Source organism: Haemaphysalis longicornis, unplaced genomic scaffold (assembly GCF_048455015.1).
Source record: "Haemaphysalis longicornis isolate Haplotype H1 unplaced genomic scaffold, Haemaphysalis longicornis Haplotype H1 scaffold_8, whole genome shotgun sequence".
Classification (NCBI taxonomy): Eukaryota; Metazoa; Arthropoda; class Arachnida; order Ixodida; family Ixodidae; genus Haemaphysalis; species Haemaphysalis longicornis.
Genome location: NW_027526445.1, coordinates 111,570,158 through 111,714,336, shown reverse-complemented (window position 1 = coordinate 111,714,336; position 144,179 = coordinate 111,570,158). Strand labels below are relative to the sequence as shown.

The 144,179-nt window shown below is 48.6% G+C and overlaps 4 protein-coding genes and 1 non-coding gene across 5 annotated transcripts in view; 2 read left to right on the top strand and 3 right to left on the bottom strand.

Annotated features, from left to right (window-relative positions):
- Positions 1–2,511, bottom strand: part of LOC144149748 (uncharacterized) — a 371,422-nt gene extending 368,911 nt beyond the window's left edge. Inside the window, exon 1 of the mRNA XM_077681402.1 lies at positions 2,292–2,511. The gene's annotated coding sequence lies outside the window, so the exon portion shown is untranslated. The remainder of the gene's footprint in view (positions 1–2,291) is intronic.
- A 25,845-nt stretch (positions 2,512–28,356) lies between these two features.
- Positions 28,357–28,519, top strand: LOC144150327 (U1 spliceosomal RNA). Its single transcript, XR_013318500.1, has one exon. It is a non-coding gene; the product is annotated as a U1 spliceosomal RNA (small nuclear RNA).
- A 5,267-nt stretch (positions 28,520–33,786) lies between these two features.
- Positions 33,787–114,996, bottom strand: LOC144149745 (ATP-dependent RNA helicase TDRD9-like). The gene is made up of 34 exons (XM_077681400.1): positions 114,806–114,996; positions 113,201–113,375; positions 111,227–111,287; positions 105,205–105,441; positions 102,247–102,468; positions 100,544–100,666; positions 98,782–98,862; positions 97,310–97,468; positions 91,040–91,143; positions 90,460–90,515; positions 90,024–90,081; positions 85,941–86,025; positions 84,289–84,346; positions 83,384–83,488; positions 80,956–81,053; positions 80,373–80,504; positions 74,010–74,172; positions 71,358–71,421; positions 70,336–70,399; positions 68,984–69,202; positions 66,331–66,866; positions 64,776–64,863; positions 64,077–64,175; positions 61,853–61,957; positions 60,741–60,842; positions 57,500–57,622; positions 55,807–55,932; positions 55,412–55,558; positions 46,080–46,150; positions 43,789–43,995; positions 39,074–39,212; positions 36,464–36,585; positions 35,702–35,926; positions 33,787–34,737 (listed from the first exon to the last, which is right to left on the bottom strand). The coding sequence occupies exons 2-34, from the start codon at positions 113,359–113,361 to the stop codon at positions 34,515–34,517; spliced, it is 4,563 nt and encodes a 1,520-aa protein (XP_077537526.1). The 5' UTR covers positions 113,362–113,375; positions 114,806–114,996; the 3' UTR covers positions 33,787–34,514.
- LOC144149747 (uncharacterized) lies at positions 52,108–55,090 on the top strand. Its single transcript, XM_077681401.1, has one exon. The coding sequence runs from the start codon at positions 52,596–52,598 to the stop codon at positions 54,462–54,464; it is 1,869 nt and encodes a 622-aa protein (XP_077537527.1). The 5' UTR covers positions 52,108–52,595; the 3' UTR covers positions 54,465–55,090.
- An 11,278-nt stretch (positions 114,997–126,274) lies between the features above and the next one.
- On the bottom strand, positions 126,275–136,927 carry LOC144148438 (isocitrate dehydrogenase [NADP] cytoplasmic-like). Its single transcript, XM_077679973.1, has 4 exons — positions 136,808–136,927; positions 131,380–131,684; positions 128,362–128,703; positions 126,275–126,761 (listed from the first exon to the last, which is right to left on the bottom strand). Exons 1-4 carry the CDS (start codon positions 136,925–136,927, stop codon positions 126,275–126,277), a joined length of 1,254 nt encoding a protein of 417 aa, XP_077536099.1.
- Positions 136,928–144,179: the final 7,252 nt, after the last annotated feature.

The following is a 144,179-nucleotide window of genomic DNA, read 5'->3' as shown; positions in this document are numbered from 1 at the left end:
TGAGTCGCCTTCCCTTTCCTGTCGTGGCTCGGCTGACGCAATCACTTCGCCTTCAAACTGCGGCCAGTGATAGTCCTGATTGGAAAGATTCGAACTCCACGCGGCTGCGCCGGAAACCCGGGGGTATAAAACCAGCCCTGAAGCAGCGGCTGTGCGGCGGCATTTCATCGGAGGCACTGAGTTGAGAAGTGCTATCCGCTTTGTGCGAGTCATGTAACGCTCTTGTAAATGGCACTACACGAGACCATATTACTAGCGAACCTGAGCAAAATGTTTCAAAACGGGAACCTAATAAAACCATATGGGCGCACGTACATCAGCCAAATTGTCGCTTGAATACGCACAGCGGAATGGTGCGGACAATTTCGGTGAGGCAAACGTTACAAACCCCGCAATCGGTTTGACGCGAGTTACGTAAATTAACTGCGACTGTTGAAATGAGCGGTTCGGCTCACGAAACGACTACACAGCGTGACATGCGTCTACGGAAAACAACTAGAAGGGAGCAAGCGCAATGAAGCCGCCACGCGTTCACAGGCCGCGTCAACAAAAATAACTGGGGCAGTCAAGAAGTGCCATAGGAGCAGAGCAACTGCGGCAGCGTTTCCCGCCGGGCCCTCACCCCCTCGTTTTTCCCTCTTCACCGTGACCCCTTTGCCAGCGACCGCCGAGAAATGCTTACAGCGCCAAACAGGGACCGGGAAAGGAGGGAGGTGCAGTTTTCGTTGTCTAATTTTACCATCCTTGACAGTTAAGCTGCACAGCGGCACCGCTGTTTGCGACTCGTACACGCGCGTCCGGACTCGAGCTCGTGATAAAACTTGTTTGCACTACTGTACTCACGAGTGCATATACTCAAGAGTGCAGGCACTCGCAAAACCAGTATTCATGAGTATTGTACTCACGAGTACTCATACTCGCGAGTACTCATACTCACGAGTGGTGGACTCACCCCTGTACTCACTCGTCATCGCACTCACTTGCGAGTTTGAGTACAAATGAGTGTACTCACGAGTGAGTACGCCGACCTATGCTAAGGACGCATGCACCTATTGCTTCTGTATCTCAGGTATGAATGAGCACAGCGAGAGTTACATAAACTACGCAGCGATTCGTGCTGGCACGCATACGAACAAATCAGGAGCAAGGATAATCAAACGGCCCATATTCAAAGCTTTCATAGATTAAGACTTGTCATATGGAACTACTCTTTTCAGGAGTTGCTTGTAATCGGTCGGCCTGAATTCGTAGTTAGGATTACATACTCTGCACGCGAAATAATGCTATCACAGCCGTGATAGACTAATATAGTTACAAAAACAACACTGTAGAAAGGACCAATTAATAAATGTAGGTACCACCTCCAGGGAGGCCAGGAGCCGTTGCGCATTACTGGCTCTATGGAGTGGAATCATGGGCATATATACAAAACATACCGTAGGCATTTTTTTTCACAGCAAAGCTGTATACCTCTACCCCCCCCCCCCAACGGTTTCATCGATGTGAGCAAAAACGATTCCTGTGGGCAAAAAATGCCCGCCAATCCACCCTATGAAGGTGGTTTGAAAACGAAGCTGTAAATGACACCCACAACGATTGCCCATGCAACGTGACTTGAATTCACACACGTGGCTCTACAAAAGATGAAACCAGAGACAAGTGAAATGCACTTAACCATACCCTTTCTTGGATGTTCTTTGTTAAGGTGAAATGAATGCAGGATTTATGAACGGTGGTTGGTTGAGTTGTATCGGTGTAGCACATGAGTGGACACTTTTTTTGCAAAATGAAGTAAACTCAAACCCGGTGTTAGATGATCTCACTTCTCTGTTTCTGTCGCTTCCGAGGGATCGGTGGCAGAGACGAAAGAGAAGTGAGATGCCATGCGTTGTTGTGAGCTTCCTTTATAATTATATAACCGCATCCCAGCGAATGCACAAGGCGCGCACACGGCCGCCACACGTGCCATCAGCGGAGCGCACAGCTGCGCGAAAGGTAGCGTGACGCTATCACATGGCATTCAGCGAGAACGCAGGGGGTAAACCCGCAGATGTGCTCTGTGAGCGCACCGTCTGTCTCTCGCGTCTCCGCGTGGGCTCTCTCCGCGTGATACCTAGCCCTTCGGTGAGCAACATTAGGTTGGGTTTTGTTACCGACGTCGGCATCATGACTGCAGATAACAAATGTTCCGCTCTTAGATGTACTACTTATATCTAGCAAAGTCAAAAATCCTCGACTACCAAGCAAATTGCGTCAGTGCTCACATGAAGTCAAACAAGCTGTGCTCTCACCAAATCCGACGCCAAGACCAACGCCGCTCCCTTTCGTCGCCACCGCTGTCACCAGCTGCCTGGACGACCTCCGGGTTGCTCAGGAAGGTAGACGACTCCGTGCTCTCACCAAATCCGACGCCAAGACCAACGCCGACGTATACGCTCCCTTTCGTCGCCACCGCTACCACCAGCTGCCTGGATGACCGCCGCGTTGCCCAGGAAGGGTCACGACGCACGTAGTTCCAGCAACACAATGCCCGTCGTTCCTTCAGCGACGACTGTTTTGTGCGCTACCTAGCCAATCAGAGGGTGGCAAAATAAAAAAAATGGCCGCGTATCTGCTTATTTCGTTGCAAATGACGTCAAAAGACGATAGTCTTTATCGGCTTTTGCGAAGTAAATGCCTCTCTTCGCTTTACCATCTTTCTTCGCATTGTGCTAAGTGCAGCCAATGCAAACCTAATTTTCCTGCCACTAACATTTTATTTAGGCACCGTAATCAAACAATCCGCGAAATCATGGAGGCATTCCACATAGCAGAACGAGGTGATAAGTGTGTAAGCCAAACAAGCGTGTGTCTCCATCCTAAAGAGATTGCATATCTGCGTGTGCCTTGACTGTAACGTGTATATCTACTTGTGGTATCACCGTGACCTTTGCAAACTTGTTTCGACCATGCGCACTGTCCTTTTATTATTTTATTGTTTGTGTTCAGTATTTATGCTCACCCTTTCTGATATTAAAATTTAGTTAGACAAGCGGCTGTCCTTGTGTTGCACTTCCATCTTCTTCGTTTGAGTTCGCGCTGGTTTTATCCAAAATTGACTGTGTACCCAGATAATAAAATGTGTTGCCATGTTTCATTGCTTTGTTCGAACTTGCCACTGGTTCTGATAGAACTAGTACACACTGGCAGACCTATCAGAATACAATCTGATAGACCTACCAACCTTTTCTTTCCTCCATGCCTACCAGACTAATACCCACTGATAGACCTAATAGACTAATGCAGACTGATAGATCTGATAGACTAATACAGACTGATAGGTCTATTAGTTGCCATAAGCATATACATGTATTAGAATTTGCATCAGAATTTCGGCAATAAAAAAAAACAGTGAAGAATTTTTTTTTTCAAAATTAGCCAAGTCCACTTTGGGTGGAATCGAGAAAAACGTCGTTTTTTGCCACCAAAATAACAGTGGAAAGTGCTGAAATAATTTTTTGCCATGGTGTAGAAGGGAGGAAAGGATCTTATTTGAGCACTGAAATAGAAATGTAGCTGCATTACTTCCCTCAATGGTAAGTACTTGTAAAGTCCAGATCTGGCACACATTGATGTGAGACGCAGAATTTGACCCATTTTGGATAAAAAGTGGTTTATTGCACAGGTCCTTGCTAGTGAAAAACGGCTGGAAAAGTATCACTTAAGGACTTTTTTAAAATAACCTGCATAAAAGTAGTAATATGACTGTCATTTTTCAGCTGCAATCCCTTGCTGCACTGGGACGTCACTGGGTGCTGAGAGCACGACTAGTGCGGACAGAAGTGTCTTCTTCGCAACATCCGTACTCTTCCTGTTCGACAGCTGCCATTTCTATATCTTGGAATCTACTCAAAAAGTCAGAAAAGCACTTCAACTCTTCATGCAGCTGCCATAATTTTCCAAAGCTTTTAGAGAGAAGTCCCATGACTGGGTGCTGAGAGCACGACTAGTGCGGACAGAAGTGTCTTCTTCGCAACATCCGTACTCTTCCTGTTCGACAGCTGCCATTTCTATATCTTGGAATCTACTCAAAAAGTCAGAAAAGCACTTCAACTCTTCATGCAGCTGCCATAATTTTCCAAAGCTTTTAGACAGAAGTCCCGTGACGCCTTTCACCTTCAGGAGGTTTACGTTGTGCTCGTACAAGCCACGCCTCTCGGGGGCACCTGAAAGATTCTTCCCTTTGCGTGAAACTGAAACAAAATTTGACACCGAGAACTAGTAATGTGGTTCTGCTCGAACTTCCAGGCTTCGTCTGTTGGGGTTCAGCCAGCATATATACTCCGCTTTAGTTTTCTTAGGTTACCCGTGCCGTCTTCTCAGGTGCAGTGTTTTTGCCTCCCTTCCTAGTACGGCTTCCCCAGGTTCTACTGTAATCATTTAGGACGTGCCTGATTTCTGTAGTGAGGCCTGTTGAATTAGCTTGTAGGTAACTTCAGCCTTAGAAAAACGAACATTAGTTTTTGTCCTGGAAGTGTACGAAAATTGTCCAGCGGCATCATTTTGATGACGTTCTGAGGATGTACGCTGGACGGACAAACGGACCCTGATTGGACTGGCTGAGAATAAGATCTGGACAACCTGAGGATGCTGAAATGTTCAGAGTCGGACATCCTGAGGATTTACCCAGGTTTTTTTGGCGTTGACTGGGGTCGTACGCGTATATAACTTTAGGAAAAGTGAGTGAAAAAAATAAAATAAAAAGAAACCGGGTATAGAAATAAGGTGTCTCGTTGTTGAGTCATAACTTCAAATTATTGCGGGCACCTCACCGCAAAAAAGTACACATTTGTTCAGCAACTCCATAAGAAAAGTGAGACTAGCATGACGTGTAGAGAATTCATGATTGCTCTTGAAAGTGACTGTTTTTCAGCGACATTACGCAGGCTGAAGTTCAAGTGGGACATATAAATGGAGCAGGGGTAAGCAACAAGTAGGGGGCGAGGGGGAATGCAAACTTCTCATTATTCAATTCAATTCAATTCAATTCAATTCAATTCAATTCAATTCAATTTTTATTTTTCCAGAAAAAACAACAACAACATTCTGGAAGGGTTCACGGGCTAAAAGCTGAGTATGAACAGCTTGACTGGGCCCGAGAACCCTAACCAAGGCATCACGATTCCACACTAAAAAACAAAACATGCTCGCAATACATTGGAAGTACAACAAAAGCGGTATACAAATAGAATACAAGCATGTAATTTAAAAAAAACAGCACCAAAGAATACGTTTTACAGTGGTACATTAAGAGAAAAAAAACAATATGATAGGTCATGTGTCAATTTTGAAAATCACCATCCATAATACAATGAAATACAAAAACAGTTAAGAGGAGAATACAAAATACATCCACTTAAAGAAAAATACAGTACCAACAAATATTTATTGTTTACAAACAAAAAACGTTCTTAGTTCCTGTTTTGAGAACTTAGAAGTGCATTGATATTTATTGAGTAGAGATGGGAGGTTATGTTGCAATGACTGCAGTTTGTAATTATTGCGAAATTTCGGAAGAAACCAGGGCTCACTGCTTCGTGTGTTTAATGCGTTTACTTTAGATGTTAATACAGAAATACTCATCAAAAAATATCTAAAGGCACAATGCGAGAAATAAAAGGAGTGAAGAATACGGAAATCATATATATATTCAACTCTGATAATGTTATGTTGTAAAAAAGTAGCATGCGTTGGAGAGAGATAATCAAGATTTGCAATATAACGGAGAACTTTTTTTTGTAACTTAAGTACCTTTTCTAAGTTACCTTTACTAGTTGTTAACCAAACTAAACTACAGTAATTGACCACAGAATGAAAAAGCGCGTAGTAGACTTGGAGTTTCGCTTTCAGAGGGAGTAACTGTCGACAGCGTGACAACACTCCGGCTACAAGAGAGAGCTTACTACATGTATTTTTTACATGCGCTTCCCAATTAAGGTGAGAAGAGAATGTGACACCAAGGATTTTATGTTCGTTCACTATTTCAATATCCTGTTCAGCATATTTAATACTTTCGTGAAGTCCGACAACTTTATTTTTTGCTCTAAATATAATTACTTTTGTTTTTAATGGATTTATTCTAAGAAAGTGGGACCTTGACCAAGTTTGTAGCTTACTGAGAATTTCGTTGCATTTTCTTGTTACACTAATTGAATCGGAACCAGGAATAAGTATTGTGCTGTCGTCGGCATATATCACAAATTTTGCAACTGAATCAATATGCACAAGGTCATTTATATATACATTAAAAAGCAAAGGACCCAACACGCTTCCTTGGGGCACGCCATTCGATATGGGCAGAAGGCTGGACTTGTGGTTTTTAATATATACTGATTGACTCCTGTTCTGTAAATATGATTGGAGAAGAGATAGAGGCTTACCACGAATGCCACACCAGTGCAATTTACGTGCTAGAACATAATGGTTAAGACAATCAAAAGCCTTACTAAAATCAATAAAAAGACCTAGAGTAAACATATTCTTTTCAATATTTTGTAATATGTATTCTTTAATTGTTAGTAAGGCTGTTTCTGTTGACCTGCCCTTTCGAAAACCGAATTGAGCGTCAGAGAGAATATTTTTGGAATCAAAGAATTGTGATATCCGAAAAAAAATTACTTTTTCTAATCCCTTTGAGAAGACAGGCAATACTGATATCGGTCTATAATTGTTAACATTATTTTTATCTCCACCTTTAAATATTAGAGTTACTCTACTTTTCTTCATCTCGTTAGGAAATATGCCAGATTCAAAAACCAAATTGAATATGTGAGTAAGTGCAGGTACAATTACTGGCAAAACGTACTTAACTGGTTTTATTTGCATGTTATTAATATCTAGAGATTTGGTGTTCTTTAAATTCATAAATGTGCTGAATATTTCCTGTTCATCAACGGGATTTAAAAATATGGTATCGACACAAGCGTTAGCAGAAGTTAGCCCACTCGATGATCCGCTGACAGAGATGTTAGCGTTCACTAAATGATTGTTGAAATGATCGGCAAGTGCCCTACCGGAGAGTTCACAGCCATTGTGAATTATCTTTTCAGGCGCCACATTTTTCTTTCCACGGCCTAATACATCATTTATAACCTTTCAAACCGCTCCGGGTTGCTTGCCACCAACATCGTCGAAAATTCGCTGATAATATGCTATCTTGGCCCGCTTGAGCTCGGCATTCAATTTGTTTCTCGTTTTTTTAAACACTTTCAGCACTTCTAGTGATCGCGTGCGCAGAAATGTATGATAAAGCTTGTTTTTGTTTTTTATCATCTTGGCATGCAGAGCCGTGATCCACGGTTTTCTTATTTTTTTTGACAGCTTAATGGTTGTGAGAGGAAAGTGTGTAGCATATATTTGTTCAAAGGCTTTGATGAATTCACCGTAAGCGATATTTGCATCTGATATATTAAACAATGGAGACCAATCATGTGCACTAATGTCATTTTTAAATGATTCCAAGGCTTCGTCAGATACATACTGCATAGTAAATGGTTCATCGCGATCATTGGAATTATGGGATTCTAGATTATATGACATGAACACAGGACAGTGGTCACTTACATCAGAAACTATTGTACCAGCTTGCGAGACAAAGGTGTCGATATTGGTTATTAATAGGTCAAGACAAGAGGAAGTATAAGTGGTAACACGTGTTGGTGTGGTAATCAAATTTGTGAAGCCGTTAGAGTGAATAGTGCTCATAAAGTCGTTGGTTACATCGCAATCTTCTAAAATGTTTATATTGAAATCACCTCCACAAATTAGGCGGAAATTGTTTTTGTTGACATATTCCAAAAACCTCTCAAAGAACTGAATAAATTGGGACGCGTTTCCATTTGGGGGCTTATATACGACAGATAGAACGTCTAAATTGTATTTCAAAGTCAAAATTTCAAAATCAGTGGTTATAACAGAGAATTCTGGAACTATATCATAAGTGTAGCATCCTTTCACATATACAGCGACGCCGCCTCCACGTTTGTTCGGTCGGTTTATAAAATAATTTCTATAATCACTAAGACGCAGCATATTACTGTAATTATTATACCATGTTTCTGTTAGCATGATTATATCAAACTGGGAGGTAAACTCGCTAAGAAAATATACTATGTGTTCATTTTTATTACACGCGGAACGAGCGTTAATGTGCAAAACAGAGTTTTGTGGTTTGCATGGAAAATGAACAGAATGAGGCAAAACAAATTCAAGATAATTCATCACAGAAAATCGAGTGTAACATCAACAGCACTACTCTAGAGCCAGTTAATCTGCTGGCGGCGTAATAGCACGCGGAGCCGAGCTTATCTTTGCAAGGTCTGCTTCACAGGAAATGCGCACAGCATCAGAATCTTCAGTCTGCTTTGCGAACACTTTTCCATTATACGTCCACACAGACTTCCAGTGATTGTCATGTTTTCTTTTGACTGCCATTCCGAGCAACAACTTCACTGCTGGACACAAATGCTCGTTCACATATACCGGTGTCGTGTTATCTAGCCCGATGTCTTCATTTGTGAGCCTCTTTTTCTTTGCTTTTCTGAGGGTTGTGTCACGCTTTGCTCTAGACTTAAACTGAACAATAATGCTGCTCTTACCGGGGTTACGGCTGGGTACACGATGGCAGATTTCAATGTCTGTTTCAATGTCTGTTTCAATGTCTGTTTTGTTTATTGCTGAAAACAAATAACGCGCTTCAACGATTAACTGAGCTTGCTATTCCGTAAAACTAAGAGGAAACAGGTAGATTACGGACATTTACATTTATAGGACGTAATTTATACGATGGTTATAGTAATTACGCCTGCGTGGCTAACAGAGGTTGTTCGATTTCTGATTGATTTTGATTGTAGGGTTGAACGCGCCGGCGCAACGCATGCGATGGGGCGCGCCGTAGTGGAAGGCTCCGGATTAATTTTGACCACCTGGGGATCTTTAACGTGCACCGAAATCTTGTACACACGGGCGTTTTTGCTTTCCGCCTCCATCAGAAAAGCGGCCGCCGTGGCCGGGAATCGAACCCGCGACCTCGTGCTCAGCAGCGCAACGCCTTAGCCACTGAGCCACCGCGGCTGGTAGGTGCGATTTCTCCCGCGTGGACGAAATCGTCGCGGGCCCATGCGTCCTACACAAAGAAATGCCGCGGCCAACACGATCATTGCGGATGACGCGAGCTCATGTACGACACCGATAGCGTAGCGAGGCTAGAAAGAGTATTGGATATGATCGGGAATCTGCCTGCCTGATCTGTTAAAATTCGGTTCTGCAACATAAACGAAGCCACTTTGTGTTTTTTAGTTATACAGAATGATACAGCAATAAATGAGCGTTTTTGCAAGTTTTTCCTGAACAATACAATCTTTTGTTCGCGCTCAATTTTCAATCGAAGGTCCCATATTTGTGGTATATTTTCATTAACACCAAGAACGGCGATGAGATTTACCCGCTTACTAAAAAAATGAAGTAAAAACTAATTTCATTTATGGGACAGCGGGCGGCCCTCTTGAAAAAATGACCGTCTTAAAACGGCGCGGCACCTGGCTTTAACGAAACACGATGCGCGAAGCGCGGAATGGCGGTAATATTTTATTCTAGGCTGTATCCACTCTAAAGTAGCAATGTGTGATCACCCAACAAATGAGGGACTAAAATAAACAGATCTGCCGCCGAGTTTGGTTGCGCCATGCATTCATCTAACCGGCACCACGCGTTTCTTTCGTTTTGGGAAACGTTTAAACGTTCGCGGTTCCTTTTAGATTTCATGGGGGAATCTACACGCTCAGCGTGGGCCATGGCAGTCCTCCACATGCATTCTACAGTTTTTTGAGAGCTGTATCTCTAAATGATCACGCATTGATGTAGGGTGCCCTGCTGTCTGCCTCTGAATAACTTCAAATCAAGTGCAGGTGCCGCCCTTTGTTCTGTTATATTCCCCGGTCTGGGGTGCTGCCTGATCCTGTGGTATATCATCAGCGGATATCAGAGAGGCTAAACCAGATAGGCGATGCCTAAGAAAACGGCATCCATTCACGAGAACAAGATTGGCCCCTTTGGTGTAGCATTCGGCGAGAACCTTCTGTATTGGGAGAGGCCCCCGTCCTGCAGTGGACAGGCTGACGATGGGGATTTCATTTATGTGCGTGCGTCGTGCGTGCGCGTGTGTAAGTGCCGTATTATACGCAGCTAATAGTACAGGAGGCGATGGTACAGTGAACTGCGGCTAAGGCGTCCGTTCTGCATAACCATTTGAACTTTTATAGGCGACGTAATACCTCCAAAACTTGGGTTAATGTGGTGTTTCACAAATAAATAAATGTAAAGCTGCTGTAGATTCAACATTCCTCAATATTTCGGCAACCTAGATAAACATTCACACAGGCAATGTTATTTTTGGGTTTTTCGTGAGCATTGCTAAATATGTAGAAACCGTGGATCACATTTAACCACACTCCCGAAATTAACGTATCCCGACGTTACGTGTACTACATCGCAAACATTCAAGTCTGCTGTACGGGATCATTTGAATTTTTAGGCAGCTTATGTAACGTCCCATACAATCGTTTAACATCATAAATATGACATTTGCCAACATTTGGCAACATTGCTGCAACGCGAAAAAAAGCGTGTAAAGGGCAACGTTGCCCATGCATTGTCTTTAAACGTTGCATGACTGTATCCAACATTGGCCCACATTTGACAACATTGCTGCAACGCAAGAAGACGTGCCTGTCAGCGACGTTGCCTATGCGTTGTTTGTAAACGTTGCGTGAATGTTGTTGAATGCGTACAACGTTGGCCAACATTTGCCGACATTTCTGCAACGTGAAAAAATGTGCATACGGGCAACGTTGCCAATCGGTTGTTTGTAAACGTTGCGTGGATGTTGAATGTGTCCAACGTTGGTCCACATTTGGCAACATTGCTGCAACGTGAAAAACGTGCATACGGGCAACGTTGTCTATACGCTGTTTGTAAACGTTGCGTGAATGTTGCTGAATGTGACCAACGTTGGCCCACATTCGGCAACATTGTCACCACGTTGTGTAACGTTGCCTAACGTTACGCAACATTGGCAACACGGCAGAAACGTTGCGGCAACAATTTGTGCTACTAGGGCCGTGGCAACCGCTTTGCACACTAAGCAAAGGCGTTCCAAACATTGCCATCTTTTAATGAAAATGTTGGCGAAGTTACTGTCTTGAGCGCCACAGTAGCGTTACCTAATAAAACCACTGGTACAGGTGGCACTTTCATATCAATGCCACTGCAGGAATATAGAATATCGTGATTAGCCGCCGTTTCAAGTGTGCAGCGCCGTTATCCGATCTACTAGCGCTTGCTGCTTCAGAACGACGGCGTATGGGGCTCTTTTCAATTGCAGGTGCTCCATTGCCGGCACCAAATTTTTCAAGGCTCACCGATTAGGCGTGCGCTGCGCCCATTGCAACTCGCAGAGGGAGAGAGAACGAACGACATCCGACGCAGTGCGCTTAGGACACTTGGTTGTAGTCTTTTGCTCATGAATATTTCTAAGTTTCCTCTTTGCTGACACTCCAATAAGCACGATGTGTTCTACCTAATAAGTGATTATCGTAAATATCGCATCGCCCGGGGAGGCATGGTTGTAAAACACCGAAGATACGGTTCATGCGTAAACACGTATAAGCATTCACTCGGTACAACTGCACTGAATATACTTTCCGCAGACCACGCCGCAAACAACTGCAGCCGGCTTCAGCCCTCTGCATTTTCTTCTGATGCTTCGTTCCTATTCTGCAAGCCGCGTAGCATCCGCTGAATCGGCAAACATGTTGTTTGGGCGGTAACCGCTTTTACACACCGGCGCATTCAGCACGTTGTCGATTTTCACCATCACTTTGGCATTGTCAACTTGTTTTACAGTTACACAAAGCGGTTTTAGTGTCAGGTACGGGAAAACAACAACCCGGAACACAGCCCGCGATTTGGCGCGGCACGGATGCTCGCGCGCGCATGCAGAACCGATGCAATATCAGCCCATAACTGCTGGGAGGGGCTAACGGATTGTTTTTCATGTGCAAGTACCCACACAGAACAATAAACGGTGCATTGCGGCGAAGAAACAATACGTCCACAACCTCTTTAATCACGCACGCACAAGGCCACCTTTCCGCCTTCCGAAGCGAAAAACCTGCGTCGTCTGCTGAGGCAGCACCCTCTTGCCAAGCGGCGCCATCTGGCGGCATCGGTGGGCTTTCATTGCAAACGGCGCCACTCTCTCCCATAGCGAAGCGTTCCGCTCGACACACTAGCCAGTATATTCTAGGCACTATACCGACAATCCTGCTAGCGGATTGGCTGACACAAGTTCAGCCAGCATCAGCCCACCAGTTAACAGAGCCGTTTGTCAGAGGAGAACTGTGAGGTGATGCGAAGCATCGCGGAGTTTCCAACAACGTTCACGCGGTGTGGGTAACCAACGCCAGTGAAAATAAAGGGAACTCCGCGATGCTTTGCATCACCTCAGTGTTCCCCTCGGGAAGATGGTGTAATTTTTTAAAAATCGGCTTCACCTCTTAACCCAACTGAAGCCGACTTTAAGGAGACCGTTCTATGCTCGGTGTTGATAATATGGCTTTCCCGCATTGAGCCTTGCCCAGTGAAGCACGTCCATCTTCGGAGGGATCATCATTACAAAAAGTGGCTCTAAGTCCACAAAACAAACTATAGGACAATTAGCCGCTAAGACTGCTGTAACATTACGACGAGTTTTATTTACTTTCAAAATTGCATGGCGCACAATGAAGTTGTAAATATTGTGGAATTCTCGTCTGCTGTCAATAAATGGGCTTCTACGGGAGGGAAACCCATATTTGTTTACTGGGATGAAACTGTAGTTCGCGAAAGTTTTATTAAGGCAATTAACCAGAAAGTATGCTCAATCGTAAAGTACAAACAAACTGTTTTGTTTGTACTTGTATGCTCACAATTGTATGCTCACAATATGCTCACGTTGCTCACAATTGTATGCTCACAATATGCTCACGTTGCTCACAATTGTATGCTCACAATATGCTCACGTCGCCCACGTCGAGGCTCGGCACCACAGCTTTGCTGGTCATCGTTCTTCAAATAGCAGCAGGGCACTAAATATTTTTCAGAAAGACCACATGGACGTGCCCGTGAATTGCCTTTTGGTTTCTACGCGGCTTAATCCAACGTTCGTACGGGCCGGCATATAGTAGTCAATGTCTTCGTCTCTCTGTTGTCTGCGCTGTCATATTACATGGACCACGTTTTCGAGTCAGATCGCGTGCTTGGGCAGTCGTTCTTCAACGACTTACCTTCTTTGAATGCAGCAATTGGTCATTCAGGTGCATTGTAAGATGGTAAACTTCCGAGTTTTTATTAGAAGTAAACCGAAAACAAAAAAAGGGCAGTGCTTACTAATTTCTGCCAGTCAACGACAAAGAGGAGGAGGAGAAAGTAAGAACATCTTTGTTTGGAGCAGTCAGCACTGGGGAAGAGTTCTCTTTCCAGGACCTCTTGAGGACGTCCGACTTCTTAGACTCCTTTCACCAGGCAAAGTTGTTCATCTAGTTCCTAGCTGGACAGCGCTCTCTCCCAGTGCTCGTGAGGGCGGTATGTCTTGGTCACACCACCACATTAGATGGTGCCCGTAGCCTCACATAAATTGTATTGCGAGGGGCGTAGGCTGGAGGCCAGAAAGGGACGCTTCCCACCAAAAATGATGCTCACTGCGCATAAACGATCACAATACCTAATTTTATTGGTGGCTTCGACAGAATAGCGCAAAAGACAAAAACGATGACGAAACCCATCAGGAGCTCGACGTCTGAGTGACAGGTGCGGCCCACACCGTATATAGCCCAGACTGTGAAGAAGACGCCGGTCGATGCGGAGCGAAACCGAGCATCTGAAGTCAGGCGCATAGACTTGGAGGAGAAACTTCGTCGCTACTCGTGGTGGACCTTGTACGGGGAGTATGCGCAATGAAAGGCGTGAAGACCTCCAGTCATCAGGCGTAGAATCTGCAAGAGTATACAAGGAGCATTTCTCACGTTGCTGCAAGCTTAGGTCACGTGCATTCTTGTCGCCAAGTTGCTTGGAAGCAGAGAAAATTTTTGCCGGGGTTGAACGCGGTTAAACTAAGTTTGCCCGGCGATAGCTCGATTTTCGTGCCCAAAGAGCGTAGTGAACGAAGACAAAAAGAGACGGTGCTAGGCGCTCTATACTCGGGTGCAAGTTAAGAACGGCAGTAGCTCAGGTAGTGTAATCACTCCGCCGAAAGACGGACCAGGATGTCAATGCGCGCACGCGTTTTGAAGCGAGACTGCGCTTCATGAGTAACATCGTCTTTTTCACACCTTGTCTTTTAAATGCAAAGAATTTCTTTATCTCACGATGTCACCCGGCGTTGGTGTGCCTCGGCGTCCGCAACAACCATTCCAGGTGCGCCCTCTCCCCCACTCCTCCTCTCCCGCATCACGCTACCCTCCTCGCTCTCAACAACAGGTCCGCACCCCTCCCCCTACACTATATAAAAAAATAATACTTACCAGCGCCTGGTTTCGATCCCACGACCCTGCGGGCGGAACGCAAGGTACATGGTGCTCTACCCACTGCGCCACAAAGCCGACACAGAATGGAAGGCTACGAACGCGCCTTATATCCTTGACTTATTCAAACTACGTCAAGAAACTGCTGATACAACGCATTCACTACCTGTGGGCGGAACGCGAGGTACATGGTGCTCTTCCCACTACGCCACAAAACCGACACAGCATGAAAGGCTACGAACGCGCCTTATATCCTTGACTCATTCAAACTACGTCAAGAAGCTGCTGATACAACGCATTCACTACCTGTGGGCGGAACGCGAGGTACATGGTGCTCTTCCCACTGCGCCACAAAACCGACACAGCATGAAAGGCTACGAACGCGCCTTATATCCTTGACTCATTCAAACTACGTCAAGAAGCTGCAGATACAACGCATTCACTACCACCAACCCCCCAAACACCCTATGCGACGCATTTACTCGAGTCCCCCTCGCGGGGAGATGGGCCCTTTCTTTTTGAAGTCGCTGCAGGAATTTAAAAGTATATTACGCGCGAGAGATCACGGAAACGACTCGTATGACGTTCAAAATACTTGCAGTAAGGCACTTTTTGCTCCGCGCGGAGTAACAGCCGGCTGTGGTGATGAGGCGCAGGGGCAACGTCTGTTGTCGGTTCTTAACTTGTACCCTAGTATAGGCGCGAACGCGCAGTGAACTGGTATGCCCCCAGCGCATCTTTTCTAATGGCACGCGCCCTTACTCTTTCCACCAACTCCCTCTCGCACCCCCATAACCCTTGGAACGAAAGCGTGATTAGATGCTTTCACTCCGCGCAAACCCACGAGGCGCTGGCTCGACCTTGGCTGGGCTTGAAGGTCACATGGACGCCACAAAAAAAAAAAACAGACTGGGATCGTACTGCACCGCGCACCAAGTAAACGTGCTTGGATTCGTAGCTGCCGCGCAAGCTGCGCAACGTATACACGAAAAGTTTCTCGGCGATGAAAGCTTCTTGCTAAAGCCCGTTTTACATGTGGCGAATTTCGCCTGCGAATTCGCAGTTGCGGCGCCACCCGTGCGGCAAAACAATTTATTTTCTTATTTTCACTGCTGCGACATATTGCCAAATGCTAAGCGGCGTTCACAAGAGCAGTTGGACTGTTCCAAATATTTGGAAATTCGCCACAGCAACGAGAATAGATCGTTCTGGTTCACGAGCGGCGCCGCAGTTGCGAATTCGCAAGCGAAATTCGCCCCATGTAGAACGGGCTTAACACGCACAAAAAATAAATATCCACCGCGTATCTGTTCGCTTCAGTGCAAATGTCGTCGAAAGACGATAGTCTCTCTCTCCCCCTGCCATGTAACACTCACCCCTCTCTCCCCCTCCAACTCCACACACTTTCCCTCCAGGCTCGCTTTTGAAACACGTGATGCAGTGACGGCTTGTTCAATATAATTCGATTCACGTGCTTTCGTCTCTCAGTGAGTGTTTAGAACTAATAACAGCTAAAAGTCGCTCAGTGCCATTTTCCTCACTTCGGTACACCCTTTGTCTTCGGCCACCTGTCGCCCCCTTACGCTCTCGCGCCAGCTGTGCGCCATCGCGGAGTCGCTGTGCTTGTCTATTTGCTGTGACGTCCCATATGCATCACCTACAGCGCCGTTATCCCGTGTTGTGCGCAGCGAGGAGCAACAGCGTGTCTTCGAAGAGCGGCTGTCTGAGCAGAAGCCGAAATTGGCGCGAAGGCGGCAGATGGAGACAACCGACGATGATCGGGCCATGGACGCCAAGCGTAAGCACGACGCCTGGCGGGATCCCGAATACCGCGAGGCGGAAACGCAATACGTCGGCGTGACTATGCAATCCCGCTGAACGCTTCTCCGGCGCGACGGCGCGGATTGAGCTGGAGTTTGTGGCCAACCAATTTAGGCGTTGCTTGCGCAGTGTGTGATCGTTTGTGATTTCCGGGGGACCTCAGTCCCGTTAACCACGGTAACGCACAACCATGCTCCGCTGGTCATCCACCTTCCGTGAGTAAAATGACACTGCATTTTTTTTTTGTGAACAGTGCAGGCACAACGTAGAGATGCAAGTTTTGATGAAATTTTGAGGGGCGTGATAAAAACAGGTTTCTGTCATGTTTTTTCTTCTTCAGAAAAGTATGAAAAATCAAAAGAAAGACGATTTGCACAGATCTATAAAAAATCGCTACACTTCTTAAGGCGTATACTGATACGCCTTAAGAAGTGTAGCGTATACGTAGTATACGTAAGTGTAGTATACGTACGTCCTGCTGTGAGCGATGGCGACGACCCCGCATGGATCATAGCTCTTTGCCGTCGAGCCCAAGGTCTGCCCATTCTAATTGGTGGAGATTTTAATGCTGCTCATACAGCTTGGGGCAACACCAAGGACACAAGAAGGGGGTCTGCATTGATAGGGGCAACGGAGGCTGTCCACCTTGAGCTTCAAAACGAGGTTGGCACTGTAACCCGCCTCGCCGACCACGCCAAGCAGACCGACCGTTCCCCGGACCTGACCTGGGCAAGCACCGCTCTCAAATGCGACTGGAACACCTGGCCAGATATCCTTCGTAGCGACGATTTCCCCATCGCAGTGAAGATGAAGTGCCTCAAAGATCAAGGCACTCAAGTGCCTCAAAGATCAAAGCGACCACAGAGCTTCTTGCATCCTGATGACGTGTGGCGAGTTCAAAGGTCATCAAGGTGGATATCGGAAATTCAAATAGAAATTACTTTCTAAAGGATAGAATAACAGCGGCATAACATTGATGCCTGCGGCAAGCCGTTTATTTCAGCTCGCCTGCTGCGCAGCGGCATCACACTGAACGGAAATACTCCGGACAAGGAGTAAATGGCTTGTCCTCGGAGTCTAGCGCCCTCCGTATTCGGAGTTTTAGTTACTCCGCTAAGAGGAAGTATTTTATAAAGTCTTCTGAGAAATAAAGTTTTTTCGTGCATTTAGCGGAGTATTTCTTGCTGTACATTACTCCACTGATGAGGGGAGTTTTTTTGCGCATTTAACGGGGTATTTTATGTCATTCAGAACACCCCTGAAGGAGGGCGTTTTTAGGCACCTGGCGGGGGAGTTCATTTCACCCTAGAAACATCTGGAAAATTTCCACACACGATGTTCGGTTTCCGCCCGCACCTCTCGACACACGATACCCTCCTGCAACTAAGCAATTACATATTTGAGGCGCCCCTGCCATATAGCACCAAATTTGCTCGTTTTTATTAAACGTTTATTTCTCTCTCTCTCTCTTGAGGCTGCTAGCAAGATCACACCTAAAGCTATAGGTGCTCTCGACCTCAGAGGGGCATTTGACAATGTTGCTCACGCTTCCATTCTCAGGAACCTCAGCGATGTCGGTATCGGGGAAAAAAATGTATGATTATATTAAATACTTCCTGACTCCTATCTTCGCTTGTACTGTACTTAACCATTCAGGCTGAATACTTCGTTCCGCTCCCTGTTTCCGTCCCATCTCATTGAATGTGAAAACTAAACGGAATTCTTCTATAGGCCAATCCCCCTCAGGGTGTATGCAAATTTTCTGTGAGCTATCATGATCATCATTATCGTCGTCGTCGTCGTCGTTAGACAGCTGAGGCCAGCAGTGACCTCATTACGGCTTGCCATGCTTTCTAACGGTTATGATGATGATAATGATATGATAATGACGGAGGTTGGTGTATTGGCATAGAAGAATTCGGTTTAGTCTGCGAACCCAGTTAGTCAAGAAGAAAACGGGGGAGCGGTAGGAAGGCTTGAACCTGAATGTTAGAGAAAAAGAAAAACAGACACGCGGGAATGGGAAAAGAAAAATAATTAACGAAACCCTCATTTCGCATTACACATATTTGTACAGTAAAGGAAACGCCAGTGTCAAAATTGAAGTTGGCTGGATTGTGAAGGCGCGTGTGTTGTAGCATAGTGTTAACATTTCTCCTGTTTTGTGGCTTAGTGAGGCGACACAGTTAACACAATTAGCATCACGTGATTAGCTTGCGACGATTCCGCAGTTGACAGACGAAGACGAAAACGAAGACGAAGCGCAGGACCGAGATGTGCACGTAGTGTTACGCGAAGAAGAAGACGAAGCATGGCGAACGAAGGGCCGTCTGAGAATCCGGTGCCACCCGCCGAACGTTCCCGACTGCACCTGCTGCAGCAGCTTGGCCCTGATGCGCGGCAGCCTCTGCTCTCCGACCCCACGGCACCCCCGATAGAGAGGATGGAGCTTGGCAATTGATCCACCCGGCAAGTCCAAGATAGAGGCCACGTTCTCCGCGCCGCCCGTGGAGGACGGAATGCGCCTCTCGCCAGAGCCCTCCTCCGAGGACGACCTGCCTGGTTCCATCAAGAGACAGGACGTGGAGACCGATCAGGTCGAGCCGCACATCGCCAATATCCGCAAGAGGCCGCAAGAGTTTGCGGCCTCCGACGGCTCTTTTGGCGACGGTGAGAATGCCCAGGACATGCCCGCCGCGAGTCCTATAGGAGCCTTGCGAGGGTTATCTACGCTGGAAATAAGAGAAAAGCACGCCTCGCTCGTGCCGTCCTCGATAAGTTGGGGCAAAAACTGATGGAGCCAGTCTACCGTCAACCTTCCGCCGCTGCCATTTACAACGAAAGCAAGAACAAGTATCAAGGATTTAAAAACCCTGACGCTACATTTGAAAAGAAAAACGCAAAAAGGATCAGCCAGGCACAATTCTCCTCGGATGCCTGCAATCAGCCCGCGCAAGCATCGCAGAATTAAATCGGTCAAAGCCACACCAGTGCGGATAGGACGGCCAACGAGCAGAAGCAGCGGCCATTTTTAGAGGAGCAGCTCCCCGTTCCGAAGAAGAAGCGGTCGGAGCGGCTGCGTCTTCCAAAGGCACGCCAGCGGAAGCGCATGGGTGCCGATATGCAGGTGATTCTCGGCCTCCACGAGACAGGGAAGGAGGAGTGCAGGAATCGGAACTGCGCGATAATTCCGCCCTTAGTGACGGGTGAGCAGCGGCACCTGTTGGCGGAGCTTGATCAGAGTCACTTGACCAACGTGTGGGACGACCAGGATAAGATGATCTTTCGCGAAAAGTTCGTCGAGTATCCGAAGAACTTCGGCATCATCGCCTCCTACCTGGACAAGAACAGTGTGGCAGACTGCGTACAGTATTACTACCTTTCGAAAAAGAGCGAGGATTACAAGCAGTTTATGCACAAGCCACGCTTACGAACCGCCTTGCGTTCTTCTCAGCGCGAGACCTGGGCAAGCCACGTAAGCGACTCTGCCTCCTCTACTGAAACCTCGGACGGGTGACGCAACATCCAGTTCTGTAGATACTTCCAGCCGTGGCACGGGATAGTTTCTGTACTGTCTCCCTCTGAAGATAAGGCTGACCATGATGCGCCGGCATGAATGGGCGGGTGGCGAAGTGTAGTTCATTAGCGCTGGCATTGGAAATGTTTATCCCGCGAAGAGAATCTGGAATGAGGCGTCATGGTGTTCTTGGCTATATACCTGTCGTTTTCTAGTGTCCTGTTCCAGCATGCACTACCTTCTCCAGTAACAGTCCCCTGGTGTCAAAATTGACGATGGTTGGATTAGGTATACGCGTTTGTGGTACTACAGCGTCGGCATTTCTTTTTTGTTTCATGAGGTAACAGAAATAAAGCACTCTTCTTTAACTTTCCCTTGTTAAAAGACGAAATGCCTTTTTTATTCCCACTACTGAAAGCACACAGGCTTACCTCTTCTGCTTTTTTTTAACTTGGATTATTGCACTTTGCACGCATTATGCCTTATTTTGTGGCTCCTTTATTACACGGGGAAAATAATCAACGCCTTGTTCATTTCACGGTTGACAGAAAAAGTAGGCGATAATTAGAATTCTTGCCAGAGGTACCCTTCGATTCTATAAGATTCACAGCCTAGTTCGTCCTGTTCTTCAAATTTTAAAGTTGAATGGAGGACGCCTGGAAAAGACAACAATACTTACTCATTTCACCATTTTTTTCCCCTTTACAAGTTGCGTATAAACAGTTTCATGTTAGGTTAACAGCTTTATTTGAAATAGATTCTTGTTTTTTTTTATTGTTCACTCCTATTTTATATTTTGTGTGTTCATAAGCTTTTACGTGCCCATTTCGAATTCCTTGTACATAACAGAGCTGTGCCAGAGGTGTAGTATGGTCGTAATAACAGTTTAACAGTTCTGCCGCCATTTATTACTCCATCGTGTATATGCACCCCCAGTAGTGTTAGCGCTTGCGGGTGCTTCTGAGCGTGTGCTTGCTTCCGTTTGGAATAGTCAGCCAAGTTTGCTGCATGGCCTCTGTTTCATTAAAGGTTTTATTCCACTCAATCGTTAACTTTAAGCGTAGCTGGTAAAATATTAAAAGCAGCTGTCCAAACCACGGACCCAAGTATTTAACGAGCCTTGATCAATTATATATGGACACGAAAAGCAAGAGTGAAACGTGGCTCGTTGCGCAATGCCATCCACCTCCAACAAAGACAAAGCAGTGGGCGGTGCGTAACCATATTTATTTCAGTTGAAGTGCTTCCAGCTGCTTTAAATTATCTTTAGACAGTGCCCTGCAGTTACGGAAGGACATTTTTGCGAACCACTGATGACTGGCCGACCCCTAGGTACAGTCAAACCCGTTTATAGCGAACTGCAATATGCACCGCGATTAGTTCGATATATCCAATAGTTCGATATAGCCGAACCCGCCTGTAACGAGCTGATTTAGAGTTCGCAATCCGCGGGAGCCCGCCCGCCTCCCCCCTCACCAACTCCGCCATCCGCGTATGCAGAAACGAACACAGTGCAGTAGCCATTACCATACCAAAATAATTCATTTATCGCAAGTAATAAAGCTACTTTCCACCTTAACTGCCCAGGTAACAAAAAAAGCGGTGATTTTTGTTTTCACTTTTGTTTTGGTGGCTTCAACTAGCATAGCATTCCCTACACGAAACATTGTTTGCACCAGTTCGAGTCCGCATCCTCAAAAATCTAAGAAGCATTGGCGGAGCACATCGACTGCCGAAAGCGCTTCATTATAAGCGTCGGATGGATTTCACTCGTGACATCATCGGGAACGCTGGCGAGCTCTTCCCACAGTTCACCGATGCTGCTGTCTTGGTCCGGACTCGCTGACAGGGCGGGTTCCGTCGCGAGTCCCGCGCGTCGCAAACAGTTGCGGAAAGTATTGGGCGTCACGTCGCTCCGTGCGAGGCGCAATGTATCAGTCGCGGCTCTTGCTTCGTGGTCGTGGCCAGTCCACATCTCAATCGCCGCTCCGAGATCATGCATTTCGGCGGCCATTCTAGGCGCCCAGAGTTCGATATATCGGATGTAAACTTCGTTATAAGGAATATGTTTCCCATGCATTTTCGTAACTGAAATATTTTTGTTCGATATATACCATAATTCGCTCTATCCGAGTTCGTTATAGCCGGGTTTGACTGTATGCTTCATTTCCCCCAAAACACCACCACCATCATCATCATCATCATTATCATCGCGGAGCCATTACTCATGTCGTCATGGCCAATGAGTAAATTCATGTCATTACCTTCAGCCATGATTCACCTCACTTATCCTTCTGCGACGTAACAATACGAATTATTTTTTTTTACTGCCACTTTCAACATGTGATACAGAAACTTCGAAAAAAAAAACATTTTTGGTCCCATAGCCTGGCTGGCTAGTGTCGAGACCAATGGTTAGACATATCACATAACTCAACAAACGGTTTACGAACAGTGGCAAACGGAACAGGTACAAATACGTATACTGAACTACACAATGCATTTTGGCGACAAAGAAAAGCACCTAGACTATTTATCAAACTACGCTTCATGGCCGCAGAAAAGTTATGCGCTGCTTTCACATCTGTCGGTATAGCACTCCAAATAAGAGCACCATAAAATTCTACTAGCCGCCGACCGTATACATTCTTAGCAACCGGTAAATTAAAGCAATTGTTCGTCGCAGCTCTTGTACTGAGCGCCGGTAACTTCACACTGTCATGGTTTAATATTCTGTGTAGTATATCCGCAACGCTTATTACGTGAAAAGAATGCAGCGGGACTGCGCGCTTGTGTTGGAACAGCAGTTTACAGTCCTATTTGAAAATGTAATAATTCTTATTGCCCTCTTTTGCAAACGGCTGAGAGGTTTCAAATATGTTTTGTATGTGCTGCCCCAAGATCCTATGCAGTAGCTTAGGTGCATATGCACAAATGCGAAATATGGGGTACGCAAGGTGGCTGCGTTGAAACACTCACGGGCTTTAAGTAACGTGTGGCAGCCATACGCCACTTCGAGCACGTCTTATCAATATGAGATTTCCAGTTCATATCTGAGTCAAACATGACACCTAAATATTTTAACGTGGTTACTCTCTGCAACAGCGTAGACTCTAACTGTAAATCGAAGCTACCAAAATCGGACTGCATCTTCCTGGAGTAAAAAAACCATATATTTACTTTTGTCTGTATTAATATTTAGGTGGTTTCGTTTGTTTAATAACCATAAATTAACTCTCTGAAGCTCCTCGTTGATTTAGGATTCGATCTGATTTAGGCTGTCTCCAACAAAAATTAGTGCCGTGTCGTCTGCATACATTAGGGCTTCCGATTACAGCAACACAGAGGGAAGGTCATTTACATAGACTAAAAAAAGACAAGGTCCAAAAACTGAGCCCTGCGGTACTCCTGAGACCACTGACTCTGTAGAGGACACAAAACCATTTATCACTACTCGTTGCTGTCGGTCGGAAAGGTAGCATTTGAGAAGCTGATGAATTCTGCCTCTAAAGCCATAATCGTGAAGCTTAGTTAACATCATGTTGTGGTTGACTGAATCGAAGGCCTCCCTTATGTCTAAGAAAATTACGACGGCTAGCTTGTTTTGTTTAAGGCCTTATTAACTTGTTAGATCAATACTAGAACAACTTCAGAAGACGTGGATCTGTGTGACCCGAAACCTTGCCGGTTTCGGAAAATTATACTATGTTTGGAAGCGAGTGATGTAATTTGCGCTGAGAGTACCTTTTCAAATATCGCAGTTAATTAACACAGATATTGGTCTGTAGCTCGAGTGACTGGAACGGTCACTATCTTTGTATCCAGGGACGACTTTGTCCGACTTTGTTCATTTGGGTACATACCACAGTCTTGTCAGCGGCAAAACATATGAAACAGGTGGGCTGCCAAAACGTCAACACTATTTTTATCAATTTTAACTGTAATAGTGTCAAGCCCGACCACTTTCATCATCATCATCAGCCTATCTACGCCCACTGCAGGGCAAAGGCCTCTCCCATTATTCTCCAATTACCTCGGTCCTGTGCCAACTGTGACCAATTTATCACCGCAAACTTCTTGATCTCATCTGCCCATCTAACTGTCTGCCGCCCCCTGCAACGCTTGCCTTCTTTAGGGATCCACTCTGTTACCCTTAATGACCAGCGGTTATCTTGCCTTCGCATTACATGCCCTGCCCACGTCCATTTCTTTTTCTATATGTCCTTAACACGTGTTTGTTCCCTGACCCACTCCGCTCTCTGTTACACGTATCATTTTCCGCTCCATTTTGCACGCGGAGTCGTTCTCAAGTTGAACCCTCTTAGTGAGCCTCCAGGTTTCTGCCCCGTAGGTAAGTGCCGGTAAGATGCAGCTGTCATACACTTTCTTCTTCAGCGCAATGGTAGGCTGCTATTCATTATCTGAGAATTTCTGCCATATGCACCCCACCCCATTCTGATCCTTCTAATTATCTCTGCCTCATGGTTGGGATCTGGGGTTACAACTTGGCCTAAGTAGATATATTCGCTTACCACTTCCACTGCCTCACCACCTACCTCAAACCGCTGCGCTGTCCCGAAGTTATTGATCATTACTCTAGTTTTCTGCATATTAATTTTCAGGCCCACGGTTCTACTCTGCTCGTCCAGTGCGGAAAGCATGCTTTGCAATTCGTCCCCCGAGTTACTTAGCAAGGCGACGTCATCAGCAAATCTGAGGTTACTGAGGTATTCTCCATTAACCCTTACTCCCACCTGTTCCCAATCCAACGTTCTGAATACTTCTTGTAAACATGCTGTGAATAACATTGAAGAGATTGTGTCTGCTTGTCTGACAGCCTTCCTTATAGGTATTTTACTGCTCTCCTTATGGTGGATGATGGTAGCTGTGGACCCATTGTAGATATCCTTTAGTATTCTTACATAATGCTCATCTACCCCCTGGTTCCGTAATGCCTGAATGACTGCTAGGGTTTCGACCGAGTCAAATGCTTTCTCATAATCTATGAAGGCTATATATAGGGGTTCAGTATACTCAGCTCACTTCTCTCTCACCTGATTGATCGCGTGAATATGGTCCATTGTTGAATAACCTTTACGGAACCCTGCTTGTTCTTTAGGTTGACTGAAATCTAAGGTTGCAGAAATTCTATTAGCGATTACCTTGGTAAATACCTTGTAGACGACTGACAGTAAGCTGATCGGCCTGTAATTTTTCAAGTGCTTCATGTCGCCTTTGTTATGGATTAGGATGATGTTAGCGTTCTTCCAAGATTCCGACTGCTTTACTACCATCTAAATTCCTCACCACTAATAAGAGGTGTGGATATTCTATTTCAAACATGCCAAAGCTATCGGAGACTGGTCAAGAAGGGTGCGTGTGACCCGAAGTGTCAGGAAACTGGGCAGCCAAATACCAGCCGTCGTCTGCTAAATAGTTGTTAAAACTATCACCGTGTCCTGTTCTATAACACCAGGTTACCGCGTTTATTGTAATCTAAACCAACTGCATCCTTAAAGATCTCCCAGACTCTTCTTTTGGTGTTGCCTTCAGCTTCTTCGGCGAGCTTAGTGAAGTATTCTTTTGTCCGCTTCTTAATCACGAAAACTTATTTATTTCTATAAAAGCTTAAATTCTTTAGGCAATATTCATTATTCCTATGGCGCTTCCATTTGTGGAACCACCGGTCCTTTTGTTCCAGTATCTCCGAGAAAGCGGGTGTCACCCAAGGGCAGAGTGGGTTGATATATTATTATTGGTTGTAATGATGCTTTATAAGGCAGCATTTTTAAAAGAGCGTATGAAATTCCAGTACTCAGTATTAACATCGTCATCATACATAGCGCAGAAATCGATTGGGCGTATTAACTGCTGAACACTTCAGGGGCTCGACTTGTCCAGGCGCTTAGCCAGCCTTTTTTCGAGGGCGGGGGGGTGTATCTAAGGTTGTTCTCAAGCCCCCTCCCCTCCGTCTTCAAAAACAAAGTTTAAAATAAAAAAAAATCATGGCCGAAAAGGTTAAACAAGACAAGTGTCAACTTGTGCAGGCATTAATACTCAGTAAACTTACGTATGGCACTCCCTACGTTTAACTCCGACCCCAAGAACACTCCAAATTAGATGCTTTCACTCGTCGAGATTACAAGATAGTCAGGACTACTAGGTTTCACTCCCACCAATAGGCCTCTTCAAACTTGGCCTACGTAATTCACTCTCCGAACTAACAGAAGCTGAAAGAACCAGCCAACTCTCTCTTGCCTTACCCTCACCCCTACAGGCAGCACAGAATTTAGGCCGTCCTATACTAGGTCCCCATGAAGCATTACAGCATACAACCTCATATACGGACGAACATCAAAGTCACCCCAATGCCTAAACAAGGACATCGCAACACTCGCGTTCGCTACCTAGCACCGGAAACACTTATTGGCCAATGACACCCGCTACACCGACATCGCTTACTCACCTTTCCATACTAGTCTAGAGGTCACCGACATCAACGGCACCATATCTACACTGCAGCCACATCCCGCCACCAATCTCCATCTACAGCGGAAGCTACGGCCCTCGCACCGCATACAGCAATTAATCTCAGGCTATCTCCCGGTTGTCACCGACTCAAAGCAAGTCTGTCCAAGATACCTCCTAGAAAGAATTCCCCCACCTGCCCTTAAGCTTCTACAAGCCCTCACATCCCTTCCTAACATCGTCATCGTCTCCCTCGCTGGGAACGAAGCAGCTCGCGCTGTGCACCGCGAGCTCCACTTCCGGAGAGGCCGGACTACTACGCCACCACGCCCACGACAGACACGCTAGCTACACCGATTACCACCCGTCGATTCGGATATCTTGTCGCACTACTGATGACACACCCGCCAAGAATACCTTCCTCCACACTCTACACTCAACTAAGAATCCCGCGTATGGCGACGTCTCCAAACTACTGCTACGACAACACCATCCTGTCTCACATCTCCCTCAGCCGCTTCACCTACAACGGCCCTAACTGTCACGCCCCAGTGGCTCTAGCCGCTACAAACCCCCCCCCCCCCCCCTTCCCCCACTTATATTCTTCTGCCCACGCCACCATCCCCCTCCATCTACTGCCGAGCAGTTGGAATGCGCGCTGACCAGCTTGGATCTGCAGGACCAGCAAAAAAAAATTGGGCCCATCTCCCCGCGAGGGGGACTCGAGTACATGCGTCGCATAGGGGGTGGGTGTATTGCGTTAACGTTTAGTGTTTGGGGAGTGGGTGGTAGTGAATGCGTTGTATCAGCAGCTGACGTAGTTTGAATGAGTCAAGGATATAAGGCGCGTTCGTAGCCTCCCATTCTGTGTCGGCTTTGTGGCGCAGTGGGTAGAGCACCATGTACATTGCGTTCCGCCCGCAGGGTCGAGGGATCAAAACCAGGCGCCGGATAGTATTTTTTTAAATGCAGAGCATTTCAGTAACTCACGATGTCACCCGCGTTGTCCCGTCGTTGTCCGCACCCCTCCCCCTACACTATATAAAAGAAAATACTATCCGGCGCCAGGTTTCGATCCCTCGACCCTGCGTGCGGTGATCTAACCACTACGCCACAAAGCCGACACAGAACGGGAACCTACGAACGCGCCTTATATCGTTGACTCATTCAAATTACTGCTGACGAGCGCTCTCTCGTCAGCAGTTGCCACAAGTGCAACAACATTAACGTAACGCAAACTACTTAACGTCGTGCGCCCCCGGAAATGCTCTGCATTTGATCGTGCTCCTCGCGAGGGGATGTTTCACTGCGCCTTCCTACTGGCCAGTACACTCGTCGCCATCTGTCGGATGTTGTGCGAACCCTTTGCGGCTGATGGCGCGCGATTTGAAACGACATTTTTTATATAGCGTAGGGGGAGGGGTGCGGACAACGACGGTGCGGACTACGACGGACGTCAACGCGGGTGACATCGTGAGTTACTGAAATGCTCTGCATTTAAAACCTCATCCGGCGGGCCACCCGAGCAGTGAAAGCACGCGGCTACCTGGATGGACTAAGGCGGCCACCCGCCTGCTCTAAAAAAAAAGAAAAAAAAAACGTTTATTTTTTCTTTTTCTTCATAGTAATTTTGGGCAGAATTCTTTGCTTTGCATGTTAGCTGAATGACCCCGACGTGCGCGTGGCGCTGCCATCGTTGTGACTAAACGTAAAAACTGGCCGCATTGTTGGTAAACTACTTAAAGCCCGTGCCGCAAAGACTAAATTTACTAAAATTACTGCACGCATTGACTAACAGATACTTGCGCACCGCTAAATTACGTTGTCCGTTTCCGTTCTTTTTTTATGGTTCATGCCTCCTTTATGAGCATTTTTACCTTTTCTTGTAGACGCCACCGACGCTTCATGAGTGCACGTGGCAAGTGGGGTTTGTCAGCGGCGCCCTGAAGAGGCATACTTACCTGGTGCTGGGCTGTTCGGTGGTCATTATGGCCGGCGCCCCAAGTGGAGACCGGCCATTGCACTGCGGTCGGCTGAAGCTTGCCACTTCCCCAAACTGGGGTAGATGGAGCATGCAATTTTTGGTAGTAGGGCTAGGCGTTCGCGCCAGCCCTTTCCTAATGAAAACCCAAAATCAGTATTGAAAAATGCAACTGGTATTCTGGTACTAAGAAACACTGCGTCCGCGTTAGCACGCCGTCGCTTGCATGACGCTGAGTCTGACGGTGCTGTAAAATGCAACTGGTGTTCTGGTACTAAGCAGAAAAAACACTGCTTCCGCGTTAGCATGCTGTCGCTTGCATGACGCTGAATCTGACGGTGCCAAGTAGTCGTTAGGCTTCGCATTACCGCAACCCCGTATATCTTTTTCGTAGAGTGAACTAGAATAGCCACAGTAACGGAGACAAAAGAAAAAGGTGCAAAGGGAAGCGAATCGTAGAGAAGAGAGATGAATAAAATAGGAAGATAAAAATAAAACTCCCACCTCCCCTCGGGTGAACCCCTGTGTAGATGCGACGCATAGGGGGTTCACGTTGCAGCGTTGGACAGCGGAGGTACGGCGCTGGAACGATGGAGCGGAGCGACGCAGGCACCGCGTTTTATAGCGCGCATAACAGTGAGGGGACGCGCCAACGCCAGTGCGTCTGCCGCGGCTATGACGCAACACAATCCAACACAATCCACTTTATTCCAATCCAATGCCCCTCGCGAGAGTGTGCTCGCTATCGGAGAGGAGGGGGGATGAGTGGCGGAGAGCGCAGCTGGCGCGGCGAGGAGAATGGGGGAGGGGTGGACGCCGGACAACGCCGGATGGATGCAGGGACAAGGCGAGTGAATGAGATGCGTTCGCATCTAAACCGATATGAAAAGCGAAGAAGAAGAAGAGCAGCACGTTCGAAAGATATTCGTCTTTGTTCACAGACGACGTATCAGTCATAACAGGCAGCACAGCGCCGGCCGGAAAAATTTCGAAGTGGGGGGTGGGGCTGAAGCCCGGTCCAAGAAGGATGTCAGCCCCCCGGCTACGCCACTGGCTTTGTTGTAGCTCACCCGCTAGACCCAGCCGCTATGACGGCGTTCCGTCATAGCGGCTGTCATCGCGGCGTAACCTTTCTCTATGGCGTAACCCAGAGGCTCCGAAAGCCAAGCAGTTTTAGTCATAAAACTGGAACTTTAGGCATGAAAAATCACGGTTTTAGGTGCCTATAGTGGGCACTGTGAAGTGCCATTCAGGCACACCGTATTTGCACGAATATAACGCAAGTTTTTTTTTCTCTAAATTACGTGCTTCAAAACGCACCCGTTATATTCGGAATCGAGTTCAGCCACGAGGCGCGCGAATCTGGAGAAAGGGGAGAAAGCCATCCCAGTTGAAGGAAACGAGGAACGGGAACATCGTGCCAAGTGAAAGGAGGAAAACCGAATCTGGAAAGAAGTCGTCGCCCTTGTGACGCACACGCAAAAACACGGCGCGAGAGGAGCGCGAGGGCGAGGCGTGAACGGGATGAGGGAGAGGGTGAGAGCGAAGGTCACCCGGTCGCCCCTCGCCGCTGCCGCCGAGTTGAGGTGGTGTATCATGTTCTGCACATCATCAGCGTCGCGCCAAACGGAACTCGAAATTCTTTGTTCCGCGTCTGTTGAAGGGCTTTTTTTCCCCCGTTTTCTCGTCTCGAGAGTCGTTCGCATTTCGTGTGTTACGCACATCCATGGAGAAGAGGACTCAGTACGACGCATCCTTTAAGAAGAAGGCAATCCTCCAGTCCGAAGACGTCAGCAACTCGTGTGTGGCGCGACGCCTCGGAGTGAACGAATCGACGATCCGGGGATGGAGGAAAAACCGCGATCGGATCTTCCGTGCCGCACCTACTCGGAAGGCCTTCCGTGGACCGAAGAGCGGTCGTTAGCCTGATCTAGAAAAGGGACTCACAGAGTTCGTACGGGAACGTCGCGGCCAATTCTTGCCCGTGAATGCGGAAACGATTCAGTTGAAAGCGAGGGAGCTTGCGTAAGAGGCTGGTCTCTCTCATGACACCTTCAGGCTAGTCGCTCTTCGGTCCAGAAGTTCATGCGTCGCGCTGGTTTTTCACTTCGTCGGAGAACCTCAATATGCCAAAAGCTCTCAGCCGACTACGAACAAAAGCTGATAGCATTCCAACGTCATGTGATCCGCTTACGCACAATCCGCAAGTACCTGATCGGTCAGATCGGCAATGCGGACGAAACGCCGATCTTCTTGGATATGCCGTCCAACTACGCCGTGGACGTTCGGGGCACGAAGGAGGTGCGCCTCCGTACAACCGGGAACGAGAAGACTCGAGTGACGGCGATGCTGGCATGCACGGCTGATGGACACAAGCTGCCGCCCTTCCTCATCATCAAAAGGAAGACAATCCAGAAGAATGAGATTTTCCCTCCCCGCATGTTCATCAGGTCCAAAGAGAAGGGCTGGATGGACAGTGCGATGATGCGCGAGTGGCTTCGCGTCGTGTGGGACAACCGCCCGGGTGCGGCGTTGGCGAAGACGTCCATGCCCGTGCTGGACGCCTTCAGGGGACGCTTGACTGACGAAGTCAAGAACGCCATCAGGGAGGCCAAGAGCGACCTCGTGGCGATTCCCGGGGGCATGACTTCACAACTGCAGCCTCTCGATGTTTGCATCAACAAACCCTTCAAGGATCGCGTGCGAAGAGAGTACGAGGAGTGGCTGGCCGAGAACAACAAGGCGCTCACACCAACGGGACCCGTCAAGGGGGCGTCGATCTCACAAGTCGCCCAGTGGATCGCGAACGCATAGGAGGCTATGCCGCGCTCAACTGTGCCACGCGCCTTCCTCAAGTGTTGCATCTGCAACAACATTGACGGCACGAATGACGACGCGATCTTCACGGACAGTGACAAGGAGAACAGCAGCGATGACGAGTAGAATAATAACGAAAAATGTACGTCGACTTTCGGTCTTTCACTTTTTTGTGTTCTCAAGAATTCGTGTTAGAATAGTAATATTTTTTTTCTTATTTATGCCATCAAAATCTACCCTCGCGTTATATTCGTCCAAATACGGTATATAGGCACCAAATACCCTCGTTTAGGCATATATAGGCTGAATTAGTATTTACTTAAGCAGTATATTTTAGGACAAATTCTTTACTTGCAGTGAAAACAGAAGCCAAATCGTGTGCTGTGGGACAGTAATTTTATTTTCTTTTTGAAAATAGGCCACACAGGAGTTGCTATTTTAAAATTTAAGCTATCACTCGAGCTACCTGCCGCGGCCTGCGCCACTTCGCGGCCGTGGCCGCCGCCTGCACAGCGACTGTGCGGCTCGCTCATTGGGCTTTTCGCGTCTCAGGCGTGTTTTCGCGTCCTATGTAAACCAAAAGTAATAGAAACATAGTGCCTGGAATCGCTGTAGAACTTTGGTCGCGGCCAGCTGCCCGATGAGCTGACGAAATCACGGCGCCTCAGCTGCCAACGATCGGGTCGTTCATTCTCGAGAGCAGAAGCTCCGTCCTCTGGCCCTCCGATTGGAGCGGCGAGCCGGGCTAGCCGGCGAAAAACGCAGGCAGTGCAGAAGCAGGAAACACAAACTTGTGACGTGTTTGGATGTTGCTTATTTACACAACATCCACGGGATGTCGATTGCGCGTGGTCCTCTGCTGGCTGCTCGGTTGCGTTTCGCACACTTTAAAATTGATTTTAAATATGTTCTAGGCTGTATTCGCCGCTGATATTTTGCAGATGATGTATATGTGTTCCCACCAATATATCTCCGAAGTTACCTCGCCTTCAAAATTTTGTGTCAGTACCCTTTTTTAAAAGTCCAGCTCAGTGACAGGAGGCAGCCACACGAGTCTTGTGTGTAGAGCACCATTGGGCCTGTGAAAAATGGCATCAAAACTGTAGCCGCCAGAGAGGAAAGCAGGGCCCCAAAAAATTAGTACGAGCACGTGCCAGAAGTGCGAAGTCAGACGACATGAATGAATGGGCAAATGGAGGTTTGTTGGAGAAGAGAAGGTGCATGCTAGCACCGCTTTCGCATTTCTACTTTCCTCAAGCTATGGTGGCAGCACAATGTGGCTTTTACTGTCTTTAGGGAGGCTCTGCAGTCACATCAACAGGGGCACAGGGCATTGCATTTGTCAAGATGGACAGCATAAACGATGGGAAAAGCTAAATGAGATAACGAAGAATAATCAAGTGCTGCTCCTCGTGCCCGAGTACACCCACTTGCATTTACCCCAATGAAATTACTATACTCAGGTGGCACTCGGGCGCACTTCACAAATGGGCCATTCGGCACGGCATGTGCAGCAACATTTGCGCCTTGGTGCTGAACTTTCTTCACTGCGTTATGAAACTCCAGACAGTACCTGTACTCATGAAAAACACAGATGCTATCAGAACAATCCATTGCACACAAAGAATTCACCTTCTGAAAGCTAACCACAGAAAAGGGATGCCAAAAAGCGAGCAGGGGTTCACTAAGACCTTTTCGCATAATGCGACAGAAACCTTAACAGGGTTCGTACAGGCTTGAAAAGCAAACATTCAAGGGTTTTCAAGGATTTTCAAGGACCAGAAAACACATTTTAAAGGTCCCCATCTAACGTTTTAAATGGGATTTTTTATAACTTTTCCAACACAATGCAAAAGTTTTTTATTGCACAATACCCAAGCACATTAGTGCACATTTAGATAGTTGCTAACGGGTTCGTAAATGCTTCCCCAGCTTTATTTTTTATTTCATGGCTGGTATTTAGAGGTTTTTCTTTTTCCTTTGTGTTTGCTGAGGCTGTTTGATTTTAAAACTTAGTTAATGTTGCCTGCATCTCCTCCTTTGTCAGCAAGAGTATCAGCTAAAATTAAATCCGCAAGTGTTGCTGCAAGGCAGGATGAACAATGTACACGTCCACCATTTGCACGAAAAAGCAAACGCAGATGGAGCGTATGAGGTACAGGAAACATGCAAGGAGCATGCGTCCACAGACTATATGGAAGATGCAAGATAGAGAACAGAAGCTGGCTTTAATGGATTGTATCGTGACATGGATTGGATTGACAAGTGTCTGCTCCCACCAAACTTGTAATTTCACGCAATACACTTAAACTTGATTGTTACGATGTTTCTTTACATTTGTTAGCACCTAAAATCCACGAGAAACACTTTGAATTCTTGTGAAAAGACAGGGCCATTGATTCCCTCCGGAAAAATCAAGGGTTTTCAAGGACCATTTAAAAATTCCAGGACTTTCCAGGCCTTGAAATTGACACTTCTAAATTCAAGGGTTTTCAAGGTTTTCAAGGACCTGTGCGAACCCTGCTTAAGTATTACCCGCTCCATTGCATGCAAGAGCAGTACTCAGTCATACAGTGCAACGCACAGAAATTCAACACGTCAACCTTTATTGTCCTTGGAAAAGCCTACAGTCCGAGACCACACAACGCATACATTCGTGTAATCTTCTCCACGTCAACCTAAAACTGCGTAAACACATAAATGCACTACTATGCACAGTATTAACAAATGATTTGAATTAATGACAACTAATGCTACCATGATCACAGTGTTCGCGTGAAGAGACAAACAGTGCGCACATAGTTCTTTCTATGCACAAGGCTCTTGACTAGCCTGCCTGATGCTCTTGTTACATCAACGTACAAACAGGTGAAGCAAACACGTGAAAATATCAACGAATCGCTTCGAGTTACGTCAAACAAACACTGCCCCCCCCCCCCCCCCATTTTTTTTGGGGGGGGGGGGGGAGGGGTTGAAAGAAAAGGGGAACAACGAAACAGCTGTAGTAGGAATGCGCAAATGGCTCAAGTGAAAACAAGGAAAATATTTAATGAATGGCTGAAGCTAATGCAAGAGAAAATATCAACAAATCAGTTTGAGCTGTCACAGTGTGATAAAAATTACCACTTCTGAAAAAAAGAGAGGTGGGGGGGGGAGAGAGGGTTGTAAATGATGGTAGTAATAGCGGGCAAACGGCGAAACAAACCCCTGAGAAAGTATCAACGAATCGCGAATGCCACGACACCACCCAAGCCATCGCCTTTGAAAGGAACAGCTGAACGATGGTAGTAACCACGCAGCGTGGAGGGCGGGTCTAACAAGGCGGGAATCCGAGAGCCGGCCTGCCCTGACCCTGGCCCGGCTCGGCCCTGGCCTGCTCCTGCTGAGCCTTGGCCTGGTCGTAGAGCTGGAGCAGCTTGCGCTCCCCCTCCATGTGGCTGGCAGTGCGCAGGTGCTGCAGCAGGTCGTATGGACTGAGCGACATCACGTCGCACACGGGGCAGCGCAGGGCCATGGTCTCGCTGGCAGTGCGGCAGCTGCGAGCAGAGAGCCATTGATTGGTGCAAGTTGCCAGAGGGGTCGAGTGTGTGGACTGTGAGACGCAAGCAACGCTGTAATCAGACACTTGGGAAGGAGCCCACACAGGAAAGTCAGAGAGAGTGTCCCTGGTTAGCCCAAGGTCAGGCATTTGTTAAATCTACCTGTGTACATCATGCATCTTCCCCGAGTTCCCGGGAAGGGGGTCCTTCAAAGTTAACCTGTCCATGTCGCCAAGTGTGTCTGTCTTCCTTACCTCGCTCGTCTTAACATTTTCTTGTGTCATCCACTACACAAACATAAAACAGTGGCCAAGAGCACAACCTATGAGAATTGTCTGTAAGCCTAACTTGCTCACTGTCCACCCAACACAGTCCCTCTCGTGTTAAACACCACTACCACCCCGATCGGCACCACCACACCGTTCCCATCCACTGCAGGATGAAGTCCTCCCCCACCACCCTGCATCATCCAGATCCATCTTTTCCCTCCAATCTGCTCGGCTCATCCCACCAGTGGGCATCCTCGACTTACGAGTACTGGATATAGTCTGCAGGGATTCCAAAGCAGGCCTTTCGACTGGAGGTCCCATAAAGCAAATCATGTTCCGGTGGACAGTACATGGACAGTCCAGCACAGATACTTACAATGCCCACCGTGTGCTTCGTTTTACACACCACTGAAGATACTGAAAACCGGGGCAGGACAAGATGGGCGAAAAATACCGATGTGAGCGCTCTCCCGTCTTTTCGTAGTTTTCAGTATGCTCAGTTGTCCCTACCAACTAGCCCAACACAATACTTTGGTAAAGGTCTACAGCCCATCCTTTGGTAGCCATCCAGGTACTTAGGTGGTCTGTTGCGTGCCCTTCGCTTTCCTTCCTCAACCTAGGGGTGGATGCCTTCTGCCCCATCCCGGCCCACATTCCCACCCCAACGAGGAGGAGAGAGAGGGGGCACGCACTTGCTGGCGATGGCGTGCAGCTCGCCCAGCTTGCGGTGGACGAGGCGCAGGTTGGCCACCGAGTGCTCGGCCAGCAGGATGGAGTCCACGGGCGCCAGCACCTCGTCCGGCACCACCAGGTCCGGCAGGCTGAACGGCTGCCGGAACTCCTCGGGCACCAGGTTCCACGCGTGCCGCTTCAGGAACAGCCGGGGCTCCACCGCCGGCCGCTTCTTGCGCATCAGGCTGCCACCACGACAGACACGATGCATTTCTACATGAGAGCTCGCAGACGACAACCCCTAACAATCTTGTGGCAATCAAGAAGGACGAGAGGCAACCTGTCTGAAACCTTCTCAAGGAGGCCAACTGTGCCTCAGACTGCACTCTCTATCAATCAACCAGTTCTGGGGGAAAGTGTCCCCTAGGGAGACACTTCCCTAGGGACACTTCCCTAGGAAAGTGTCCCTATGCATTCAAGTCGTCCCTATGCAAGTTCCCCCATGCATTCTCAGTCGTGTCGCCTAGAGTGGGTGACCCACTGCATTGTTCTCTGGAGCTCACGAGCTGCTTAGAGAGAGTTCCCACCGGGAAACCTTTTGGAGGCCGTTAGCTGCCTTGTCGCGAGTTCTTTCGGCGAGCCCATGCTGTGGTTCCCAGAAACCATTACAAGTGCCCGGAACTCGGGCATGCCACCAAGCGGGTGTACCATTTCTGGGGCAGCCACCCCCCCGTAAGTAAAGGGAAGAGGACGAGGGTGTCCAGGAAGAGGGTGCCACTCACTCGAGGAGGCACCGGCGCGCCTTGTCCTGGCAGTGGACGAGTCCCGGCCCCGCCCAGCTGACCACCGACATGCCCGGGTCCGAGTGCAGCACCGCGTTGATCATCATGCGCACCAGGTTCACCTGGAGATGGGGGGAGATCAAGGTAAGGAACGAGTAGTCACCAACACTCCCCTCCCCCCAGGGGTGCAAAGAGATTGGCTTACAGGCAAGCCCAGTGGGACACAAGTATCATGAGAAAAAAAAAATGACAGACCAGGGTCGCAATTCTCAGTTTTGTCCATATTTCATGTCTGTTTCCAAGTGTCTGTTTCGAGCAGGCCCTCATAAGCTGATGACGGAATTGGATGACGACGAAAGCAGACGACAGAATGTGCCACAGCGCACCCACTGGGCACAAGTGTAACTACATCACGACTGAAAGGGACCCGAATTGGACATTTTCAAAAAAAACAAACACAACTTGGAATTCTTCTGCCCCAGTTAATAAGAAACAATAGACACCGGCTCGGTTGATTTCAAATAGTACTGCAAGTGGCCACACACAACGTGAGCCGATCATCACGCATGGTGGCCTCCCTGAACTTGTGCGGCTAGCCCCTTCCTGTTTTCACACCAGGCCTGTGGAGTATCATTAGACCGCTAATGCGAGGCCAATTTCAGAAACGAGGAAGCGGGAGAGATGGGACAAGGTCAGAGGTAGAAGGAACAAAGATGCCTCGGTGAGTTCTCAGCTGAATGACGATGCTCAGGAGACCTTAAGGTTGAGGTCTTCACATCTGCCTCCGGGCCTAGAAGACTGTCCAAGGACGTCTCTGCAACTTCGGCAACGCAGCGTCCTTCGACCAGCCAGCACCAATGGCCAGTGCACCACTCCAGCTCGCCGACCCCATCAACACCCCGCACATAAGCACAAACATTCGTGACTGTGGCTTTCTTTCATAGAGACTCTGCCGATGCAATTAGGTTTCAATTTCATTTGTGCGTGTGTTATGTAACTTGTCTCGTGAAATACTTTTGCTCCGTGTCCGACGAGCTGCTGTGTTTCTTCTCCACTAGGGCCACCCTAACAACCTCCTCGTCATAAAAGCAATCTGCTTTACACGAGGCCATCTGTACCGCCTTGTATCTCGTTGGGGAACGACAGTTTCATTTCCCATACACTAAATTTCCTCCTCTCTGTGCGCAATTCCAAAATCCCGGTAAAAAACTGCACAGCCCCATAGTCGTGGAAAACAATGGCTGCCTCCGCGTGTGCTCACAAACCCCGCAAGTTGGCTGTATCCACAATTGATTTCTGCGATGGCATCAACACCACCAATTGAGGCCGCATCACCGGGCTTTGGCTCTAAGAGTGACTATGGCAAGAATTGGTGGCACCAGACCAGTGAGTTTGGCTTATTCGTCGTTTGCCCGGTTTCACTCACATAAACGGCCCGCTCGGTTGTTTCAGCAATGGCACTAATACTACCGGTCAAACTAATACTGGTCAATCGGTGTTCGCAGTTTCGCGTGAGCTGTCGCATGAAGTCCTCTTGCATTGTATAATCAGGGTAATTACCCTAATAGTACATTGTTCCTGTGGAGTTTGCCAGGACCGGAGTGGTCCATCTACGATGCATAATTCAGGTTCCACGGTAACCGGTACTCGCAAATTAAAATTTTGCGCTTACTTTGAATGTAGTTTCATTTTCGCACCCTATGCAACAAAATGCATGTCTGGCCCAGGGTACAGAACGAGTTAGCTGCCAACTTTCTTTTTCTGAGGAACGATTTCAGTATCTAGATTTGCTTATTTGCTAGTTTTGTTGCATTGTTTAGCATATCCCATCCATGACAGAAGCAACATGTCACTTTTCTCGACTTAAATGTGTCAATTTCAACGTTTCCCCCCAATTCTAAGACCACTTATATCAAAAATAAAAATCAATCCCAGTGCCACTCAGCATGAAATCTGCTAAACAGCGAAGCTGTGATTCTTTTGTGCCGGCCCAAACGTCAACAGTGCTTGCCCAAGAACGACTGCGCAAATTCATAGATTGGCGCAGAGGGATCAGCAGCTAAACATCAGTGGCGGGAGGAACCCACTCCTGCGAGACCACTGCGCACCGGACGGTCTAGGAACCGGTTTCTTCTGTGAGGCCGCCTCCATGACACACGACCTACAGCAGACCTACAGAAATGGTCGACCTACAACAGCTCCGTGAAAACAGCCCCACCTTTGGGAGTTGGCAGAACTCCCTCGTAGCAAAAATGGGTTGCACCAAACTAATCGAAATAAGAAAGCAAACTAACGCAAACAACACAGGGCACTCGGTCCCTACTGCGCCTATTCAAATTGGTCCCCTTTTAACAGAAGTGAAGCCACCCATCAACTAGAAATGCTCTTTCAGAGTCAGTTCTGTTTCTACTTGCACGCTTAAACCCTTTTCAAATGCAAATTTCAGGCATTTAAACGCAGAAACAGGTGGAAATGGCCACCAACAATGCACAAAAGAGGATGGCAATGTGTGTGCATTCCGACTTTCCATTTCCCCGTTTGCGCTCCATTTTTTACAGACTGTACATTCACCCGGTACCGATTAGCAGGCACGACACCCGTGACACGCACCATGTGGATGTCGGTGTCGTCGAAGGCCACGTCAAAGGCCACCTCCATGTCGTGGTCCGGGTAGAGGCCCAAATTGGAGCCCGACTCAAAGCCCAGGCCACACAGGGCGCCCGTGTACTCGGTGCGGTCGGGGTTCGTCCTGCGTGGAAAACAACACCAATGGTGTTCAGCTTACATTCACATCTGGCATGCACAAACAACAACAGCCTACAACTTTCTGGTCGTCAGCACTCAATTCACAATAGCTGTGGAAGAAATCCGCAACACCTGCCTGCACGTGACTAGCAGCTAAAATCGGCGTCGCGTTGTGGTCGTATGGACGGGTTAGCACGACACTTCATTGCTCACCAACCTTGCATAAGCAGTGGAGTACACATCCACCAGCTTAAAGGGACACTGAAGTGAATTTGTCAAGCTCCCGTTTTTGCTTGCACTGCGTAGACTGGCTCAAATTAGCACACTTTTCATCGTTTATTCGGTTGACAAATCGGTAATTATTTTACAAAGCGCGAAAGAAGAAAAACTACCATGCGCGGTTTGCGGCGGCCGCACCAACTAAAGCTGTGACGTTAGGAGGAGCGGGCACCGTGATTGGACGATGCCCAAGGTGAGCAACCAAACAAGTTTCGGTTTCGGTTTCGGTTCTGTAAAACACAATCGTTGGCGTTGTTGGATGGGCATTCTCAATAACTCAGTAATCATCGTACCGCGCTTCTGCCATGTTGTCAGCTGTAAAAATGCATAAAGATAAGCCTCCTAGGACGGATTGGAATCGTAGCATTCACTAGCCGAAACCTACGCAGTGCATGAACGCCCTCCGCGTACCCGCAGACGCCCAAATGTCATGCGCTTTTCCCCCATATTTGGAGCTTGCCTCCCTCATGCCTGTGTCGTAAAAAGCGTGTTCGCACCAGGCCAAGGGTCTGTTCATTCTGGCCAGTGCCCACTGCCTGCAAGCAGTCGGTGCTTATGGCAACAGCACGCCAACGAGAACTCGCTAGCGCGCCAGTGCCAGCCTGCGCGCGTTTTTGTGAACTAGTTCGTGGAGCCATGAACGTTGCGGCCCCAAAAAAGGTGAACTCAATATAGAAAACATCGGCGTAAAACGAAAAAGTTAACTTACAAAAAAAAAAAAAAAAAAAAAAAAAAAAAAGCACGCACCCGTGGGGATTCGAACTTGTGACCTGCAAAATACTTGCAGTGGCATAGCTAACAACCCAGACCACTCGGCCACGGAGCGGGCTCCGCTGGCATGGGTAATATAGGGTATATATTGTATAACCAGTTTACACTTTTATTTAGTTTTGGCATTTCAAGCAGCTTAGGTGACTATTTGTTGTATTGCGCTCGTGCAGTAAGCGTCGCCCGAGTTTCCACAATAGCTCACGTCTAGCAATTGCATTTCGTAGACGGAAAAGCGTTCGCAGATGCGTAGTCGTGCTGCTGACTGCTGTGCTTGTTCGCCCAGCGCAAAAAAAGTGCTTCCCGCACCCTAGGTGTATGCTGTACGGTAAAAATATCAGTTGATTTTATTTCCTTAGTACCTATATTGACTTCGCTGACTCTTCTCCCGCCTTCAAGAGGCCTTATATTTTCCTACTGGCGTACCAGTCAGCGAAGCGTCGCATGTGCGCTTGTGCAGCGCTTGTGTGAAGCGACCTTGACTTGGAGCTAGATACAGTGTACAAACAAACCAAGTAAAGAAAGGCACATTCTTCCATTCACAAACGTGTCCTGGCTTCGTTTCAACTGAGCGAACGAATTGCGACGACCCGTCGGCGGCCGGCGGAAGAAACGCTGGGCCGACTGACTCTGTCAGAAGGCCGGGGAGCCGTGCAGTGCAGCCAATTGCCAGCTTATCCCCTCCTGACGTCACACGAAAACGCCGCAGAAAATGGGCGAGCGTAAAGAGAGGAAGACAGCATTTTCGAATTAATTTTTCTACTAAATAAAATAGCGTAAACGCGCCCAGGGTGGTCGAAACATGGCCTGGGAACTCCGGACTACAATTTGCGCAAGTAATCCCGCAATGTTTACATATCACTTCAGTGTCCCTTTAAATGCTGCTGACAGCTGACAGCACTGCTTCCCCAGTCCCACCATTCAGTATTCAAACGCCTGACCAGAAAACTGGAAAAACAGGAAGAACAAAATAAAGAGAGAGAGAGAGAGAGAGAGAGAGAGAGAGAGAGAGAGAGAGAGAGAGAGAGAGAGAGAGAGAGAGAGAGAGAGAGAGAGAGAGAGAGAGAGAGAGAGAGAGAGAGAGAGAGAGAGAGAGAGAGAGAGAGAGAGAGAGAGAGAAGCATGGAGTTAAATGTAGATAGACGGATTGTTGGTAATTCCGTTGTTCTTGAATTGGCGCCCCCTCGATGATCCAAGAACCGGTGGTGCAGTCGAAGACAACGAAGCCTATTCCAGTGGCAGTAGACTTTAATGTACGGAGAGTCACGGATGTAAACAGTGCGTGAGACGATGGCGTTCACCCCGGCGTGCACCAACACAACCGTCCCTCGTGTCGTCCCACCGCCGTCTCCCCAAACCGATCAACATCAAACATAGCATACACAAACCACAACTTCATATGCTGCCCAATCACAGCCAACAACACAGGTACTCTCCATTCGCACCGACTATTCCTCCTCCCCATTGGTCCTGCCTGGATCCCGTCACCTCGTCACCCTACTGCCCCCTTAGGTCGAGGAAAGACGTTCTCACAGGAAGGGAAGAGTCAACGCCCTGACGGCCACTGAACGTTACCGCGCCACCATCGCCGGTGCCTGGCTTACTGAGGGCTAAGTACTACTAGACAAGGCCAGCTCCTCAGATTAGCCGCCACAAACGTGCACCGCGTCTGCTGTCAAACGGCGTCGAGCATAGATCAACACGGCGACGTCTCGTCCCGCTAACGAGGGAAGCACTCGGAGTGTCTCGCCACCCCGCGCCCCGGCAACGTCCTCAGCAGTCAACAACAACAGTTGGGGAACCAGCAAAGCATCGCCGCCGCCGCCGCCGGCTTTAGGCGCCGGACACAACTCCTGGGCAATTTTTCTCTCAAGCAGCCCCCGTCCGAGTGAAAGCGGTGGGAGGCAAACAATGCACTCTGCCGTCGCGTTGCAAAGCGGCTCGAGATACAGGAAGGACGTACGCTGACCCCTACTCGCAAAACTTGCACCACAACAAGGTAACATACATCAATAACATACACCAACTTAACTCATGGGCAGCAGTTAATGCTTTCGATATTAGTTCATGCTTTCAAATGCCTTGATATCACGAACTTTCAAAATTTGCATAACTTCACACCCACCCGACCCCACATGTATTGGCCTCAATGTAACGAAACAGAACTTTTTTTATATATAAAAAGTTTGATAAAGCGAAGCCTGGAGCACCGGAATTCAAATAAATTCAGGCAGAAGGACAAACCTGCCTCGTTGCTAAAGAAGAATCTTAAGGCCAGTGAGCTCTGCCACTTGGGGATTTCGAGCGGCCTGTGAAGACAAACCACGACTTCGTTCAATTTGAAAGAACTAGCTTCTTTGAAGTTTGCAATAACATTTGTGCAATTGCAATCGGAACGAAGCAGTGCTTTCGACAAACCAAACTTGTACCTTGTCTTCGCAGCCGCATTAGGGTAAAAAGACACCTTTCGATTTTTCTCATTTGAACATGGGGCGGGGAATGGCTGCCGTCACCCGTGAGTGAGGCAACGTGAGCACACAGCAACATTTCAGAACACGCCTATGTTCCTGGCAAGTTGAAAGAGATAGAGAATAAACGCTTCCTGAAAACTTCAGAGATTCAATGTGTCTTTTCTTCTTCCCATGAGCCGTGGGCTGCTGTGAATGTCTAAACGAGGAGGTGCGAGCTGAAAGTGTTTCGCCAAGCTAGAGCATCGCAAGAAAATACCACCTGCCAGTTATCCCCTGTGACAATGAAACTGGTTGGGGTTCCATTGTCAGTTACAGTTCCATTAGGAGGCTGCCAAGTAATCTTCAGACAGCTGTGACCAACTCAGAATCGATTAAAAAGCCCTTTCACTAGACTGTGAAGATGCAAGAACAGCGCAGCTGTACAGGTGAATAGCTATACTGACTGATGTGTATGACTCGCTACATTGACCGGATAAGGACAGATACACATAAGTTCCTAGTAATTTATACTAAATTAGTTTTCAGATGCTTTGTTTAGGGAATTCTGCAACGCTTGCAACTTCACTGTTTTAACCAACTAACCATGACAAGTGGATGAAACTCGGCGTATCGAGAGAATCGTCCTAGCGGCCAATCTCAGTGTGATTTCTTCCTGGATATCTACGTTAGATTGAGAGCTACAGAACATTTTACACTAGCTCTGCAGTGGGTGCAAACGATTTTTTGTTGGCACAGCCTGATAGATGCATGCAATTCTGGTCAAACCTAGTTCCAGTCAGCTTCACAGTAAAAGGAAAAGGAGGAGGAGGAGGGCAAAGAGGAAGAAGAAAAGGAGGAGGAAGATGATGCAAAAAGGGAAAGCCCTTCTTCAGCATTTATTGCCACCGTGGAGAGAACGACGGCAAGCCGTGTACGGTAATACAAGCGCAATGTTTCGAACACATGCGCGTGCCTCCCGCAGTCCCGTGCGTGCCAATGTGCCACTTAGTTGTTGGCGGCAAATTAGAAATCTGCAACAGAAGATAAAGGGCACCAAAGCGAGGTGCCCCCCGCTCCCTTTACCTGAGCTCGACGTAGGGAGCGAAGATGAGGGGCATGAGGCAGTGCATGCCCGGCAGGGAGGGCATGAGGGTGGTGTTGCGCAGGGTGACGTGGTCGCTGCTGGCGCTCTGGCTCACGTGGCAGGCCACCAGGAGGCGCGGGTGCGGGTTCTGGGGCTCCCCGTTGAGCAGCACCGAGTTGACGCTCGTCCGCTCCACCCGGGCGCTCCTGTGAAAGTTGAGTGAATGCTTACTCGCTCCCTCTCTTCCGCCACCAGTGGACGTGCAAGGGTGTGCAAATAGGCAAGGACCCAAGACCGGGCCTTAAGGGGTGCCAATAGCCTCCTCGGGTCCACTGGAAGACAAAGGCCTTGCCCCCTGGAAGTCTAGTATTTCTCGAAACACTCACGTCTGCCTACGGGCTTTGAAAACGAAATTCTGGCATAGTACTATTGTGATGGGTGCCTTTATACAAATGTACACCCATGAATGCAGCTGCCTCGCAACTTTACTGTCCTGGTTCGACCTTACCTCATCTACCTTACTTACCGCTACTACCAACCCCCAATCAATCACTAGTGAACTTTCGTAATTCCTGATCATCTCTTATGCACAGCTGGCCCGCTTTGGTCCACTTCCGGCCTTTCTTGGGTTTTTGTGCCGTTTGTGTCGACACCAGGATCATTCGAGGCCAACCTTCCAATGAGACACGTAACGCTTTCGCTTTATCAAGTATAAGATGCATGGGCACTGCCAGTCAACGTGGCCGCAAACGGGGGGAGAAGACAAACAGTCACTCCGGCGGACAAATCACGCCTTCGGGTGACGACACCGCAAACTGTGGAAAGTGGGTTCGTAACAGCCACAACAGATGGGGTGTGCAAGCTACCACTCCTTACAGGAGATCACCAACAGTAGAGCCATAACACGAGGGACAGGCCGACACACTAGCTGCAAGCTTTCTGCAAGGGCAGTTTGCAGAACAAAGCAATGCAGCTTCCGAAGCCTTCCACTTCTTGAGGTGAAGCGCATTCTCAACACGTGGACACGCAGTTCTTCTACTGCCAGTAGCACAGGTGGATGGACGCAAAGAGTGATGCCCCCTCTCTTGAGACAGCGAGAGAGGAGCTGAGGAAAGCCTGCCAAAACAGGGAAACAAGGCATAACAAAGACCGCGGCTGGACATTGCAGACCCCAGCACTGTCAGAGCCTCTCTGACAGTGCTGCCGAACTTATATAACCTTTAAGGCCATACCTGATATCATGGGTCCAGGCTAAGCCGGTCACCATGGTGACAGGGCAAACAGCTGACATCCCCCCAGGAACAACAGTCATTTACACTACCACCACACATTACATGAACACAAAAAGCAGGACAACAGCTTTTCACACCCACAGCTCCTTCTCCGCAACAACCAAAAATAATCCAGCACCCCTGTCAACAACTCTGTAGTTTCAAGGTCACGGCCAATGGCACAGAAACACACAAGGACTGAGGGAGAGAGAAGTTACCGTGAACGACCACAAACAGGCAATTCATAATATCTGAAAGAGCCACCCCACATGTGCCACCAGCTCGTTGATATTCCACTCACCCGTCCCAGGTTCCATACAAGAGTAATCTAGGGCCCTGCATATAAAAGATAGTGAGAAGGTCTACACCTTAGCTGCTCTCTGTGACCCAAGCACCCCAGAACCATGGCCACACTTCAGCAGCCCACAAGAGCACCACCGCCAAGCCATGCACCACACTGGCAGCCGGTGCTTGCCGAGATGTCAGAAATCAAGGGACCACTCTCCCTTACCCTCTCGAATTCACTCTTCGTTTGATGCCCCATTTAATGCGTGGAAACAGGCACAACACTGACACAACCTATCCCACATTACATGGACGGGCTCTTGGGCACTGTGAACAACCAAACAACAAACACGCAACTTCAACATATAAACCATCCTGACATTACCTTCAATTGTGACCCTACAGCAGCCTTCTAGCTGCGAGGCATAGGTCACATCTTCCCCCAAGAAGCATGAACAGGCCTACCGAGCCCCTTCACTAAGCCAGAACCTGAACCTGCGGGGGCTAGTAATGTCTCTATAGCCCCGCTGAGAAGCCAAGCAGTTCCCAAGATACCCTACTTGCTCAGTAGAAGATAGACCAAAACCACAGTGTGACCTCCACATGGGCAAAAACAAATGTACGCCCACTGAAAGAAAGCAGACAATGGCATGTTTCTCTGGACTTGTGTGTCCAACAAAACCGCACAACGCAACAAGGCATGATGCCGGTACAAGCATGCACAACGAACTCACCTGAGATAGCACAGCTTGGACATGCCGCACACCCTGGACTCCAGGGGGCTAAAAGGTCCGTGCAAGATTGCCTGCGGGGTAACCACCGGGGAAAAAAACGTTGCCGTGATTGAACGCGGTTAAAGAAAGTTTGTCGAGAGGATGCAGTAAATGTGCACACATTTTCGCAGCATGATTAAACAGGCACTGCTCAGCACAGTCCACACGCACACGCAGTACACTTGGATGCAGCTAATGCCCCCTTGTATCATTTTCTGACGGCACAAGCCCTTACTCCGTTATCATCCCACCTATGGAATGAAAGAGTGATTGCATGCTTTCACTCCGCAACGACACTTGACCTTGGCTGAGGTTGAAGGTCAAATTGACACTACCCAGCCGTTTTCTAGATTTGTACCTCGACTAATAAGGTGTTCTCCCTAATATAGAAAAGAAACACAATTGGCGCAGCTCGCACTGGCAGTGCAAGGCTGGAGAGAAACAGCAGAGTTGGCGGCCTCTCTCCCTTCGACGGAGACCTCGTGTTTCCACCGCACATGGATTGCCGACGGATTGCTGCACACGGACTTGCCACTGACGGTTCTTCTCCATGACTGGCAGGCTCGGATAGTTTTCTTTGCCGCCTTTCACAGCTCTTCCAAGTGGTGGACCGCGTCAACATGCACTAGAACCCGCAGCCAAGCCCGAAGCCAACGCCCGTGTGCTACAAACCCAAACGAAAATGCTGTGCACCCGGAATATGATGATAGGTAGTTCAATTGGAAAGCCACCGCTTTCGTAGCACGAGGGACCCAGGTTCAATTCCAACTATGGGAAACGTTTTTTTTTTTCTTTCCAATTAATTGGCCGCACACATTATTCTTCCCTGCCGCTGCGAACTCGTACCCTTTCGGCCAGTTTCACGAAGCAAAGGGCCCGGGTTCAATTCCCCACACTTTCCTACCCACATTTTTGCCTTGCGACGTCTGGGTTTTCTGTCTTAGCCGGACGGATCTGTGCTGGCCTAAGCAGCTCTGCTGTTGAAGAAGAAAAAGAGAACGCAGCCAAACGGGTAGGTGACAGAGAAATTTGCTTAATAAGCAAGGAATATTAAATAACAAAAGCCTGATCAGGGCTAATTGGTTGAACATAATGAGTAATTTGAGGCACTAAACAACGGGGACCAGAAGAAACGCGTAGACACAGACAAGGCGCCACTTCCAACTAAACTTTATTAGTGAAAAACCTTAGGAAAAACACACAGTTCTGACGTCATGAAAACAGAACACCAACAACCTGTGCAATCCTACACGTGTCCATCTAAGAACTCGAAGTGATAATGCAACCAACGGTGTACTGATGCATTTGTCTCCCACCTTGTGAAGAAAGTACGCCTCCACAATCTCTCTTCCTTGCCTATCTCCGACCCATTTTAGAAACGTGGCCTGTTTGAAGAGCGGAGTGCAGTTTGTACCATGCAGAGTGCCCCTTTTGCAGTGCTCAGCCATGTGGGCCCCAGCGTTATTCTTTACTGCCCGACAGTGCTCGCGCGCTCTGTCGTTGAAACACCTGCCTGTTTGCGCAATACAACACTTGTTGCAACTCATGGGAATCTCATAGATTAAAGGGGCCCTGAAAGGCATTTTGAGTACTCTAAATGAAGTAGCGCAATCGTTAGATTGGGTCGTCAAGGTCATCTGGGCCAAGTATTACTCTTTTACGCGCAGCGGAAAGCTCACACTTCTGTTGCAAAGTTTGTCGCTTTTTTCTCACCCTTTCCTTCGTGTTTTTGGACGCCGCCATCTTCACATGTCTACATCATCGATTCCCCGATGTTCGTCATGAGCTAGACATCCTGCTACTGGGCGGCTTTTTCACGCACTTCCGGCAAAGAGATGAGTCGTCTGCTCAGCGTTGACTCGCCGGCTGATCTTCCAGCGTGGTGCCGGAGTGCTTGGACATTTTACGACAAACGAAGCAAGTGTAAACAAACGCTTAACCGTTCGTATTGAATGCAACACGGCCATAACACGACATGGATATTCTCTTACCGGAGTACGTTCCATAAAGAAAGCGTTGAAGCCCCGTGGCACTTCTTTCGTGCAATCGCAGAGAACGCCCTGAGCCGACTGCCCGGGTTTGACGGATACATTTTTTCCCACTTCAAAACAATCCAGAGATGCGTTTCGAACGAACACAACGTCACAACATGCGTTGCAAGTCTGAACCGCGATTGACAGACGATGGGTTGCCTCCTCCTGCCCCTCGTAAATTCGGCACTCACCTCGCGCGCGGTTTGCGGGGACGAACAGCAAGTCACTTAACTCTGGCGCAAAGCCGAGATGGCTTTTAGCCACGCACATTGCACATACCCCATGCGAGGTTGAGTCGTACGTCGCTCGAGAAAGATAATCCAGACCATGGGAAGCACTATCCACCCGCAGAAGCACAACGTCGCATTTCATCGCGAAACAAAGGCGTCCACAACACACACCACCATCGCCTCCTGTAATGCCAAACGCATCTCACACTTCCTAATGAGAGTGAGTGGTACGCCTGCAGTGCCCACATGTCGCGAGGTGGGGCCCCGAGCTGAACCGGGATCACGCAACCGTAACTGACCTCTGGGGCGGTTTGTGCCTTGTTGCCAAGGCAACCGATGTTTGAGATCGTCAAAGAAAGGCGCTCGCTCCAGCGCTAGAAAGCTCAGAGCCGCGCCGGAGCATGTTTTGCCAACGTTGCCGCTCTCCACCACGCGTTGCCCCAAGCTGAACTGGTCACATGATTGAAGCGTTTTGTGCACGGGTTCTGTATCAGTTTAAAATGTCTTTTTCACACGGCGCCGGCAGGAATTACCACCACCGCAAAATAAGACCCGGCACCAGCGGGGACACATCTGATACGGCGCTTTTTGGATAAACAGTGCGCGGTGCATGAAAGAGACCGAGCGCAAGATCCTCCCCAGCGGCTGCGAGTTCGCCGTCAATTAAAAGTCACGTGCTGCACTGCAGCAACGCACACCGCGAAAGGGCAAGGCCAGGCCACCGCACACAAGCGGCCAGATTTTTCGTTCGCTTATCCATCCTTGAGCGGAGTGCGGAATTCATGGTGTCAACAAAACTTGCCCGTAGCAGACGGCAGTCGGAGGAGCGTAATGCGGAAGTACGTCACCGCTGACTAGCGCAGCATCATGGGAGGGAGTGCTCGCGCGCAGTCAACAGTTGAAAAGAGGAGGAAACGCGGCGCGACGATAATGCGCGGTTTTTGATTTACGATTTCTCAGCTAATACTCATCGCTTTAACAAAATTCTTGCGGGAGGAGATTGCTAATACATTGTCTTATTTGGTTACATGTACATCTATGCATCCGCGGAAGGTATTTCAGGACCCCTTTAAGCAAGGAGCCTTTCACTCCAAAGCACCAGTCCTCGGGAAACTTATTTTTTACCCTGTGCGCATTGAAATTCTCACCCCAGCTGCATCTTGCCGCGTGTATATGAAATTCCTAACACAACTTACAACTCACTCTTCTTTTATTGTTGTTAGTGTCTGTTAGAACCCTACAGAGCCCAACGTGACCTGTCGACACGACCTATCAGAACCGTGCCATCCGCTAAAAACATCGCCTGCAAAGCAGCCGCTCACTACCTTTTACCCACATTGTTGCAATCATCTCTGCAGATGCTGCTGCAACGCCACAATTTTGACAGGCCCCTTTAGCTTCCTTCTAACCCGAGTTTTTTAAAGTGAAATCTTTCTCTCTCAGTAGGACCCACAGCGTCCTGTCCGAAAACTAACGGATTTCCCCATAAAACAGTTGGTCGACCAAAAAGCTCTGATAAGGTCTCTCTGGACACACGCACATGCATGAAACCATCCGAACGAAAAGAGGTGCGACTTGAACATCGCAAAAAAGGAACGGTCTTTCTCTCTCAGTAGGACCCACAGCGTCCTGTCCGAAAACTAACGGATTTCCCCATAAAACAGTTGGTCGACCAAAAAGCTCTGATAAGGTCTCTCTGGACACACGCACATGCATGAAACCATCCGAACGAAAAGAGGTGCGACTTGAACATCGCAAAAAAGGAACGGTGATCTAGATAAGAAAACACACACATCTGTCATGAAGAAGGAGTACAATAGCATGAATTTATCTCATAAACCACGTATCGGTTATGCAGTTAGGTCATTCATAGATGCGTTTACTTAGTGCGGGAAAATTCTTCACACCGTTTTGTTCTTCGTTGGCGATTAGGTTCTTTGAAGGTTTGGCGGTAGCGAAGAATTCAACGCACTTCTGATGCGAGAATGCTTTCGCACTTCTCTCAACATTTTTTAGGACGGGATGGTAAGTTTTTTGCCTATTACGAGGTATTATTGCTTAGGAGGTGCTAATTTTGCCTATTAGGAGGTACAGTAGTCCTTTGCTACGGTGCAAAAACGGCTGATTTGGAGTACTTCCTCAAAAGATTTTTTTTTTCTCTTGAGCAACTGGATACATTTAGCATTGCTACACACGAAATTGTAGCTTATAGATTGCTTTTCCAAACACGTAACGGCATTTTTGTGAAAGGTACAAATATTTACAGTTTATTGGTCAAATAAACAGAAAAGAAAAATGCACAAAAAGTATACACACAACGCATGTAGGCGATTGTACCGAGCCTAAAAATTATTTTAGGAATTCTAAGATACACGAATGTTTCTACATTCCTAAGCTATGCGTTAATACATACATCAACGCCTTACACTAAGTTTTGGATTTTTGCAGGCCTACAAACCTAGCCGCCCTGACAATTGCGCCACTCCGCGAAGCCACTTGAGAGCAAGTCAGTCTATCTAAAATATGCACCCAAGCATACTTGTTTGTGTTACCATACAAAATCCCCATCCCTTCAGTATTAAAAAACAAGAAAAAAAATCCACCGCTTTTGAGAAGTGGTGCTTGTCGCTCCGCAGCGCTAACATGACACGAGTGCCAGGCCATCTTGAAGGCGATAATGCGGTACGGTGCACAGCATTTGGCAAAATATCCCAGCCACACGTTGTCCAGACCCTACTCACGAAAGTCAAACTGCAGTTCTTAGATAGGAAGCACATTTTGTTTATAAATACGGCGTGAAGTCAAAAACGAACGTTATTTTCAGCCCTTGTCGAAGTCTGAGGCCACTGAATGGGAGCGTCTTCATCAAAACTAAAATCTGACGAATCCACATCGTTGCTGGAGCCATCACTGCTGCTAGGGTAAGAAAAATCAGCAGCAGCAGTGGCCGAAGTCCCTGCCACAGCTGTTCACTTTTGCGCAGCGCAGCATGAAGTAAATGTCATTTTTGTACGCAACTCATTGCTATTGCAGGTTCAAATTTCACTCCTGACGCCGTCTCCACAGGCAAAATGCAAACAAACGATAACAGTTGCCAATAAGTACGCCAGATGGCGTTAGTTACCCACAAGGTGCTGTTTTATAGCTTTCACAGGACGTTCGAAATCATTGGAACTCTGTGTCTGATGGCCTAAGGCACCGCAAGGAAAGAGTTAAATTGAACAATGCCACGGGCACACATCAGAAATGCTTCGCAAGGAGCCCCTTGCCTGCCTCTCATTTGTGTTTTCCCTTTTAGTACTTGTGGAACCACTAAACTACAAAACAAAACAAACATTAGGCAGATTACTTCAAAATTTTTACGAAAAAAAAAAAAAAAAGGAGGGGATACTCTTCACACCTTAAGTGAATCAAAAGCCCTAAAAGGTCAGAAATTAAAGAGGCTATGAAACAGAATAAGCAGAATTATTAAATTTTAAAGAAAACTTACTCCGCTCTATTCAAACCATAAAAGACGTTTTTTTAACTAAAGGAATGAAAGAAATATTGCAAAGCTTTCAAATTTTGCATAACAGCGGCATAATATAAGCCAGCACAAGAACATCACCGTGTTACTCATATCAGCATTGACTTGATACGGTCACACAGAACTAGAGGCCCCAACACAACTGCCCAATCACACTTCTTGCCGGAAGTTTCAGTTGGTGGCCACGAATCACATTAAGGGGAGACGCGGGTCGAAAAATCGCGTTTTTTTCGGAAATTTTCACTTTTTTGTTTTCAGTCGTATTAGATTCTTTGAACATTCATGTTTACCAGAAATAAATTTCAGTCGGTAATTCATATCAGAAGTTACTGAAAAATGCATTCAAGTAAGTCCCGGCGACCTAAAAAATCGCTGAAATCTGCCGAAATCGACGTTTTTCCACCCCCTTTACATCGAGGCAGCGGCACCATGCGCCATTTGTAATCACTGAGGCGGGTAGAGTTGTCCATGCTCTCTCAATCGCAGTCTCGCAGAGTCTCGTCCGGAAAGAAAAAATACTATAAAAAAGCGTTTTTTGAAGCGCCCCTGCGTGCCGTTTGAATCGCGCGGCACGTCACGTGGTGCCGGAGCGAGCGCGCCATTGGCTAGCGCAGCGCCCGCTTGTCGCTTCGGCCCTGCGCTGCATCGCCAACTGAACTTCGCGAGGATTTATTCGATTAGTTACGCGATGAATCCTGCCAGAAAGCAGGTGTACAAGGTGAAAAAGTACCGGACGATAAACAAGTATGTGGGAAAACGTCGTAAAGTGCGTCGTCAGACTGCTGCAAAGGCGAACGGCCCGGAGAGGTCTAGGCCTAACCCCAGCGTCGGCAACGATCGCAACGACGACTTCGCCGGCGGCCTCGATGCTGCTGCAAACTTCGTCAGCGCCTCACAAAAAAAACTGGAGTTTTTTGAGAAGAACGAAAGGCATGCGCGTGATGGCGCATCGTCAACAGTGCTGTGCGACATCGATGCGATGACGGCACTTGTGGGCGGAGCGGCGTGCCCGTCTTGCCGTGAACACAAACTTGTTGTTCGAGAGGTGGCAGAACGGCGCAAAGTACTTTCGTCCTATCTCGAGTTGCGGTGTGAGAACAGTGAGTGCGCGTCTTGTGTTCTCTCTTCGACACGTACGTCGAGGCGTGTTGCCTCTGGCGAAGCCGCCGCAGCATCTGATGGCTGCGCGGAGGTGGTGCACTACGGCAACAGGAGCTCGCGCGATAGCTTCGCGGCGAATGTGAAAGCTGTCGTAGCCTCGCGTGCCATAGGCATCGGACATGACCAGCTTTCGCGGTTTTGTGCGATTGTTGGACTGGCAAAGCCCATGCACCACAAAACCTTCCAGGCAATCAGCAAGAAGGTTTACGATGCTGCTATGAGGGCCGCAACCGAAAATTTGAACCAGGCAAGAGCTGTGACAAAGCAGGTGGTTGATGGTAGTGACGTGGCCGTAATGTACGACGGAACTTGGCAGAAACGAGGCCATAAAAGCCATAACGGAGTCGGCGCGGCTATCTCCCTGGACACCGGCCTGTGCTTAGATTTCGAAGTCCTGTCGAATTACTGCCACGCTTGCAGTCTACACAACGACATGGGCCCTGAAGAGGAAATCTGGCAGGCCTACCACAGACCTGTCTGTGAGAACAACACCGACAGCTCCTCTCATGGCATGGAAGCCGAAGCAGCACTAAGGATATGGGAGCGCACATTGCTGTACGAGTCTCCACTTCGCTTCACAACATTTTTTAGTGATGGCGACAGCAAAGCGTACAACGGAGTTCATGACGCCAAGGTGTACGGTGCAGATGCCATCTGCAAGGAGGACTGCACTAATCATGTTGCAAAGCGCCTAGGCACTGCCATGCGCAAATTGCCGACACAACTGCCCAGAGGCGAGAAGCTCAAGCCTACCACCATTGAAAAGCTGCAGGCATATTATCAGATCGCCATCACTAGCAATAGGGGCAACCTTCGGGACATGTACACTGCCATATGGGCGTCATACTTTCACTCTTGCTCCACTGATGGTGCTGGCAGCCACAACTTCTGCCCACCAGGCCAAGAATCATGGTGCAAGCACAAGCGTGCTGAAGCAATGGGCGAGCCTGCACCACAGCATACTCCACTTCTGACGAAGGCACAGGGTCGGGCACTGCTGCCCATATACAAGCGCCTTTCTGACGAGAAGCTGCTGGCCCGATGCCTTCAAGGGAAAACTCAGAACGCTGCTGAGTCTCTCAATAGTAAGGTGTGGCTGCTGTGCCCCAAAACAAAGTTTGCTTCCCGGAGTGCTGTGGAGACTGCCACAGCCATTGCTGTGCTCTGGTATAACCGGGGCCATGCAAGCTTCGAGCTGGTCCTGGAGGAGCTTGGTGTCCTCCCACCAGCAAGCTTGACCACCCTGGGGGTCTACAGCGACAAGAGGCGCGTTCAGAAGATGAATGCCCAACAGACTGCTGAGGCGAGGGCTCACCGCCGCACATCGGCCAAGAAAGCTCGCCTACAGGACTCCGCTCGGAAGGACCGCGAAGGAGTTGCGTACAGTGCGGGCTAATTCTAATCACTGTGGCCAGCTCCTGGACATACTGCCTGTGCATTGGACACACTTTTGAGTGTTTGCAAGTGCACCCTAATTAGTAAACATGTTTCAAACTTTCAAACGCGTTTTTCTCATTTTGGAATTTTTGGCCACGGTCACAGTTCACTCACGTAGTTTCATCCCCTTAAAATTGTCCTATTGCGATGAAACTTGGCACACACATTCTTCAAGGTGTGTAGAGTGCCGTTATCTATTTTGATTTACGATACATGTCCATTATCAATCAAAACATGCCAAGAAATCATACAAGGAACCCTGAAAAAAAGAAGTTTGGCAGATCTGTTCATTTTTTGTAGTAACAGCTTTTTTTCTCATAATTTTAACCTCTTAAGTGCACACAGTGGTTCATGACAGGCATAATAAGCTATTACACAAATATCTACACAAAAGTTTTGATGTCGAAAAAGCGAGAGTAATAATCCCCTTGTTTCGCTATTGCACGTATGATAACTTTAAAAGTAATGAGGCTACACAAAATCTGATAACAGTTTTGGAATCTACAAGAAAAAATGTCTCTGTGGCTAAATTTGGAAAACCCTAACTTGAAAACTAAAGAAAAAGTGTTTTCGAGTAGCGTCTCCCCTTAACAAGATTCTGCGACGTCATAGAGAAATTGCAAGAGAAACTTGCTGGGGAGTCACCACAGTTTCATCCGTTTTCCTTGATATCTCCATTTTAACCTTTTACTCACTTACTCACTCTATTATTTGTTGAAGTTTGCAATAAAACCGGTATCGGTGTTATATTAACAAAAAAAAAAAAACCTTTTGTTTAAACAAATCACACTTCTATTTTGTCTTTCAATCAAGTGAAACGGCCCCTCCGCAACATAGCAACGCAAGTAGCGCGATTTCTGAGGGTTGGAAAAAGGAAACGCACTCATGCGGAGGAAAAAGCCTTGCCTTGCGGTTGGAGAGCAGAGGCATGCCAAAGTCCAGCTTGGAGGAGTCCAGCTCCTCGGCATTGTCCGCTGATAAGGATGGATCGGTCATGTCTGGAGCGATGGACTGGTAGTAGGACTCCACCCGCTCCCGCAGCTGGTGGTTTTTCTGGATGGGGGGAGGGGTGGGGGGAAAGAGGAGGGGGAAACAGCCATGTTATCAGCCAGTGAACATGGAGAGACAGTGAGAGAGAGAGAGAGAGAGAGAGAGAAATGATGAGGAGGAGGAGATTAAGAAGACAGGGAAAGTAAACAAGACCAGGATGAAGAGAAAGAATACAAGGAAGAGGAGCAAGGGGAGGAGATGGAACAAGAGGAAAAGGAGGATGAGGAGGAAGTGAAGGAGAGAGGTGGTACCCGCGAGAGGAATCCCTCGTCGGCATAGTCAGCGTGTCCCTCCTTGACCAGCAGGTCATTGACGTTGGTCACCCCGTCCTGCAGCACCAGGTGGACGCGCACCACGTTGTCCACCACTGAGTACACCTGCAGGGGGGGGGGGACCGCTTCAACACCACTTCCCGCTGGAACCACCGAAACTGCCCAGACCGTTTTAGCTGCACACTTGTGCGGCACTTTTGCCGATGCTACACTTCCCTGACCGACCGCGCTGTCCTGCTTTACTGCAGAGGCAAACACTGCACTGCTGTAAGGCAGGCCCAACTGGCATGCCCGTGCAGCAGATTTACTGGCAGCAGGGAGATATACAACCAAATACAGGCTCGTGGCCGAGGGAGAAGAAAGGCAGCCACGGTAACTACAACAAAAGGGACTTCGTCAATCTAACTGGGAAGCAGCGCGTACAAAAACAAAAGCCCAGCACACACTTATTAACACCCGATACAATAAAATACATCAAAAGCATGGCACAGACGGAAAGAAGACACCACACAATACAGACTAACAGACTGATTTCATTTCCCACACATATAAACCCAACCAGGGTAAAAAAAAAAAAAAAAAAAAAAAAAAAAAAAAATCAGGAAGCTTGCACTTTTGTGAAAGACCTGAATGGCGAAGCTGTTGTAGGTGATCACCATTGATGGACACAAAGTTGAGTTTAGTATCACTGTGGTGCCGTGGTTGACATCAACGGCATGGCCTTCCAACGAGCTTATGTTGAGCAAGGACAGAGTGAGCTTGCCGTTTTGGTCGACGTTTTCATGCGCCACTCTGCAACCGCAACTTATCATCTCTAGCGGATGCTTTGCACACCGAGCCTCTGGAAGCGCAGCCTCCTCCCCGACTGTGCGAACTATCGGCGGCCAGGAGTCATGTGGAGTCAATGATCACCTACATTCAAGTCGCGGCTCTTCTACGGCACAGAGCGCATGCGCACGACGACACAAGGACGAACGAACGAGAAGTGTACGCTATGACGTGTCTTTCTCATTCCCGTGTCTTTTTCGTATTTCCCGGGTTTTCTTCATCAGTCAGAATAAATGAGTACGCAATTAGTTCGTCTCTGAAAATACCGCTGTTAGATGCCCCTCGTGGGTACCTACAAGTGCCTCATTGAGACTAGCGATTAGGATAGTACTTCTAGACTCGGATAATTAATTGCAAATAATTAGTTAAGCCTCATTAACGAAAAAAATGCTGCCCACTTCTCCACTCCACAGTACTGCAAACATTATGCACTAGGTTTTCTTCGACTTACACCATTACTCTTTTTTGAAATCTTGGTGCATGATAGCTGGGACACCCTGCATGGTGATTTTTTTTTACTCTCTAAACTGCCCCTTCTTCTTACAGTTGAATAAATATGGTAGCTATAAATTTCATAATCACCCACCCAGCTGTCTCTGACAAATGGAACATCTGACCCACACTTATCAGGACAGCCGATTGGCATGTGTGAAAGGTAGAGGGGGAGACAGATGGTCTCCCTTACTTGCCTCCTTGGTGCAGTTTTGAGCATCTATTCCTGGGCCGTCCAAAGTGACAGATAAGGAAGGCGTAGAGATAAGGAGGTAAGAGAGAAATGCATGCATTGAGACTGCACACTGACTGGTCACGAGAGATGGTGGAACCCCCACCCAGCACTACGCACCCTGGCCACCATGAACTGCTCCATGACCAGGTGGGTGAACCTCTCGCGGGCGGGCCGCGTCCACTGCTCCCGGCCGCTGCACAGGGCTGCCGGCCGGATCTCGGCCAGCTTGCACTCAAACGCCTGCACAAGGGAGGGGGAGCCACCACAGCACTGCCACACTGCAGGGCCTTCCCGACAAAGCAGTCTTGTTGGTGACTAAAAAGTTCCCCCTAGTGGGTCGTCAACCTCAGTTGGCCACAGAAGCGACAAGAGAACACAAACGGTAGCAGGGACCGCTGCTCCTTCTGCGCAGAGCAGCTGGTTACTTGTGCATGCCGGACAGAAGGCATTCAATTCAACACAACACCCACCATGCATGCACAGGTACGGCAGAAACGTCGTGACACCAGAGCTCTTTTCTCCACAGATAAGTTTTGCGCTCTGTAGGTTTTAAAATAAAAAAAAGCTGTCACCAAATACACCAATACCAGCTGGTGACACCTGTGGTCATCACACTTTTGCTCCTTGTGTTTCCAGGTTTGTTCATTTCACCAATCCAAAGCTTTTCCCCCTTTTATAACAACACCCACTGCAATACAAATTGATTTACCGGTTAAATGAGTAGCTTTTGCTGGGATGAGAAGTTTCCAGGCTGGTTAGCACTAACAACACAACGAATTCAAATCCTGCACTCTCTACAAATGCACTTGGCCATAGAGAGCTTGATTTAGTCACCAAAACACTGAGGCTGCCATGAGCAAATAAGAATAAATAAATAAATAAAATAAAAATGCAGCACGTCGGCTACACTAGAGTTGAGCCCACTTATAACGATACCGTTTATAACAATATATCTCGAATACAAAGAACAACAACTATGGCACCACCCATTTTCATATGTGATGTATGGTAAAATTGACTGCTTTTACAATGCTCCAGTGCCACGATATCGGGTATATTGATTGAATCCAGTTACAGCGTGCACTAAAAGTGCTAGCTGCCCCTGGCTCTCCACACCAACGGCAGACGCCGCGAGGTGCATCGCGACTTGCATGACCCCCCCCCCCTACCTTTAGAAAATAAGTAGACTGCACCGCTTACAAGGATGCTAGAGGAGGAGGAGAGCAGTTTTTTTTCTGAACCCTCTCCCGGCACCACCGGTTTTGAATCGTCCCCATACCCGCTCACTGGGGCGTTCACCTGTTGTGCCACGTGCACGCCGCTTTGAATTTGACTGGTTGCCTCTTCAACTGCCTCCGTTTTTCCACAGAAGGGAGGTCAGGGTCAATGTTTTGGAAACGTCCAAGTTCCTCACTGACGAGGCGATCGCTGCATGCGTACGTGCTGCATACAGCAGGCGCAGCCTACTCAGGTAGTGTCTTCGCAGGAGGCCCAACGCATGATACAGTCCCTTAGGGACGTTGTTTGTTTCTGCCAGGGACCTTTCATTGATGATAGTTGATTGGGGGTTTATTAAACGTGCCGACGCAATGCAGGCGATGAGGCGCGCCGTACCGGAGGGCTCCGGAATAATTTTGACCACCTGAGGGGGATCTTTAACGTGCGTTGAAAGCTCGTCACACGGGTGTTTTTGCTTTTTGCCTCCATCAGAAAAGCGGCCGCGGCGGCCGGGAATCGAACCCGCGTCCTCGTGCTCGCCAAGTACCCTCTGCTCAGCTAGGTGAAGCACCTATAGATGCTCTTCAAAAAAAAATGTGCGCCAGCTTCGCATGAAGCAAACAAAGCCGACCGACTATGACATCTTTTCTGCAAATATAAATAAGATCTCTGTGTTGTCTTTTTTTTTTTTTGCACAACCCGCTTATAACTATTATCAGTTATAACAGTGGCATTTCCTTGGCAATTGAACATTGCTACCATGAGCGAACTATGCTATATATGCACTTCCAACCCTCATAAGACAAATAGCATCCCAACTTATCCCGCATTAGAGCTAAGCACTAAAAAAATTTGCTCCAAACACTTGCCACTCAGCAAATGCTGTACCAAACACCGCATCTGTCTAACCAATGCAATGACCCCGGCTGTTAACACGTTGCACCTATTTTAGCACCGAGTGACATCTCATTTCCTGGTAGTCTTTGTTCCTTCTTCTCTTTCTATGAACCTACAGCTATAACAGTCTTTTTTTTTTTTTTGGACAACACCAGCACGCACCCCCAATGTTCCAGTTGACATTGCCCCTAGCTCTTCATGTGCCAATCAAGTTTGCCTGGCCATGGCAGATTCGTGAACAACTTTCGCCCCAGCTTCCACTCTGCTACGTAGCTTTTGCTCTTCTACCTGATGCGGACTGCATTCACTGATAAGCAAAAAAACAACCAAAAGACATGCAGCGAACCACTATACCATTGTGATTCTCAAGCCAGTGCCCTTCAACAAGACCAGCTGAGAAACGCATAACGCGGCGAGTTCCATCCCATCTCCAAACACTCCACAAGGCACCACACTAAAAGGTGCAGTCGGGACTTTCCAAAACTCACAGTGGACTGATTCCAGGTCCAACGGACAACATGACGAGCCGTGAGACAGTGGGGGTTTTCGATTTACGGTCTCGGTCCCACCACGGATAATCCCCGGGTGATCCGAAGGTTCTCCGGAGTGTAATCTCGGGGAGTGAATCTCGGGGAGTCCGTAGTGAATCTGAGGCTTTAATTGAAGATCCCCAGTATACGTATATTTATACTTGTAGTATTTACTGCCCCGAGACATTACACTTATGTACTATTTTGCAAAGACTTGCAGAGCCTGCTGTGGCTCTGCCGGTTTCCTACCTGTTGTGTGACTCCCACTTCAAACAAGCGAGAAAATACAACGAACGGTGCTCTGAATAGCCTGGGAGTCAAGTGTGAGATATCACCAGTGCTTGAAAACATCCGTCAAACTGGTTATCCGGTTGAACTGGCTCGGAGCGACTGCGGCCTTGAAAGCCACTTATCCGGATTTTCAACAACGGATAATCAGTATATCCGGTTTGAAAAGCTAGTTCACTGGATGTTTGAGAATTCGAACACATTAATCGGGGGTGCCTTGGAATCTTTGGAATATAAAACAGAAATCCGTATATCCAAACATCCAGATACACAACCGGTTAACAAGTTACGCAACCCAATCACACCAGTTATCTGGCTTTCAAATGCGAACAATTGGTGAACCAGATAACCAGACAACTGGTTTCGCGCAAAACTGTTTTGGTATTGCTCCACTAGATCTGATGATTAGCCACCCGAGAGCTCACCTGCACCGGAGTGGAAAGGACCTCGACATGCCTCTCTGGGTCGATCTCCCGGATATGGGCAATGGCGACGTCCTCCGTGTTGCCATAGTCCACGAAGAACACCTGAGAGGAAGCGGGGAAGTGTGTTTGGGGGCACCTTGCGAGAAAAACGGTTCACGCAAAACACTGAAACACTGAACTGGAATCTAAAAGCGCCCTCGACTCACGCATCAAGTAACCTGCAGAACCAAGCAGCAAGCTCTGCAAAACTACCAATTACCCAGCGTCAGTGAAATATTAATGAAACCTGTGAAAGATGTGACACACAGTAAAGACGACAAATCAAAGCCATCCTAATGAATGCAAGCAGCCATAATTAAATGTTCATTCCCTTATTAAAGGAACAATAGCTATTTTTGCAACAGCCCTGTTTTTTAGTTTTTGACAACTCCTCATACAGCCGCGAGCTCTTGTTAACAATATCAAATGTGTGCCAATCAACAGGCTGTCTAGTGCCTTGCCATGTACCAGTACACAACTCCAGCTACAGTACACAAGGAGCAAATCACCTCTGTTATAACAAGGGTTTGTGGTATACACCCAGATTTGACTATTAGGCAATGCTTCAGTTAGTAAAACCACGCTTGCGACCAGCATTACTTCGCCAGGCATCTAGCAAGACATTTTTTCTCCAAACTTCCAAGGCCTCCACATAACCAACAAATAACATGCAACACTGTCTGCTGTGGCTCATAAGGCATCTCCTCAAACCCACCTGTGGTTGCGTGAAGGCCGAGATGCCGGTCTCAGGCACAAACTACCTGACACAATCTGACACAAACTATTGTACCAGCCTAGATGCGACAAACATCAGACAAGGTTTTGCTTCTAAGAGGGTGGTGGCCCTTTCCAATCCAAGAGAAAATAAAAAAAAACCACCGCCAAGCCAAGCGCAAAAAAATTTTTGCAGACAAAGGACCTGACGAACTAAGACAGGCATTGAAACACTTTTTTGCGCTTAGTGGTGGTTACTCTGAAGTGCTGAGACTAGCTCGAGTGCACACGCCACTGAAGAAGGAAGAAAGAAGACACGGGTGGAAACGTGGGGTGACGGTGCCTCTGCTGCCACTCACCCTGGCCACCCTGGGGTTCAGTATCTGCTCCACCCTGGCCCGGTAGTAGGGCCCCTTGTAGGGCGCCAGCACCATCATGTCCACCCGCAACTCCTCTCGCAGGGGCTGGGGCAAAGCGATGGGGGGGAGGGAATGCAATGCAACAACGCAATGGCAACGCAACGGCGCCGCTTCGCCACAGGCGTAGCTGTGCTAGCGCTTTTTCAGTGAAACATCGCAAATATAAAAGTAAAAATGTCGATTTCTTTTTAGAAGGACGTCAAGTGTTGAAACACACCTGCTGTGGCTGCAAAATGAGAACAAGTGCTTTTTTATCCAAGCGGGAGGCCAGAAAAGCAGAGGCAGTAGTGGAGCACATGGCACGTCTGGAGACTCGTTTCGAACGCGCAATTTCAGCCGCTTATAACTTCGGTACAAACAAAATGAGGCAACACGTTTTTCAGCAGTATTGTTGGTCCTCTTGAGCAGTCTCTCTTCCCCAACTTTGAAGGAAATTGAGACGTTTTTTTTTCTTAATTTTTATTTTTACTGTTATGCAATTTTAAAAAAGCACAGCAGTCAATTGTTTTTTTGCATTATTTATATCTTTTCTAGACAACTGATATTTCACGGATATATTTACAGATATCTGGTTGACACTACCCATCACTTACAAGTTGGTTACAATTACAGATACGGAGATAGAAAGTGTCAAAGGTAGCGACAATCTAATGTCTCACGCGATTTCACAATCTCTTTGTAATTTTTTTCTTCACAGCACAATGCAAAATTTGTTTTGATGTTTGTCTTTTTACTGCAGTTTTTGTTTTCAAGAAAATTTTAGTCGGAACAATCAAATCTCACTGTGCGCAAAACCCCAAAGTTGAGGAGGAAAAAAAAAAAAAAAAAAAAAAAAACTGCAGTCACCAGAAATCGTGCGTTGCCCGCGCCACCTTGGCAAATTTTTTTCTCGCAAAGTACGCACGCTAGGGGAAAACGAATTGCAGTTTTAAGCTATTCTATAGGTTGCGCATAACCAAAAAAAACATGGGAAAAAAACAAAAATTAGTCTGTCCACACGTGTTCCTTCTCTCGTAGAATCACCCCATAAAACTTTCAATGGAGGCCAGGGAACTTGTCCCAGGATCCACAACCAGTACAGCGATTTCATAAGAGGACAACAGTGCACTCAAACCACCAGTTCGCATGCACCGCACAGAATGGGAGGGTTGTCTAGCTCAGCAGTCACCGTACGAAAAGCCGCTCACAGTTTGTCTTTCTTGCAACAAGAGACGGCACATTAAGCGCATCGGTGCCTTACCCTCGAGCAAAACAAAACATGGCCATCTTCTGCTCTGCTACATAACAGTGGGTGCCACTGTCTAAACACAAGAATGTGAAAAACATAGCCTTTACGAAACCCGGCTCTTTTCTACTGTTTGATATTTTGCTTCAGTTATGACCAATCGGTGAGAAAAAAATATGAAAATTCCCCATACCCGGAGATTCCCGCTCAAAGTGGATATTTCACAAAATGTTTCCTAAATTAGGAACGTGCGCAGGATGTTTACACCATTTCCCGTCAAATAAAACCTCTCTTTCTAACAATTCTAGATGCACTGATTCCCAACTTGCCTAACTCGAGGCCTTTTTCACCCTGGGCTTAAACGTACCTCCAAGTCGCAGGCTGGAAAAGGTGATCACACAGTTGGAATGCAAAGGGGGTCACAAGTCGTAGCTTTAAATTTTTCACGTCACCTGTTGAAACTCGGCAAAATCCTTTGGGAGAAGCAAACGGATTGATTTTGCACCCTTCGTGTAACTTTATGCAGCAAAAAACATCCTTGCAACACATGCTGCCGCCACTTTTACGAAATGACAGACACACAGCGGAGATGTCGCTTCACATATTGAAGGGGGGAGCAGGGAACCCTGAACAAGCAGGATGGCGAACTTCTTGCCTCTGTAACGCAGCAATTACTGCGTTCCAATCCCAGTCTGCACCCCATTGTAAGCGCCTGCACCGTTAGGGGTACACTGTTGATCCATTCTCCCGGAGTCAGGTTTTTCCACCATAGCATGCCTCCCGTGTCGGACTTCAATTCCAAGGGAAATGGGGGGACGAATATAGGTGCAAATAGTAGCTGGGCACCGCCGCCCTGCGCAAACGCTCTTCATTCTCAGGCATGCAAAGCCAGCACAGGCTGCGGGCTCACAGAACGTGCAGCAGTGCCAGAGCCCTCACCCTGAGCTCCTGTCGGTTGATGATGTCCTGCATGTGCTGCTCCACCAGCTGGTAGGACTGGTCCGTGTAGTGGGCATAGAAGTGGCCACAGTCCACCACCTGCAGGCATTGCATGGCATTGCAGTGCGTTGTGTAGCAAACCCCACCCGTCAGAAATGGGTGTAAAAAAAAAAAAAGGGTGGAGATATCGGGCATATCCCCAGGCACCTCTGGTATAAGGTGCAGACAGGGTGTTTTTTAACATCCTTGGTATAAAGAGTAAAAAGTAAAAAATATTTTTACACCTTTAGTAAAAAGAGTAAAAAAAATAAGGGCCTTCTTTTTTTTTCTCTCTCCCTCTCCACAGTAGAGTTGCTATTTCGGTGCTATACTGCAATGATAGAGAGATTTGCACATGAACTTGGATAGGAGCTTCTCTACATCACAGCGCAGCGTCCAACCCACTTTCTGAACGACTACAAAACTCTGGATGCTTAAAGAGACTTGCAAGAAACAGATGCTCCGCTAGACTGCACGTGCTTGCCTGTTTCTGACTTTTTTTTTGTCGTTCCTTTCCGTGACCAGGCTACCAAGCTATGTACTGAGACCCCTGGGGTTTTAACGAGGCTGTGGTAAGGTTGCACCAGCTACACACTCCTGCAGCTGCTGCCAGGAGTGAAAAGAAGAAGAAGAAGAAGAAAGTCAGCTGCGCATGCTCACGTGAGTGCAGTAGATGTTGATGGTCATCTGGTTGTTGGCCGGGAGTGGAACTGACTTGATGGGATTCAAGCTGGGCACCACCACCATGCTGCGGGGACAAGAGCCAGCATCAGCACCGTCACCACCATCAAATGCCATTTCCATCCCCTTTAGGGCCTCCCGCTTGTATGCCTGTAACTACCTTAATCTGCAACCGCCTCTGCATGTTGTTCAGCTGCAAAGTGGAGCCAAAGATGAAACGGGGTGTCTACTACCAAGTGGAGATTTTCTGACTCCCCAAGTTCTACAGCTTTTCCCCAAGAATTTTTGTTAAACTCCCTGCTCACACAGAAATTTGTTTTAGATCAAGACGGGCTCACACCATGTCGCTGGATGCTGTCACTCTTAAACAAGCATGTTAAATTAAAAAAAAAAAAGCATCATGCAGTTTGAATAGTTAGGAGTAATGTTTATGTGATTGCAAAAGATAACAGAAGGGGGAGGTTAGCAAAATTCAGCACAAACACTATACCTTCGACAAAAATGGTAAACGCCGCTTCAAATCAGTCAAACATTTTCAAATACGGACAATGAAACAAAGATGGGGCGTATACAGAGGCAAATATTTCCGAATGTGAGATACTATTTCTATCTACCAATAGCAACCTCACTGTTATGGTGGGGCCTGCGCCTAAAAATCCGCCACACATAAAACACAGCGAGGTTGGGGAAGCGTCAAAGAGCGCACACGCGAACCGTAAAAGCCTACAAGAGGCCCTGACGTCACTTCTACTGATGCTGGAAAGGCCATTCTAGGCAGCGCCCTGTTTTGCTAGTATTTTGCGCACACGCTAGCTACCCCCTACCTTCACCCACCCTCCTGTCGTCTGCTGCATCTGTCAACCATTGGACATTGGTTTGGCTGTACAGTGACCTACCTCCGACAAGCTTGAAAAAAACCACGATTCATTGTCACCGGTGTTCAAGTGCTGCCGCGAACGACTGCAGTGCCGTCACTGGTGCGGTCAGGAAATCTTTGAGGGAGCTACAGGGCGTGATTGAGCGGTATATGTATACCATTGCCATGTTTTGAAAAGCCTTCTTTTACAGCTACTTTGGCGGCACAATCCGAAGCAGACACTAGTAAAAGCAGCAGAGAGAGACCAAGTGAAGCGCCAAATTAAATCCCTCGGTGACACTGCGTGACCCAAGGAAAAAAAAGAGAGAGAGAGAGAGAGAGGGAGAGGGGGGGGGTGCCATAATTGCAGCTGAAACTCCCATGAAGTCTCGCTGCAATCGAGAATTAGCCACAATCAACAACAACAAAAAGCAAACAAACGTTGCTGCCCACATCGGCTGGAGGTCAGCGGTGTCTGTGGAGAGAGCGTGCTTCATACCAGCCCTATGAAGCGAGTCCTCTCTTGTTGCTCGAGCCAACATTACCGCGGCACCAGTCTTCCTAATAAATTAGTACAGCTAATTTCCCCTGACAAAAGCACAGATTCCCCGAGTATTCCCAGACCATTCAAAATCCCTAAGAATGTCCGGCGAGCACGAAGCTCGCTGCAAACCTCACCGGTTGGCCCTGAGCTTCTTGTAGCTGCCGCTGCCCCACTCGACGTTGCTTGTGGCGGGGGCGTCGGGACTGACGGGGGTGGCGGGGGGCCCGTCTCCCTCCCCACCCCCGTGCTCGGCCCCCTCCTCCTTCTCTTCCCTGGCCCTGCTCTTGCGCTCCTCCTCGTCGCGGATCTGCTGCAGGCGCTCCATCTTCTGGCGGGCGTCCTCGGGCCGGAAGAGGGCGAACTCGAGCGGCAGCCGCAGCTGGCGCATCTTGACGGCCGTGTACACGGCCGGCAGCACGCCCTCGCCCTTCTCGCGCTGCACAAACTCGACGGTGGCGCGCGACTCCTCGTAGGTGATGCGCACGCGCGACGAGCCGCAGGGGGCCAGCAGGGCGCGGATGGCGTGGTCGTACAGCAGGCCCTGGTTCTGGGGCACGCCCGTGAGCTGCACCGAGCTCAGCGGGTCCGACATGAGGCGTCGGCAGCAGCCAGCCTCCTCCAGGCACTCTTGCGTGAAGTAGTTCGGGTAGAAGGCGCCGCAGATCACCAGCTGCGCACGGAAAAGGGCAAAGCTTGAACGCCAACTGCCGCAGAAATTTTAACCCCTTGATAAAAGCCCCCGTTTCCGTACAGTCTCCCTGAAACTTTACCATCCCAGCCTAAAGAAAGTTGAGAGACTCGCGAAAGCTTTCTCCCATCAAAACTGCCTTGAAAGCGTGTCAAAACTTTTGCCAAAAGTGTATCCAACCTCTGCTGAAAGTGCGTCCAATCAATCAATCGTCAAACCTTGAAAAACCCAAATCGCAAACAAAGAAGGAACACGTGCGACGATTTTGTTGCGCACTAAGTAAACACATCTCTGAACGACCTACATGCGTGCCGATACGTGATTGATGAGATAGAGGTGTCCTGTAGCACTCCTTCTTGGTGATCAACGACGCCTGTATTGTCTCTTCTAGAACCATTCCTTTTTTTTCGCAATTTTCATGTCCCCGTTTTGACGCAATAAAAGCCCGGTTTCACGCATGCACGCACGCACTGCGTGTCCAGAGATCTCATCAAAGCTTTTCGGTCAACCAACCAGTCTATGGGGAAATGCATTAGTTTTTTGACAGGACACCATCAGTCCCACTAAAGAAAGCTTTCGCTTTACAAAGACAGCAAGAGGCAATTGTCAAATGGGTAGGAACTTAAAGTGCCGACGATGACGATAAGAGGACAAAACGAGGAAGTGAGCTAGACATTTGAGCTACGTCGATGGAAGCTATCCCAGTGTGTTCCCTCTTGTAAGTGCCGTAAATACCTCTTTTCACCTCTACTGCCTCGTCACAACATTGTTATGTGCTGGCACGACAAATGACGCAAACCACCGGTAAGAATGATGAGCGATCTAGTAAAGCTGTCTACAAGGCAGCTGTCACCGCTCCTGCGAGGCTGCACACCCCACACCCAGCTTTCACCCTCGCCGTCAACTTTGGTCACAATGCTACGCGCCACTGCCTTCGCCACCGTCTTCTCATCCCCTGACAATTTTTGACAGCTGAAATACGTGCGTGCACTGCAAAGGACCACCGAAAATGGGTGATTTTGAAACCAAAATTGAGAAGAGCGCAGCCGTTACGGCAAGGCCAACGTGACGCTGCAGCAGGCTGGCCAGTAGTTGGGGAGAAAGCCCCACGTGCAACCTCCTCACATGCGTGCACGAAGCAGCCCCGGGGGAAAGAAGCGCATGCAGCAAAGCAAGATTAGTTCTCCAGTTCATGGCTGGTTGACGGCCCTAGCACCCAGCTGGCTGGAATGCCACCTCCCCTTCGTGGCTCTCTGCACAGTCCGTAAAAAGGAGCAGCGTCGTCTGCTATGGAGCTATTGCAGTGAAGCGGTACGACTCTACGAGCCACAAAAATTTTCGTGTCCACGTCAGCAGAAAAGGCCAGGCTAAATGAAAGAAATTACTGGCAATGCCAGGAATCAAACCAGGACCCACATAGAGGAACAAAGCGACAGCCTGTCGTCTTCATTCATTGACAAATGCCCCCACCAAGAAACATGACTGGGCGACTGTAGTGGTGCCTGTGTAGTTACGTTCGACTGTATCACGTGAATACTACCGTGCAGTAAACACACTGACAACCATCTTCTTTGTGCTGACCAATATTGTGTCAATGTAATGTGAAGTTCGAACCCCCTTCAATATTTCTTGTATATTCTCTTGATTTAAAGAACGTCTTCCGTGGGTGGAACGGAGCCAAGTGAGGTACGAAAGGCTCCATCGACGGCCCATTCACCGTGTTCCTCTCAACTCATCATTCAGCTTCCATTAACAGTAGGTACACCCTTTGCCAAAAATTTCTGGACCAACCCTAGGCCATCTCGACCACAACAAATTCAAAGAAAAAGCTTTACATGTAAATGTGACAAAAATATTGTACGACATTAAGAAAGAAACGTGTTTCCTCTACCTTTCCAGCCTACAACCTCTCAGCCACAATCAGGACGTAAGCTTGCAGACTTCATTTTTTGTGCCCTGCGCGTTTTCGGCTTGGCCTAGAAACTTCTGACAAAGGCTGTGCATGAAACAGGGGCATGTCCTCCCTTCGGAGAAGAAAGAAAGAAAGAAAGAAAGGAGGAGGGAAAGGAAAGACACAACCAGCACCACCCCTTACCCACCCTGAGCACGACCATGTGCTGGTCGAGGGAGACGGGCGCCTGGTTGGGCCGCTCGACGCCGAAGATGTTGAAGCGGCTCAGGCGGCGCCTCAGCTCCAGCACCAGCCGGTCCACCTCGAGCAGCCGCTTGAGCTGCAGGAAGTTGCGCGAGGCCCACTCCCGCTCGTTCAGGCCCCCCCGCCGGCTGAAGGCCCCCTGCTGGCGCATCTCCTGCCACACCTGCAATGCCAGGGGACACACGCATGCGCCAGGAGTCTCGACTTCGTTGTCCCGCGGTAAATGCGTTCGACAAAACAAAACCTAATGCACAGCAAGGTTGCTTCACGAGCCTGCCCTGTTGAAGGGGCCATCGAGACAAAACACTGCGTTGTCTTGATAACGGCAATACTGACCTTGACGCAGACTTCAAACAAACCACTGAGATGTTAAAGAAAGCAGATCAGGCAGTGGTCACTTCTTACCAACTTTTCAGCAGCCTTGCTAAGAGGCAACAGGACCTGGTTTGTACAACTGACGGCTGCCGACAAAATCCACCACCGAGAAACATGACTGGGCAGTTGTGGTTGGGCCTTCAGTCTTGTTTGATTGCATTGATCAATTAATTTTTTGGGTTAAAAGTGCAGAAGCTACAGCTGGGCGATGACGTACACCATACTGGAGGGCTCCGGATCAATTTTGACCACCTGCAAGGGGACCTTTAATGTGCGCTGAAATCTCAAAACATGGACGTTTCGCCTCAATCTGAAAAACACCCGGGATCAAACTCGTGTCTTTGGGCTCAGCCACTGAGCCGCCACAAAGGGTCACGCACTGTAATGGAGAGCAAGTCCACAAGTGAGTCTGTCTGAACGTCATCATTGGTGCCAAACACGTTGCCCTATAGGAAAGCATTCCCCAACACGAAACACACGGCACAGCAGAGTTGCTTTGCAAGCCTGCCCCATTAAAATCTTCACCAGAGCTCCACTTCAGAAGTCATTTCTATAGGTCCCACCCTTCGAAATGTCGCCACGCACCAACGACAAAGTTCATTCTCCAGTGCACACGCGTGCACGTTCCGCAAATAAAGCGGTGCACAGTGCCCTAGTGCTTACCATTTTCAGACGCAGATGACATGAAAGCAAAACTTGGTACCTGACAACCACCCCATCTGGAACAGAACTAGTGCACACTGCTCATGCAGCCAGTGATAAAAGAACCAGCCCCACAGTGCAAGAGCACTTAAAAGCAGTGCCAACAAGTTCCCCCCGAGAGCCATCCATAGGATGCATTCAGCTCCACGATACCACACTCAATACCAGTACAGAAACAAGCTTGTCTCCACATCTAAGGAAACGCCACAAGAGTCGTACCTTGTAGGCCTTCAGCATGGCCAGGCAGTCGCTGAAGGATCCGTCAGCCCAAGCCATGCGGGACCTGGGTGCAAGGAATAGGAAAAAAGAAGGGGTGCTTGAAAAGGCAGAGCAAGAAAAAAAAAAAAAAATGCACCGACGATTGTGAGAGTCTTTAGGGCTGTGCCCTAAACACTCTCACAATAATGCATTGCGTCGCATCAGATACCGCACAATGGTTCGAAACCCCACAGTTTGCGAAACTTGAGGGTCTTCCGACCACTCCGGTCACCAGACTGGCAAGCTTCCGAGTCAGCCTAGCTACGAATTTCTAATCAGAGCTCAGCCCACAAGGCAGCACTGCATTGTCAGAGTTGAGGGTGGACTACAGCGACGAAAAGCATCGCAGCCGCCTTGAAAGCTGACAAAGCAATGCCAGCCTTGATCACACAAAGCCACTTTGCACCAGCAGTGTACCGCGAAATCGAGGCGCTAGTCTTCAACCTCTAATCTCTCTCCACTCGGATTTTGTGTAACAGGGGTACACCTGCTATACAAAGTCTGCTGTGGTGCGGAGCTTCAGATCAATAATACAAATCAGTTCAGGTTGTTAAAAGTGAGAACATTTTAAGTGAGTCCTTCATTTAATAACACCCCCAGAAGAAGAGAAAAACATTCACAGTGGCTCAACTGGAAGAGCATTCACTTGGCCTTCAAGTAGGCCACTTTTTGTACTAACAAGCGGACGGGTATCTCTGTGTTGAAACTCTAAGCTCATCCTCTTCCCACCTTGTTTGTGTTTACAATCTTAAACACACTGTCATGGTTGGCCCAACCTTATGCATGGGGCTTCCCACGGCATCTTCCATCACTGTCACCACGACTGCTTAAGGCTCAGTCATCCTGCTCAGGAGCACTACACCAATGAGATGGGCAAAGGCACCCATCCTTCCCATTTCAGAAAAATATTGCAGGGTCATCTATCAAGCGCATCTGAACTGGAGTGCCCGTATTTGAGTGCGCTTGACAAAGGGGCCACTCACTTGTAGGCTTCGATGAGCTTCTGGAAAGGTCGTGAGAACATGGACTGGACAGACAGGCAGGCCGCTGCATCGGGAAAGAAGAAAAACGTACCCAAAACGGATCACAATCAGACACCAAAAAAATTTCTTCCCCCATACAGAGTAAAAAGAAGGTAACATGCTGTGTCTGCGATACGACTGACGAACAATGACGACTTTAGACATCGCAAACAGCCAATTGTTCAGTGTCAAGCACGGTCAACCTAACCGCTCTGCTAAGCTATACTTGGGTACAGCTTCATAAGAACAACGGAAGTTGACCCTGTGCTTCCTCACTGAACCTGGCTCTTTCTCTGTGTCACCGTGGTATTTCGAATGTGACACAAGTTGTTTCCAGGGTTTTCTAAACTTACAGTAAAACCGCAGTGATACGATCACGGCTGGTACGAATTTCAGTGTGATACGAATTTGTAATACAGTAGAACCTCGATGATACGAATCTCACCGGATAGCGAAAAATATCCGTATCATCCGAAATTTGTATGAACCAACACAGACAAAAAAAAAAGCTGAGCACCAAAAAAAGTTTTCATTTATTTCCTTTCTTACTTTCGCGTGAAGAAATCCGTTAATTTTTCTGCCTTTTTTTTACCCTCCATTTCGCACAGCAGTGCTTTTTGGAGCGCGTAAAACTTCACACTCATCTCCTCACTCACGGTGCCCAAGCTCACTACATGCCTCAACAGTCAAGGCATGAACCGCATGACATGTTCTTGCACGCGATTCGCACGTGTCGGCATTGCGCATGCAATCTTTCCACGCCCGCGTCGACGATTCCACGCCCGCCGCAGCTTCTGCCTCGCGCGCAGCAGTGGGAGGAGCCTGATGACTTGCGCCAATGAGGAGGCGCACACCTCATGGCGGCAGTTTCGAAGCACTCGAGACAGCCGGCTGGCTTCGCCGGACTGCAGCCTGAGATGTTTAGGCTTAGCACCCTGGCAGATATTTCATGGGTGCTTTCCACTAGCGGCGCGGATGACGTTTTACAGGACCATTTTCGCCCACATTACCAGCTCCTTTGCTGCACAAGCAACTTCGTGTGTGCCTTGAGCAGCATTTTGAAGAGTGGTTAGAAGCGGTCGCCCAAGTGCCCTGCACCACTTTCCGGCTGAAACCGCCACCATGTTGCCACCGCCGGCCACGCCGCGCGCAGCGTGTGGGTGGTTTTGTGGCGGGGTCGGCGCGCCTGTGGCGTGCACGGTTCGTTTTTCACAAGCAGAAAACAATAGCCCGGTTGATCATGGAGAAAGAGTGACAAAGAGGGGAGAGAGAGAGGCCGTATGTCGCCATCGCTTGCTCGCTCGGCAGTCAAGCGCCTGACCGGCTAGTTCGTATCATCCGCCGGGCCGTGCAGGTCCGTTCGTAACAGCCGAAATATTTCCTATCGCAAACAATACAATTTCGCCGAGACTTTTCAGAAATTCGTATCATCCCGAAATTCACATTATCCCGAATTGTATCATCACGATTTCACGTATTCCCTGGCCAAAAGTGCATTGCTTACAATACAAAAAGTGTTGGCCGTTCTGAACACATTTCCGTGCCACTGCAAATCGTACGAATGCGTCGGCAACAGCCGGCAGTCGCGAGCCGAGCTGTGCAAGTCGGCGTTCTCTTTTTTCTTTTTTAAATACGAGATGCTCTTTGTCACCCTATCTGTCTGCGTGTTGTTGACCTGTTTTTGCTCGCGCTTTTCGCCTACGAAGGGTTCATGCAATCGCACGCTTGCACGCTGTTTGCTGGCTGTTTGCAGGTAGAACGTTTGCTCCCGACACGACAGGTGAAGACGACAACGACGACTGCAGCAGCAGCCACGATGGGCCACCCATGACGGCTGAAACTTGGCACTCGATATGCTGAGGCGTGCAGTGGCGGGCAAAAGCATTCGTAAAATCACTTGCTCACAATTTTACGCCTTCCAGAAGTCGATCCTTGAAGATCTTAGTAAAAAGAAAATGCACACGAATATAAGAAATTTTTTCCCCCCGCAAACAAATTTATCTTCCATTTTGTGTATGTTTCGATGATGCGAATTTCGAATGACACAAATATTTCGCGCGACCTTGTGAAATTAGCATCTTCGAGATCTTACTGTAATCTCCGCGACTAATTACTGCGGTGAGGACAAACAAACAATGTGAGAGAAACAGCAAACATGTCATGCATTTTAAGTGCAGTCTTCTTTTAAAGCACACACATTGATGCCACAGGTTTGTCACTTTGACGGAGTGGTACACTACGCGAGCTATTTCCATTTTTAACTCGCGCCTGGGTATAACGGTGTTACAGTGTCTCAGACGAAGAGCGAGAAGGATAAGACGTTAGCACACAGCGTACGCACAGCATTTGGACATGCGCTGAGTAGCAGCCAAAAGAAGGTGACGGTAGGCATGCCCAGACTGTCAGGCACAGGCAGAGGTAGAGGTAGACAAAGATCTTGCACTCAAGGCCCATGCCGTGCACTCAGTTTTGTAAGTAGATACATCTCCACTTCACGTTCCCCTCACCATAACAATGGAATACAGCGGTGACGAAAGGAACAGCAAAATATCTGCTCCTACCCACTGCAGCGGTAGTGAAGAAGGAGGGGACGAGGAGGCTAATCAGACCCACCCATGACGAGGCAGTCGTCCAGGACGCCAAAGACGAAGCCGAAGAGGATCATCTTGCTGATGCAGACGTCCAGGGGCAGCTGGGCCATCACCTTGCCCACAAAGGTGAGCTCCCCGTCCAGCGGGCAGAAGGAGCCCCCCAGCATGGGCGTCAGGGCACCCACCTGCGTGGCACAGAAGAAGAGGATGGGAGTGCGACGATCACGGCAGGCACTCGCGCAGACACTGACGGCAGCATATGCAAGCTTCACCCTCGCTAACATTGACCGATTGACTGATTGCGGGGTTTAACGTGCCGAAGCTCCCCCTAGGCTACGAGGCATGCTGCAGTGGAAGGTTTTGGGTGAACTTTGACCCCCCTGGGTCGATCCTTGACGTGCGCCGAAATCTCGAACATGAGGGCGTTTGCGCTTTTCACCTCCACCAGAAAAGTGGCCACTGCAGCCAGGAGCTAATTCGCGTCCTCAGGCTCAGCAGCGCAACACCTTAGCCACTGAGCCACTGTGGCGGGTAAAATGGCTTCCCCTGGTGATACTAATCAAAGACTTCTTCACTGCTCCATCATGGCTGTGCATCTGTATTGACTTTTCTCTCCGCTGCTTACCAATCGAAAGACCATTCAGAACTCTGTACTGAGAAGTTACACATCTCCATTATGGTAGCTTCACAGAACCAGCGTAGCACACACACGGCATAGCAGTAAAGCGGGATTCACACGACGGAGGAACCCTCTCACGGAGGCGGACGGATATGTGACGTCAACAGCACGAGACCGGATTATCCGGCCTGGCGTCGCATCCACACGTGCGGAGCTACGCGGAGTGAGTAGCAGACGACAGCGCCGAGGAACAGGTTTTAATTCCCGCCGAGGGCCACCGCCGTCGAGCGAAAACACGCGGAGGCATTTTCTTTCGCGGAGCCACCGCGTGCTATCCCCACCGAGGGGCGGAGCCTAAAACCGGTCACGTGAGCGGGTCCCGCGGGCCAAAAAGAGAGGGTTTCTCCGTCGTGTGAATCCCGCTTAAAGGACTGTTCGTATCGCCAGGGGAGGCCATATTGCTTTCGCCCTCAAAGCACCTAAGCAGACACGAGTGCCCAGGGAATTTTTCATTTTTTTGGCACTCCTTTGTTCATGTTTTTACAAAACACAGAGGTGGACAGTCCCACACAGCGTCATGCTGCCCTGCAACGAACAGCAATAAGGGAGTGGCCAGTGCCCAGCCTTGGTTGGTCTCTCATGGCTCGCCTTGTAAATACCGCTTCAGTTATCATGGTCTTTTCGCTTGTCCTACCGCCAAGTAGCAAGTATTAAACTCCCCCAAACATTGTGCTCTGTGTGGTGTAGACGTAGAAAAGTTGCTAATAACAAGAGCCATGAAGACAAAATACAATTTCATGTAACATGAAAGAACTAGCCTTTGCTAAGTTACCTAGCTCCATTCATCTGCGAAAGGCATAAAAAAAAGACGCAAGAAATATCAAAGAACTTTCAAATTTGGGCAGCACTAAAAACATAGTCACCGTGTTAACTGCGCACTAGTGTTCAAGCGATATGATCAAACGGAACTGGACGCCCCACTACAACCACCCAGTTCTTGGTGGTGGCTTTGGTCAGTGTCCACCCACCACTGAAGTAAGATACTGCGACGCCATAGAAAAATCACCCAAACGTGGCTGGAGGGCCAGCACTGCTTCACTGGGTGCGTTCCAATTTACCGTTTAGACAGCTTCGTTGCCGTCTTCGCGGACAGTACGCCATGTTAAGCCCTGTTCCAATTCGAACGCAGCAGTCAATGAAGACTGCTTCGAGGAGACAGCATCGAAGTCAGCAACGATGCAGGCTACCTTCCTGTCTAAACTGAAAAGCGACGCCAGCGCCACCTTTTTGCGTTTTTATGTTGAACCAAAAGCACTTGTTCCTTTATTTAAATATTTAGTAACATTTACTAGTCATGAAGGTGACTTTGCCTAGTTTTTAAATTACGTAACGTTTGTAATAACAACGGTAATATTAGTTACGAAACTTGCGGCTTGCTCAACTCAACATGTCTGCAACGACGCTGTCGTCTGCTGGTCGTCTGCGCTGGTGTTGCGTTTGCGACCGAGGCGCCGTTCCAATTTCATTCCTTTAGACGTCTAGTTAGACTGCTTCGTAGACTGTCTACCAAGCTGTCTGCGAATTGGAACGCAGCAACTGTTTTCCCTAATAGCTCCATTATTTGCTCCAACTTTGTGATAAAAAATGGTACTATCACTGTTGCCGGGACAAAGCAGTCCTTTCAGTCCTTTTAGTAAACCAAACTTGTATGCTCTCTTTACGGCCCCCTTAACTCTTTCGGGACCGCCCGAAAAAGTGATGAAAAAGTGAGGTCTCGCTACAAATTTTTTATTACATAAAGCAAAGGCACCATCCTACCTTAGCATATACCAAAATGCAGCTAATTATATGTTCTTTGACATACAATACCAAGTTTTACTTCAACACTGACGATAGAACCATGAAAAAATCTTAAAGTAAGAACTTTGTAAAAAAACTACAGAAAAAGATAGAAAAAAGCGTAAATATAAAAATATTAAAAAAGAATAAAATTATTTCAGGATATACAAAATCTAACACAATGCTTTGTTTCTTCATCGCGAAAGTTTGATGCGGCTAGGTCTAACTGGTTTTTTGTTTTGTGCGTGATCTCTTTGGCACTAGGGCCTGGGCTACGTCGTCGCCCAGGTACACGCCGGGATTTCGTCTCGGCGAAAACTTGATCCCTTTCTGAGATGGTGGCAGGAGATCACCACCATAGGTAGTTAACACCCTAGCGAACAAATATAAACCAGCCAGAACATATTTCAAGTGCACATACCTACTCCAGAGACAGTTGAAACCAAAACCAACACCCACCTTTGAGCACGATTTGATGTTTCAGGCTGATCGACACCTGAATCCTCACTCGAGCTGAAATCCGTTCTCTAAAGCTGCATTCCGACTCTTCACTGCCACTCTCATCGTTAAAATCCACAGTAGAAGGCGAAGATATGCGAGACGAGATGAGGCGGATTTCTTATCGCGCTCGCGCGAGTATGACGCCATGTTTGTTTACATTTGAAACCACTGCCCGTCAGAATAAAATATCTGATGTGTTGCCGCCTGGCGATAAAAAAAGAAACTTCACAAAAGAGAAAACTATAGTTTTCAAACTATCTCCTAGATATCGCTAGGTGTTCCATCGAGCGAGAACCATAAACGGTCCGTCCCGACAACGCAAAACGGCCGTAGCGGTCCGTTGTCGGGATATTCCCAACACGGCTGGTGAAGGTTAAATTTTGCAGTTCTTTTCACGGCACCGTGCGCACTTTCTTTGTAAACATGATGTGCCATCTCTTGAGGGACAAAGGAACTTTGTTGGTTGAAGTTTTTTTCATTTTGCCCCGCGCGCAGCACAAGGTTTAGCATGGGCCTTCTGGATTCCGTATCATTTTCATGCGCACGCTATTCGCTGAGAAGCATGGCCGGTTTCTGATCGCGGGCGCTCTACGGTGTTGCATTCAGCGGAAGCGATGACAAGTTCAGTGAGGAAGAAAATTACGTGCCTCCATCAGGTAGTAATGGCAGTGATTCAACAGAAGCGAGTGACGCAGACCACGTCAGCAGTGGAGACAGCACCAGGCGGATCATTACCCTGTGAGCTACCCATTCTGTTGAAAGACAATGAATAGTTAGCGAAAAAATTTTTCTGGCATCTAGGCGTTTCCACTGTCACTAGTTTTATTTGGAACCGCACACAGCTACAAAACCATGCGCAGAAAGAGCAGAGAAACCTGCAGTACTGCTGCCACCTCATCCAACAACTCGTGGGTGACCCGCAGTCTCGAGCCAAAATGCGGGGCTCGCGAGCACGTATAAAGAGTGACGAAAGGCTACTTGGGACGAGTCATTTCATCTACAAGCTCCCAGGCCAAAGCAGCAAGGACTGTGCTGCTTGTAGCGATGGAAAAAGAAAAGGGGGAGGCAGGGGGGGAAAACTAATTTTCTACAAAAACTGCAGCAACAAACTGAAATCAGTTTAAGAATACCTTCTATACTTTTTAATAAGTTAGAAGACTAATTACCTGAAACTTGTATTCAGCATAAAAACTAATTAGGCAAGAACTCAGCAAGATTTTTACATCAGTGTGATCACAAATGTCTATTCTGTGCAAGGAAGCTAATATTAGACTACTGCATTATATCCTTTAGTCATAAAGAAAGAACAAGAAAAGTTTCCCCTTTCTTTCAAAATCAGAAACAGTTTCATGTCAAAAAGAAAGTGAAACGCAATAATGTATAACAGCTTCTTCGCACAAAATAAACCTTTCTGATCATTCTGACATAAAAATATTGTTGAGTTCTTGCCTAATTAGTTAACTAATCTAGAGGCAACTTTGTAAAGGTAATTAGTCTGGTAACTCAAAAAGTATAGAAGGTATTTTTGAACTAATTGAAATTTTGTTATTAGGTTAGTTAACTACACAAATTCTCCTAATTTGACTAAATGTGTTCCATAAATAAAAAGAAATTAAAAGCGTTCCACTCAACGTGAATGCTGCCGGAAGTGATTCGCCATAATGGGCTGTACCGCCGTTATCCGCCCAGTGCTACCACCTCATGCATTTCAAATTTCCCGCCTTCGCAGTGCTCGCGCGCCCCCTGCCTGAAACTGCGCCAGCGGGAGTTCTGTTCTCTTTGTGCTTGCTTCAATTTCGTTTGCTGGAGCTGTTTTGAGTCAATTTGAACGTGCCATTTTTTTCTCGCGCGGCTGGAGCCTTTCTGTGTCACTTCAAACGCGCCATTTTTTTCTTGTGTGGCCGCTTTTTTCACTTACTACTGTAAAAACCAACCCAACGAGCGTTCCTAACTAAATGAATGTGGGCGCTGCCAGTTAGTTATGCATATTTTGCCTCAAATGTACCTACAGTTTTCTTTGCGCTAAACAACGAGGAGATGTAGGACAACCACCAGCGTTTCACGAGTTTTGAATGCTCATGACTATAATATAAACCACCTGGCTTTCAAAGCGTTACCACGGGACACCCTGTTGCTCTACTTGGGTCCAGCGAGTGAGCTACGGCGTCAAGGCGAGCGCATAAAGATCTCTGCACTTAAAATAGTTTTACTGGCCACGTCCCCTTTTAAGTCAGTTGTTTATAACTGGGTTCAATGCCCGCCCCTGCTACAGTATTTTTTTCTAAATTATTATTAGTTATACGACAGCGCAAGTTTTTTAGTACCGGGATTTTTGCCTCAGGGCGCACACCGCTTTCACAATAACATGCACCCCTCCAAGCGCAGAGCTGATAAGATCCTTGATGCTTTACTTGGTGCCTACAAAACAGCTGAGTGGCCTGCGGTATAGTACACCTAGTCTTGTAGAACACTGGCATAAAATGCGATAAAAAGCACAGGGGGAAATACAATAAAAAAGGAACACTCACAAACCAAGGCAAACAGCAGATGGTGTTATGAGAGAATGAAAAACAAAGAGGAGTAAACTGCAAAATTGCAACATGTCAGCAAAAGTGTCTTGTGCAACAAACATGGAACTGTAGATGCATACTCCACTCAATTTTTGCGTACTTCGTATGCACACTCAAGCACAAATGAAGTGAGAACAAACACAGAAATGTGAACCAAAACACGGAAAATCAAAGAATATGAATAGTGGAGATAGAATAATGGCTCGCTAGTGTATACTTAGAAAGATACATGTTGGATTCTTGTTACTGAATGAAGCCTCGCGACAATTTCGCTTGTACGGAAAGAAATCATGCTATTTGTGTGTTCTGGTTCACATTTTCGTGTTGGCATTTCGTTTGTCAATGACTATACTCACTCTATACTTCCCACATAAAGGAAGCTGCTATGTTTGAAAGCCTATTCTCCCAGAAGACAAAGGGACTCTCGCACAGCACGAAAGCCACTGTATCGACTGCACCGACCGGCCAGGTTCGTAGCTCTCAAAGTTTGCAAGGGCAGTGTACTTATTGCAGGCTTCTCACTCTAAGCCTACGCAATCCAAACAGCAATATGTTTAGGACCAATACCGACCGATTCATTTCAAGACCTCCAAGTCAAGGCCTGCACTACAAAGTCGCATCACAGCGTCGCTTCCCTCGTCACTGTAAGCAACCGCCTCCCAACACAACACTCGACAGGAAAACACAGGTAGCCCAAATGCATCGCTCTTTGAGAGAGGGCAGCACTGTGCACCTTTCTGATGCTTGAGGAACCAAGACCAGGGCCGTCTCCCAAAAACATCCCATGCTGTGCCTGGCATTCGCTCTCTTTTCCCCGTCCCCCTTTCACACGCCAGCCCAAAGCGGCAGCACCGACCTCCTTGAGGACTATGACGGCCCTCTCGATGTCGCCCAGGTCGGGGGGGTCCAGGCAGAGCGCCAGCATGGCTCGGGGAGAGTCCAGGTCCAGCTTCTTCACCTTCAGCACCGTCAGCTCCAGGGGACAGCGCTGCAAAGGGAGACAGGGCGAGAGAGTGCGAGGTTGGGTGACACACAGGATGGACGAAGGACACAGGACAAGAGAAGGGACAAAGGCGACAGACTCAGAAAAAAAGGGGGGCTGGCAATGGGACACGCGCTGGCTCACGAGTTAAATTTCAACACGCACGTAGGCACCCGAAAATTACAATCCACACAGCGCACATTCCTTTGCACATACTGGCAAGTAAACACACAGGAATGTGCACTGTGTGGATTGCAATTTTGAGGTGCCTACGTGTGTGTTGAAATTTCACTTGTGAGCCAGCGCGTGTCCCATTGCCAGCCCCCCTTTTTTCTAAGTCTGTCGCCTTTGTCCCTTCTCTTGTCCTGCATCCAATTTCGTGCCGCGTCTACAGGAGGGGAGCGAGGGGACAGGTCACGGCGAGAAGAAGGACGCTCGCCATCATCGCTGCACTGACCTGCATCTCGGGAATGCCATAGTCGGGCAGCCACTTGTCGTAGAAGTCCTCCGGCACCATGCGGTACAGGCGGCCCTCGGACACACGGCCCGCACGACCTGCCGCACAGGGGGAGGTCAAAGGTCAAGGTCGGTGCACGCTGCCCTGCCCCAGTGCCGCCATCGGGTACATTTTGGTTTCTCTTGCCTCCCACCAAAATGCACAAATGTGGCAGGGAGGAAAGAAACCGCTGCAACTTCATTGATTGTGGGGTTTAGTGCGGCGAAGCTAGACTATCTACTGATTTAACACTCAGTACAGAGGATGCGCACAGCGATGCGCACAGCCCGCGCAGAAGCAAACCTTGTCGGTCACGCCACACTTGCAAAGCCTCGCAGAGCTCTAAGCAGAACAGAATAATACAGGCACTCCAGTTTTATTCCTCTACCTCTTTTTTGCTCTTCAAACGCAGTGCTGCAGGGTGAGTCGTGCCCACATAACACGAAATAGTACAGCAACCAATCATTGCCTGGAGACTTTATCGGTCGACAACTCATAAAAAAATTTATTGCCCTATCCTTTGCATCTCCTCCCCTGTGGCTACATGTTTGTCTTAAGGCTGCGCACGTTCTGGAGTTCTTCATCGCAAAAACTTTACCTCAAGTACACTACATCCCACCGTCTGTGTTTTCTTTTTCTTCCTTTTACAGCCGAAGATCAACTACGCTACATCTTTGAACTTCATTCGTACCCCATGACTAGGTGAGGGTGAAATGGCTGCTTCACTTGCACCTGATCTCTCAGAGGTGGCTGGGTCAACTGCATGCGCAGCTAAGTACAAGCAAGCGATGCAACTAGGAGAGAGCCTTACGACTGATACGTGCAAACACTGCTCTGACTGTGTTTCCAGGAAGGACGACTAGAGAAACACACGATGTGAGCACACGAAAGCGCTTCTTTGCCGGTGCTTGATTCCTCAGTCTGGCACACTAGCTGGCCTGTCTGCATGTGCCCTGGAGCGCAAGCGAAAGGCGAATACAGTCATCCAGTATAGACAGCTAGATGGCAGAACACGAAATCTGAATCAAAGAACACTTTCAGGATACACTGTGAAATCTTAGCCATTTTTTGATTTGATTGATTGATTGTAGGGTTTAACGCGCCGACGCAACGCAGGCGATGAGGCGCGCCGTACTGGAGGCCTCCGAATTAATTTTGACCACCTGGGGATCTTTAGCGTGCGCCGAAATCTCGTACACACGGGCGTTTTTGCTTTTCGCATCCCTCAGAAACGCGGCCGCCGCGGCCGGGAATCGAACCTGCAACCTGGTGCTCAGCAGCGCAACGCCTTAGCCACTGAGCCACCGCGGCGGGTCTTAGCCATTTTTTTGTTAGCCATTATTTTTCCACGTTTGAACCTCATATGTGCAATACAAGTGCTTGTAGGACCACACATATCACCAGATCTCCCAACTACAAACGGGTGCCGATGGGCCTTTTTCCAGTACCGGTCCTCCTTCTAGCGGCCCTCAGTGGCTAAGGCGTTGTGCTGCTAAGCACGAGGTCGCGGGTTCGATTCCCGGCTGCGGTGGCCACTTTTCTGATTTAGGCGAAAAGCAAAAATGCCCGTGTGTACGAGATTTCTGCGCATGTTAAAGATCCCCAGGTGGTCAAAATTAATCCGGAGGCCTCCACTACGGCGCGCCTCATCGCCTGCATTGCGTCGGCGCGTTAAACCCTACAATCAATCAATCCTTCTAGCAGCCACCACGGTGAGCTAAAAAGCGGCAGTCTTAAAAGTCTTGCTGCCGAAAAACTTGCGCACAAAATGTCCCCTTTTTTCACTTTCTTCCACACCCACCCATCAAACCTTTCCTTTCCCATGAATGCCACGGCAGCAGGTGCCCATTCCCGAGACTAACCTGCAGTGAGCAAAGCCCCCTTTTTTCAATCTTTTTTCGTTCTATTTTTGTTACGCCCTCACTGGTAGCTGTGTGCCTGAAGAGCGGTCAGCCTTAAACCTGATTGCCCGTTCCTTAGTGAGCCTTCTTTTGTGCGTGTGTGGCCGTTCGAAGCCACCCTGACCTGCTGAAAAGCAGTAGCCGCTCTCCAAGCAGCAAGGGGAAAATGCGCCCGGTTGCCTACATTTTCCAGGGTGCCCTGACAGAATGGCGGATCAGCAGTGCGCCCATGCGCAGATCGCTACTCGGAAAAGGTCCCCTGCCTAAGAGGACAGCAGATCAGATGTCAGACTGCTAGGCGCACAGGTTGAGCAGACGTCAGGAGTGCACAAGAGAGCGTCGGGCAGCTACCATTCAAGCCTTTGCATGCGTGCCTACGGTCGCAATACTCTGCTATCAACAAGAGATGTGTGCTGCGCCCAGACGCGGTAGCTGTCAGCAACGGCAGCTTACTTGTCCCAAAGAGAGGGAGTAGGGGACACACTGACCCTGTCTCTGCTTGCAGTTGGCCTTCGAGGCCCACTCCATCTTGAGGCAGGAGTACTTGGTGTCGGGGTCGCACACCAGGCACTTGGTCAGGCAGAAGTCAATCACTGCACAGGGGAGAGGGGGGGAGGGGGAAGAGAACGGAAAGGCAAAAACCGTTCAGGCACACACATCCTATGAAGGGAAAGAGAGCTGCAAGACTGTGCTTCTCAGTTTTTCTTCAGGTCATCTGTATGCACAATTATACGAATTGGATTTCTTCATTGGAACATTGGCTTTTCACATTCCCTCTCAATGCCTAAGCGTCAATTCAATGAATCGACCTCTCAATCAAGGACACACCTGCAAACAAATGGTAAGCAGCTTTTTTGCTACAAACAAACTGACTAAAACTTCGAACAAAAAATGAATGCAAAATATCTAACTGTAGCAAGCAATATGCTGCAACAGAAGCCTTCTAGCAATGATGATACAGAGCTCAGGAATCAAAACCTTTGGTCAAAGATCTCCCTTTTAGAGCTCTGATAACGTACTGCAGAATATAACGTATTTACTCGTACCATTGGCCCTGAAGATCTTTTATTATTTTTAACCCGTGAATAATGAGCGGACCTCTAATTTCAACCACGGGCGATAACGATACTCCTTAGTGCAACATTTGAGCACAGCTGTTGGGGCGTTTTGATTTTGCTATGTACATAGAGATAAATGATTCACAGCTCACAATATTAAGGAAAATAATTGACTGTTCACAAGAACTCAGTTTTACCCCTGAAACAGCACACACTAGCCAACACGCGCAGTACTGCCCGTGTTTCCCAAGACGGAGACAACTGTGGGGAGACATTTTGCGGCACAAAGGCTTCGTCAAAAATTGGGTCAATGCCATCAAAGCCACAACACTCACCGTACTTGATGTCGGGCACAGTGATGGAGCTCTCCGCTATGTTTGTTGAAAGGATGATCTGCAACAGAGTGCGTTGGAGAAACATTGATTGATTGATTGATTGTGGGGTTTAACGCGCCGACGCAACGCAGGCGATGAGGCGCGCCGTAGTGGAGGGCTCCGGATTAATTTTGACCACCTGGGGATCTTTATCGTGCGCCGAAATCTCGTACACACGGGCGTTTTTGCTTTTCGCCTCCATCAGAAAAGCGGCCGCCGCAGCTGGGAATCGAACCCGCGAACTCGTGCTCAGCAGCGCAACGCCTTAGCCACTGAGCCACCGCAGCGGGTGCGTTGGAGAAACAGAACTTGCATCGACACTGGAGTAACTTAAAAGGGTGCCCCAACTGCATGCTACGAGGAGGCAGCCAAGGCATCGTTGCCTAACACAAAATTCATGCCGGTGTTTCGTTTCCTGTTTGTTTATGCCCCATCACTGTTTCATCAAACACTTGAGATTGCAGGGGAAAAAATTCCTCAGGAGGACTTGAGTGTGTTCATATGCTTTAAAGGCAAAAAAAACTTCCGACACCTATCAAAGACTTCTTTAATGCTACATCACATTTGTGCCTGTTTCTTCACTTTTGTTTGTTCGTCTCTTGGCACAAAATTCTTTGACCGGCAGACTGGCGACCCTTCATACCCCCTCTCCCCCAAAACAGAGTTCTCTGGGGCTGGCGTCAGCCACAATCACCTGTCAGGTGACACGATGTCGGCGCTGTACGCACTAGTCTCGCTCTTATTCTGCACCTAGCAACATGCGGAGACATCCAGCAGCAACATACTGGTCTCCCACCCTGGAGACCTGGGTTCGGATCCCATGAGAACTCAAATGTGTTTTTGTCATTTGGTCAGTACAGCGGTGTCCATTTTCTGTACCAGAAAACAGCAACTACAATTCCAGTTTTTTGCTAAATGGGGCACTTAAGAATCCCGCATTACAAAAACCTTTCCACCTCAGCTCAAAGAAAGTCAAGAGAAGCCCAAAAGCTAGAATTGAGTCCAACTTTCGCTGAAAGTGCATCCAATTGATCTTCAAACACACAGGGACCCAAATGACAGACAAAGAGCCAACACATGCGACGATTTTTTGCGCACTAAGTAAACATATGTAGGAATGATCTAAACGTATACCAATACGCGGTTTATGAGATAAAGGTACACTGTCGTGCTCCTTTTTCTTCACAATGGATGAGTGTATGCTGCCTTGTCTAGAAATGCTCCTTTCTCGCGATTCTCAAGTAACCGCTTTAACACAGTTGATCGATTGATTGTTTGATTGATTGATTGATTGATTATGGGGCCTAACGTGCTGACGCAACGCAGGCGATGAGGCGCGCCGCAGTGGAGAGCTCCAGGTTAATTTTGACCACCTGGGGATCTTTAACGTGCGCCGAAATCTCGCACACACGGGCGTTTTTGTTTTTTCCGCCTCCACCAGAAAAGAAGCCCGGTCTCACGCCCGCACCGTGTCTCCAGAGATCTTATCAGAGATTTTTGGTCAACCAACCGGTTTACGAGGACATGCACTACTTTTCCGACAGGACGCCACTGGTTCCCCGAAGAAGGCTTTAGCGTTAACGAAAAAATGTGCCAGAAGAAACCCTCCCCACCTTCCGGTGCCCCTTGGGCGGTGCCTGGAAGACCATCTGCTGCTCCTGCTGGGTCACCGTGGAGTGCAGTGGGTGCAGCGACCACCTGCAAGGAATCAACCACATTTTTTTTTTTAATTTCAGTGCAGAAGTGACATATCTCTAAAATAAGCAAACTAGGCCATTGTGAACACTGGTATGTACTTGTAAAGTTCTTCATATTGGGGCTTGATGGTGATTGAGCCCGTGGTACATTAGTAAGTCCCATAGGAAGGTTAACAGGTGAGTCCCACAACTAAAATTTGGTGCTTTGAGTCGAAGTGTTAACTAAGCTGGAGTAGCGCGGGGTCTTCCACAGTACCAGCCATACGAGAGTAGCTGCACCACAGGGTGAACCTTCATTCACACCCAGCAAAAGCAAACAGAGCGAATGTCCTTATCAGACGTGGCCTTGGCGCTGGTTTCCTTATGGAGCCTATGGTGGCACACAATCTGGCATTAAGCCCTCCCCAGGCTCAAGCTTATGGCAGCGCGAAAAGTGTCGAGTCAACCAACCACGCCGCAATATTGTATTGTATTTTTGTGCTTACCGCAGAAAGGCTCAATGCGTGAAAACATGGCAGTACAAGTGGTATTGTTGTGAAACAGGGCTGAAACTATGGAAATGCCATTGTTGTAGTCACGATCAAATACGTGCAACGCAATAAATACAGTTGTTTTAAGGGGGACACTGGTCTCGAAAGAACTTCTAATTTTCAAGTAAACTGTGTGAAACTTGTGTAAGACTTGCTGCTTTCTTCCTACTGATTTTGAATATGCTATTGTTCTTTGAGTTAGTCAGTTAGTTACCAAGATAATTAGACATAACTAGTCATTTTCGGAGGAACAATAGACAAAACAGTGTTGGCCATAAAACTAGTTTTTATATTTTCCGATACTACGAACCCTGGTGAGGGCTATAAGAGAATTGGTTTTTTGATGCACAGTTTGGAACTAATTTTACAGCTGATTAAGCTTCGGTGTTTGAAATGGGCACTCAACATGGTTTCTTGCCCCTGGTGCCACCAAAGTTTAATGAGCTGTAAACTTAGTTCCAAGCAATGCCTAAAAAAAAAAAAAAAAAAAAAAAAAACTGCTTCTTTTATTGCCTTCACCAGGGTTCATAGTATTGGTATATATAAAGATTACAGTTTTATGACCAACACTGTTTTGTCTATTGTTTGGCCAAAAAATGGCTAATTATCTCCAACTATCTTGGCAACTAACTGACCAATAGAATATTCAAAATCAGGGGAAAAAAGCAGGAAAACTGACAAGTTTCACAGAGTTTATTTACTTGAAAATTAAAAGAAGCTGTTTTGAGACCAGTGTCCCCCCTAAGGGTGAAATCTTTAAATCCGTTTCAAGCACACACGTTGTGGGGTACAGAGCTGGCAATAACGTGGCTTATACCCCTGCTACACTAGCGTCCGAATGTCATTTGAACCAAATGTCCTTTGACACAAATGCCATTCGGCTCAAATGACATTCGAGCCAAATGAACACCAAGGGAAGCATTTGGGATTTCAAATGCCATTTCTAGCACTCTCGCGCACAGCGTTCCAAGTCAGCCTAAACAAATACATTACTGGCGTACTTAAAACGAGCAAAATATTCTTAATTGTGGGACTTTGTTTACTTCTTGTTCACTTAAATCGTGATATCGAGATGTAATAATTCCGTACTCTCAGCACCAGTGCGAGCAAGCAACGAACCAGTGTGGCCAGACAGCACAAAAAACCTCGATTGGGATTCAGAATTAAGCAAAAACAGTGTCAAAGTTTACATTATTGGTAATTTCATATCATTTTAATACGAAAGACTGCCGCTAAGTTCGATTGCTGCATTATTGTGTAAAAACAGAACTCGACAGCAGCAGCGCCATGCAGCACGGCGAGCGAATGCTAAAGCTTTCAAATGCCATTGAAATTGTAGTGTAGCACGGCGGATTCTGAATAGCATTCGAAGCACCCCATTTGAGTCAAATGACATTTGGTTCAAATGACATTCGGTCCCTAGTGTAGCTGGGGTCTTAAAGTTGTTGTAGGAGCGAGTGTGAGCTACGGGAGCGTGAACCAGAGATTTCATGATGAGATACAAAAACAGCATTGGGGAAGCAAGGATGGTGGAGGAGGGCTTTGAGAAAGAGCGACACCACACGTGCTTGGAATGCCATACGAGCCGCCTTGAGGGCTGAAGGTACGGACAGCGGTGAACGGTGAAGGTATGGACAACGGCTCTTTGCAATGGCAAGTGAGCAGAACCAGCCTCGGAGGGCGCTGGTCAAGTGGTGACGGGTGGCAGCCGCACAGCTCAACAGAAAGCTCAACAGCAGGTCAACAGGAGGAGGTCCAACTAAGCTTTCGCTTTCACATGGTTAGAAAGTCCTAAGCATCCCCTCAATTTTCGAGTTTCATTTTAGCTCAGAGTTGAACACCAAAATAAAACACCTGAGTTACTGTTTTGACCCGGCAGACACGAATACCTGTGATTAGCTTGAGAAATTGGCATTACGATTCATTTTACAGTTATTTCCCTGTAACTATCCTGGCTGCCAAACGGCTACGAATGCAGCGCCATAATACTGCTAACTTTAAAGCTGCAATTAGAGTAGTAAATCGAGCTATTTAGAGTAGCGAATCGAGTGAAACTCAACACTGGCTTAACAGTCAAACATTTTCAAATCCACGAATTAAAACGCGAGTCTGGGCCAGTTTCAAGGCCATATTACTACCTCGAAGTTTTTGCCCATGCTTTTCAATCGCAGCGAGAGAACGCACTCCCGGAATTTAGCCCTTTGTACAAAATGCATTTCGAACAGGATGGTTCCCGAACTTGTATCGCACCAAAATTTTCATCACCAGTGACCATAACAAGATCCCACTGCCTGTGAAAAATTTTCGTGAACAATACAACATAAATTCCAGGAGAGATTGACAACCGCAATACAAGCTCAAATTTCTACTTCCTATACAAAATTTGAGAAAGCTGGCAGGAATGATTTAATGCCATGCAGCTCATTTAAACTTTTATTTCTCTATGAACTGAGCCCCAAAATATGTCACTCAGATTTCAAGCGAGGGCCCTCGCCTTTCAGCCATTTTTGTTAGTTTTTAACTCATGAATTTGGAATTCCTGTGCAAACCGTCTTTTGGAATGCCAAGAATAAATATGCAATCACCCTTTTTATGTACAGCATAAGCTCGAAGTTACGTAATATGCTACGTCACACTGTCCCGCCCCAATTTTTTCTAGCTATGCATTATGTACTGGCTTACTTTGTATGACCGTGTTCCACAACAAAACAGTGCCCATATAACCACAGCCGTAATTTACTTTGCCCATTGCGAAAATTATGACCGGAACGAAATTTCGTATTCTGAAGTACTAATATTTGGGACAAAACAGAAGCACCGAACACTTTCTACTTGTGGCAAGAACTGTTATATTTGTATATCCTCATTGCCCTATCCAACTAACCAGCTTTCAAATGCAGCAAGAATGATGCAAGTCTGATCAGTAGATCCTAAAATGCTGCAGCCAACAGTTGGCTCTATGGCAAAGGAATTACTTTTGAGAAAACAGGAAGACAAATTTAAAAATGCAGGCACGAATGATCACTTGGAAGACCTCAGAGTGCAAAGCCCTGGTAAACAGTTATGGTAGGGCTGTATTACTTCGCAAACATTTTCTTAGAACTTGTAAGAAGAAAGATCGAGTACAGTACAACCTCATTACAAGAGACACTTGGTTATAGGAGACATTTGAATGAAAACAGTTTGGGTGGTTTTCACATGTTCAACATGTTAGCAACATTGCATACAAGAGACCTCGGTTACAAGAGCCGTGTTTCCTGGGTCCCTCGAGTGTCTCTTGTAATGTAGTTTTACTGCAGTACATAACTCATTTTTTGGCAAATGGGCTTTTTGGCAATTTTTTCAGACGAATAAAAATAGGGTATACAATTTACTTTTTGGCATATTTTTTTCTTTACTTTAAAGGCGAGGGTAGCTTGCAGCAGGCAAGCAATCAGAAGAAAAAAATGAGGGATAAGTAAGAAGTCACCTGAGCGAAATGCGGTCTTCCCGGAGAAGGTCACTCATACTAGCAATTTCCTCGTAACCTGCGCAACAAAAGAGTGGAGGATTGTTTCAACGTTCAACACGGAAAGCATTCCACCACAACAGCATAACTCCTGCATGGCAGTTGTAGTGCTGTCAGTTAAGTTGCACCAAACCCTACGTCACTTCGGCCAAAGGCGCTCCAAAATTGGGTAAACATTGAATCTTCCCTAAATTTTCGCACTCTTGCCAGGAATTATCCCTGATGAAATTTTGTTTTTCCCCTAGAAGCATGCCACAAAATAAAAGTATTTGAAAGAAGTATTGCACGCTTTTCATACTTTCAGAATCTCGCAGTCGAAGGTTACACAGTGTTTTCGCTGACACGCAACTGTTGAAGGGCGAGAAAAGAAATATTGGTGTGACACCCTGCCACTCACCAGGTAGAAAAATGAGGACAGCACCCCGGTTGGGGGCAAACCTGGCGTCCGCGACACTGCGGGGAAAAGTGAAGCAGAGGACGTGGTCAGGACAACGCCCTTCCTTCCACCCCCGTGGCAGTGAAAAGAAGCAGAGACAACAGTGAATCCCTACAACATTAAGAGTTCCCTTGCTGACCCTCTTAGAGTCCTCGGGGGAACTTAAGTCTGCTCATGTGCTCTTTGAGGTGAAACACTGGCGATGCTCACCAAAGACTTCCTCACTGCTACACTGTGCTTCCGTCTTTTTTCGCTTTCGCTTCTTCGCCTTCTGGCGCAAACTACTTGGACAGGCACGCTGGCGACATTTCACACCACAGATGCCACTAACCCTTGTTTGCCACTGGCAACCTCCAGATGTGGCGCGGTGGTGACCCACTCAACTCCAACTACAGAGAGCCGCATTAAATTCCCGTACCAACTCAAGCGCGTTCACTCACTCTCACAGCAGTGGCCGCTAAGTCCTGTACAGGACAAGAACGACACCCTTTTTCTTTTTTTCATACAATGGGGTACTTCAGCCTCGAAAGCCGACACTCACTTCTGCTCCGACAACTCCAGGCGGTCGAACACCTTGAGGAGGTGGTGGACGATCTTCATGGCCTCCGGAGCAATGCTGGGGTTGTTGGGGTCAAACTCGGGCAGCTGGACAGTGAAGGAAGAAGAAAAATGCAAAAGAGAACAAGCCTCGGAGAGCAGCCTTATTACGAAGCACACAGACAGACTCGCCAAGCCAGGTTTCAAGCCTCTGCCAACAGTTTTGTTTTCCTTAAGGCCGGGGCTTTCATTACACCCGGCACCAACACAGTGGCTATGAGCTTCGTGGCGTGCCAAACTGTTCGCGGATTCAGAAACATTTTTTCATTCAGCAAACACCTTTTCAGGGCCCGTAAGATATTCCTAGAAGCCAGGCGATACCCACAACTACTTCTCTATCACTACGTCGTAACTGTGTCTCTGTCTTCACTTCCATTTCTTGGTCTTTTGGAGCGAATTACCCTGCCCACCTTCTTTTCTGCGTCCGTTCCTTCGCTTCCATTTCTTCCCCTTACTGCGGAAATTACATCAGCAAGCAGATTGGCACACACACCATGATTTCCCTGGAATCAAGGTTCCACATGCATAGTGTGCGCCCATTCTAATCCAGTGCCACCACACTCAAGTGTCACGCAGCACGCCCTATTCTACAAATTTCGTTTCCAATTTGCGGTTTTGTCAATTTTGCGAGGCGAGCACAGTGCCTTTTAAAGCTCCCGATTTCTGGAAAATCCCCTCAGTGGGAATGTGCTGCAAGGAAAGAAATAGCGACGACATCAACTTTTGTTCCACTCCTGGCGATGTGCAGACACAGGTTTAAATCCCACGAAATCACACGTCTCTCATTTAAGGGGGGACGTGGCTTTCAAAATCAACTTTTTTATTTCTTTGTGGATTTTGATGAAAATTGGCACAGCAACTGGAAATGCTTCTGTGATAACACCATAAAAATTTGAAGTTAATATTTTGATAACTTTTTTATGTATGAAATTTTCTTTCTGTTCCGCTTGTACCGAGCTTGAGCGGCTTATAAAACACGATAGAAAACTTGTTCGAAGTGCTTTGCATTCCCAAATGAATGGACGAGGTCGTGACAGTTTTAGAATTTTTTTTTTACAACACAATGTTTTTTAGTTTTCATTTTTTTAGAGGTTAATGTGCAACAGGCATGTCAACTGTGAACGATTATTTGAATAAAAAAATCACAAAAAACAAATCTGGAAAACCAAAAGTGTCACGACCTGAACAGTTCATCAAGGAATGTAATGCAAGAAACGGAATCAAAATAGACCCAGCGGTCACGAAGAAATCCTTGGGACAAGCGACACAGGTGGCATAAAAAACTGTTTTGAGAAAACGGCTTCCGAAGTTGCAACATAGGTTTCACATATCAAAAGTCGTCACGGTTGTAGCCTTTCATGTCCTTTTGAACATGGGGCTTCTGGAAGGCCTTGCCTTGAAATTGGAGTGCCTTTTCAGCCTTTCTCTTTCCAGAAAACATCATTTTCAGCTCCTCTGTGAAGAGTACATACCCCCCTTTGCAAACCAAACGGAGGGGAGATGGGTTTCAATGGGCTTTCAATGCAAAGTAGGTTAGTTGGTTGGCTGTATCGCACTGGACAACCTCCTTTTGCAGTGTTGTCACCATGGCAACAAGTTAAGCATTTTTTTTACTTAATTTTGAACATTTTTGGCTTTTTTTTATGTTTTATCTTGCCTGGCACAGCAACTTAGTACTCATAGTGCAGGTGTTCATTGCCAAAAGTTTGCATACCACAAGGTTGAAAATGAGCTACTTTGAAGCTTGGTAGAGTATTCTGCATAACTCCCAACTTCAATGCTAGAGCATATTTTTTTTTACTACTTTTGACATTCAAGGCATCCAATATTTCTCGCAGCACAGCCAGTATGCCCTGAGCAATGCTATCAATAATTTCCCTAAAAAAATCACTGTTAAATGCTGCCACAGTAACGTACATTTTTAACGCAGAGAGCATATTTTTATTCCTATATTACTAACTCAAACCTGTTTGCATGAAAATTACAAGTGCACGGGAAACGTTGCGCAAGAAAGGCAATATGGCTCGCGCGCATCGCAGCGCACGCTTACCGCGACATATCGAGCTTTGATTATACCTGATATGGCTGGTCAGGTCGCTTTTAAGGGGACGTGCTCCTCCAAACAACTTTTTTTTTAATAATGAAGTTAGGAGGCTGAAATTTTCACAGCTTGTAGAGATTGAGCTCCTCTGGTCATATGTGTAATCAGATTTTGAATACCTGCTCCGGATAAAATGTTACGCAGCATGACTTTCAGAAAAATGGCTTTTTTGTGCACACTTTTTTTTATAGTAAAAATTTTTTCTGAAACTTTTAAAATAGCCTAGGTGGTTCCTTATGAACTGCAGAGTGCACAAATCTACCTGAAAAAGCCTCATCATCATTTTCCTCACCACGAAAAAAAAATGACTGGTAGTGTGCCTTTTTTTGTTCTGTATATTTTTGTTTTATGACCGTCAGAAATATCTAAGGACACAAATTGCATAATGAACAAGATTTGTGCACTCTACGTGTTATAATGAACATCTGTGCAAAATTTCATCCTGATACGACAACTTTAAGTGGGAAAATAAGTGCGCACAAACTCAGAAAACGGACAAAAACAACAAGCTGAGAAAAACGCAATTGAAAGTTTATTTATTTGGCAGATTCAGAAATTCTTGCTCAAACAACATGAAACTTGGTGGGGATACAGTCTGAAATGTCCACATTGAGGTACTAAAACTAGAATGCTCCTACTGCATAAGTTGCACCCTCACGGTTTTTGCTGGGGTAGTAGTCCTTGGTATGGGACCGTTTCACCAGGCTGTGGCAATAGGGTTAGCCTTAGCAGTCAGCTTGGCACACATCTGCCTGATCCTCCGCTGGTCACTTGCATTGCTTAGTCTGACCAGTTCTTCTGAAGGGAAGATTCCCAGTTCTTGAGAACTTGCTCAAAGCTAGTGTGGCCCCTGTTGAATGTGGCCACAACCCTGCGAGGGCAGTGGCAGTCTCCACTACAGTGAACTGCAGGTTGTAAGATAGCGTCCTGTGCCAGATGAGCAGTGCTGCTTCCGTCTCCATGGCATGGGATGAGCAGTCGACATTTTTTTCACACACAAGAGGCATGAAAGGCTTGCCACACTTCCTCCTCTTGCTCATCAAGCTTTTGGTGGCGGCTACAAGTACAAGTAGTTTGACAGCACCCCAAAATCCAGGCAGAGACCAGTGTCAAGAGAAATGGCAGTGCCAACACTGTTGTGGCTCGTGTCTTTGCTTCTGCCAAGTACCATCAAAAATCAAACTGAGGTCAGTCTGACCAGCTTGCAACGCAGTTACTTGCCTTGCTTCAGCAAGGTTGTCAGAGACGCCGTTTGTGGCCGCAACATTAACTTTCTTGGCAGTGTTGTAGAACGTCTTTTGATGCTGTGGTTTTGGTAGACCAAGAATGGCACAAAACCTGCACAGCTGATCGTGTCCGATGCCAACCGCGCGTGCAGCGAGTACTGCTTTCACATTGACGGCGAAACTATCACGGGGACTTCCCCTGCAGAGTTCCGGTTTGCGGCCTCCGCGACCGACGGCGGCAGCGCGCTGCGACGAGTAAACAGAAGAAATCACTCCCGCAGCCACTCCCACAGGGCACTTCTTGTTTTTGCACTTCAGTTCCAGTACCGATGCGAGGCCCTTCCGCTTGTTCGCAACCTCAACTACGACGAGTTCGCACTTCCCGCACGTCGCGCACACGGTGCCACTCAAGGTCAGTCAGAGCGCCGACTTCACAGATAACTGCACCGCTCCCGTGGCTGGCTGTCTCCTCACCTAGGAAGGCTGCCGACTTCTTCTCCGATGCGCTTATAAAGCCGATATCTTCGCTGATAAAATCAGCCCCGCCTGGTAGAGCCGCGCTTGCAACGCTTGAAGGCCCGGCGCCGTTAGGCCTCACGGTGCCGGTCGTGCCGGCATTGGCCGTGGTCGTCACAATGCTGCGCCGCTTGCGCTTTCCTTTGTACCGGCATGAAGTACGCTGCTTCCGGCGTCAAAAGTCACGCTTCTCCTCACTGTTCACGATTAAAAACACACGATAAGGAAACAGAAAAGATAGCGCGAAGTAGCGAACGGAACGATGCGGGCGATGGCGGCGATGGCGGCTCACAAACGGCAAGAGCCAATGGCGGTCCCGCTTTCGCATCACGTGATTTAAATGCCCAGTGGGAGCTCGCAAAACAAGCGGGAAGAAACATTTTTTTATTTTTTTTTACGCGGAGATACGAAGCTGGCGAGCGGCTCAATCGAGAGAAGAAGGCTTGATCTACCTCTCTCAAGTGACCGAAATGGCGGCGAGCCACGCTGCCGTGCGGAATAAATTCTCAAACCTGGCCGAAATTTGGCTTGATTGCGCGATTTCTTGGGTCACCGCGAGTCATTCAGACACATTTTTCACTAAGTTCTCGTTCGTATTTCGTTTTCATTTTTTTACCCATGAAAGAAGGATAGTCGAAGATGCTAATGCAAGGGAAAACAAAAAATCGGTATATTTCGAAAAAATCGCGTTTTTTCGACCCGCGTGTCCCCTTAAGATTAAAACTAACGTCGCAGGCATTAATTACAACTACTGGCGTTCAATCGTAACAGGTTGCCCAGTCATGTGATGCTCCAATGCGCGTCGGCTATGCCGTGCGCGCCGCAGCGTTTGACGCGTCGACCGTTTCTTTCTCAAGGCTAGCGAGCCCACAGTCAAAACACAGCAATAACTAAGCATGTAAACATCGCAAATCCGACTAAAAGTTCACTTCACGAACCGCTATCGCAAGCGCGCACACCGCGTCACCCTCCGCGGTCTGGCGACGGTAGAGTCAAGCGCACCACGAAGCGTTCGATGACCTCCGCCTTTCGAGCCACACAACTTCCCGTAATCTGGCTCGTTATCTCTGGCATTCCCATCGCGATAACGTCCGTGTTGAATACCACAGATTGAACAGAAACTCGGCCGAGCGAAGCGGCGAAAATGAACTCAATCCGCTCGCTACGCAGCTCAGGCGGCCGCCATCTTGCGTTGCGCCCGCGACATCCAATCAGGAGGGTCGTCGTTCTGCGCCCCGACCGGAGGACCAATAGCGCTTCAGCATCTATTTCTAGCTTCGTTTGTGCGTCGTTTCTTTTCTGCCGTTTGTGCGTTTGTGAATGAACGAAGATAAAAGAGACGAGCGGTACCGGAAAGACGATCGCTCGGCCGATCTAACCATATCAAAATGGCCGCGCCCGGTGGCACCGTTGCGGAGATAGAGCGCTCCGAAAATTGCCGTTTTTTCGCCCTTTTGCGCTGATAGTTTGTCACCGCGCCTGACAAAAGTATTTTTTTATGCCACTTTGCGACGCTTTTCAGCGTAAAAACTTTGCAGACGCACAGAATGGGAAACATAGAAGCCGAATATGTGGGTTTCAAAAAAACGATGTTTTGGTCATTTTTCCGAAGTTGAAAGCCGCGTCCCCCCTTAACCTTTACAGTGACAGCCGTTTTCTTGACCGGACAACATTAACAATGATGACAGTTTTCCGCACAATGGGGCACTTGACGCTTTTGCCCTAAAAATGTTTTCTGGGCCTGGAAATGAGTTGAGTGACTTGCCGAGCATTAGCTCTCTCTCAAATCAAACAAAGCCGTACTTTGTCTTCATGGCCAAACCATACAAATCTGTTCAATTTGAAAGAGCCAGCCTTTGGCTGGTTCACCCAGCTCTATTCTAGCCACAAAAGATGTTCGTTTACCCGAAAAAAATTCCAAGAAAATTTAGAAAAACTTTCAAATATTGCGCACCAGTGACACAACACGGACCGCAGAGATGCAGTAGAGACCAGCACTTTTACAAACAAAGGCGTCAGCACTTTTAACTGCGCATTAGATTTCAGCCGATAGGATCAAACGAAACTAGAGGGCCCCACCACAATCATTCAGTCATGCTTCTTGGTAGTGGATTTACATGCCGGCCGCCAACCGCACCAAGATTCTGCGACGTTGCAGAGAAATTGCTGAAACGAGTGGCTGGCAGGAGTCTGTTTTCCTTTGCATCTCCATCACTCCTTTGAAGATTGCGATAAAATTGGTATCATTGTATCATCGGGGCAAGGCAGCGGTTTTAACGAAGCAAACTTGTATTTTGTCTTCGCGGCGTCTCCCTAGGCTGCCCTCTCGGAAAGAAACCCGAGAGCAGCGAAGAGGAGAGGAACCACTTACCGGCCCGAGGGTGTGCAGGCTGCCAATGTAGTACTCCTTGACGTCCTTCATCTTGCCGGGGATCTCGATGATGGGCGCCGCCTCCAGCGAGTCCAGCAGCGGAGTGGCAAAGTAGTCCGCAAAGTACTTCACGTCAAACGTGGCCGACATCAGGATCACCTGTGGAAGGACAAGAGAAGAGACAAGGGACAAGGCAATTCCCAGAGTCACTGTCTCAACGTCTTACAAGCAAGGTGATATTCAGTGGAGAATAATTCAGGGCCTTTCTCCTCTGTGTCAAGAAGGATGGCCAGTGAAGCTGGGAGCAGTCCAAGGAGCGCACAAAACGGAACAGGTTTGTTTGTGACTTACGAATGAGCATATTTCCTAGCTAATTAGCAGCCGAGTGAAAAAGCATGAGAAGACTAGAGTTGTATTGTAGCAGACAGACATGAGGCTGTCCATTTCCCTCCCGCGTCATAGGCATCTTCTCGCAGTCTATGTAACACAACAACCCAAACTGCTCGACCACGAAGGACAGCCGTCAAGTCGCATCGGGCCACAAGACGTCCACACTGAAATCTCCCACCAGCACAGCGAGCATCAGTGAGGGCAGAAAGCCAGGATGCGTAATTTTTCTGACAAGTAGTACGAATGTGGAAATCGAAACATTAACAGCTTTCGTGGAAAAAAAAAAAGGAAGAAGGCTGCTTAAATACAGAATACCATCGCAGCACTCCCAAGTGTGATTATGGCAACTGCATCATACCATACTAAATCACAATAACAACAACAACAACAGGGTCTGTTGCAGGATGAAGGCCTTTCCCAAAAACCCCCAAGCCACTTTTATCCTGGGTTTGCCAAATCCATTCTTCGAACATAACTTTTTCTTAGTCCATTCTTGCATCGAGTCCTTGGTGTTCCCCTACGTTGCTCGAGGTCCATTGCTAGCCACTCTGTTAGATGGATAATTCACCTGTTGCCTTTTCATACACAAGACACACCCCACCTGACCCACGCATTGCAGACCTGCCCCAGAGCAGTAGAAGTTTCCTTTTCGTTCCTTTATACACTGAAGAAGGCAGACTGCTGGTTGGAATTTCAACCATTCCGAGTTGAAGGGCAGAGGTGTGACGTCCCTCCGATTCCCTTCCAACCACCCCTCCTTGTCCTGCAAAAACTTAGCCCCCAAATTTTCCAATCCCTCCACCGCCTTGGCCTTTTCCGAACCCTCCTTACGAGTACCTGTTCGCTTAGTTGGGATCCAGCTGCTCGGGATAACCCAAGTGTTACCTCAAAGCGACTGCACCTCTTGAAATTCGGGGGAAGCAAGAAGCTAGGCCGCTTGAATATCGACCAAAAACGGAGGCCGAGAAACACAGGACGTGCCTCCTGTTTTTCTCACCCTTAGTCTTTTGTCGATATCTGAGCTGCTATCGAACAAGACATGTGCCAAGTAGCACAGGCCAGAGCCAGGCAGAGGTCCTCACCTTGACGCCTCGGGAGTTGGTCCTGAGGAACTTGCGCACCACAAGCAGGAGGAAGTCCGTCTCCTGGTCTCGCTCGTGGACCTGGGAAGGGAGGGAGGGATAACACAGATTCCTGAGATGCTGGCACCAAGGGGCACAGCTGGATGAGATGCACGGGCAACATGCCCGTTGCCACTGCACCGCCAAACAGTGCTGAGAGCAAAGAGTAAAAAAAGAACTCCTCGGGGACTTAAGTCTGCCTGCATGGTTTGAAGGTGGAAAGCGTAGCAATTATCAAAGTCTTCTTTTCTGCCACATCACGTTTGCGCCCTTTTTCTCTTCGCCTTTTGGCGCGAATTACCCCGACAGACAGACTGGCCTCAATTCACACAACCGCTTCTCTGCTGTCCGTGCTCTCCTCTGTGTGCCGGCTAGTTCTTATTTCTGCCAGGGTGCCGGGTCAGGGGAACTGGCTGCTGATCTGGCGACCAGGGTTGTTCAATTCCCACACAAACCCAATTAATTCTCTCTTTACAACGGCGGCCATTTTGGCCCCGTTCATGTTGACGCCAACGACGACGACCACAACTAGGCCATCTTTCACGCCTCATGAGACACCTCAGGTTAGCGCTTTAATAACAGCTGCTAGCATGCAAAGCACATGTGCACTGTTAGCGACATCAACCCCTCACCAAGAATATGGTCGCATATATTCCACCTGACGTACTCCAGCAGGCTTTGAGCTCCCGATCGGCAATAATACCACGCATTATGCAAACGCTTCACCTTCAACTTCTGAACAGGAAAGCTCCTGTTCAGACAGCCAGAGAAAGCTCCTCAGACTGCTGTCAATGGATATGTACAGAGCTTTTACATGTGCCAGAGCAGCATGGTCTGTGCACAAAGCAGCTACAGCACAAGTGCTTATTCTTCACCCTTCACCAACCATCCCAAGGCTCAAAAAAGAAAAACACCCAAAAACATCTAAGCATTTCTTATGGGTTGTGGTTGCAAAAGCATGAATATAGCACAGGTTAAAGCCTGGGATGCCTTGCTCCCGCCTTACATTATCAAAGAACTTTGTAATCTTACCCCTTGAGAAGCTCTGCTTCGCTATCAACCTGAGTGCTTTTACGTGTGCTTCTTTTTCTTTTGCTCCCTTCACCTGTGATGCACTAGTGCAGACGACTGCAAAGGTTAAGAGACGACTCTTGTTACTGCAAAGGTTAAGCTCGCACCCTTGAGTGCCTCATGGTACGGAACACCTTCAAAGGACTAGTTTTTCATTCGTGGAAGCTGACGCCAAACACTGGATTTTTCACTCAATGGGCTTAACGGGCATGCGAGCATAATCTTTCGGCTAAAAAATAATTCTGCGGGGCATCTGGCTATGCGTTGAGAAACCTGCGGCTGCTTTCCGAAGCGTGCAGATACGAAATTCCTAACACGTGCTAAAGATTAAAGACCACGGCAAGCCGAGAGGTTTGCCAGAATCTCGGTGAGGGAATCTCGGTGCTACTTCGGTGAGGGAAAAAGTAAGTCCATATGGATAACAGGACAGTACACAAGAAAAGAAGCGAAATAAAAAAATTATCAGAAAAATGAGAGCGTCCAGTTCACGTGAACAGTTTGATTGACATCACCGTATCATTCTAAATCATTTCAGCAACGCCTACCATTGTCTAGGCAATCAAACCACGCCACTCGTGCTTTGCGTGACAATAAACTGAAGCTGAAACAGAGTACTGCCGCGCGGCACGGTGCACCCATCTCCAGCGCTCACCTCGTCGATGATGACGTGGGTGTAGTCGTTCATGTCCTTCTTGGCGATCAGCTTCTCCAGCAGCACCCCAGTGGTGACGTACGCCAGTCGGGTGTCCGCAGACGTCTGGCTGTCCATGCCCACCTGCGGGCAATCAACAGGGAAGAAAACACAACAGGGTTTCAATTCAAACTCAACCTTACCTTCCCTTCGGCTGTGTTCATGCTGGTTTGTGCAACTTTAATTGAATTAACGACTTTCAAGGCTCTGGGAGGGCGTACACCGTCTATTAGAAATCTAAATATGACCAATGGTCAGAGAAAGAGATGGCGGCTCCAAATGATAACAAGTTGTCGAAAAAGGGGAACGCTGCTGAAGCTAACATTTCGAAAAGAGGGCTTGTTTTTGGACAATCCCCTTGTCTAAAAGATGGCTCGAGCAACATATCCTTTAACGATCCCCCATAATTGTTTGTTATATTTACACAGATGAGCACTCTTAGTGCGGTGCAAAATGCGAACATTCATTTGCAAAAGAAAATACAGCAAGCAACACTCACTCAGTCCCTACGTAACTTCAGTAATTTTATGTTTATTAACGTAAAAAATTCAAGAAATTCGCGGATTCTTAGGGGTCTAGAAAGATTACAGGATGTTCAAGGTCTTGAAAACAAATTAAAAAAATTCAAGCGTTTTCCACACTTCCAAGAATACGCGTGAACCCAGCTCTGAAAAGGAGAGTACGCAACTAAAAGCCGCCCCGAATTCTGTGCACGTGGCAGTTCAGCGTGTTGAAGTGATAACCCAAAGCATACTCAAGATCACATAACAGGCCTCTAAAACCTAAGACACTACTCACGAACATACAACTCCGCTCAACATCATCCGACAACTAGGCAGAGGGCAAAGTGAACGCTACGAGACCCTCAAGAAAGATCCTGCGCCCAAACGGTTTGTGACAGAGGGCATTACTGACAACAGCCCTGCTGCCTGGACCAGCAGGGAAATATAGGAAGCAAGCAGGGCCCCAACCAATCACCAGCCTTCTGAACATAACACAAAGGTGTGGATTAATGGGCCAAGCAAAGGCAGGGCCTACAAAGCACGTTGTTGCGCAGCACTTGGATTCATTGACTCAGTTGCACAAAATTGTGGAACACTCGACAAAGGTGCATACAAAAAGGGCACTGCTGCTACATTTCCACATCCAAAAGGAATCAAATGTGGCTCTGGACAGGAAAATAATTACCATAAAGAAGTTCTGAGCGAACGCCCACCCCCGAAACATCGCCCACACCCCTTTAGGGGTGAAACATTCAATTTACTACAAGACCCCCAAGATCGCTTACCCTCTAAAATCAATGGCTTTAGCGCCGATGAGTGAACAAAATAAACGTGAATCATCTAATCACGTGCTGATGCGGTCACTTTTTTGTCCCTTTCGCACTTGAGCCGAAAGTTCGCCCATCTTGTATTTTTTCTTGATATCTCCACAGTTTTAGTCGGCGGTGCGGCCACTTTTTCCAAGTTTTTTTTCGCCTGACCCGAAAAATCGTCCATCCCGTATTTTTCACTAGTTATCTCTGTACCTTGGCTGGGCATTTTTCCGAAACTTTACGGTACACAGGAAGTTGCCTTAGACACAAACAAGTTCGACTGTGTCTGGAGCAAAGTGTCAACAGCCCGCAGGGCAATAGAAAGGCCACCAAAGGCAGGAGGCGGCACCTGGTATCCGACGATGGTGCCCAGGGACCAGCGGCGCTCCTGGCAGACGCGGTGGGCGACGGAGATGGCGGCGATTCGCCGGGGCTGGGTGACCACGATGTTGCAGTGCACCCCGCGGCTAGCGCACTCCTCCAGGATGTACTGGGGCACCTGGGTGGTCTTGCCGCACCCCGTGGCCCCCTGGATCACCACCACCGGGTACGTCTCCACCATGCGCAGGACCTGCAAAGGACGGGTGGCGGGCATGTTGACACCTCCTCCCCCTCTGGGCCACCCCGTTTCCCATCCGGAACCACTGAAGGATGTAACTCAGGGCCCATCTATCGGCACACCAACATAAAAGGCCCATAATATAACAGCAATGATTTCCCTAGATCATCATCGTCGTCGTCTCATTGTAGTCCAGGCTCCAACAGAAGTCCATCTGATCTTTTCCTGTCTCATCTAAATTATCGTCAACTTGTCTGGGGCTTGACAACGCAGACAAATAAACAAAAATATTTATTCAGCAAAAAAAAGAGCGCTGAGAGCAATTATCAATATTCAGACAGACCAATCTATGGGAACTGCCCTGAATAGCTTAATTAAATAAATTCAGTATACGAACTCTGTACGAAATCCGTTTATTCATGGCTTACAGAAAAGCTTCCCGTTCCCACCATCAAAACAGTTTTCTTTGATTAGCAAACGTTACCAAGCGAAATCTACCTTATCTTACCCGACAACCTGACAGATGGATTGTGGTGTGCCCCAGAACAAATTATGGCTCACAGATGATGTCTTTTATTATAACTTCATTGCTTAAACCAGTTGAGCAAATCTAACGTGGATACCATGTATTCCAATCTACAAGATATTATTAGTTTGCTGAGAAGTTGACTAAAGACTCATCGATATATTCGACATTTTTTTGGTTGTGCAGTACTACGGCCTCTTTTTGTCTTTTGTTGATTTTTTTGTCTCATTTACTTGTTGTCTCACGTGCTGACCACCTTGTCATTGCTTTGTACCTGACGGGGCCAAGGACTAGTGAAGCTGTCTAATATAGCTTTTTTCCTTGGCCCCAAAACTTTGTACGCAAATATCTCTATTTATAGATGTACACAAGTGGGAATACAGAGTTCATTCATCAGGTTGCAAGTTCATAACAAAGCTGTGATCACTGACCAAGTCGAATGAACAATTTTGGCATTTCAGACTATGAATAGGAATTTTGCGATGCAGAAAGGAAACCGAAACTGTTGTAAACTGTTCACGAATGGTCTTGTGGTAAGTAGAACTACAACACAACTTAGAACAACGTGCGCAAAGGAAATAAAACTGCCTAAAATCATAAGGTAACTTTGCAAACAGGCACTGCTTGATATTCTCAGCCGATTTCAGGGATTATTACTGTCAGAGTGCAAACCTGACGATTGAAAATCATCTTGTGATTCATATTTGTGCCCTGATAACAAAAACCAAACGCTGATGCGAGTAATTGTAAGTGGCACACATCCTTCTTTGGTAGCAGTGACGCCCGATAACCACGCCCCTTCTCGACACCCAGGTGATGCAAAGGCGCGTCAAAAATCACGTTTTTGTCGCAAAAATGAAAACAACGCCGATTTTGAAAGGGCATTTTCTGAGCTAACTCCAAATAGCTTTACCTGTTCCAGAAACGCCTGGAACGCTATGAAAAGGTGCCCCAAGGTACCGTTCAAATTGAACGACTTTGAAAAGGCGGTGTAACGAAAGAGTTCAAAGCATCGAGTATCAGCCAAGTTATTCTTCCCTAAAAAGGGCCGGCAATAAGGCCTGGAGCTTTCACCCTCTCATCGCACCTCCAAAGCACTGTGGAAGTTGTGATGTCACCGAACGGGCGCAAGACCACCTAGAGAAACGGGGCGAGGCCCTTGGTGGTTCGAGATGCGTGCAGCCATTGGCTCCGCTCGGCGGTACGTCACACTTTTTTTTTAGCAGTCGACAGGCATGCTCCGCCTACCGCTGCCGCTGCTGCTGAGCGGGGCCGGTTGGCGGTCAGCCTGCATCAACTGCCGTGCGGCCGTGCTCCTCGCATCGGAATGTCAATTTTAGAATATTGGAAACGAGCATTTGAAGGTCAGGTAGTGGGGTCCCAACTACAACATCCTCGCTCACGACAGTAATTGAAGATTTACACCAATGACTAGCGGCCTGAAAGCATTTCCACATGCGGTGCTGTCGCAGAGACCCCAGCCCTCCAAGGCCGCCGTGTTGTGCAGAAAAGGCTTAGCATTGCCACCAGCGCAATCTTTCACCTCCACATTTATAAACCAATTTTCAGCAATACCTCCGCTCTCGCAGGCGGTGACAAATTTTAGCTGCAGTGGTGTACGCCGTATCGTGCAGAGTGGGCTTTTTTGTGGACCGTGCAAGCAAATGCTTGCAGCAGTCGCGCGTCTAGAGGCGTTTCCGCCTCCAGAGACTCTCCTCCGTGTTTTTCAACATTATTCATACCTACTAACAAACGCGCTTTATCTACACACTCAGCTATACACTCATGTGACGGATGGCGACGATGGACATTGGTCCCTACTAAGATACGCCGTGCTGCCGATGAAGGAGCGCCGCTCGCTAAAACGTGCACCTGTGTTTCCCCCAGAGCCGGGAACGCTGATTGGCTACAGCATTCACTCGGCCCCACCAATAGCGGCGCCATACTGTTCAGTGCTTCGCACGTTATACAGGCTGTGTCAGAGCATTTTATCACACATCAGAGGACAGCAACATGGTGATGAGGATTGGTAGGTAAACAAGGAAAGAAAGAAAGAATCTTTTTTTGCGTGTTTGTGCGGCCCTTGGGTGTAATGTTTGGTATACGTTGTCGTGAAGGGGTACTCTAGCGATTGCACGATTCAAATGGCAACCGTCGGAAGCCTATTCAGGGCCCCTTTAAAAGGCAGTGGTGCCGCGTCCCGGACCCGCTCGGCCGCTCACCTCGTCGCGGCACTCGTAGATGGGCAGGTCCAGGTTGGGCACGTGGGCCTGCTGGCAGTAGGTCTCGTAGACCTGCTGCGTCTCCTCCAGGGACAGGTCGGCCAGGGGGGCCTGGACGCCGCCGATGGAGTCGGTGACCGTGAACACCTCGTCCCGCACCGAGGAGGCCGCCGCCAGTGCGCCCGCCCCCCGGCCCATGGGACCGCCCGGGGGGAGGCCCTCCGGAGGGGCGTCAGGCTGGGAGGGGGGGAAGGGAAAAGGGGAAAGAGATGGGCTTCGGTTGCATCTCCAAAGTCCCCGAGGGAACCGGAGCTCCTACGGGCGCACTCCGACGGAGCGAGGGAGGCACAATTTGAAATTTGGGTGTTCAACAGGCTGCAGCTACACCTGGGGTAGGAGGCACACCGCAGCAGAGGGTTCCGGATTAATTTTGACAAACCGGGGATCGTGAACCGTGTGCCGAAATCTTGACAGGCAGGTCTTTTCGCCTCCATGTGAAAAGCGGCCAACGCGGCCAGGCATTAAACATGCGTCCTTGGGCTCAGTAGCACAACGCCTTGGCCACTGAGTCCTAACAGCGGGTGCAGGTTCCGAGGGACATTGAGTATGCGGATTACAATTTAAAGCATAAAAAAAGAACCAAGCAGCCTTCTGAGCGCACAAAAGATACGTGAAAAAACTTGAAGCTCCAATACACGCAAATTAAAAAAAAAAAAAAACGAAAAACAAAATCTTTCCAGGCACATTTCAGAGGACAAATGCAAAAATACTGGCCGGTTCGAAACAGAACAACTAGATATATTAAGGGAAACAATGCTTGAAGTAACATTTCGGAAGAGGAAATGCCTAAATGAATTAACATACTTGGTTGGTGCAAACAGGTCACATGCAATGCAACTAGAAAAAAAAAAAAAAAAAAAAAACTGATACAATAAAAAATGTATGGCATAAGGGGAACCCACCACAAACAGTTCGAAACACCTTGGCTGGTAAAAGGAACAAGATTACGCAGGATATGTGATAGAGTGAAAAATGCTCGTGTTGGGGGTGAAATTTTCCTTGACTGGATTCAGAAGCAATGCTATTGAGGAGGCTATTCTACCAGCAAACGGCCACGGAAAGGCACCACGAACTGACCACACCCCAGCTCTTGAACAGGGGAACCAGTTCAATTTTGTCCAGGTGCACGGCCTCTATAGGTAGTTAGCTTTCTGCTAATGGATGTCTCATGTATGCCTTTTAACCTTCCTTTTAACGTGAAAACTATTTCAGGTGTCAAAATGATGGTAAAACTTCTTTTGCGACGTCTAAAAGAACTAAAAAAGTAATCAAACATATTCCTGGCACAGATGACACATTCCAGATCACAGTAACACAAATCCTGTAGAGTTTTAATTAAGCCAATTAGTTATCCCTGGGGCAAATTAGTCCGGTAAAAGAAAGAGTATAAAAGACATCCCTGAAGCGATCTCAGTTTAGTTACCTTTAAGAAGATTTAACCATATAAACCGTAGAAACTTAGCCATTTTGGGGGCAACCACAGACACCTTGAGTGTGCTACTGTCTGCAAAAAAGAAAACGCCATTCTGTGGTTGCCGAATGCCGCAAGCACCTCAGCACCAAGTCGTGAAGGCAACCTCAGGGGCTAATGGGGACTCAGTGCACCGGAGCTGTTTCGGCATGCACGGCGCAATGGATGTGCACAGTAAAACTTAGTTGCAAGCTTAGTTGCACAGTAAAACTTAGTTGCAGGGTCCTGGGAGGGGAGTCGAGATTTTCCCCCCCATAAACTGAATGCGACTCAACTATGGTATAGCTTATCATCGTAAAGCACAGAGTCCCCTACGCTTCACTATACACGGGGATCGTGCTGGTTTATGTGACATGGACTCCAGGGTTTTCAAGGACTTTCAAGGCTCTCTGTGTGAGGATTTTCAAGGACCGTGCTGTCTGCTACAAATCTAAATGGCACAGAGTTTAAAGGGACAGACAACCGATTTTTGTCGAGTATATATTCTATATCCCAAATGAAAGGGCATCACTTAAAGCACCTTGACGAGAAACGGTTTTGCTGATAACGCCCTAGAACTTTTTAAATCGAAATTTTTAGATCTACGAGCCTTATGCGTCCCTCCCAAAAATGATGCTGGAAACCATGATGTAGAGTAGCGCGGAAACATAATTTTGTCTGTATGCGAAATGAAAAACGATATTTAAAAACTTGTCCCCAGCCAAAAAAGTTTGAATCTCAGTCTTTCCTGTTCCGTTATGTGTTTTTTAATGCAACGGTCTATAGTGCACGAATGCGCCATCTGTTGGGATAGACGATAGGTAGAATCTGTTTTCACGTTGTGGAGGCGGGAAGTTCTATTCTCCCCGGAGGCGACGTTTTTTTGCTTTTTTTAAGATGCCGTTGGCCTATTTGGAAACTGAAATCAAATATTTTGGCAGAACAAACGCCTCTGGCAGGCAGAATCGCCAAATGTCCTTCACTGGGTCTGTTTACTTAACGCTGCCGTTGATTCTGGGCATGGTGGCTCAGTTAGCCACACTGGGAGTAACCCAGCGGCGGCGGGCGGCGTGTCTTTAGAATTTTCAAAATAATGTTTAGAAATACATATACAATTTAACCTTCTATAAATACTTGTGTTAAAAGGTTTTCAATGCGTAAATAAACGTTTCAGCAGTTGCAGTAGCTGCTAGGTTTGCAGGTCACGTGACAGGGACACATATCGTAGTGCCAAGTTTCGACACTACGAACCGCCACCCTTCCGATTTCAGGAAGTTTGCTGCCAAATTAAAATTATTTCCACCGATTTGATTAAAAATTGCTTGTGGTTACCGGGCTGTATAAAACGCTGGCTTTCATATGAGCTAGAGAACATATACGCGACAAAAATCGGTTGTCTGTCCCTTTAAAGGAACGTGGAGGCTTGAAATTACGAGAAATCGTTGAAAAATGGGGACGCTGATGACGCCAACATTCCCACAATAGGAGGACTCTTCTTAAGACAAGTCCCCTTGTTGAAATGATGGCTCCAGCAACACTTTCTTTAACGATTTCTCATCATTTATTGTTAAGTTACACGGTTAAGCCCTTCTCGTGTGTCACAAAATGCAAACTTTCGTGGGAATTGTGGAAACCCGCGATACCGACCAATTACGCTTAGCAGACACAAGGCGCTCTGAGAAAGCGACGTGTTCAACTTCGACAGAAGCGGCAGCGACGGTGGGGTTCGCTTGCTTCCAGAGAGATGGTGCCGGAAGAGGAAACTTCGGCAACAGCGCTCATCGCAGCCGGTCAGCTGCGGCAGGCGGAGACTTGGACAGCGGCGCTGGGCACACCCGGTTGGTTGTGCCGAGTGGGTGCATCATGGCATGCAGCGACGGAGCGACCCGGGACTTGCCCTCCAGCCTGGATTGACCATCGTCTACTGGTGGCGCCGGAGTTAAGGGGGGACGTGGCTTTCAAAATCAACTTTTTTATTTCTTTGTGGATTTTGATGAAAATTGGCACAGCAACTGGAAATGCTTCTGTGATAACACCAGAAAAATTTGAAGTTAATATTTTGATAACTTTTTTATGTATGAAATTTTCTTTCTGTTCCGCTTGTACCGAGCTTGAGCGGCTTATAAAACACGATAGAAAACTTGTTCGAAGTGCTTTGCATTCCCAAATGAATGGACGAGGTCGTGACAGTTTTAGAATTTTTTTTTTACAACACAATGTTTTTTAGTTTTCATTTTTTTAGAGGTTAATGTGCAACAGGCATGTCAACTGTGAACGATTATTTGAATAAAAAAATCACAAAAAACAAATCTGGAAAACTAAAAGTGTCACGACCTGAACAGTTCATCAAGGAATGTAATGCAAGAAACGGAATCAAAATAGACCCAGCAGTCACGAAGAAATCCCTGGGACAAGCGACACAGGTGGCAAAAAAAACTGTTTTGAGAAAACGGCTTCCGAAGTTGCAACATAGGTTTCACATATCAAAAGTCGTCACGGTTGTAGCCTTTCATGTCCTTTTGAACATGGGGCTTCTGGAAGGCCTTGCCTTGAAATTGGAGTGCCTTTTCAGCCTTTCTCTTTCCAGAAAACATCATTTTCAGCTCCTCCGTGAAGAGTACATACCCCCCTTTGCAAACCAAACGGAGGGGAGATGGGTTTCAATGGGCTTTCAATGCAAAGTAGGTTAGTTGGTTGGCTGTATCGCACTGGACAACCTCCTTTTGCAGTGTTGTCACCATGGCAACAAGTTAAGCATTTTTGAACTTAAATTTGAACATTTTTGGCTTTTTTTTCATGTTTTATCTTGCCTGGCACACCAACTTAGTACTCATAGTGCAGGTGTTCATTGCCAAAAGTTTGCATACCACAAGGTTGAAAATGAGCTACTTTGAAGCTTGGTAGAGTATTCTGCATAACTCCCAACATCAATGCAAGAGCATATTTTTTTTACTACTTTTGACATTCAAGGCATCCAATATTTCTCGCAGCACAGCCAGTATGCCCTGAGCAATGGTATCAATAATTTCCCTAAAAAAGTCACTGTTAAATGCTGCCACAGTAACGTACATTTTTAACGCAGAGAGCATATTTTTATTCCTATATTACTAACTCAAACCTGTTAGCATGAAAATTGCAAGTGCACGGGAAACATTGCGCAAGAAAGGCGATATGGCTCGCGCGCATCGCAGCGCACGCTTACCGCGACATATCGAGCTTTGATTATACCTGATATGGCTGGTCAGGTCGCTTTTAAGATTAAAACTAACGTCGCAGGCATTAATTACAACTACTGGCGTTCAATCGTAACCGGTTGCCCAGTCATGTGATGCTCCAATGCGCGTCGGCTATGCCGTGCGCGCCGCAGCGTTTGACGCGTCGACCGTTTCTTTCTCAAGGCTAGCGAGCCCACAGTCAAAACACAGCAATAACTAAGCGTGTAAACATCGCAAATCCGACTAAAAGTTCACTTCACGAACCGCTATCGCAAGCGCGCACACCGCGTCACCCTCCGGGGTCTGGCGACGGCAGAGTCACGCGCACCACGAAGCGTTCGATGACCTCCGCCTTTCGAGCCACACAACTTCCCGTAATCTGGCTCGTTATCTCTGGCATTCCCATCGCGATAACGTCCGTTTTGAATACCACAGATTGAACAGAAACTCGGCCGAGCGAAGCGGCGAAAATGAACTCAATCCGCTCGCTACGCAGCTCAGGCGGCCGCCATCTTGCGTTGCGCCCGCGACATCCAATCAGGAGGGTCGCCCCGACCGGAGGACCAATAGCGCTTCAGCATCTATTTCTAGCTTCGTTTGTGCGTCGTTTCTTTTCTGCCGTTTGTGCGTTTGTGAATGAACGAAGATAAAAGAGACGAGCGGAACCGGAAAAACGATCGCTCGGCCGATCTAACCATATCAAAATGGCCGCGCCCGGTGGCACCGTTGCGGAGATAGAGCGCTCCGAAAATTGCCGTTTTTTCGCCCTTTTGCGCTGATAGTTTGTCACCGCGCCTGACAAAAGTATTTTTTTATGCCACTTTGCGACGCTTTTCAGCGTAAAAACTTTGCAGACGCACAGAATAGGAAACATAGAAGCCGAATATGCGGGTTTCAAAAAAACGATGTTTTGGTCATTTTTCCGAAGTTGAAAGCCGCGTCCCCCCTTAAACGACTCCGGCCGCTCGAGCAACGCGGGACCCGGCGACGACGTAGAAAACGGGAGCGCTAAGGTGGTTTTGGGAATAAACCCCTTCGAAGTTGGCGTCGGTTGTCTTTGAGCATTGCCTGCAACCCACACCGGTGGCGTAGACGCGGCAGCCGCGTGTGGAAGATCGTCCGAGTCAGACTCACTTCCACACTTTTATCCACCAAAGAAGGTCAACCGAGCAACAAACACTCACTCAGCCTTTATGCAGCCTCACTAACCGGCTCATTCAGAGGACCATGGGGAAGAAAAGCCCCAACAGCAACAGCCTGCACACGCGTGAAGGAACTCCAGGGAGGGCTCACTCACGTTCTTGAGATACTGCAGCTCCCGCTCCTGGTACTCCTTCACGTAGTCCTTGCCACTCGAACTGCATAGGCAAAGCGGTCGTCACCATCATCATCACAAGCCTGGTTGTGTCCCCTGCAGGACAAAGGCCTCCCCCACAGATCTCCAGCCATGTAAATCGAGCGCCGGCTGTCTCCACCCTGTCACCCGAACTTTCACAGTTCATCCCTCCATTGAGTCCTTGGCCGACCTCTATTGCGTGTACGGTCTATTGGCAGCCACTCCGTTAAGCGGACGGTCCACCTGTAGTCCCTCATGGGCACGATGCATCCTGGCCATGCCCATTTTCGTAACTTAATTTGAGCTACAATGCCCTCAACAATATTCTGTTCCCTAATCCACGCAGCTGTTTTCTTATCCCCAAGTGTGAACCGCAGCAATCTTCTTTCCAAAGTCCGTTGGGCCGATCAAAGGTTCCCTTTAAATCGCTTAGTGAGACCCCCGGTTTCTGCCCCACACATCATTACTAAAGGAGTGTAGCATTGGTTGTATATGCCAGCTTTGTCAGCAAAATAAAGTAGTACCACTACAAGTGGCTCCAAAGGCACATCTTGCGGCTCCCAAACAAAAAAAGCTCAAGTGACCAGTACAAAAAAGAAAGAACGATTCCCGGTATTCGGTGATGATCTCAATATGATGCGTAGGCTTGTGTACACTTATACAGTCAAGGCCGATTTCAAGAAGAAACACCTTTCTAGGTTCTGCAAAGACCATGGAGAAGTTTTATCGGCAGTGTAAATGTCTGCAGCAGACAATGCCTGAGTGCCGTCAGCGAGGCGGACTGAGAACGTGCTACAGTCAAGCCGACTTATAACAAGCCCTGTAGTTAGAATAGTGTAGTTAGAATAGTCTTTTTAGCGAAAACCAAAAATGGCTGGAAAAGATCCACAGGTCCCAATTCCGCTTCTCCTCATTCATCCCAATAACGAGCATTTTTCAAAACCACAGTGTATAAGAGAGGCCCGTAACAGTCAGCACATGTTACAACCCAGGGAAGTTCCTTGGAACGCGTTTAGCATTTCCCGTTTGGGTGTTTTGTACACTCAAAGTCCACTAACTAAGATAGCAGAGCCCATTTGGTTCTGTTTAAAAGAATTCCAAACTAGCCTATTTACTGTCAGCGCAGGTCAGGGGTCTCTCCCTTTAATAAGTGCAGTGATGTGCTCAAACGAATCATCCCAGTCTGCGATGAAACTGCTAATTGTAATCCAATAAGTGTGAGCTGCCATATCCTTTTGAGCACTAAGTCGATATTTAGGCTGGTGTTCGTTCACAGTGATGACATGCAGGAACTCACTAACAAATTTGAATGCTTTCAGGGCTACGTGACTGACAACTCTGCTGACCCTATTATCAGCCTGTAGACCTCACACCCTACACTAGTTTCTGACATCCAGCCACCCCATATATAGTGCTGACGTGTAGAGGTTGTTTTTTTTTTATATTTCAAGAGATCGAAAAAAAAAAAAAGCATGCTGCCATCAGAAACATCAGCCATGTTCAATATACGTGTTATAACAAGCTCCACAAAAAAAACAAAAAAAAAACATGCATTTAAATTGATGTCGCTCGCACTGCAAACCTTTCCCACCACAAAAATTTGTTTCGGCATACCTGACACAGCTTTGCACAGGAACTTTACTTCCAAACACATGGCAATTTTAAATGCAACAAGGCTGGACACCAATCTTTTGAATAGCTATCAAGTTAGAACAATTTATTTCAAAAAAAAAAAAATCACCAAATTTCTAGAAATACACACTGATAAGCACCCGCCAAATGCCAACAGACTTCTAACAAACTGTAAACTGCCAACCAACTCAATCCAACCTGGCGTCGTGCAACTGCGGCTTGTATGACACTTAAAAGTCTGGTCACTCAGTGGGGCAGTGGGGGAGCAGTGTAACCCCTGGGCTACACTGGTGTCGCACTCACAACTCTCTCGTGGGCACTGCATGAGCCTCAACATCCTCGGACGATGGCTCCGGTGGGGCAAAGAGCTTCTGGTTAGACACCAGCTTCGTGACCGGCTTTGTGGCGCTGAACACTGTCAGGATGTCGTCCAGCGACAGCTCGGACGCCTTTTTGGTTGCCATGGCAACCGCTTCACCTGCAGAGGGGAAAGCGGTCCTCTGTGCATCAAAGGGTGTTCCCATAAAGAAGGACCAGCAATAGTTCTAACCACCAGCCGGCCACATTTAAAAAGACGTACACACGCACACACACGCCATGACTGCACTTCTTTGAAGCTGAGGCTGCCGAAATAAAGCTCCAGAAGCATCAAGTGATGCAAAATATTGCTTGAATTTGCGAAACCCCAGCGAATCACAACATGGGCCTCACTTTATTCAGTCCAATACACAAGCACGGCTCAACCCTGACATCAGTGAACAGACGAAATGGCTTTTGCAGCCACTACTGATGTACTACAGTTGCAATGTGCTCGCAGAAGTTAATGAAAAGCAATTCAAAATAAGAACGCAGAATGCACGGCCCACACACGGGTGGGTTGCTGACGACGTTGCCGTTAGCTTGTTTCCCCGACTCCAGAAACGTCGAGCTCTCTGGTCAACATAAAATTTCTTGGCTGCCGGTCCAGCTCGCTGGCTGTTGCTCTTTCACTGACAAATTCTCCACAGCTAGTACTGAAAAGCAACAACAAAAACATACACACGTGTCCAGGGGTTTTCCCTCCCGTCAAGCTTGCATGCTAGAACGCACTTTGTACACAACCACAGCACTTCCAAGAGGCCAGGTAGTTGAATTTTCGACTAGAGGGCATCTAGTTGAAATTTGGAGCTTGTCGATTCAATTTTCACCAAAATGCTCAGGTGAGGGCACCGCTTGCTCCATGACTCTCGTCAGCCACCCAAGCGCACGTGCGCTTTCAGACGCCACGGCATGAATTTAGAAGCCGGTCGTAAAGCAGGCGTTTGATTTCCCAACGTGCACTTGTACAAGAAAACGCAGTTTTGAAACCCGAATTTTAGGCCGGAATCGCGAAAATCCCACAGGACATACGGTCTTTTATTTCTCCGTAAAGAACAGTTTTTAACAGTACCTGGGCAGCCCAAACTTCTCATGACACAATCCTACCCCCACTTCATAGGAAAGGAGGCTGGCCGACTCTAGCGCTGAAGTGCAAAGGACACTGAACGCGCAGAGACGGCCCTGTCGACTATCCCGGCAACTCCGGACTAGAGGTTCCTTGTGGAAATAAAGCTACTTCTTCGTCTTCTTTCGCAATAGAAATTCTATGGACAAACAAAATACGGAGCTGCTTTTGAGGAGTTCCGAGCGGTCCAGAATGAAAAATGAAATAGGGTTCCAGTTAAGCTGAAGTCGCGTGCCGAACAAAAGTGGCGAAATGTCACGAACAGCAGAGAGTTTTGCGCTGAAAGCAACGTATTAAACAATCGAAAAAACACTTTTAAACTCCCAATAAACTGTCCCGACAAATACAGTTCAGACAATAGCCTCCGTCGTGTCCACCGGCTTTCTTCCATTGAAACGTCGCGTTTCAAAGCGTATTATACTCACGCCACGGCTCGGAGGTCACTGCAAAGCACCGCTCACAGCAGACTTATAAAAGGTGCGGTGCACTTAGAGTTAGTTTTCAAATCGAGGTGGAGTGCCTTGGAAGCGAGTTTTGGACCCGGGACTTGAACGCAGCCGAAGGGCAACGCACGCTTGCTAGCGCATGTCAATCCTCCATGATGTCAACAGTAGCGACAGAAGCACGCATAGCGGCACTCAGTAGTGAAAGCAATGAAAGCACATTGACGCTTCAAAATGAATGTACAGTGTAACCCTCATTCTTGTTTTGAAACGTTTATCCAAAATACATATTAACGTAAAGCATAAGCCAACTTGCGAGAAAATTAGAAGATAGTAGCCGCGATGGGCAAGACCAAGACTGCATTCAGGCGGTACATTTGAATTACATAACATGTTGCGCGCGTTTTGGTGGACAGGGTGGACCTCGCGATACATGTTATTCCCCTTCGAGGAGTACATATAAGGCTTGACTCAGCTAGGAGCAGAAGAAACCATAGGAGCAGAAGAAAACCAGGTCTTGCTCAGTGCCTGGATCGTTGTGTATCAGTCTTCGTAGTTGATGCGCCGTAGTCGATTTGGATTCTTTTGTTCCCATGAGGGAGCGGAGAAGGCGCAAGGTGCGACGGGTTCCCAGGGTTCCTTGAAGTTTATTGCAAAACTCAGACCAGTTTTGTTGACCTAATTGACGAGCGTAAGTTTCTGCTTCGACCGTGAGTTTGGCGATGCGTATCCGCAGCTTACGGTTTGTTTTGCGTTTTCTCCAGTCCGTTTCGGGCTTCCCAGAGGTGGAGGAGGTGGGCATCAATGGCTGGGTTATCTTCAGTTAGCGTTAACTCTTTGGTATGTTTGGAGGCTCCTGTGAGGAGCTGTGCGGTCCATTCTTCTATATCGTCGATGGGATCGGTGGGGGAGTTTGCGCGAATTTTTTTCCTGTCAGTTAGTCTGGCCGTGCCAATTTGCTACTGATTGGTTTTGCGGTGTGGGATTTGAAGTTGGACGATGTAGTGATCGCTGCCTAGTGCCTTCATGCAAGTGGGGGTCCATGTTTCTTGGAATAAGGAGCACTTTCAATTTCTCTCTGGCTGCGTTGCTGAGGTCTTTTTTGTCGACAATTGATTGTACATCTAACCTGGAGCCTACTCTTTGCAGAATGGCCCTGCCAGTTCTCGTTTTTTGCAGCCTTTTCTTTTGTGAAACAAGGGCAGCTTCACAAATTTCTTCAAAAATGTTGGACACGCCGAAATTCATGAGTTTTTCATTTGCCGTGTGCCTGTTCCTTTTGAGCCAGGGAGCCTTTAGTGGCCCACATGGTTATGTCGTCGGCGTACAAAATGGAACCTATGTCTGGGATGTCTTGGAGTTTCTTTGCTATAATAATCATTGTAATATTGAAAAGAAAGGGAGAGATAATAAATCCCTGTGGCGTTCCTTTGTTGGGCATTATGAAGGAGTCGGAGCGAACGTCTCCAATCCCAATGGATGCTGTGCGGCCTAATTAGAAGGCTTTGACGTAGTTGTATGTCCGCACTCCGCAGTGCAATTCGTTAAGTTCTTGTAGAATGGCCCTGTGGGACACATGATCAAAGGCTCCCTTTAAATCTAAAGCCAAGATAAGGTGCTCGCCTCCTCTTGGGATGTTCTGTAGCACTTCTTCTTTGAGGATTATAAATGCATCCTGCGTCGAGATTCCCTTTCTGAAGCCCAACATGGTGTGTGGTACAAGGTTGTTGTCTTCGATGAAGTTTGACAGTCTGTTCATAACGACTCTTTCGAACATTTTCCCCATACATGATTTCAAAGATATGGGTCTCAGTGCGTCGGTTCCTGGCCTTTTTCCTCGTTCCAGTGTTGTGATGACATCTGAGTGCTTCCATTCGGGAGGAACTTCGCCCTTGATTCACAGATTGTTGTTAATATCTTCTGTAAGTTCTTCTACTTTTAGAAGAACTGCGAGTTGGGCTTGTTGGTATAGGTTCCTGATAGTATAGGTATAGGTTGGTATAGGTTCCTGTCACCGAGGTTCCTGATCATCGCACTTGTGATACCATGGGATCCCGGGGCGCTGTTCTTTTTGGCAGCCATCATGGCGCTGTAAGCCTCCTCCTGGGTGATAGGAGAGCGAGTATAACTTAGTTACCTTGGAAATACATCTGCTCTTCTTGATTTTACAGCTAGCATCGGAAAGTCATTTGATAGAGTTGGTGGTGTGGTCGCAAAAATCAAATATTTTAGCGATAATTTTAGAATTATGCATTGAGCATATACAAGTCAGCATGCGGATTTGCAAAAAAACTTTTTCATCGCGATTTGGAGTGGGAAACGTGCTTTAGTTATTACGTTCAATACTTCATCGAATTTTGTTGGTCAGTGACTGTTAGTATCAAACAAGCAGCAGTTACTAAGTGCAGGGTCTACACTAGTTCCACACTTAGTGGAAGGATCTACGTACCGTTCTGGGAGGTAGTAAAGCTCGTAAGGAGTTAGTAAATACAGCCGTTACTACCCTTTTACGAGCTTTTTTGTTACGAGTGTACGGCGGCGGGTACCGGGACCCGCTAGTCACTGTACCAGTACTGCGACTATTCGGAGCTGCGCGCTGAGGTTAGAAATTATGTTCCCAAAGTGAAACGACCCTCGCTTCCTGTGCACTCCGAAGTCTATTGGTTAGACTGGAACACTTTTAAAGCGAAGCTATCTGTGCGTCACAGATGTCGTTCGATGTCGCTACATAACGAGCACTGCAGGAACGCCAACTCCACATGGAGGGTTTCGCAAAATTAGGACGACGATGATAGGCGAAAGTGATGTGCCTTCGCTTGTATAAAACACTGTTCCGGAGGTCGGAACCGAACCTGGGTCTTTTGTGTTATGAAGCCGACGTCTATCTGATCGCGCGTTCGCCGACCCGGTCGAAGCAGTTTTGGGTTTTGGATTCACGTTGAACGGGAGACAGCTTCGGGTTTTAACCATGTTTCTCTTAAGAAAGGGACCTTGATTTTTCTTCTCTTATGAGCAATAGAACTCCGCTGTTCGCCCTCGGTGGCCGAGTGTTGGTTTTAACGCGAACGGTGTTGGTTCGACCCAGCAATGCTGAGTATTTTTTTCCCCCGGGAAGTGATTTTGTTCTTGTAGAATATTTCCTTCACTCAGTTTTACGCATTCTGTTCGCAAATACGAGTGATTTGGCGCCCCTTACATCGGTTTAAGGTATATATACGTGCACAATATAGCGTCGAACTTGCAGTGACGCCCTGCCAACGGCCGCCAGCGGCATCGCGCCGCGCTGCGGTTGAAGGCTGCGGCGCGACGCCGCTGGCGGCCGTTGGCAGGGCACGTCCGACGCTAGTGGACAGCTTCCAGGTGACCGAGCAGATCGGTCGCCCCCCGCTTCGTTCCCGGTTTTTGTAGCCTGATGAGCTTTCTGCGACGCTGCAGCCACCCAGAATTACCACCTTTCGATTCAGCTCGTCACCCGCATTCTTCGAATACCACCCAAGGTGAGCTGGAATCACGATTTCCCTGAGCGACAAGCCATTCTTCGAAGACCACGCTACCACTCCACGCTAGCCCTAACGCCGGCACATCGCTAGCTGCGCGCCGTTCCTCGCAAGCTATGCCGTGTCCCCCTCACTTCGCCACGCGGCCCAACAGCATCGCCTGGCCACCCGACGTTCCCTTCGCCAACATGGAGTGCGCCGTAGAAGGCCGCGCCGCCACTCCCGAAGAACTCAACGAACCCGGCTGGCTCTGCATACGTCGCAAGCATCGCCGGCAGTCCACCAACGCATCAACCACGCCGCCCCCACCGGCGAACACCCCGCGACGGCCACCGACCAACAAGCGCAATAGGCCCAAGCGTCCTAACCGCAACCCGACGATGACATCAAAGTCATTCTGCGCCCACAAGGTGGCCTAGCGCTCCACAGCGTGTCAACTGCCCAGCTCGCCGATGCCAATATCCCAACCACCGTCGAGGATCAAATTCGCATCCACTACCGCTCCAACTTCGTTATCAGCTCCCTCCGAAAACCGTGCCCAACAATACCTCTCGCTGACGTCTCTTGCGTTCAATGGCACCGTATTGCCGCTAGCCAACCACATTCCACCTCCATCGAACACCACCACTGGGGTAATCTTCGACATCCCTCCCATGGACTCTGCCGACAACATCCTGCGCAGCCTCATCAAATACAACTCATGGAGCTCTCCAAATCCTCGACGCTAAGTGTCGCCACAACTCCACCTTGGTACAAGTCCTCTTCAGCGGCACCGTCGTCCCCTTTTGGGTTCGATACCGCGCCGCCCTTCTTCGCTGCTACCCGTTCAAGCGCAAGACAGAAGCCTGCTTCAACTGCTGGACACCCGGCCATCGCAAGAATGTATGTCCACATCTTCCGCCAACCCCCCGCTGCACCACCTGCGGCACCGTCTCCCCTACGGACCAGCAACCATGCATCCCCACGTGCGTCTTATGCGGCGAGAATCACCTCACAGGAGCTGCTGGATGCACCAAACGATTTCAACCGCGCCGCCCACAGAAGCCACCCCCCCCCCCCCAATCCTGCTTCGCGACGCGCAAATTGAGCTATCAAAAACTCCTGTTCGCACTACCGACAGCGAGCCACTTTCCCCCTCTGTTTCTTCTGCTTGCAGCAAGACCTACAGCCAGGCCGCCCGACAGCCTCGAGACACTACATCATCGATATCCAACGTACAGGTGAGCTCCCAGGGCCGGCTCCCACAGGCGCCCTCTGCCCCCGTTACTACACCCCCCTCCCAGCCTAACGTCCCCCTTACATACGCACCCCTTTTAGTTGAAATTCGCAATCTTCGCGCGGAAGTACTCAGGCTTCGCCAAGAAAATTAGACTCTCCGGCGACAAAATCATGAGCTCGCCTTCGGAAAACCTTCTTCCCTAGACACCCCCCAAGACGACCCTCCCACTACCCCGACACCCCTTCACCCTGTCCTAGCGGAAGCCCTCCACGCTCAGAGGTAAGAATACCTAAACCCTCACAACTCCCTCGTCGCCTCATAAACAGCCATGCAGGACTCCATTACAGGCCTACACAATGAGTTTCTCTCTTGTATCAAGGAACTGCTCCCATCCAACTCCCCGTTTCTCGCGTCTTCTGCGCCCTCCAGTGTACCCTTACCCATGGAACCGGAACCTGATGCCGGCCTCTAAATCATTCGTACTATGGCAATGGAACTGCAGAAGTTTCCAGTCCAAACGCGCTACCCTCCAGGCATACATCACCACTACTCCTACACCCCCAGCTGTCATTGCACTGCAGGAAACACGCCCCGCCACCAAACTCTGCGGGCATCAGTCCTTCCTAAACCCCCGCTTTCCCACTGTACCCACCCTGGTACAACGCAACTTGCGGGCTGGCGTCGCATCACTCCCCGTCACCACCATACCGCACCTCTTAGTCGCCATCTTTCCTTGCAAACCCTCACAACCTTCAATACACATCTTAAATATTTACGGTACACCCAAACAACATCACAACTTCCACACCCTTCTCATGCACGCTATTCGCACCGCCGGCCACAACCCCTTAATTATTGTTGGCGATTTTAACGCTCCACACTTAGCTTGGGGTTACACTCGTACCACGCGCAAGGGCCGTCTACTTTGGGAAGTTTCACACAACCTCCGCCTCACCTTAGAAACAGACCCCCAAACCCCTATCACAGGCAACAGTGTTCAACGGGACACCACCCCCGACCTGACCTTCTCGCATCAAGCGCCAAAAGTGTCCTGGAAAACCCTTCTAGACACCCTGGGTAGTGATCATTACATCATTCAGACCACACTCCATATTGCCCATCATTTTACCCACACGCCACTACCGCAACACATCACTGATTGGGACGCGTTCCGTACTAACTGTGCTACGCTACCTGCGCCCTCACTCACTTCGATGAACGCGCACTCGAGCAATGGATTCGTGATATCATGGAGATAAAACACAGTCACGACAAACCCGTTGACCCAGTGCTTCCCAGCCCCTATGCGGATTCCCACCTCCTCCATCTGTGGGAAGCATACCGGAATATTGAAAAGCGCTGGCGCTCCCACAAACGCCCAAGGGCGCTCAAACGCAAACTTGCTCGCCTACAAGCTTCCATGCATGCTCAAGCCGCCACACTCGTTCGGACTCACTGGTATCAGATCTGCGACGACATGCGCGGAGGCCCTTCCACGAAAAAGACCTGGGCCCTCCTCCGCCACCTCCTTGACCCTGCTTCGTCCAAAACCATCACAGGTACTCGCCTGCACTCGCTTATGATAAACAATTACCCAGGTACGTCCGCTGAGCTTTTAGACAAGCTTCGATCCATGTATACATTCCTACTTCCTCATCGCAGAACCCTTCCCTTCCCCATTACTCCGGACCTCCGAATGTTTCCCTCGATCAGGAAATCACTGTTGCTGATGTCAGGCACGCTATATCCCAACTATGTCGACAAACCGCTCCAGACTCCGACAAGGTCACCAATAAGATCTTGCGACAACTTACCGTCCATACGATAGATTCCCTCACAGCCCTTTTCAACCACCCCTGGTCTCGAAGCACGCTGCCATCAACGTGGCGGCATGCTGACATCTCATTCATTCCTAAACCACACAAAGCTATTACATTGGAGCACCCCCGTCCGATATCACTCACCTCTTGTCTTGAAAAACTGCTCGAGCATATCATCAACACGCGGATCACCACCTACCTCGAAATCCATCACCTGCTCCCACACACTCTCGCTGGTTTTCGCCAAGGGCTGTCCGTACAGGATACGCACCTCCGTCTCTATCACGACATTATGCTAACCCTTCCAAGGCGGACACCTCGGCCATTCTGGCACTTTATCTCCACAAAGCATTCGACAACGTCTCTCACGTAGCCATTTTTAACTCTATAAACTCGCTTGGACTCGGTGCGCGTACCTACTCTTACATCTCCTCCTTTCTTCGTGACCGCACGGCCACTCTCCTATTCGGACCCCTCCAAACCTCGAACTTCCCATTCCCCGCAACGGGCACACCTCAGGGTTCGGTATTATCTCCTCTTCTATTCAATCTGGCGATGATCCCCATGGCCACTGCCTTGTCCTCCATCACAAATCTCCACACCTCTATCTATGCAGACGATATTACGTCATGGGTCAAATCAGGTAGCGATGCTCTAATCAAACACACACTCCAGCAAGGCGCAGACATTGTCAAAGCAACTGCTTCTCAGTTAGGCCTCCAGTGCTTCTCGCACAAATCCGAGCTACTTCTTTTGCACCCCCCTTGCAAGCAACCCCCCACGGAACCTCCTATCACAGTTTACGTCGGCAACCATATCGTCCCTCATGCCTACTCCTTCCGCGTGCTAGGTCTCACCATTCAGGCCAACCGGGGCAACGCGACCACCTTAACTAAACTCCGATCGCACGTACTTCAAACACTCAACCTCCTAAGAAGAATCACCACACGGCGTCACGGCATTTCCGAACCTGAACGCTTGCAACTTCTTCATTCCTTCGCACTCTCTCGCTTTACGTTCTACCTCCCGTACTGCAAACTCAATGCCTCCGAACAAAACAAAACTAGATTGCCTACTACGACGCATATACCGAGTTGCGCTTCTAATACCTCCCAGCGCCCCCACCAGCCGTCTATTAGCCCTGGGCATTCACAACACCGTCGATGAAATCATCGAAGCCCACCGCACAGCCCAGACAACCAGGCTATCGCGCACGCATCCCGGCCGCGCCCTTCTCGCAGCGGCCCACCTGACCTCCCCTTTCCCCTCACCTATGGCCTCCCTTATTCCCACTACGCTACGCCAACTCTTGCATGTACGCCCACTGACTCGCAATATGCACCCCCACCACCACGCCGACCACCGACTGGCCAGGGCAAGACATCTGCAGCGCACATTCCCTCCCTCCCAGCATCATTTATACGTCGACGCAGCTAGCTACCACGATAAGCCGGCTTTCGCCACAACCGTCATTTCATCGCTCAACAGTACTCCCTTAGACGCACTCACGATGCATACAACATCAGCTACCGCTGCGGAGGAGGCGGCTATCGCCCTCACCCTAGTACAGCCTCCCACACCCAGAGTTCTCCTTTCGGACTCTCAGTCGGCAATTCGCAACTTCTCTGCAGGGCCACTCTCCCCAATCGCCCTCAAATTCCTCTCCCGCAGAACACCATCCCACCCCGTGGCTCGGCTGTGGACCCCGGCGCACACAGGAACAGAAGCCAATGAAGCGGCCGCCGTACAGCTCGAGCTCTTGTCACCCGAGCAGGCCCCTTTTTTGGCTCTACCCACGGCACCCCCACCTTCCGGGACGCTCTAGTCTCGTTTCAGGACATTACCCAGCACTTCCGCCTCCTCCGCAGGATATATCCTCCCCCACACCCTTCCCTCACCCACGAAGCCGCTCGCCACTTCAAACCCACACAACCCCCTGCCGAACTATCCTTCACCGCATCAACCCAATCTCTACCCTTCGCCTCTTTGCCCTCAATGTCTCCAGCCAGATACCCGCTACCAATCCCTTTGCGAGTGTCCCCACGACCCATTTCTCCCTTTTCCTTCCCCCTTACACTGTGGGAGCAGGCCTGGAGAGCTCCGACCCGGAAGTGCAGTTGGCACTAACCAACCGGGCCGCCCAGGTCGCGGAAGATCGCATCCTCCGCCACCCCTCTCCCCTAGACCCAGTTTGCAAATAAAGTGTTTCTCCTCCTCCTCGACGCTAGTGTATAGACGTAGCTTTATGGGCGGTGCGCGTCACGTCAACGAGTTTAACGTTCTTTATCGTGCCGGAAGTGCCGGACTTGTACATATATCTGGGAACGGAATGTCGCCATTGAGAATGTACGATTCTGTTCCGAGTCAACTTCAATAGTCAGCGTGACGTGATAGCAAGTTAGCAGCAAGCTATCACACGAGCGATAATTGTTTCCTTTTTGTATAGCACGCCGGCAAACTTGGGTCTACCTACACGCGGGGTGCTCAGGAACAGCGGTGCGGTAACGTCGCTTGGTTGATTGTCAGACCGCGTTCCTGAGTTCCTGCCACTGAAGGAAACTGGCCTCGTATTTGGCCAATCCCTCTGAGTGGGTATGATATGACCAGTACAAAGACCACTACAGAGTCCGCTCCTCTGAGAAGCGGCCAGTCTGTTTTATGTCAGCTTCAAGAAACCAGCGTGACGCGCCCACAATGGGCCGTTGAACTCGTATCGCTTTCGCCATCAAGGCACGAAAGTGGACTGCCGTACAAACACGAACCCCGTGCTTGTTGTGGAGATTTAGAGCGGTGGGTAAGTCTCCTGGCTGCCCCCGCGTGTTCCTGCGGTAGATATGCCGTCCAGGACGCTTTTTTTATTATTTAATTGAAGGAGCGGGAACTTCGGGACGAGACCCCGCCCGCAACGCCGGGTTTTTCGCCTCATAAGACACGACACGCTTTCGCAATAAAACAACCGAAACCTTACGCTTCGGTGTCCCAGTATGACCATCTGGAAGTACTTCATTGAAAAGGCCTTAATTAAAGGGACAGACAACCGATTTTTCTGGAGTGCACGTCTTGCAGCTCATATGAAATCCACCGTCTGATGTGCTGGGGTAACCGCAAAGAATTTCTAAATCAGGCGGAAATAATTTTAATTTTGGACTACAATTTCTGAAGTCGAAAGGTGGCGACTGTAGTGTGTAAGCGTGACACTGCCTTACGTGTCTAAACAATTCCGTCGATCCCGACGCGTGATTCAAAAACCGCACGAAGGAAAAGAAGAAGTTGCACAGTCTTGTTGTTTTAGCCGGGGACAAGTTTCTAAACACCTCCTTTAATCTCACGTGCAGTTAAAGGCATGTTGCAGCACGGCTCATTGTCATGATATCCAGCATTCCTTTTGGCGGGACACGTGTGACTGGTAGATCTAAAAATTGCGATTTCAATAGTTCTAGGGCGCGGTCAGCAAAACCGTTGTGGGTTAAGGTGTTACACTTGGAATAAAGAAAATGTACGCGACAAAAATCGTGCGTGTCCCTTTAATATACCCTTAGGAGTGGATATCCCCATAGGATATCCCCACACCTCGCCGGAAAGGCCCTAGACCGGGGGGGACCCATCTTCGATCCCGACTACGGGAATCGTTTTAGATGCAAAGCATCTCTTGCTCTCGGCTTCGTCGTCCGTCGTCCGTCCATCCACCAGCCCAGGAAGACACCGGCAACACTGCCGCTCCAGGAGCCCTTTAAGGGGAAGCGTGCTCGTCTCGTGCCGGCCCAGGAAGACACCGGCAACACTGTCGCTCCAGCATCTCATGGTCGGGGCTATGTACCTCCCTTGTTGTGGCGCCGTCCACACCCCCACTGCGCATGCTCGGCTCATCTAGGGACGGCCCAGGAAGACACCGGAAACACTGTCGCTCCAGGAGCCATTAAAGGGTAAGACACCACCGGGAGTTCAGCAAGCCGAGCATGCGCAGTGGGGGTGTGGACGGCGCAACAAAGACAATGGAAGGACATAGCCCCGTGGCATCTAATAAAATTACACCATCTTCCCGTAGGGGAACCCTGAGTAGTATGCGAAACAGCCATGGGCTCAACGCAATTTCCCATTTCGTAGTTCCGGCAAGTGAAAAGTGTGGTAGTTACCATGAAAACCAAACTGTAAATATAACGGTAACTACGTACCTCAACGTAACGGAAACGACGAACTGAAAACTAATGGACACTTGAATCCACCCCATGGCTGCTTTGCATACTACTCAGGGTTCCCCTACGGAAAGATGGTGTATTTTTTTTTCTGCGTGGGGCGCGTGATGTGCCTTCACTAATCATCATCACCATTTTGTGTAACCCGTTGTTTTAAGTCGGCTTTCCTGCAGTGCATTTTGGGGACGGGGCGGTCGCCAGCAGCGAGGCATAGAAAGCTTGGCTTTTAAACGCTTCGGCAAGCTCCACCAATACTGCTTCATAAGTCATTTGTGATGTCGCAAATTATAGGGGAAGATTGTACGGAGAGGGTATACCTCTCTGTTTGGGCCTTTTTTGCGTCGACTACTGCTGCTGCTGCTGCCAGCGGTTTATTTGTAATCAGGGCACTATAACGTACCGATTCAAACTCAACTCGCTTTTACACGTGCCCTTTTAAGCGTTTGCTGGTACATACGCACGCTGATACACACGCATGTGTTTTCAGCGCAGCCACGCCACTTAAAAAAACCCCAAGGAAGCAGTGAGGACAACCCGAATGACCAAACGATGAATCGGCAATATAAGCGGCGTTTTATTATTACACTTTGCTTGTAAATCACGATTTCAAAAAGCGTTTGCAAACAAAAATACATAGAATGACAGACCACGAATAAAGATGAAAAAAGTGGCAAGGCAAACGGCCGAAGCACTCGACAAGCCCACACGTGGTGCTCATCCATTCAGGCGTCTTCCTCCGTGAATACCTGCTTGTACTTGGTGGTCATATTGTCGGCCACCTTGTCGATGAATTCGAACGTGTTGAGGTAGTCGACGCGCTGCACATTGTTGAAGCCCTTGACGCACAGCGCGAGGTCCTTGGTCATGAAGCCCGACTCGACGAGCTCCAGGGCGACGTTCTCCAGAGTCTTGGCGAAGGAGACGAGCTTGGAGTTGCCGTCCAGCTTGCCTCTGTGGTGCAGGCCCTTGGTCCAGGTGTAGATGGTGGCCATGGAGTTGGTGGACGTCTCGAAGCCCGCCTGGTGGCGCCGGAAGTGCTTGGTGACCGTGCCGTGGGCCACGTCCGCCATCAGGGTCTTGCCGTCGGGGCAGATCAGCACGCTGGTTACCATGCCCAGAGAGCCGAAGCCCTGCGCCACGAAGTCAGACTGCACGTCGCCGTCGTAGTTCTTGCAGGCCCACACGAAGCCGCCCTCCATGCGAAGGGACCTGCAAATCAATCGCGCATGAAACCTTAGAGGGTGCTTAAGATGACGACGACGCTACTGATTATCTCACAAGTCATCACGTTGTTGGTCGGGTTATAAGAAATGCTGTACCTCTCCGCAGTGTTGCGGAAGCCGCATGGCGATATCGTTTGGAACTCCTTCGTACACTCACATCGGACTCGCGTCGTGTCACTTCCGCTAATATAAACTTGTTCGTGTCTCTCGCAGTTGATATGTTTTTAGATTCAATTTCTTTCTCTCTGTCTAAGTGCGTGCGTGCGCGCGCGCGTGGGTGTGTGTGCTTGTGTCTGGGGGGAGTGAGAAAGATTTACGCTCATTTAAAATTGCGTAAGCTTGTGATGTTTGGTCCATGTTTTCCTACCTACCAGTCTTCCTACTGGTGTTTCGTACCATTAAGGTAATGGTAAACCTAGTGGTAAATTTAGCCTCCTCATCGCTTATTCGATGAGTCAGCAGGACGACACAGTGCCAGGTTGTAGGTGAACAGGTTGCGAGCAGGCATGCACACTGCGCATGCTCAATGACAAAGTTGCTATCAAACATGGAACGTGAGAAAAATCCCAGGATGAAATGCGTCGAGCCTGTGGGAATCCGCGATCCCGACTCGGTGCGCGGCAGCGCTACGAGACCGCGCTAACCGCGCGGCCCTTTGACGACGACGCGGCTTGCGCTGGATTGCGCAATAGGATGGCAACAATATGGAGGCGCACTTGCGCCTCGTGAGATGGCGCCACCGGCGCACTTGGAGGCTGGGAGCTCGAGAGTCGCTTCGGCGGGAGGCGGCTGTGGTAGAGTGTACTAAAACTTCTAGTACACTCTAGCTGTGGCGAGGGGAGCCTTCTGCCAACCTTGGTTCTATAAACGTTGCCTTCTGCTGCGGCGCTCGGCGGCCGGCCGCTGCGAGCGGCGACATCACGGCCGCGTGCGGCGGCAGAAGGAGCCTGGACTTCCCCTCCACCCTGGACCCAAGCACCGTCCACCTGTAGCGCCGGGAGTCGATAGACTCCGGCCGCTCGAGCAACACGGGACCCGTCGACGACGAAGACGAAAGCGCTAGGGGAGGGGGGTTGGGAATAAATCCCCTTGGAGGCTGGCGTCGGTTGGCCTTTGTCTCTTGCCTGCCTCTCACGCTTGTGCCGTCTACACGGCAGCCGCGTGTGGAGGTTCGTCCGAGCCAGATCTACCCACCACAAGCCGCAATGCGAACACCATGGTCACTTTACGGCGGTATATATCTCCTGATGGAGCCACGAATGCTGCTTCGTGACTTTCCCGGGCTAAACGTAGAGTAAGTAGTGAAATCGACTGTCGCTGCAATAGGAGTGTGCAATGGAGCGGCAAATATTAGATCACGAAATCTACTTCGGCATCCGTCGTTGACGCTCTTAAACTAAGGGAGTGGCTGTTTACGGGCGTCGCGTGCACGATCACCATCTCTCAACGGTGAGACAATATCCATCGCCTTTTCGTTACTCGAGGACGGTTGTATCGACGTCATCGATTCATAAATAAAGTCGTTATATCCGGCGTACCACATACCCGAACGCAAAGCAACAGCGGCAGCTGCAGCATGTGCGTACCTGGCGACCATGTCGTCCATGAGGCGGTGCTGGAAGAATATCCCCTGCTGCTTGAAGATGCGCTCGTACTTCTTGGTGTAGAGGTGCTCGAAGATGTCCTTGAAGCGAGCGTCATACTTCTTCAGGATGGTCTCCTTGGTGCTCAGATAGAGCGGGAAGTTGCGGCGCAGGGCGAACTGGAAGCAGGTGTAGGCGAACTCGGTGATGGACTTGTCCGTGTTGCAGATGGCGGCCGCCACGCCCGGCGTGTCCTCGAAGTCGAACACGTGCATGCTGTACGGCGAGCCCTGGTCTGGGACGAAAGACACCTCCAGGGTGCCCGGGCCGGGAACCACGAAGTCCCTGCAGCAAGGGTAGAGTCTGCGGTGGGGTGAACACTGACTGCGCGCTCCCACAGCATGCATATATGCTGACCAATGCAGATGCCCCGTAAAATATCCCGATAGATTATGCACACGAGCTTGAAGGTTAGAAGAAATAAAAAATTCTCCGTCACATGCCCCCGCGCGAGGGACACGAGTAAATGCAGAGCATTGGGGTCGTTTACGTGGCGTAGGGTTGGTGGTGGTGGTGGTGGCAGTTGGTGGTAGTTGTTGGTGGTGGTAGAGCGCAGGAGTTGACTGGAGTGGAGCCCGCGCCAACCCGCTTTATAGGGGGTGGGTGTATTGCGTTAACGTTTAGTGTTTGGGGGGTTGGTGCTATCACGTGTACAGCACGCAGCACGCCGCTGAGTCGCCAACGCACGCCGCTGACGACGTAGTTGAATGAGTCGAGGGTATAAGGCGCGTTCGCAGCCTTTGATTCTGTGTCGTTTTGTGGCGCACACACTGCACGTGTCTTCCCCTTTGTGCTCCCATACTACTATAAACTTGTGGTGCCTGTTTCGCAAACAATGCTGGGTGCATTTATAGAATTCCACTCTTCAAAGGCCGTCATCAACGGTGGGTAGAGCACCATGTACCTTGCGTTCCGCCCGCAGGGTCGTGGGATCGAAACCAGGCGCCAGTAACTGTTATTTCTTTTTCTTTTTATAGTGTAGGGGGAGGCTGGCTGCTGCGGACGCCGACGCACGGGTGACATCGTGAGTTATACAAATGCTCTGCATTTAAAATGCAGTACAGTACAACTGTCTCATTTGGCGGAACGTGACATCCAGGATATAGAACGGGGCTGGTTACTTATAATTCGAGATAATCGAACGGAAAAAATTTGGCTACAATCCACGCTGTGAAGGTGGTTGGAAAGCGAAGCTTTAAACGACACCCACAATTGCCCATGCAACGTCACTTGAATTCACACACGTGGCTCTACAAAGAGTGAAACCAGAGATTCTGCCAGCGGTTACCTGGAATTCGCGGGGGCAGCGTCCCAAACGCAGGAGGGTTTCACTCACGGGACACACTGTTGATGGCGCGGCGAATTTACCCAGCGTTCCCCGCGTGGGAGTGCCTGCTCGCCGGCGGGCTCGTCGGCGGTACGACTTTGTCGTCTGCTTTAGCGACGGTTGTTTTGGGCCTGTTGTGGCGCAGCTTCGCGTCCATTGCGCGGTTTCTTCGCACGGTTTGATTAACTTGTTCAACAGCCCATTCTGGGTAACCTGGACCCGACGGAAATAAGTGGTCGTACGGCAAATATACGTTACGAATTGGTTTGAAGAGCGGGAAAACCAAATGTAGAGACCACATACAGACATCTGGCCGCTAGAGAAACTCTACCTTTTGCGCCCTGTTGCCACGAATGGGACTCCGTTTTTTTTTTTTTAATATAAAGACCGAGGCGTACGAGTACGGTCCGTATCGTCGAGGTACAGTGACTGGCTTGAAAGAGAGTTGCCTACGTTCCGACGTCGAAGAGCCAGAGATGAAACAAACTAAAATGCATGACGAGTAGAGAAAATCGATGGTACAGTAGCTTACCGACGTGCGAAAGCATAACTCAAACGGGCATAGTAACGTCCTCCACGCGACTAACAAACCACCGCTGGTCCGTGGAGGCGCGGGCGTTTTTGTTAACGTAGCATTCGCTCGAAAAGCCAAAACAGGCGTAGGACGTATTTCAACACGAAAAAAAAAAGCGTAGTGAAGAGCAGTGGGAACCCACCTGCCGTTAATGGTCGCGCTGATCCTGCTGTTACGATCCAAAGCGCTGCTAACCTGCGCGCGCGTACATATTGGTGCAGTGTGGCGAAGTACTCTTGTGCTTGGTGGGGGAGCCCGCCTTCTTCGAACATGTTGCTACACGAAGTCGAGGGTTTGACGGAAACCCGTCTACATGCGCTACATGCGCCTGCCGGAAGGGGGGGGGGGGGTAAGCGATGACTCAAGCCGCGGCAGTTGCAAAATCTGGGACAACCGGGGGCATGTAGCGACTTGAACTTGCAGTGGACGCCATCCACCGAGATTTCCTTTTTCCCCTCCCTCTCATATTTAACGCGCGCCGCTACTGCTGCCTCCCGCGAACCCGAGAAAGGGTGTTTGTGTGCTTGTGTACTATTTCGTGCCGCGTGCAAAAGTTCGTCCGTTAGCGCTTCGGGGGATAAATATACGCGGTTCCTACCGGTGCATAATTAATTCGATTGACAACATCGGATCCCGCTGTCGCTCTGTTTGAGTCCTACTGTAATCTCGCCCAAAGGGGTGATGTTCCTGTATCGTCGCTGTTCATCTCTCGCCATGCGGTAAACGAATAAAGTTTGCCTTCGGCTTTTTGTCGTCAACACCAAAGCAGAAACTTTGCTGGCCCAGTACGCTACCACTACATGAAGGAGGCAAAGGAGCCTGCAGTTTAGGGACTCCTTCGCCAATGTAACACTGCGCGTTGCGGCACCCTCGGCGGTGCCATAATATCCTAGCCGCCCGCTAGGCCGAGCATGCGCGGACATTCAGGGCTCCTTTGACATTCGGGCATCGCAGCAACACACGGAGCCTCCACGGGAAAGATTGTCGCCAATCCGCTGATGTCCGGATGAGGTTGTAAGGCCCGTGCGAACAACACACCGCCGCCGGTTCGTGACGTTACCTGCCCATGGACTGGTCCCCGAAGGCGTGCCGGGCGATGACGATGGGCTTCCGCCAGCGCTTGACGAGCGGCGGCACGTTGGCGCAGATGATGGGCTCGCGGAAGAGGGCCCCTCCCAGGGAGTTCCGGATGAGCGCGTTGGGCGACTTCCACATGCACTTGAGCTGGTACATCTCCAGAACGTCCCTCTCGGCCGTGATGGTGGCGCACTTGACGCCAACGTGGTGCGTGCGCAGGGCGTCGCGCGCCTGCAGTGTCACCAGGTTCTCCGTTTCGTTGCGGTTCCGGATGGACAGGTCGAACGTCTGCATGCGCAGAGGTCGACCGGGCGGTGGGAAGGGAAATTTGTACAGGAGCTCCCGACTTTGGAGTTGGCGGGGAGAGCGAAATCATTCTCTACAAGGGCTCATCTTCACACGTGTACAACTATGCGTGTGTAAGGCCGTAAGATCTTTTAGTAAACATGTTCCCCGTATTCCCAAGGATCCCATTCCGCAACGCGTTACGGGCCGATAAACAAGCTTCGGGGGAAAGTCGTCAACAATGCGTGCGCGTTAAAAAGAAAAGCGCTGTATAAACGCCTTAAATGCATACGCATGCTACAGCATTTCCTAACTTTGACTCCTTTTCCACGCGCGTGTCTTATGAACCTGAAAGACGACGGGTTTCCAACCCTGACGACTCGATACAGTAACAAATCTTCATGGTTCGGGGGGGGGGGGGGGGGTGAGTTTTATTTTTCAATGCACGACTCGACCGTCTACGCCGTGTCAGGAAGTATTGTTGGAGCGTCTCTGTGCGCCGGCAAGACATACACAGAAAACAGCGTGGAATTCAGCCGCTCCTGTAGAACAGTCGGTGGGGCATCAAACGCGTTTATCCGAAGGGGGTGCATGGGTTCGGATCTCACTCTGAGTTTTCCTCTATTATCGTTTTTTTGCCACCATTCAAAAATTCCTATTTTCACGCAAGCAACTCACGAACTACTTTCCCTTTGTCCTGACTGGAAATCTTGACTTTGTTTTTATTAGCACGTTCATTCAACGAGCATGTCATATTCAATTTTTTATAAGATACACACATACAGACGATTTTGGGTGCAGCCCTCCACCGCATTTTCCAACCGTTCTTTTGCCGCACCGTCCGAATCTATTCTTGCCCCCCGAATTTCTTCACCTCGTCGCTGCCGTAAGTTTGTGGTTTCTCTTACTATTTGCCTGGCATCATGGCCCCTGCGTTGCCAGGGCCTTCAATCGACTTCGCAGAAGGCGACAAAAGCCCTTCTAGTTTTCCTGAACGACACGAGCTTAGAACGCATATATAGTGTCCAAAAATGGACCGCAGTGCGTGCGCCTTCCCGATCCTATCTCCTCCCGGGCCTTCGCCTGCCCTCTCTTTTTCTCCCCGGAACACCACTGCCCCAGTGCTGGGAAGCAAACCGGGCTCTAGGCTTGGGTAACCTCCCCGCCTTTCCGTTCTCTTTTCTCCTGCTCCATCTGCGGTAGCATTTCGGCTGGCGTACCCGCAAATTTTCCCGCCATTTTTTCGCGGGGTTACCATGGTTGCCACACCAGGCCTGCCCTCTGTTGATTAGCTCGCATCATCCGTAAAAGCCGCGGATCTGTCAGCCCGCTCTGGTAACAAACCCCTGCGCGTTCGCCGCGCGGGCTCGGGCTCGAGCCCGGGTTTTTTTCGCCTCTTCCCCACGGCAGGTACTACAAACGTATGGGGCCCGTAAAGGCCGCGGTTCTGTCAGCCCGCTTTGGTTACAAACCCCTGCGCGCTCGCGCCGCGGGCTCGGGCTCTAGCCCGGGTTTTTTTTCGTTTCGTCCCCACGGGAGGTACTACAAACGTATGGGGCCCGTAAAGGCAGTCCGTAAAGGGGAGGGCAGTCCTGGTCTGGCAACCATGCGACGAAGCGAAAAAAAACCCGGGCTAGAGCCCGAGCCCGCGGCGCGAGCGCGCAGGGGTTTGTATACCCAGAGAGGGCTGACAGATCCGCGGCCTTTACGGATGATACGAGCTAATCAACAGAGGGCAGTCCTGGTCTGGCAACCATGGTAGCCCCGCAAAAAAATGGCGGGAAAATTTGCGGGTACGCCAGCCGAAATGCTACCCCATCTGCTCTCAGTCTTCGCGTCACATGGTCGTCCCATCCATTATCATAATCTTCATCAGCATCATCACAAGCCAGTTTTGTCCACTGAAGGACGAAAGGCTCTCCCAAAGATCTCCAGTCACGCCTATCGAGTGCTAGCTGAATCCACGTTTTTCCCCCAACATTTACGGAGCTCATCTCTCCATCGAGTTCTCGGCCGGCCCCTTTTGCGTTTGTCATCTATTGGCAGCCACTCTGTCAAGCGGGTGGTCCAGCTGTTGACCCTCATTCGCATTACAGGAGCCCATGCCCATTTCCTTCGCTTAATTTCAACTAGAGTGTCCTCCACCTTGGTCTGTTCCCTAATTCGATGATGATGATGATGATGATTAAAGGCCTCCCCTTTGAATCGGGATGACGGCGTGCGCCATCTAGCCTATCTTAGTAGTTTGAATTTAAATTTAGTCCCTCAACTCGGATTTCTTTTTAATTCTGCCCTGCCGCTACCCCTGGCTGGGATGTTATTTTATCGACTTCCCTGCTTTTTTTCCACCAATACTCTAGCCGCTGCTTAGTAATACCTACTGCTGACCAGTTAATGCTTCCATCAATTGCGAAGCCCAGTGCCTCAGGAAGTAGGACTTTCCCCCCAATTCTATCCGGCTGAATCTTTTCGCATCCTATTACTATGTGGTCGATTGTTTCTTTATCCATGCGGCTGCTTTCCTGCCCCCCAGCGTGACCCCTAGCAATCGGCGTTCGATGGCCCGTTGTGCCGATCTAAGTTTCCTTTCAATAAGTCCTTTGGTGAGGCCCCAAGTTTCTGCCCCACAAGTAATTGCTGGAAGAGCAGATTGATTAAATACAAGCTTTTTTCGAGTGACAGAGGAAGCTTACCAGTCGACTTCGGCATGGTAAAAAGCGCTATAGACGGGGATAGAAGAAAAGACAGTGACACGGGACGACCGCCAAACATCACTGTCACTGTCCTTTCTTCTGTCAACGTCTAAGTGCGCTTTTTACCATGTCGAAGTCATATCACTAACTAGCCGAAATTTCTGCGTTGAATTACCAGCCAAGATATCTGAGTTCTTACCATAAGCAGCCCACCCTATGCTTATTCTGCGGGTAATTTCCCGTTCATGGTTTGGATCAGCAGCTATGACTTGCCCCGAGATACACGTATTCGGTGACTGTTTCCAAGACTTCATTGCCTACCTGGCAGATGTATCTTGGCGTGCTCATTCGACATTACCTTGGATTTCTTTGTGTTAATTTTTAAGCCCGCAATCACACTCGCCGAGCGAAAGCATGCGCTGCAAATCCTAGCTGCCTTCACTGAACAGGACAATGCCGTCGGCAAACCTTAGCTGACTGAGATATTCCCCATTGATCCGTACCCCGGTTTTCCTCCACTTAATCTTCTGACGCACCCTCCAGACAGGCCGTAAATAACTGCGGAGATATTGTGTGCCCTTGCGGACCCCTTTTTTGTATAGGAAATTTGCAAGTTCTGTGAGGGAGCCGTACAGTTCCCATACATCTGTCGTACATATCTTCAAATAGCGCAATGTATGCCTCGTCGACGCCGGGATCATGTAACGGCTTTATTACTCCTAGAAGTGGGCACTGAGTCAAATGCCTTTTCATAATCTATGAATTCCATATACAGCGGTGCATTATACTCTGAACACTTTTCAATTAACTGTTTCATAGCCTGAATATGGTCTAAAATTGATAATCCCTTTCGTAAACCGGCTTGTTCCCGTGGCACTTATGCGATTGAAAATTACCTTGGCAAATAATTTGTAGGTAACGGAGAGGAGGCTGGTGGGCCTGTACTTTTTAAGCTCTTTGGCATCAGCTTTCTTGCGTAGGAAAACTAAACTCGCATTTTACCATTCCTTTGGAACTATTAAAGAGTTCAAGCACTGCGAGAATACGGCTGCAAGCTTTATTAGCATAACGTGCCATCTGAGGCAGAATATGTCAAACGTAATGTCATCATCTCCTGCAGCTTTGCTTTTCTTCGTTGCTTGGAGCGCCGTCGCTACCTCATGTGTCGTGACCGGCGGAACCTGATCGACAGCATTTACGGAATAACCTGTCTCTGAGTCAGAGGTATAGAAGTTGAACGGGTTTCTGTAGAATTCCTCGGCTATTTTTAGTATGTCATCAATATTGTTTGTTATGTGACCACTGGCGTCCCGGAGTGTATACATTCTATTTTTGCCAATAGTGAGCTTTCTTCTAGTCTGTTTAAAACTCTCTCCCTGTTTTAATGTTTCTTCAGTTCTTGTAGCATTGAAAGCACGGATGTCGGCAGTCTTGCGTTTGCTGATCAATCTGGAGAGCTTTGCCGTTCCTATTTGGTCTCGCGGAGTGCGGACTAACATTTTCCGGCGCTGGTCAATAAGGTCTTCAGTTTTCTGTGATAACTTGTACTCGAATGCGGGCTGTTTTTATCCTATGGCTAGTGCTGACTCCATGACCGCATTTGTGAAATGATAATTGAGAGAGTACACATCATTGTTTTCATTAGGCAACAAAGAAAATTTGTTTTCAAGCAACAATCGGAATTCTGCCACTTTCCGTCCCACGGAGGGAAGGTTATAAGCGTCTTCCGTTTTAGCATCTTCAATCTTTCCCTTCTTAAATCCAGGCTGAAACGACCCTCATTCTGTGATCACTTGTTTTAATCCGGCCAATCACCTGGACGTCGTGAACCATGCGTGGAGTGCCAGTTAAAATGAAGTCAATTTCGTTTTTAGTTTCACCATTAGGTCCTTTCCAAGTCCATTTTCGGTTCTTGCTTTTTCGGAAGAAGGTATTCATAATTCGCAGATTACTCCTCTCGACTAACGAAACCAGAATGTCTCCGCTGTTGTTTCTACACGATAACAAATCAATGACGCTTGTTTCCTAACCCTCACATGCGACTGCATCCCCTTGTATGATCACAAACTAAAGATCACACACTGCAGTCAGGGTCTTGGCGTGGGTACGGTAGTCTGAGAGCCTCGTTAAATTGGCTACAGACTGCTTTTACCACTGTTCCTGCTTATGAACCCCAAAAGGCCTATACAAGCATTGAACATAGAGAGGTGGCTGAACTAAATCAGGAAGCTGCCCTTCGGTTCACTTTCACTTTCCCTCGCATCTTCACTTCCCCCCGCACTAGGCTATACCACACGCCATAGCCTAATGCGGGGAAAGAGAACGCCTGTAGGAGTTAGTAGTAGTAGTGGCCCATGAAGGCTAAAGAGCGCCGTAAACTCGAAATTCCAAGCCGTCCCTGACTTAAGGTACACAGCATATATAGATGTATACCTTGAGGTCGGCATGCACGAAGGGCAGCACGAGCTTGTCGCGCACCAGGTCCCAGATGACGCGGGACATGTCGTCACCCTGCATCTCAACGATGGGGCCGCACTTGATGCGCTCCTCCATGATGGCCTCCTACCACCCCTTCGCACTCCTAATCTCTGTCAGACTGGGAGACGACGACCGGAGGGTGTGTAGCGGGGAAGTAGTAACACGACAGGATGCAGGGTCAGGAACAGGGCCACGACTTGCAGGGCTGCCGGAAGAGGTTGAGGGCGGGTGGTCGCTTGGATAGATTTCTTGATGATTGGACGGGCGCTTACGAGGATCCGAAAGGCGCGTGGGCTTCTTTGTCCTCTTTGCCAGCTCGAGACATGGTGGTGGTGATGGCGCCAGAAGAATGGCCCGTACCCTCTCAGGGGGATTGGCCAAGAAAGGGGCGCTCACCGAGGGAAACAAACTACTCTCAGAAATAATATATATATATATATATATATATATATATATATATATATATATATATATATTGAGAGACAGATAAATTGCCCGAATACGAGATATGGCACATAAAAGAACTGTAAAATCGTAAGTAATAAAAAAGTAACGGAAGGAAGGAAAAAGAGCAGTGGAATGTACGAGGCATGTTGCCGCGATCACAGCGATGACGACGGTGACGATTATGGTGTCACTGTCGATCATTGCGCGGTCCTCCTAGAGGGATTAGCAAGGGCTCACAACCCACCAATCAAATTCTACCACGCCCTAGGGATAGCTCAAACAACTGTTGTATCGGGCTAGAGGCGCTGAACTAATAGAATAGGGTAATATAGGCGATGTAAACGTACACCATCATCGTCATAATCATGCTGTTGATACCTGGCCAAGTTAGTGCCCGTTCATTCTGTTTGCTACGCTTTCGGAGCTGTTCAAGCGGTGCTGCCATCATTGGCTCTCTCTGATGTTATAGTGGCATGCGTCATCCCAGGGCTGCGCTATGGCTAAATTTACGCCCGCCATACACCTGTCAACAACATCTAAGTCATTCGCTCCGCCCACTGCATCCAAATGTTCCCATTACCCTCGAATCGAAGACCTTTTCGGAGTGCACAACGTAAACGAAGCGTGTGTGACTTGGCTTTGGCTCACCAGTATTCCCGAACACAGTAATGAGTAAAGCAGAAGCATCGAGATGAAACAAACACGAGCCACAGTTATATGTAGGTCAAAAACCCAGAGTGCAAGCAGAGAACGAACTCGAGTAGAGGATACAGTTGAAATTAAGAAAAAGAAATGGCCTTGGATTGGATATAGACTGAGACAAAACGGCAACCGGTGGGCCCCCAGGATAACAGACTGGACACCGATATACCAGTCTTGAAGCAAGCGGCGGAAGCCATCAGTTCGACGGAGAGACGAGAAGAGTAAGTTCGAAGGCTATAAGAACGGACTCAGGCAGAGCAGGACCGGAGCGGTTGGAAGTCGATGGGAGAGGTCCTCCTGTACAGTGGGCTTGAATACGTTGTTGTTGTTGATGGTGATGACGATGATGACCACGCACTGCGTTTAGTGGTGGTGATGGTGGCGATGTTTAGTGACGGGTGGACCTAGCCTTGCGTGGTATGCCAGCAATTGCTCACCCGATCATCACCTTTTACCGCTATGCGCGGGAATCCCCCATGATTCGCTGAGGCTTGTAACCCTTAAAAATTGCAGGATCAGACGAAAGATGTCTCTCCTCGCGATCCAATGGCCTTCGAGGCAAATTAAATCGTTTCAAGAGGCACGCGGGAAAATGTGTTTTGTGTATTTGTTTGTTTTCGGGGTCGCGCAACATGCTGGAAGAAGCGGACGACACACCGTCTGAGACCTACGTACAGTCTGAGGAGTTAATCACTGCGTTCTGCAGGGACCACTTCAAAATATCTATTGAATCAAAGTAAATTGAGCGTGCCTACCATCTTGGCCGCCACTCGCCAGACCGGTGTCGGCCCAATTCACCTCTTTCAAAACCAAGGAAGCTGTCCTTGCTAATTGTCCTCAACTTAAAAATACCGATTTTACCATTGGGGAAGATTTCTCGCCGCAAGTCCGGAACGCGCGGAAGCACCTTTTCGCCTTTGCTAAAGAAAAATCGGGTCCTTTCCTTCTACGGTACAAAACATTGTTTATAGGCTCTAAACGGTATACGTTTTCGACGATACAACTGGAACTGCCGAAGAAAAATCGTAGCAACCCCCTTCCCACCCCAGATCGTTAAATGGTTCCGTTCTTGGTCACAAAGCTAATCTCTGTTTTTCGGTTAGATTCACAAACATTCGCAGCTTTCTTTTTAAACGCGACCACGTGTCGAACCTTGTATCTTTATCCAGTAGCAGTTTACTTATACTAACCGAAACGTGGTTGACTTCTGACGTCACCGACGGCGAAGTTTTGACCGACTTGCCCAACTTCAATCTCTTTAGAAAGGATCGCCCCGGCACACGTGGCGGGGGCGTTCTCATTGCTGTAAACAAACAACTTTCATTCTCTGCTATCAGAATAGCCTCTGACCTCGAAATCGTATGGTTGATCTGTCGTTCCACACCACAGTCGGTGCACTTAGGTGTTTGTTACAGGCCCCCTAAAAGCAGTCCAGATTTCTCTCGCGAACTTAACAGTGTTTGAACCAAACTTTCGAACAAATACCCAAATGCTCGAGTCCTTCTCTTTGGGGTCTTTAACTTTCCGATCATCGATTGGACGAACCTAAACTTGTCAGCACCCAACGCAAAAGAAGCTAACGAATTCCTTCACGTCTGCCTGAACTTTAATCTCACTCAGCTGATATCCCAACCTACACGAGTCACTTCCGATACCGCAAATATTCTTGACTCAATCTTAACAACGGATCCAGGCAGCCTGTCTTCTATAGCATATCTAAATGAAATAAGTGATCACAAAGTCATTCACGCTAATTTTGCCTTTGTTTCTGAATTACGTCAAGCTTGCAGTAAAACTTGACTTTATGATAAGGGGAACTATGAGGCCATCATTCGTGAACCTGATGCCTTTCTTCCGTCGTTTCAGGACGGTTTTTGAGATCGATCTATTAACGAAAACTGGTTACTCTTCAAAAACAAGATGAACCGGTTAGCTGCTGAATTCATTCCTAACCTAACAATTTCCGTGCCACCCGACAAAAACCCTGGTTTACGAAGTCATTAAAAACACTTGAAAACAAGAAGAAACGCCTTTTTCGTGTCGCGAAGAAACAGGGTTTGCGCATGGAAAAAATACAACATTGCAGAAAAAGCATATTTAAGAGAAGTGCGCAACGCGAAGTACTCATTCTTTCACACTGAGCTACCTAAAATCCTCGCTGATTCACCCAAAGGTTTTTGGCAAGCCCGACAAATGAGTGCCTCCAGCTTACTCAGTTCTTGAGGTTTGTGTCAGACGTAGGTGGTGTATGTGATGCGGCTAAGGAGGAGGGCGAGAACAAGGCGGCAGGTGCCTCGTTCTCTCAGGCCGTGCTTGTGCGGGGAGATTCGCCGGATGAGGTGGACAAGTTGCTCCAGACCCATCCGTCTGAAAAGGCTCGCCAAGGATTCGGAGGGTTTTGACTTGCGGCACCAGTGTATCCTTTATGCTAACTTGATGATCTGGTGTGGTGCTCGGGGGTCGGCCACGGGTTCTGGCGCGGAGAACCAAGAGAGCGGACTTGTGGGGAGTCCAAGTTAGGCTGCGAGGCGCGAGATACTGGAGAATGAGGTCGATAGTTTGTTGCAGGGCATCTTGTTGGTAGCCAATGGTGAGCCCTTGTTTATCCGAAGTGTCATATCGTCCGCGTAAAAGGCGTGGCGGAGATACGGGGTCGTAGAAAGTTGAGGGCGAGATTAAATAGCAAAGGGGAAATGACCGGCCCTTGGGTTAAACGCAGAAATTTCGGTCTGTCTGTCTGTCGGTCTGTCTGTGACTCGATTCAGCCACCCGGCCAAAGCGAAACAGAAACTGCGCAATAGTCTTATATGCCCACAGCCAAATCTAAACGTCTAATTCCGGTGTTAATGTTCATACTCGTCAACATTGTTGAACAAGAACAAGAAATTACGCAAATATAAGGCAGAAAATCAATGCATGAGTGGTATTTGCAGTGTTCCTTTATTAAAAAATCACGGATGCTTGGTTTTTGTAATAGCAAATAAAATACTACATCAACTGCAGAAAACCATCGCCTGCTATTGCGCGCGCTACCTGGCGACATTTAAAAAAATCAAACGGCAACAGCAACGAAGGCGGTATTCGTTGAAAAGTTTAGCGGTCAATTTCTTCGCTTAGCAACACTGGAAATGGCCGCAGACATGGCCGATGCGCCACGGACACGGCGCAGCCTGGGCCACTACGGCCGCACGCCGGTTGCTCCGCTCCAATCCGATTCTAAACTGTGGCGCCAACAGAGATGTTATTAATCGCACTCATAGTGAACTCGACGCAATACTTTGTGTTCGGCAAAGAGTTAGTAACGTGAAACACAGTCATGCGTTTCACAGTCGTGCTTAGCACGGACAAGTGCCGCCATCCCGCGGAGCCCGATGTAACGAGTGACGGCGCACCGCGGCCTTCGCGATCAGCTACCGGCGCGCGGAGGCCACGGGCGCACTCACACGGTTGCATGGAGGAGAAGAGGGGTGCCTGATCTCCGGGCCGTGCGCGCAACGTCGCCTAGCAACAGACGCTTGGCCACGGATATGGCGGCGCACACTTGGTTGCCTGCATACATTCCACGCAATTGAATACCGAGGGTAGATACGTTCCGCGTTCCACTTGGAGCGCTCGTGCAGTAGGGCAACATGGTTCTATGAACGTTGTACATAAGGTGCCTCGATTCGCGCGCGTCTCCGCCGTGCGGCAGCGCTGGCGTCGAGACACCCGACTTGGGAGCAGTGGAACTAGGTAGATTTAAAACAACTAGCGTGGTATCTTGGGAGGAACGAGACGGGAGAGGAACGGCATGAGAGGTGAGAGGGAAAGAGAAGGGCGGCATTTACTTGCCAGGGGCGCCAATCGACTATTGTCTTCCGTCGACAATTGCAACGAAAGGAGCAGAGAGAGAGAGAGAGAGAGAGAGAGAGAGAGAGAGAGAGAGAGAGAGAGAGAGAGAGAGAGAGAGAACCTTTATTGAAACAACAGGGACGGGGTAGGGGAAAAAAACAGTTAGGAACTGTGGGCGGCCATCCTATTCCCTCGCCCGAAAGATCAGGGCTGCCTGGTCTTCGAGCTGGTAGCTCTGCAACGCGCACTCCCACTGCTCAAGGGTTGGGGATCTGGGTGGTGGAGGGTTGGCGGGGCACGTCAAGACGAGATGAGCTGTGGTGTTGGGCTCATCGCATTGGGGGCAGTTAAGTGGGTCGTTAGTAGGAGATATGTGGTGGAGATGGAGGTGATTGTAATACGTGTTGGTTTGAAGTCGGCGCCAAATGCGGGCGTCAGCGGGAGAAAGGGAAGAGTGAGGAGGGGGATAGGTGCGTCGGGTTGCTCTGTAGGGGTAGAGGATGTGAGTGTAGGTTTGGGAGAGGGGCGTAAGGGAGCTTGCAATACTGGCTGCGTTGTTGGCCTCTTCTGGGAGTGCCCGGTGAAGGAGAGCTCGGGTGGTGGCGTGTGCCACCTCGTTCCCAGGGAGGGCAGCCTGGCTGGGTGTCCACACTATGCGAGCATGAGGGAGGGTGGGGCATTGAGAAAGGATGGCCAGGGTAAGAGCCGAGATTCGCCCGAGTGCAAAACGACGGCAGGCAGCTTGTGAGTCAGACAGAATTGTTATGCTGGGACTCATTGCTTGGGTCATTGCGAGGGCAATGGCTGCTTCTTCGGCCGTAGTAGTAGAGGCTGTGCAGACAGTTTCCGAGGTGAGGAAGGCATTGTCGAAGCGGACAACAGTAGCGACGTGAGCGGGTCGTTGAGGGTAGGGAGAGGCGTCCGTATAGAGGGTGGTCGGGTAGCTGCCGTATTTTCTGATGAGGAGGCGTGTACGATGCTGACGACGGCAGGCGTTGTATGAAGGGTGCATATATGACGCGGAATGGGGAGGACGTAGATGCTGCGTCGCATTGATGGAGGTATGCGTTGTGGCGAGTCCGGAGTTTGTACCACCTTCCGGCCTAGCGCTTTGAGCAGATGACGACCGCCGGGTGTGAGTTGTAGGTGCTGTAGTGGTTTTGGAGATGGGCTTCAGTAATCTCCGAGAGGGTGTTATGTGGACCCAGCTTCAATAAGCGGTCGGTAGAAGTGAAGGCAGGCAGGCCGAGGGCTGTGTTAAAGGATTTGCGTATTGGGACATCAATCTTGGCATGTTCTTGTGGTTTTAAGGTAAGATAGGGTGCCCCGTAGGTGATGCGGCTGATCAGCATTGCTTGTATGATGCGGCAGTTATCTGTTTCCTTGAGTCCGTGTCGGCGAGAGCATATTCGTTGAATTAGGTGTGTAAGTTGGGAGACTGCCTGTATAAGTTTGGGGAGGTACGCGGCCCCGCAGCCTTCGCGTGGTGGTAGTGGACTCCTAGAATTCGGAGGGTCTTGACGGTGGGGATTCCTTGCCCGTTGAGAGTGAGTGAGGGGTCGGGGGTAGGCTTGGTGGGCGGCCCCGGGTTCGTGCTCGGAGGACGAGTAAGGCGGATTTTGATGGGACGCAGCAGAGACCACAGGTTTGGAGATGTTGGAGCGTAGTGTCGGTTGCCTGTTGAAGACTGTCTTGCTGTTGTCCGGGAGAGCCTGTGTTGGACCATATGGTGAGGTCGTCTGCATATAAGCCTTGCGACACGTGCACGATTTGTTCGAGTATTGTCGGGAGTCCCATGAGCGCAATATTGAAAAGTAGTGGTGAAACAGCCGAGCCTTGGGGAGTGCCCTTTGCCGGTGTGTGAAAGGTCTGAGTCTTGTGAGGGCCAATGTGGAGAGTGGCAGTTCGATTTGTCAAAAGGGCTCTCACGTAGTTAAATGTGGCAGATCTGCAGCCCTTGGTTTTAAGTTGGCGGAGAATGGCTGTGTGAGTTACGTTATCGAAGGCGCCTTGTATATCGAGCGCAAGGTAGGAACTGGGGTGTACTTTGTCGAGGCAGTCGAGAACCCGTTATTTGAGTTGGAGGTGCACGTCTTGCGCCGAGAGGTGAGTACGGAACACGAACATGGTGTGAGGTAACCGGTTGGTGTCTTCAAGGAAGTCCGTTAGACGGCGAGTCACCAGATGTTAAAAAAAGTTTGCCCACAAAGGATGTGAGGGAGATCGGTCGTACGTTTGCAAAAGTGATGGGTTTGTGAGGCTTGGGAAGTAAAGTGATATTTGCGTGGCGCCACTGGGGCGGTACTGTGCCGTTAGTCCAGTGGTGTTTGTAACAGGCAAGGAGAGA

Excerpts from the sequence above, each read along its gene's own strand:
- LOC144149747 (XM_077681401.1), top strand. The coding sequence starts at position 52,596 with ATGAATCCTGCCAGAAAGCAGGTGTACAAGGTGAAAAAGTACCGGACG.
- LOC144148438 (XM_077679973.1), bottom strand. The coding sequence starts at position 136,927 with ATGGAGGAGCGCATCAAGTGCGGCCCCATCGTTGAGATGCAGGGTGAC. Across the intron at positions 131,685-136,807 it reads TCGTGCATGCCGACCTCAAG|ACGTTCGACCTGTCCATCCG; the intron begins GTATACATCTAT and ends CTGCGCATGCAG. Across the intron at positions 128,704-131,379 it reads GGGGACCAGTCCATGGGCAG|GGACTTCGTGGTTCCCGGCC; the intron begins GTAACGTCACGA and ends CCCTTGCTGCAG.
- LOC144149745 (XM_077681400.1), bottom strand. The coding sequence starts at position 113,361 with ATGGCAACCAAAAAGGCGTCCGAGCTGTCGCTGGACGACATCCTGACA. Across the intron at positions 61,958-64,076 it reads TCAACCGACAGGAGCTCAGG|CCCCTGCGAGAGGAGTTGCG; the intron begins GTGAGGGCTCTG and ends GCTTTGCCCCAG. Across the intron at positions 57,623-60,740 it reads TCCTTTCCACTCCGGTGCAG|GCGTTTGAGTGCAAGCTGGC; the intron begins GTGAGCTCTCGG and ends TCCCTTGTGCAG.